The 138,525-nt window shown below is 38.2% G+C and overlaps 17 protein-coding genes and 2 long non-coding RNA genes across 30 annotated transcripts in view; 7 read left to right on the forward strand and 12 right to left on the reverse strand.

Annotated features, from left to right (window-relative positions):
• Positions 1–5,337, reverse strand: part of LOC126602395 (probable anion transporter 6, chloroplastic) — a 5,693-nt gene extending 356 nt beyond the window's left edge. The window contains exons 1-15 of one of the 2 annotated variants that reach the window (XM_050269242.1): positions 4,793–5,337; positions 4,416–4,561; positions 4,125–4,224; positions 3,916–3,968; positions 3,706–3,780; positions 3,430–3,510; positions 3,028–3,086; positions 2,270–2,316; positions 1,905–2,020; positions 1,619–1,655; positions 1,307–1,402; positions 826–967; positions 674–726; positions 163–249; positions 1–61 (exon numbers count right to left, since the gene is read on the reverse strand). The exon at positions 1–61 is cut by the window's left edge and continues 356 nt beyond it. In XM_050269242.1, the coding sequence (XP_050125199.1) occupies positions 1–61; positions 163–249; positions 674–726; positions 826–967; positions 1,307–1,402; positions 1,619–1,655; positions 1,905–2,020; positions 2,270–2,316; positions 3,028–3,086; positions 3,430–3,510; positions 3,706–3,780; positions 3,916–3,968; positions 4,125–4,224; positions 4,416–4,561; positions 4,793–5,179 (1,540 nt within the window). In that variant the 5' untranslated portion in view covers positions 5,180–5,337. Of the gene's footprint in view, positions 62–162; positions 250–673; positions 727–825; positions 968–1,306; positions 1,403–1,618; positions 1,656–1,904; positions 2,021–2,269; positions 2,332–3,027; positions 3,087–3,429; positions 3,511–3,705; positions 3,781–3,915; positions 3,969–4,124; positions 4,225–4,415; positions 4,562–4,792 lie in introns of both variants that reach the window. The other variant, XM_050269241.1, reaches the window with a different exon arrangement.
• Positions 5,338–5,979: 642 nt separating this feature from the next.
• On the reverse strand, positions 5,980–10,118 carry LOC126602388 (ubiquitin C-terminal hydrolase 22-like). Its single transcript, XM_050269232.1, has 3 exons — positions 9,015–10,118; positions 8,769–8,893; positions 5,980–7,229 (listed from the first exon to the last, which is right to left on the reverse strand). Exons 1-3 carry the CDS (start codon positions 9,908–9,910, stop codon positions 6,457–6,459), a joined length of 1,794 nt encoding a protein of 597 aa, XP_050125189.1. The 5' UTR covers positions 9,911–10,118; the 3' UTR covers positions 5,980–6,456.
• A 672-nt stretch (positions 10,119–10,790) lies between these two features.
• On the reverse strand, positions 10,791–13,440 carry LOC126602411 (actin-related protein 2/3 complex subunit 3-like). The gene is made up of 5 exons (XM_050269262.1): positions 13,274–13,440; positions 12,885–12,948; positions 12,589–12,697; positions 12,221–12,490; positions 10,791–11,347 (listed from the first exon to the last, which is right to left on the reverse strand). The coding sequence occupies exons 2-5, from the start codon at positions 12,885–12,887 to the stop codon at positions 11,199–11,201; spliced, it is 531 nt and encodes a 176-aa protein (XP_050125219.1). The 5' UTR covers positions 12,888–12,948; positions 13,274–13,440; the 3' UTR covers positions 10,791–11,198.
• Positions 13,441–16,065: 2,625 nt separating this feature from the next.
• LOC126602396 (monogalactosyldiacylglycerol synthase 2, chloroplastic-like) lies at positions 16,066–18,885 on the reverse strand. Its single transcript, XM_050269243.1, has 6 exons — positions 18,306–18,885; positions 17,873–18,045; positions 17,140–17,443; positions 16,778–17,002; positions 16,528–16,665; positions 16,066–16,439 (listed from the first exon to the last, which is right to left on the reverse strand). Exons 1-6 carry the CDS (start codon positions 18,633–18,635, stop codon positions 16,179–16,181), a joined length of 1,431 nt encoding a protein of 476 aa, XP_050125200.1. The 5' UTR covers positions 18,636–18,885; the 3' UTR covers positions 16,066–16,178.
• A 13,532-nt stretch (positions 18,886–32,417) lies between these two features.
• On the forward strand, positions 32,418–34,312 carry LOC126601982 (uncharacterized). Of its 2 annotated transcripts, none has more exons than XR_007615916.1 (3): positions 32,418–32,737; positions 33,290–33,352; positions 34,057–34,312. It is a non-coding gene; the product is annotated as an uncharacterized LOC126601982 (long non-coding RNA). The 2 variants fall into 2 exon arrangements; XR_007615915.1 differs by having other exon boundaries at positions 32,422–32,737; positions 34,066–34,312.
• Positions 34,313–39,606: 5,294 nt separating this feature from the next.
• Positions 39,607–42,125, forward strand: LOC126604620 (uncharacterized). Of its 2 annotated transcripts, XM_050271911.1 has the most exons (5): positions 39,607–39,972; positions 40,433–40,476; positions 40,690–40,882; positions 41,208–41,296; positions 41,385–41,523. In XM_050271911.1, the coding sequence occupies exons 1-5, from the start codon at positions 39,909–39,911 to the stop codon at positions 41,388–41,390; spliced, it is 396 nt and encodes a 131-aa protein (XP_050127868.1). In that variant the 5' UTR covers positions 39,607–39,908; the 3' UTR covers positions 41,391–41,523. The 2 variants fall into 2 exon arrangements, with proteins under 2 accessions (XP_050127868.1, XP_050127867.1); XM_050271910.1 differs by having other exon boundaries at positions 39,611–39,972; positions 41,208–42,125.
• A 161-nt stretch (positions 42,126–42,286) lies between these two features.
• Positions 42,287–46,462, reverse strand: LOC126604619 (uncharacterized). Of its 2 annotated transcripts, none has more exons than XM_050271908.1 (3): positions 46,342–46,462; positions 45,237–45,589; positions 42,287–45,057 (listed from the first exon to the last, which is right to left on the reverse strand). In XM_050271908.1, the coding sequence occupies exons 2-3, from the start codon at positions 45,578–45,580 to the stop codon at positions 42,516–42,518; spliced, it is 2,886 nt and encodes a 961-aa protein (XP_050127865.1). In that variant the 5' UTR covers positions 45,581–45,589; positions 46,342–46,462; the 3' UTR covers positions 42,287–42,515. The 2 variants fall into 2 exon arrangements, with proteins under 2 accessions (XP_050127865.1, XP_050127866.1); XM_050271909.1 differs by lacking the exon at positions 46,342–46,462 and adding an exon at positions 45,779–46,335.
• Positions 46,463–53,972: 7,510 nt separating this feature from the next.
• LOC126603877 (pyrophosphate-energized vacuolar membrane proton pump) lies at positions 53,973–57,965 on the forward strand. The gene is made up of 8 exons (XM_050270881.1): positions 53,973–54,345; positions 54,941–55,515; positions 55,606–55,985; positions 56,114–56,200; positions 56,287–56,617; positions 56,735–57,145; positions 57,249–57,308; positions 57,412–57,965. The coding sequence occupies exons 1-8, from the start codon at positions 54,090–54,092 to the stop codon at positions 57,613–57,615; spliced, it is 2,304 nt and encodes a 767-aa protein (XP_050126838.1). The 5' UTR covers positions 53,973–54,089; the 3' UTR covers positions 57,616–57,965.
• A 713-nt stretch (positions 57,966–58,678) lies between these two features.
• Positions 58,679–59,296, reverse strand: LOC126602669 (late embryogenesis abundant protein At1g64065-like). The gene has a single exon (XM_050269581.1). The coding sequence runs from the start codon at positions 59,294–59,296 to the stop codon at positions 58,679–58,681; it is 618 nt and encodes a 205-aa protein (XP_050125538.1).
• Positions 59,297–60,503: 1,207 nt separating this feature from the next.
• Positions 60,504–63,983, forward strand: LOC126604209 (translocase of chloroplast 90, chloroplastic-like). Of its 4 annotated transcripts, none has more exons than XR_007616524.1 (4): positions 60,505–60,735; positions 61,009–61,140; positions 61,335–63,644; positions 63,750–63,983. XR_007616524.1 is itself a non-coding variant. In XM_050271365.1 (3 exons), the coding sequence occupies exons 2-3, from the start codon at positions 61,014–61,016 to the stop codon at positions 63,590–63,592; spliced, it is 2,385 nt and encodes a 794-aa protein (XP_050127322.1). In that variant the 5' UTR covers positions 60,504–60,735; positions 60,946–61,013; the 3' UTR covers positions 63,593–63,983. The 4 variants fall into 4 exon arrangements, 2 of the variants coding, with proteins under 2 accessions (XP_050127322.1, XP_050127321.1); XR_007616523.1 differs by having other exon boundaries at positions 63,753–63,983; XM_050271365.1 differs by having other exon boundaries at positions 60,504–60,735; positions 60,946–61,140; positions 61,335–63,983.
• Positions 63,984–64,874: 891 nt separating this feature from the next.
• Positions 64,875–66,620, reverse strand: LOC126604210 (uncharacterized). 4 transcript variants are annotated; one of them, XM_050271366.1, is made up of 2 exons: positions 66,411–66,620; positions 64,875–66,317 (listed from the first exon to the last, which is right to left on the reverse strand). In XM_050271366.1, the coding sequence occupies exons 1-2, from the start codon at positions 66,419–66,421 to the stop codon at positions 65,144–65,146; spliced, it is 1,185 nt and encodes a 394-aa protein (XP_050127323.1). In that variant the 5' UTR covers positions 66,422–66,620; the 3' UTR covers positions 64,875–65,143. The 4 variants fall into 4 exon arrangements, with proteins under 4 accessions (XP_050127323.1, XP_050127324.1, XP_050127326.1 ...); XM_050271367.1 differs by having other exon boundaries at positions 66,488–66,616; XM_050271369.1 differs by having other exon boundaries at positions 66,521–66,610.
• Positions 66,621–71,470: 4,850 nt separating this feature from the next.
• Positions 71,471–72,445, reverse strand: LOC126604692 (uncharacterized). The gene is made up of 2 exons (XR_007616715.1): positions 72,169–72,445; positions 71,471–71,745 (listed from the first exon to the last, which is right to left on the reverse strand). It is a non-coding gene; the product is annotated as an uncharacterized LOC126604692 (long non-coding RNA).
• Positions 72,446–76,004: 3,559 nt separating this feature from the next.
• On the forward strand, positions 76,005–80,145 carry LOC126603362 (bifunctional purple acid phosphatase 26-like). The gene is made up of 10 exons (XM_050270181.1): positions 76,005–76,169; positions 76,710–76,942; positions 77,160–77,360; positions 77,609–77,720; positions 77,880–78,106; positions 78,439–78,577; positions 78,665–78,885; positions 79,177–79,298; positions 79,493–79,654; positions 79,768–80,145. The coding sequence occupies exons 2-10, from the start codon at positions 76,745–76,747 to the stop codon at positions 79,841–79,843; spliced, it is 1,458 nt and encodes a 485-aa protein (XP_050126138.1). The 5' UTR covers positions 76,005–76,169; positions 76,710–76,744; the 3' UTR covers positions 79,844–80,145.
• Positions 80,146–80,662: 517 nt separating this feature from the next.
• On the reverse strand, positions 80,663–85,094 carry LOC126603361 (synaptotagmin-5-like). Its single transcript, XM_050270179.1, has 12 exons — positions 84,689–85,094; positions 84,544–84,591; positions 84,323–84,443; positions 83,783–83,904; positions 83,578–83,679; positions 83,269–83,343; positions 82,657–82,736; positions 82,382–82,532; positions 82,053–82,283; positions 81,521–81,817; positions 81,259–81,372; positions 80,663–81,131 (listed from the first exon to the last, which is right to left on the reverse strand). The coding sequence occupies exons 1-12, from the start codon at positions 84,899–84,901 to the stop codon at positions 80,985–80,987; spliced, it is 1,701 nt and encodes a 566-aa protein (XP_050126136.1). The 5' UTR covers positions 84,902–85,094; the 3' UTR covers positions 80,663–80,984.
• A 3,566-nt stretch (positions 85,095–88,660) lies between these two features.
• LOC126602209 (uncharacterized) lies at positions 88,661–92,859 on the reverse strand. Of its 2 annotated transcripts, none has more exons than XM_050269040.1 (14): positions 92,646–92,859; positions 92,338–92,550; positions 92,150–92,242; positions 91,948–92,064; positions 91,398–91,877; positions 91,170–91,277; positions 90,996–91,094; positions 90,676–90,918; positions 90,363–90,496; positions 90,109–90,267; positions 89,896–90,003; positions 89,742–89,811; positions 89,571–89,666; positions 88,661–88,817 (listed from the first exon to the last, which is right to left on the reverse strand). In XM_050269040.1, exons 1-14 carry the CDS (start codon positions 92,730–92,732, stop codon positions 88,713–88,715), a joined length of 2,112 nt encoding a protein of 703 aa, XP_050124997.1. In that variant the 5' UTR covers positions 92,733–92,859; the 3' UTR covers positions 88,661–88,712. The 2 variants fall into 2 exon arrangements, with proteins under 2 accessions (XP_050124997.1, XP_050124996.1); XM_050269039.1 differs by having other exon boundaries at positions 90,363–90,586.
• An 817-nt stretch (positions 92,860–93,676) lies between these two features.
• Positions 93,677–98,061, reverse strand: LOC126602670 (uncharacterized). Its single transcript, XM_050269582.1, has 4 exons — positions 97,593–98,061; positions 94,354–96,848; positions 94,142–94,247; positions 93,677–94,066 (listed from the first exon to the last, which is right to left on the reverse strand). The coding sequence occupies exons 2-4, from the start codon at positions 96,846–96,848 to the stop codon at positions 93,677–93,679; spliced, it is 2,991 nt and encodes a 996-aa protein (XP_050125539.1). The 5' UTR covers positions 97,593–98,061.
• A 3,108-nt stretch (positions 98,062–101,169) lies between these two features.
• Positions 101,170–104,954, forward strand: LOC126603909 (putative chloride channel-like protein CLC-g). The gene is made up of 6 exons (XM_050270943.1): positions 101,170–101,765; positions 101,858–102,035; positions 102,303–102,565; positions 102,838–103,107; positions 103,213–104,341; positions 104,491–104,954. Exons 1-6 carry the CDS (start codon positions 101,404–101,406, stop codon positions 104,623–104,625), a joined length of 2,337 nt encoding a protein of 778 aa, XP_050126900.1. The 5' UTR covers positions 101,170–101,403; the 3' UTR covers positions 104,626–104,954.
• An 83-nt stretch (positions 104,955–105,037) lies between these two features.
• Positions 105,038–109,055, reverse strand: LOC126603910 (calmodulin-binding receptor-like cytoplasmic kinase 3). Its single transcript, XM_050270944.1, has 7 exons — positions 107,567–109,055; positions 107,238–107,465; positions 106,752–107,095; positions 106,223–106,388; positions 106,044–106,133; positions 105,615–105,913; positions 105,038–105,451 (listed from the first exon to the last, which is right to left on the reverse strand). The coding sequence occupies exons 1-7, from the start codon at positions 107,877–107,879 to the stop codon at positions 105,239–105,241; spliced, it is 1,653 nt and encodes a 550-aa protein (XP_050126901.1). The 5' UTR covers positions 107,880–109,055; the 3' UTR covers positions 105,038–105,238.
• A 14,882-nt stretch (positions 109,056–123,937) lies between these two features.
• On the forward strand, positions 123,938–126,295 carry LOC126605156 (uncharacterized). The gene is made up of 2 exons (XM_050272520.1): positions 123,938–125,963; positions 126,254–126,295. The coding sequence occupies exon 1, from the start codon at positions 124,481–124,483 to the stop codon at positions 125,447–125,449; it is 969 nt and encodes a 322-aa protein (XP_050128477.1). The 5' UTR covers positions 123,938–124,480; the 3' UTR covers positions 125,450–125,963; positions 126,254–126,295.
• The last annotated feature ends 12,230 nt before the right edge of the window (positions 126,296–138,525 follow it).

A 138,525-nucleotide genomic window follows, 5' to 3' on the forward strand; every position in this document is an offset into this window, starting at 1 on the left:
ACGCCAACCAAACGACTGTACCAGTCAGGTAGAAAAATATTGATGGAATGAACAATGATATCTGCATAACACGCAAGTGAATTAGTTACCACGAACTAATTGGGAAGATGTAAGCTATTGAAAGTAGGAAAGGGTTAAGGTTCACTAACAGAGAATACTTACACTCCATGAATGAGTTGAATCAAGAAGAATGCCGGTGAGGGCAACACCTATTATTCCAGGTACCGCCCCAACAGTGTTGGTAATACCCTGAGTGGAAAATTAGAATCCGTCACATCAACCAAATTTATAAGAATCTGGGTATGTTTGATTTTAAGAAAATGCATGGACATGGTTTTTGGTGACATTCATGTATATCAAGTCCAAAAGTAGTTGCACTGTATACAGCTCTTATTATCACGACTCATGAGTAAATTTACGTCAATAATTGGCCAAGAAAAGAACTACCTAGATGAGTCAGACCACTGAATGGAATCATGCATGACCATAGATGAAAAGACACAAACTTCCACCACCCACCCTTCACACCGATGATGTGTACAATGTGGAAATCATATTTAAAGTTGAATTGTAACCAAGTGAATGGAGGAGGTGGATCATAAATAAAAAGAGGATGCTCCATAGCATCTTCCAGAACATAAATACAAATCACGGTTCTTGTAAATTTACATACCAAAAGTATGCTTGCGTATTCGGGTGACATGTCTTGATGGGTACAATACAATCCTGCACGTTTGATTATTACATTAAGAGTACAGCGTAAGACATTAAAACATTGTATTCACCATCCTAAACAATCAAGTCTCAATTTCGATTGCTCTGTACCTGACAACGCAAAGCTTGAGAGGGCTAAACCACCAGTGAGAATTCCAACAACTTCCCAATGGGGCAATCCTAGATCAACAGAGGAAAGAGTCATGCAAGCTGCAGGAGATAAAAAGGCAATTGTTTGGCAAATTTTTCGGACCTACATGTACAAAACAAGGGATTCAGAAACATTAAGAGTGAATCTCAGTGCAAACATTACCCTAATAAAATAGTCAATACTTTCTAGCTAGTTAAGGAATGATAATGGAAGCCATAAACTTATTATTCAAAACTAAATTATGAACGTAACAAGTTTATTATGTATTCAACAGGTAAATAGCAATTAAATGAACAAGCAAAAGGAAGTACATCCATAAACTTGAGAAAACTGTTGAGGGCGTTTTTCATCTTCTGTAGGAAAAACCTAAAAATTTCATCACGATGAAGTTTTTTGACTTGATAAAGTACAACAGAGTAGCTCGATCTAAAATATGCTTACTGTAGTGGTTTGAACTCCACTAGAAATCAAGCTATCAGCAAATTGTGATGCAATGCTAGTCACAAAGATTGAAGCCAATGGAGGAAGGATAGAGACCTGAAACAAACAAAAACCCCGATATCAGACAACTGAATAAACTTTATTATAAATTGGTAATACCTTATGCAGAAATATAATGCTTTGATGGGCAGATTCGTAGAGAATTAATAAGTCTAAGTATATGTATAACGTGGTATAAGATATTGCAGGCTGAAGTTGGTAATTCTATCTTGAACGCTAAGAACCAAAAAGCGGTGGACTTTTTAGACTTACCCATGCAGCTTCTGTCAAATTCAGGTTCAGCTCCTCACTGCATAGAAAATAATTTACTTACCTCAGATACAAAGTCCTTATAAACATACTTTTCAATAAAAGATTAGATAACTTATATATGACCTTAAGTTAATCCAGTACTTTTCGTTTTCCTTCTATTTCCTAGACCAAGTTACGGTCACAATTGTTGGCAAGTGCCGTCACAACTTACATTAGTTAAATAGACGAATAAAGTAAAAATCATACCTCCCTATCATCATACAATGTAAAAGTCTGCATGAATTACCTAAAATAGGTGGGAAGCCATGCTAGGCAAGTATAATGACCCCAGCTTCCACAAAAATGAGCATATATCATTGCCCATACAGCTTGACTTTGAAAAAATGCTTTCCATGGTACACCCTACTAAATAGAAGCAAGTAAGAAACCAAAGTCGTATACAGTAATCGCTACATGTTACGATAAGATGTAAACTATGATTATTAAACTTAAAAGCAATGATGTAAATCAAAAGGTTGCAGTTATCTTCTGGATTAGTCTAAACAACAATAAAGTTTAACATTCGTCACTCAATTGTCATATTCAGAACATTTGCCTGGCTAACACCAGCATTGCCCCAAGTCACACATACAACACAAAAAAGAATCACACCTTCAAAGAGTCACCTAATTCTTCGGTACTCCATGTTTTCTTCACATCTGTTGATTGGGACCCTATCAAGTATTTTTAAATGAATAAAAAGAATCGTCACTATGCAAGAAATGTAGCACGTGAAAATAATGCACAAACATATCCTTGAATTTTGATCTTGCCAACAGCATCTGGTATCGTTACCACACTATCCATGAATTGAAGTATTGACCACTCATCATCAAGATATAGGACAAATTTTCTTGTGAAACATTGTACAAATTAATAGTCTTGGAGGTCAACTTTATGCATTGTGACAAATTTGTAATGAATGAAAGAGGAATATGCAGTGATAGAATTGTGTGTATATCTTTGTAAATGGTAATGATCATTGTAACTGTGGCAACAATTGTGATTGCTGATACATTAGCAAAATGGTGCTCGTTGCATCATAAAGAGAGACATTGTAGTGAAGAAACTACAATGCGAAATGACAGGCAGAAGCAACAGTGGCTGTGGAGCCTTTACCAAGTATTAAATGCTCATTAAGTAGAAAAATAAATGGGGATTATGAAGCTTTCTCATAATTCCCAAACCAAACAGTTTTTCTTTAACAAAAAAAGATGATGACCAGATGGCATTGGTTACTCCAAGAAACAGGTCCTTAATCTAGTCAAATTTACCTTCGGATAAGTAATCAATTGCGCATTTTTACAGGAAAAAAAATATAAGCTTTGCCCAAATAAACAAGGATAATGGAGAAGGGATTAAATGCTCACGTGGAATAGATTCACCAACCCATGAGGCTTGTCCTTCAAGAAACTGAAATCCCAGATACCTTCAAGATAGATATATCAGGGAACAACATGAGCATATAGCCAGACTTCAGTGTTCCACAATAACATTTCTTTTCTTTTTTTTTTCGAAAAGAAAAAGAGAAAAGAAGAGAGCTATTAACAATTAATTGGCCAAGTAAGTTCCTTTATAATAAATTATGATGGAAGGTTAGTACTTGGCAGAAAACGCAAAAAAGGAAAAACAATATTGTTTTTTTCCTGGCATATTGATAACAAATAAATAAGTTTTCACATTGACTGGAACAAGTTAAGTGAATTAATTCTTCATAAAAAATTAAAAAAAAAGGAGACCCCTAATTCTGAGTGTCTGAGACAGCTACTTACCAAGCAATCCCCAAAAAGGAAAATATGTAAAAAACAGATTCCCAGCCAAGATTTTGGATAAGGGGAGGAGCCAGAAGAAACCTGCAAGAAGTCCAATGTTACAAATGGCTATCAATGAAGGCTGAGTACACAACGAATATACAGACATAAGAAAACCAAACTCTTCTTTAGGATGACACCAAAAATTAAAACGTCCTCATATTGTACTCTGATTCAAAATTTCCCTTTTCATTTCTGAAAAAGAAACAAAAATCTTCAAAAACCCATTCAACATACCCTGCAACACTTCCTACACTCAGACCACCGAAGACAAATGCTACAGCCCGTGACCGCTCTTCCAATGGTATTGTCCTGCATTAGGTAAAAGCTTATTAAGGGTCTTAAATATAAAGAAATTGAATCCACTAGACAACCTGAATTTGAACAAAAGTATGTTTCAATGAACAACACCTATGAATCTATGATGCATAAGAATGTCATACATGCCTGGCAATAAGGTCCGTTGCAGCGGATGGGGAAACGCCTTCTCCAATTCCTACCTGTACTTCACAGAAAAGAGCTCTCAGTAAGTAACACATTTTTGACACTCAAGCCAACAATAGGATGGGAATCAAACACGAAAACAAAAGGCCGAACAAAATCGAACTGAATTACAAGAATCTGTAGAAAATAGAATATGTGGTAGATGAGTGTACCAAAATTCTTGACAAAACTAAACCAGGTGTAAATCCAGCAACAAGAGGTACAAGTGCTGTAGCCAAAGACCAAGTTAATACTCCAAACTCAAGAACTTTTCTGCATTAGAAGAAAACGATAGATGAGAATGGCATATAATATCGTGGCATCAGTGAACAAACAATTCTTAAAATGCTTCTAGTCATAGCACACGGAATAATTGTAGCACGATTGAACAATGCCGCATAGTTCTAAGTATAAATAAACAAGTAACAAGCTAAAAACTTGTAATGAGCTTTTAAAAAACAAACCTCCCACCAAATATCTTGGCAAGCCAGCCACCAGGCAACTGACTCAATGCATACCCCCAAAAGAACGAGGATTGAACCAATCCCGCCTCGGATGAACTCCATCCAAACTGGTGGGACATTGGAATTATAGCAATACTCAAGTTCACCTGTCAATCAAACACCCAAAAATCGAACTTAATCAATCCCACATGCAAAAGAAGCAAACTTGATTCGTTTAAAATCCAAAACCACGTCCAATTGCGTTTATGCAGTAAATCTCTTTCCTTTTCAACCCGAAGTGAATCAATGTTCAAGCTAAAAATTTCATGCCTTGAACTTGTTCGATGAAATGCCTAAGTGAGAAATAACAACAGAGCTAGCAGAGCCACAGGACTTACCTTATCCATATTGCAGATAACAAACGCAAGCGAGGTAGTCCCAATGAGCTTGTACCTCTGAGGCACGCTCTTCCACGGAGGCCAATCCCAATCAAAACCCACTTCCCCAGACCCGCTGTTCAGACCCGATTCACCCTCAGAATCCGACCCAGACCCCGAACCCGCCCGTTGGAGCTTATCCACCGGTAACCCATTGACCCTCTTAGTTTCTCTGACGCTTTCCTTCTCCTTAATACTACAAAACACTCTGAACTCCAAATTATGCTTCGGAGGGAACCGAATCAAACTACGCCGTCCGAGCGTGGACACGAACGACGATGGCTGCGATCCCGTGCTGTGTGAAAATAGGCACGAGGAGCTCTCGGCTCTGAGTGTGAGCTTCGCCATTTCAGTGCGTCTCTATCCGTGTCTAGTCCGTGACGACTAAAAGGTGGAAAATTTCAATTTGTTTTGTGTAAATTTTGGAGGAGGAGGAAGCGAGCTACTGGTGCTGCGTCGTAGGGGCATTTTTGCGCCACGGAACGGATTGGGTTTGTGGCTCAGATTTGTTTTGAATTCGGATCCTTTGGATTTATATGGTGGGGCCATGCTGTTGGGTCCCCACGCAACTCCCGCGAATTTGGGAGTCTCAAATTTGTTGGGTCGTATGATGAGTTCGAAGGGTCCAACAATGTTTAATTTTCAAACCCAACCCATCTTCAATTCCCCCGAGCCCAACTCTGGTAGAGGGTTAGGAGGGGAAGAAACTTGGGACTAAAGTTACATGACAAGTGACGCTAGTATAACAGATACTACACACACACATATACATAAGTGGGAGGTTTAAAGTTTGATTCTCGTATCAAATGATTGTCAGCCCGTTGCGAGGAAATTGAGTAGACTCCCGTTACCCACCAAAAGGTAAGTTCAAAAATTCTCTTAATTTTCAAGTGGCGAATTTTGTTCGAAAAAAAAAGTCAAGCGGAGGGATTTTCGCAAACCCGTTTTCTGCCCACGCACCACTCTCAGTCTCATAGACTTTAGATTGAATAAATAAAATGAAAATGCAATGACAGAACTTAAAGAAGTGCATAAGGAGAAAAACGAGAGGGAAAATCACTACCTTTATTCAACCACATTTTGTCGCATTGGACTAGATAAGTTATGGTGCTACCAGAGAATAGGGCACAGAAAAACTCACAGTAAAATTCCATATAAAACTATCAATAAACATATGCAATTAAGATGAGATTTGCTGATTTAGACATTGATATTAGTCAACTGTAGGCAGTAGGTAATCTAAATCTAACTAGACTTGTCCAAGCATTGCAACATCTGTGAATGAAAGAAGATTCATGAGAAAAGAATCAACCATCACCAATACCTGGAAATAGGATTTCATATCAGAAACCAATATCAACCCTTACGAATTAAATACTTTCCCAAATGCAAGACTGCCCCAAAAATTCAGGCTCAAAACGCTCCATCTGAGAGTTCATCCTCATCCTCGGTGAGCTCTGAGCACGTAGAGAGCTGCCTGATTTCTTTAACCAATGACAAAAGCGGCTGGATAACATATTATCCAGCAAACAAAACCGAACCATGAATTTCCATACTTTTTCCCTTTTTTTCCATCTTTCATCTCATGCAACAAAAATTCATCGCTCACTTTTCTGGCCAGAAGATCATGTAGGACTCGGTTTCTCACTTGCCTTGTAAAATAGCATTTTCTGTACATAGAACATCATGTAGCCCTGTGCTGCCCTCACAATGTTCTCATTAACTTGTGTGATCCAAGCATCGTCACACTTGTACCACTGATTACTCAATCGCAAGTAAGTCACATAATGGCCTGCATCTAGCTTGCCTGTGTGAGTGACGACAGCAAACAACTCAAACTCTGAACATAAGTCATTTGATGCATCCGGCTTGTCCCCAGCAAAAGGCAAAATCCTATTTCCAAATCGGCTTCTCAAGATGGAAGAAGAAAGATAAGGAGCCATGTCAAGCGAAAATGGGAACTGCAAATAACGGTCAACCTTCCTTGACATTTTCCTCACCGAAGAATGTTCAAATCGCTTGATGTGGAAGCATGAAACCAAAGGAAGCTTTCTTATGGACATTTGCTTGAGAGACTCCTGCCTCACCTGACACTGCTGGCAAAAAAATTTCTGGTCAGCGCCCAATCTCTCAGGTCTCGTAAAGCTGTCCAAGCATCCCATAAGGGTAGAAACCCCACAGTTTTGGCTGGAATTCATGCAATCTGCCTCGCCATTGCAAGAATGACTTGACTTTGTGGACCCAGTCTTTGCAGAACCTCCTTGGTTAGGTTCCAAATCTAATGAGATGTCCACACATGGGTCATATGTTGTAGATGTAAAACCACAGGCCATACACATGACATCAGATCGCAAGATACCAGAAAAAACTCTGTGAGCAACACAACAGTCTCCATTGCCTGCACTACAAAAGAAATGAAAATTTATCAGCGACTTTTTTTTTCATTAAGTACATGCAAATGCAGGTGAAGATCCACGTCTAGACAAAATACAAACAATTCAATGTCTGGAAACACTAGAAAGAATGCCTTGGAATCCATCTCTAATGGACAAACATTAACATAACAGTTACAACGAAAGCTTTATTGATAATGCGCAGCCTCTATATCCTATATGTCCCAGATTAGTCAGATATCCTATACGTCCCATATATGTCAGCTACTCAATCATCCAGTTATATCATTAACAATAATTTTGGGAAAATGCACCTCCTCACTCCTCAGAACTATAGGGAAGTTGAATGACAAGGGAAAATGCCCAGTTTCCAAGGTGATAAGGAAAGGTAGTTAAAGTCTGATAACAACCTATGCCAAGAAGTAGGTAGAAAGCAACAAGATGGCTGATGATGCAAGAAAAGTTTGAATTGGAGTACCCACAGGACTGATAAGAAAACTTTTGCTGGCTGCGAACCTAAGAGAAGAATCTTATAATTTTCTGGGTTTGGGGTCATTGTTGTAATTAGACCCTAAACATGGCACAAAGGTTGAGTTAATTGAGGACTATAAAATACGAGAACTCCCCAGCTAGATAAACCCAAGACAGCTAAACGAAAGTGGACTTACTGGGTGAAGCTGATAACGCCATCAAGCCAGCAGGTAGAGGTTGAAAATTAGCCCTAAATTGTTCAGCACTTCTCAACTCCTAGGGCAACAAGCAAGATACCTAAACCCACACCCTGCATTTACATGTTAAAGTCACCTTAGTTTAAAGAAAACGAGAAAAATACAGATGTTGGGGAAGTCAACTGCTCATTAGGAACTCTTAAGTTAGTCGTCTTGCAATATTGCCATAGCACCTAATTTTTCACACTCCCATCTTGTAAAGCCCATCAGTTCATTTTCTGATATAAGAGAAAAGTATTACGGGAAGCTCTCTTAACCCATCACAGGGTTCGCAACACTAGTTTACCACTAGGCGGCCACAAATACACTAAAGACACGATATTAAAATAAATTCTAAGCTGGCCAACGAAAAGTGATTACGACTTATGAAATGCACTAAACCAAACCTAACAATTTCCCGAGATAACAATATCTCTGAGGAGCTACAGAGAGTGGTGTCCAAGAGTAAAACTAGATAATTCAATAAAATCTACTTCTTTTTTCCCAGATTAGCAATTTGCCAATTTATATTACTCTATGACAGAGGCAGGATTCTATCTAGAAATTTCAGTATTAGATGAACTTCAAAAGCTCTCAGAAATGATCAACTTCTACAAAATCCAATGCGGTTTCAAGTATAGGAGCTTCCAGAAAGAAATTAAACACAGAGGGCCCTACTGATTCAAATTCCATGTATACATTCAGAAACAATACACAATAAAATTTTGTTCTTTAGCAATTGTATCTTATGATGTCCCCATGAATTTCAAGTAGCATGCACATAAAACACAACATGAAAATTAACAGATACAAGTTTCGGATTGAGAAAGAATTAACCTTGGCTCTCGGGTTTCCGCCGATCCTTATCCACCTTCTCATGAATCCCATCAAGCATAGAAATGAAGAACTCATGCGCGTCCTGCTGCTCATAACTCGCCAAATTCGCGGCGTACTGCCACCAACTACGGCATTACCACAACAACAGATCAGCAAAAACCCGAAAAATCAAACAATATTTTCGCCATCCCTGCACCCCTGACCACCTACATTGTGATTAAAATGCGATTTGTACAGATTACAAACCTGTACAAGAACTTTGCGGGGCTATAAGGCGTCCGCTCCCCCGAAAAAACCGCAGAAAACGTGGCGTCCATGTCGCAGGCCAAGCACACGCGCGCAGCGCTCTTGTTCCCGCCACCATCAATAGTATTGGCAGCAGTTTTCTTGGCGGCGTTATCGGCATTGCTCTTCTTCTGGCAGAAGTAGCGGTTATGCCGATCGCTGAGGAAGTAGTTCCGCAACGGCGGCGTATGGAGCAATGCCTGCAGAACCGAGTTCATAAAGCACGTGTTCCCCAAATTGTTGAGCCCGCGCAATCCCCAAGGCAAATCGGAGACGTCGCCGTTTAGGGGACTGGAATTCTTCCCCACCAAGTATTGCTCTCTCAGATTCGGTATCCACGGCTTGTAGTCGATACGGCGTCGCTTCCGGAGATTCTCCGGCGCGTACTGCTGGACTGCTGACGTGGCTGAGGAGGCCAGAGTCGAAGCGGCGGTCTGAGCAAGGACGACTGCGGCGTCGAAGTCGCGATCGTAGACTTGGTCTCTACACGCGCAGCAGAAGAGCTCCGCTCGGTCAACGTCCACGGCGATCTCGTGACCGGGAGGCATCGAGAAGGCGTGAGCCGCAGCGTGGGATGGTCCGGGTGGCACGTGACAGTGGACGGCAGCGCACGTGATGCACGCATAGAGTCTGGGACGCTCGGACTCCCCGCACGCGCCACATCGCGGGACCTCCTTGGGATCGCGGCGGATAGATGCGCGGCCACCCGGCGGCTTGACCCGTAGACAGTCCTGCAAGGCCCGGAAGGGCTTGGAGCCATTGTTGGAGAGGAACTCGGCAAGGTGAGGACAGGGCTGAGGCAGAATCTGGCCGTTGATCTGTTGGCGGGGGTGAGTGATCTTGGCCATCGACGACATGGACGGCGATGATGGTGGCGGTGGAGGAGATTGGGGTGAAATTGATGGTGGAAACCCTAAGGTTAAAGGACATACGGTTCATGGATGGGGGGAAGAGATCAACGGCTGAGATTGAAGGGAATGGGAGTGAAAGACCTGGGAGTGCGATGAGTACCGCTGGCTGTGTGTGTTGTAAGTGTAGTCTGCTCAGCTTTCTTCGGTCTACAAGTTGACGAAAAAGAAATAAGGTAAACACTTGGTTTCCAAAAAATCAATAATTTTAGCTAAAATATCTCCGTATGGTAACGGGAGTTGTCAAGTTCGAATCATTCCAGTAATTTTTATGTTGTAAATGAATATCATGTTGCTTAGTGCATTTTCTTAACCATCGTAAACTGGTGCTGATGTTCACCATCACAATAAATAATTAGTACGTCGATAAGCATCACTACCACTTAAAACAGAAAATTTTCATTGTGATTGGAACATAAAGGGAACACCATGTGTTTTTTTATGTAAATTGTGAGAAATTTTATTTTTTAAGTTATTAACTTTTTAACACACATATCTCATCATTTGTGCAGCAACACATGATGTATCACTCCGTGTACCGATCACACTGAAAAATTTCTCCACTTAAAGTTTTGGTCGGTTCTGATTCATTTGATCAGTTAGCGTTTGGATAAAGGGTTTATACCTCGATTAAGAGCCCTTTCTCCAAACATCGAGGTGTCCCATTCGATTCTCCCTCTTTCTTAACTATTACAAGCATAACAGCATTCTTTGATTCTCCTGTCTCAAAAAGTTGGCAGAGCTACCAAAAAGACCCAATCATTTTGTTGGCTCACAATCACGGGATTGGACTATAAAACTATGGATTGCTTGGGAGTTGGGACTATGATTTCACCCATTAGCTCATGTTTCTATTTGTCCATACAAATTTAGTCCCAAATCATTACCACAAATCATGTTGTTCTCCTTTTCTGGTAAACAATTGAATCCATCTACCCTTAGTCAGTTTTATAACCCTTGCCTCAATACGGAGCACCACGTCATCACTAGTCCGTGTGTGGAAAGTACGAATGACATGGTCCTCTGCAAGTATATGAGATGAGATGTGTTTACTCTGCGGTACAGGGCTCTGTCGAAAAATCGGTATTTTATTCGTATACAGGGCTCTGTCGAAAGAGGAAGAGAAAGTATACACTGTAGGTTTCGGAAAGAGGTGTCTCCGGTGTGCAAGGTAATCTGGTGGCTCAACATCACTACACTGCTGCCTGTTCAGAATCCACAACAGCAGCTATTCTACTCAGGCTGACGGAACAATGACGTTCATAAATTTCCTTTTAGCAAACGCCAACCACCACTTGTTGGGAGTCCCATTCGGTCTATAAGCAACGCTCAATAATCTCCCGCTTGCTTCCTCCCGTATCTGCTTCAAATAATTCCTCAGCAATTCTGCAACCATTCAATACTTTGAAATATAAGATAACGTATATATGTATGTGTGTGTATGTATTTAGCGTCTGAAGCGGGCAGATGAAAATTACCTTTAAGAAGAATCGATAGTGTAGCATCAAGTTTAAAGGGAGAAAAAGAAAACCGGGATTCATGTATTGAAGATGCAACGAATGTTCTACATGGAACTGACGGTATGTCATGCTGAAGAGTTAAACTGAAGAACTAACAATATGACTGTCTTATCTCAATAATTGGCTCAAAAGAAGAATACATGTGTTTGTTATTAACAATTCAAGTTCAGATATCCTAGTGAAATATGTGAAACTCTAATGAAAGAATTCCCTGTGGAGGGTCTGTTTCTTTATTTATTCGGAATTGATAGTCTAGCAACGAGTCAGCCGATTCAAGACCATCTATGGTTCAATAAATGAAGGCATGTTCCATAACCGGATAAGCATGCTGAGAAATATGAAGGCGTCTCAAGGTCATCTCAGAAGGTCAAAAATCAATCATCTATTGATAACTGAAGTGAAAACAAACAAAGCAAGTCAAGCAGCCAAACAAAGGTAGGGCGCCTTGTATTGTGACAGTCCACGAGGACTAGAGTGATAGCGTTTGTTCAAAACATTAACTGCTAGAACATTCCAAATCAACTCGATTTTTATGTTCATCAATATCCATAAAGCTGGAACTTAAAGAGAAGACATCAAGAATAACTTAATCAAAAACTAAATCGTAGTGCCATATATCCAAGGTTTGCAATTGAGAAACTAGATTAGCTTATCATTTTAATTGGCTTAATCAATTAACATACAAGAGTAAATAATATGAATGATTCTAAATGTAAGCACAGATGAGAAAGAGCTTCACCTGCTTCCCGCTGGGACTGAGGAAGAGGAAAAAGTCCCGGGAAAGGGAAAGTTGGCTCTCCAGGAACAGGAACTTTTTCAAGTCCCAAATTAATAATGGCCTTGGTTCCTTCAGCCAAAGTTCTGCAACCCTCAAGCCGCTTCAAAGCCACATTGATATAAAATGTCAAATAAATGAGGAGCTTATCGGCCGAGCTCTTAATATCAAAGTTCCTAAAGAAAACATTAGCTCGAAAGAATGTAATCGCTTCATCAACAATATCCGTTCTATCTGCGCAGAAGAAGATTCATCGTATCAATAACAAAAAATACGACAAATCAAACAATCTCATCAGCTAATAATATGAATGTGCTTGTAAACATCTAAACCTTGCTCTGAAACCGGGGCAGGTCCCTTTATGTGGGTTTTCAAAGGTAAAAGAGGGCATCCACAAGCTTTAGTAATTTCTTCATCGTCAACGAAACTAGAGTGATAAACCTGTCACCATAGTTGTCAACTGCTGTTTTAACTAAATCTTTCATTGACATTTATCTCTCTCCTCAGTGTATTAAAGAAACATGTGTCGAAACCGAAAAATTGACGATCACCAGCTAATGATCCTCCACAATTTATCAAAATGATGAGCATAAAATTGAAAATTAGGAAAAAAAGATAGAGGCTTTACCATCTTTCTGAGCCGAACGACTACGTATCACCACGACTTAGTTTCCAAACAACCAATTGGGTCCCTGAAAATTCAGCGATGAAGACATTACATGGTAATTTAGGTGAAAACATGATGAAAATTAAAAATTAAAAATTAAAAAACAGAGAAATTTAACCCAAATAAGAAGCTTATGACTGCAATTGAAAGAGAACAGAAAGTGTAATTATTGTTATCCAAACATTGAAAAGAGAATTCAGCTTCGTTAGTTTCTCTCTCTCTCTCTCTCTCTCTCTCTAGATTTTCTCAGCTACCAGACACCATTCTCTCTCTAGATTTGATCAATTGCCAGGAAAACAGAAAGCGAAATTTATAATACAGGAGTAAATATTGGGTAGTAAATTCAGTACCTGGTCGAATAATTTCTTCAATGGGGGTTTGGAATTGTTGGAGCTTTCAGCTTTCACAGAGAATTGGCATTTGGTGGGAGGAAGAAGGAAGGAGGGAGTTGGTTCCTGCGAGGTGATACCTCGCCTTCGAGAGTACGCTACAACTCGCCCTCTCAACCGTCAATCACATGTAGGCGCCACTTGTGATTGACGGTGGTAATTAAACTTTTAAGTCATGCTACAACCGGGTTGAATGACCGGCTTGGAAAATTGACCGTGAAAATGGGGTTTTCACCCGGTTGAATCTTAGGTTAAGAACTTCATCTCGTTCGTCCGTTTTAATCTAATGGTTCCTGTGCACATGTGTAATTAGTGATATGCATTCACTTCCAACATAAATTGGGTTCAACAACTTGTTAAAGCTCAAAACTGAAAGGTTAGTAAAAATCAGTGTGCTCGGGACATAAAGCTAGGTTATGAACAAAGTATAAAATGATTCATCCCTAAATATGGGGCTACGTCCTTGTTGTGATGTGGGTTAGAATAGCACTTTACAATAATGTAGTTGACGTTTGAACAGACTTGTCTTTGGAGCTCTATGTTAGAAAATTGTCAGGTCTACCGACTGCCTCAAGTGGTCATAAAGTATTATTAAGTTATGCTATTGTCTCTTCTTGTCAGTAGACCTTCGTGCTATGAGTGATCAATGGTGGCAGTTGTCCTTCATTCTTGTGTAGGTGTTCTGTCAATTGGATTCCTTAGGCTGCCTTGTAGGTCCAATGACTTATTTTCTCATCCTTTAGTCGGCCTTACTCATGCTCATCTTATTAGGCCCGACAATAATTATATATTATTTTAATAGGTCTATAAGTACCATTCATTGACATGCTAAAGAGGCCCAAATATGTAGATTGTGAAAATATGCTAATATATGTTAGGGTTGTGCTATCCACACACCATTTTTTACTTCTCACATACCCTTGTTGATTTTTGTCATTTGATATTCTTCAATTCATCCGATCCGATGGCTGAAAATTAAAAGGATGTGTAAGAAGTAAAAAGGGGTGTGTGGATATCACACCCCTATATGTTATGTTTTGTTTTTGACGACTTTTGAAATAGCTAAAGACGTTTCTTTATCAACCAAAAGTGTTTTGCTATATTTTGAAATCAAAGTGTTTTTTTGGAAAAGCCATGCTGCCGAGTGCTAGGTTCTTAAAAAAGAATGTAAGTTTTTAGTGAAAATGCTGACGTATTTCTAAGGGAAAGGGATTATCTCCAGGTACCTTCCTCCTAATCCTAAGGATCCACCAATCCGGATCATTGAAATTTGATTCAATAACTAAAATTATTATAACTTTTAAAGTGATTCTATTGTTGTAGCAATTGGATCAAATTTCAAGGGTCTGAATTAGTGGATCCTTAGGATTAGAAGGAAGGGATCTAGAAAGGATCCCTTTTTGTAGCTAAGAACACCTATAAACACAAGTGATTCTTACATAATTAGTCAACAAAAATCTCATTGTGATTATGTATCTATGTTGTCCTTATTTTTTAGTTTTATATACACGAGGAATGCTAAACTCTCTCAAAAGTTGGACTCTTTATGGACTCTCCATCACTTTATCTATTTAGCACAATTCCGCATCAACATTATAAAATATTATACTAAAAAATGAGGTGATGGAGAATCCTAATTTAAAAGAGTTTTGTAGCATTTTTCTATATAGATAATTTGTTTATATGGATTTGTCTTATTTTAAAGTTGTTACGTTCGTTGAAGACTTTTTCTTGTTCAAAATTATGTGAAATAATCAAATTTAAAATGGTGACTTTTTCTCCTCCAATAATATGTAAAGTAATCAAATTTAAAAAGAAAAACTAATGAAAATGACTTGAAAACTTTGAGTTTTAACGATTAGAACAACATAAAAGGTAAAGTAAATAGTATAAGTATTGACTTTTTAATGTAAAAATATGGTTTTTCATTAAAGTGAACAGTACCATGAGCTTTTCATTAAAGTTCCGTGATTATGGTGTCCACTACCGATTTTAGCCAAAACTATACTTGAAAAAAAAAAATTTAATCCAACATTTCTCTCTTTTTTTTTATTTTATTTGGTTGTGTGGTTTTGGTGAACGCCTTTTTCTCCAACCGCTAACTACCAAGCCCGCCAAAAAAAAGACAAGACAGCTGAGATGGATGATCAAGTGTTGGAGGTGGAGGTGGAGGTGGATCAAAGCCACCTTATACTTTTCTGATTGACTATAAAACCCTAACCGATAGATTGCCTGATTTAGGAAGGAGAGATCCACATGGAGCCAAACAACGAAAAAGCAACTTCCAAATTACTACGATTTCGTGTTAGAAAATGATTTTTGCAAGTTGATTTCGCCTTTCGCATCGCATTGCCAAACGACAAATTATATTTACAACGTGAAATGCAATTAAAAGAATAGCTCAATCAAAACTTGCGTATTGGTAAGAGTAATGCGTTTCTTCAACTACATAAAAAATTAAACTATTATCTAGTCGAGATTAAATTTGAAGATCGCGTTAATAAGTTTGATGATTGATAGTTGGAAGCCAAGGGAAGTTACTCGGAATATAGGTTTTCTTAAAAGCTAGACCACTTTTGCATGCTTTGAAGCCTCAAATGAGTTGAGTTTGAAGCAAAAACAAAAACCAAACCAAGGCAAACATATTAACATATACAACATCGTCAACTTCGGCATCATCCTACGTATATCCAACCACTTCCAAATTTCCAATATTCTAAAAAAAAAAGAAAAAAAAAAGGAGAAAAGGAAAATTTATAACCATTGCGGCCAAAGAATGATGGATGATTTAGAAACTATTTGTATCTCTGTACAAGGCATGACATTCTAGTACTGGGAATTATCAAATTAAATCCCCGGTAATTAATCAGATTAAACTCGTAAACGAAGATGTCAGCATGTACGGGATGTTCGCCATGGGACCGCGTTGGAGGGCAAGCTCGTGGATGTCCTTGACAATGTCGAACACAGCCTCAGGTTGCGCTAGTTTTAGTGCATTCTCCGACATCATTTTCAGTTCGTCTGTTTTCGTGCTGAACCATTCTGCGACAATCCTCGCTGTTTCCTTGGGACTTCTGGTGAAGACGCCGGCCCCATTGTCCACCACATAAGGCACATTGCCCTTTTCCTGGGAATCCAAGTGGAAATGTTAGTCGATCAGTTTGAACAAGTTGTATGAAAAAAGAGAAGAAAATGCACGAAAAATGATCACTTACTTGTCCGGGAATGTAGTCGTTGAGGATAATTGGAAGCCCTCTGATCAATGCCTCTGCGATTGTGCCAGGTCCTGCCTTTGTTATGATGCAATCACAAGCTCCCATCCATTTTTCCATTTGTGTCTCAAATCCTCTAACCTGCGCATTCGAAGAATGTAAAAAACTTAAAAATGCCACATCGAAATCTTTACAAAAACTGCATCAAAGTTGTCGAGGCAACATGTTTTAACAAGCAAGGACTAATGTGTACCTTCACTGGAATGTTCCATTCATTGGATTCAAGCGTGGCAGCGAGGGTTTTATTCCGCCCGCATATGATGATCAGCTGACCAATTGGTTTTCCAGCTTCGTTATCAAAGAGTGTCTCTCCAAGAGCCCTTGCAGTTTCCTTTACAGGCCCCATTCCTTCGCCACCTCCCATGAGCAGAACTGCCGGCAAGTCAGGGTCCATTTCGAGTTCTTCTCTGAGTTGATCCTACACAACCGTGAATTAGAGGGTGCGAATAAAGGCACAATGAATAAAATTCAGTAACCAAGCACTCAATATTGAACCTTCATACATACAAACACATTCTCAGATGTGCAAAGTTGCAAACACACAACACTACACACCTTGGAGAAAACCGCCCGAGCAAAAGAGGGCCGGATGGGCAGGCCAAAGACCCGTATCTGAGACTCGTCAAGGCCATCTACTAGCGCCCTTTTCGCTACCTCCTGTGAGGGGCAGTAGCACCTATTGACACCAGGATGAAACCATGTAGGATGGCAGGTGTTGAGGTCTGTGATAACCGTCACGAAAATCACCTTCTTCTGCAGGCCTTGCCATTTGAGCACCCACAGAGGAATATGTTGCATCAAAGGATGCACACTGATTATGATGTCCGGCTTGTACTCCATTAGACCAGCCTCCACCTCCCTTCAGTTAAAATAATTCCCCAATCAATACTTAATTAACAAATCTAGGTAAAAATTAAGACTTTGTAAGTCGATCAGAATCGGATTCTCCACCCAAATCCCATCAATAATTCACAATTAGTTTAGTCTCTAACAATTGATTAGGTGACAAGTAGATGAGAAGAATCATTTCAAAGAAAAGATAGAAAATTAAAAGCCCAGGTAAAAGTTGGAAAGATACGTAAGAGTAATATCATACTCTATTAAAAACTTCAGTAGGAATTATGCGACTAAAACTTTAGCTTCAGTTGCAGGAGAAATACATTGGTAGGAGTGCCCGATCATACCTTCTGCACGGCACAGCTCTACCGAAGTCTCTCTACTTGCAGAGTTATTTATGGGGTTTTCGTTGAATTGAAAGCGAAAAGCAAAAGGAGGTAAGGGAACTTACTTGGCATAGTAGGCTGCAATGGCGGCGAGATAGGCGCTGTGGATCCATCGGGGAGAGGTGCTGTGAAATGCAACCTTCCACAGCTGCACATGCTTCACCATGAATTTGTACGATCTCTCCATATCGTTTAACGGCCAACCTGTGTACTCTTTCCACACATCCTTCACAAATATCTGAAATATCAAATCGAATAAGCATCTCATGAATAATTGTAGAAACAAAGATTATAACATCAATAATTACTAAATCTAAATGTAATTAATTTTGGCAACATAAACTTGATCAAGAAATACAATAAAATATTATTATTATTATTATTACTATTATTTTATATATACAAGAAAACCATTAAATTATGAACAAAGGGAAGGAAAAAGAGAAGAAAACCCAAAAAAATTCTGAAGGGAAATCAAGAACCGAAATCGGCAGTTACCCTGTATTCATCGCCAAACTCCATGCGGAAGGCATCACGAATGGCCTCGGAGGAAGCGCGGTGGCCGCCGCCGGTGTCGCTCATGAGAATCAAGACGTTCTTGGTCCTCTCAGCTCCAATCTGCACGAGCTCCACCGTCCCCTCATCCTCGTAGTAATCGTCATCACTCTCGTCGTTCTCGCACGCCTTGTGGTGGTTGTGGCGGTGGTGTCTCTGGCTGCTGTGGCTGCCGCCGTTGTTCTTGAGGTAGCTGCTCAGGTAAGAATACCCGCCAACCCTCTCAAACACCTTCTCTGTTAATGATTTTCTCGGCGACGCCACCGACATCATAATTAAATTACCAAAAAACCCACAAAGACTCGAACTTCAAGAAAAACCCAGTTGCCACCAACGGTCGGATTGGCTTTCCCGCAACCGGAAATGATGGTTTTCCGGCGGAGGAGAAAGTTTGGTCCAGAGAGAAACAGGGGAGGAAAGGGAGGTTATAAGCTGATGGAATTAGCAACGATTTTTTGAAGATTTGACGTTTTTATTGGGAGTTGTGAGATTTATGACGGCTGAGTTGGCAAATGCGTGGGGAGGTAGCTTTATTGGTATTTGGATGCTAGAATTACGCTTTCGAATTTTTGGGTTGAGGGGAATTTCCTAGTCGTCAGATCCGCAATTCGTTTTGTTTTGGAATGTTCCGATGAAAAGATTCGAATCTTCACAAGGCTGGAACAGTGTTTCTTTTTGTTTAACCAATAATTGCTTAGGTTTCATTTAAGGAGAAATTTTTATGTCCAACCGTCACGAGGAGACATAAAGCAACATTGTCCATGTATTTTCGTTCCAAAAGTGTGTATGCAATGCATCGCTATAACAGTGGTATGTCAAGCATGTGATTGCTCACATAAATTATGTGATGTAATCGTGTAACCAACCTTAACAATATTATACAATTGAATATATGTCCTCATACTACAACTAGCTAAGATCTATGATTTATTGTATGTTATAGATATTGTGCTGATGCACTAAATTTCGGACTAAAACACATCATGTTATGAAAGGAGAAAAAGACCATATTTATAATAAGTTTGACGACGAAAAATCATAGCTTACTTTTATTCGAGCAAAGTAATAATTATGGGATTTTTTATTTCGATAGTGGATAGGAGAATGTTGTTGTGTCAATCTTTGGGTGACTTTAGAAGCAAGGAACACTTCAAATTGAGGTAGATCATCTAAAAAATAGAGATTTTTACTTCTTAAAATAAACAAAAAGGAAGACATGAAGGAAGAGCGTGAATTGAGATATAACTTAATAGTTAAAGGGATGCGTACGTGCATTCATCTGCATGGTGCCAAAAAAAGGGTTGGTAAGATGAGAAGCTTTGGAATTTAACCTAACAGTAAATAAAGCTGTCCAAATCTGGTTGAGTTTATGGGTCAAATCACAAATTTATAGAAATAATAGCAGCTAAGAGCAGCTGGTACCAGCCAGAGTTCTTGCTTTTCTCATCTTTGATAACTCTCTCATGCTTGGAAACAGCAGGTAGCAGCCTAGTAGCACCAGGTGGGAGCCATGAAAATGATGGGAAAATATATAGGATATCTTAAAGATAAGAGAGCAGAAAAGGACTTTACTTGTTGAAGCACTTCACCGAGAAGTACAGTAGTTTGACTGTTTCATTAGGGAGAAGAAATTGCAAGAGGAGTTGGACTTGGCGGAGGACCAAAATAAAACTCCGGTATAAGCTCAGGGACCATGACAGTGAAACCCCTTATTAGAGCATCTTCATGATCATGTTTTAATAATTAAGAGTATAATAATTAAGCGAACAGAAGATGATGAAATACGATCCTTCCTCGTTTCTTCTTTCCAACAGTTAAATGTATATACATCTCTGTATGTGTGTGTGTATCATCTCTTTTGGTTTCTTTAGGGTAAAATGCTATTCACTTTTAAGAAATGCAGTAAAATATAACTGCTGTTTATGTTTGATTATTTATTTTGCAATGGAGCATTTATTTCTCCTTATTTTTGAGATTTTCTATGGTACTCCGGAGTATAAGATACTTTGAGTTTTTAAAGCATTAGATTATAAAGCCCAGAATATAAAATACTCCTTAGCACCATAGACTTTTTTGTATTTCTCACGTGGGGGAGAGTGATGTGCAGAAGTAGAAGCTTCCTTTGATGAGCTCATCTATATATTCAGCCTTTTGTTTTGGCCATTTTCTTCATGTGGAAGAGAGACTTGTAGTACAGTTGGGGATATTTATGGTGGTCCTATGGAGGCGGAGCCATTGGAGAGGGAGGGGAGAATTAAAGTGAGGAGGAAAAGTAAAGGAATGTCCATTTCTCTCTTTAGCTTGTGTCATTTACTTGCTTTTTTAGGACACTCAATCTCGGTTGTGGCCATCAAATCGAGTACTCTTGCGTGGGGCAGTCTTATATGAAAAGAATTTCGTTAGGAGTAATGATATTCATACTATATTTTTATACCATATTTCTATACTACCTTATATGGCATCTCATGTAGACAACCACATCATTTGAAAAATTTGCAAAACCCAAAGAAAGGAAGGAGAAAGACTCTTCGTATACCACAATTATCATTTAATTAACTAGTTTTTCTTAATTATTAGTTTATTAAATAATGAACTAAATTTAAAAATCTGATTAATTCAAATGATGTGGATGTCCATATCAAATGCCTAAGGTGGTATGAAAATATGGTACAAAAACATGGTATGAATAACGTTATTCTTTCGTTAGGGCAACCTGATATAGGCATTTAAAGGGTCAGCTCTCGTAAACTCAAATATACAAAATTAAGAAGTCATGTTTTTTTTCTTTCTAAAAGTTGTTCTACAGCTGACATGATCAAGTTGTCCTAATGAAGCCACTGTAAATGCTTATGCTTATTCTGAAATTGGAAAAGGATTACTGTGTACTCCTCGCACTACCGATGAAAGTTGATGCCACATCAGAAGTCTATGTCGTAGGTTCGACTTTCGTTGGATTAATTAGATTTCTGACAGGTTTTATGTTGGATCAAGAAGTAGGAAAGGGATCTTCTCTGGATCCCTTCCTCCTAATCCACCAAGTCTAAGGATCCGGGCGCATTGAAATTTTATCCAACGGCTACAAATAGAGATCCACTTTAAAAATTACAATAACTTTAGTCGTTTGATTAAATTTTAATAGCCCGAATCCTCGAACTTGGTGGATTAGGAGGAAGGGATCCGGGGATCCCTTTCCCAAGAAGTAGAATACAAGTTAACATTAATTGTTACGGATGTTTTCAATTTAATTTCAAATATTTGTTTTTCTTTTCCCCTTGTCTTTAGTTTCTTTAAGGGACCAACCCTAGCTTAATTGTGATGAGTGTCGTCTGACGTCCTTAATTTTTAGAGAACGTGTTTTATTTGAATGAGATTACAATGATGAATGAATAATGTTAGTAGGAATTTTGGAAGGGTTGAGGATTTTCACATATTTTTAAAACTTGTTACACACTTTTTTTTCTTCTATAAATTCTATCATATCACTAAAAGCGTTTTGACCATGTTTGACATAAAAATTTAAAAGTGGTTCTCGGTTCAAAAATTCATTATATAGAAGAAGAATCTATTGTGTGGTTTTTTTAGGAAGCACTTGCATTTTATTTAAATTTCTAATGTAAAGTTAATAGAAGCGCTTTTGTTAGAAGTCTTTAAGGGAAGGGATCCCCCATTTTTTATTTTAAATAGGAACAATCTCTTGACCGTTAGATTTGGCTTTAATATATGTTCACTTGGTCTATTTTCATTTATCAGGCCTCAAAACCCTCACTAGAACTTTCCTGGGAGAAACACTGCTAGCACTCTTTGTCTTTAGCCTTTAAACTTTCAAACTTCTCATGCTAGAAGCAATTATGTCTAATGTGCCTTCCAATGAGAAAACATCACTTGAGTTGTTATCACTCGCATTGAAATTTCATTGGACTTAGTATATGACTCATAGCGGATCTTCTAAAGCATGCCAAATATATATCACTGCAAAATCTGTATCTATTCCTTTAACTGACACAACTCTTATGATAAAAGAGTCGACCCTTTTCATTTGAAAGTGCATATTAATTGTGGTTTCTCTTATTCGACCGCAATACATCAGTCGCATAGTTGAACAGGTAGCCATTTCCTTAATGGCAACTGACATGCCTTGAGAGAAACTGCCATGATCTGCGTCTCGCCCACCTGGCTTCAAGGTATGGGACATACATGAAGGTAGGAAATTGAACAAAGACATGTCTATTGAAATATCTCTTCACCATATGTTTCTCTATGAATGAGAATATGCTCCATTCATGTTTTTCCAAAAACTTTCCAAGAGACCCATCTTCCCATTTGAAAGATTGTGATCACTCACACATATAGGAACACAAATATGCATGCACAAAAAATGCATCTTTATTTCTGCAGTCCAAGACGCACCACCATTTACATCTTTGCTTTTACGGTAAAGAAAATATCTGCAATTGCCATAATGTGGCTTTTCGCATATACAACAAAGCCAATTGATAGATACCAGTCAAATGGCATCATCGATCTTTTCTGTCTTTCCAGCATTTATGGAAAGAGGGCATCCATTTCCTTCACACATTTGTTAAGATTAAAACAGTTTGGGCTTGACAGAAAGATGCAATTTCCAGCCATGTAGACAGATACATTATGCACATATGCATATATACATCATAAGGGTTCACAGGTCAAAACAGTTCTACAAAGAAATGTGAGTCATATGTTCAAATAAATTATGTGTCAAAACTAACAATGCAAAATGACATTGTAGAGAACAAACATACAGACAATATTCATCACCTTTCATGAGACACAAGCACCGTTCCACTTTTAAAAGTGTACTCACAGAGACTGGAAGCAAATGAAGAAAATATACACAAATATATATATATATATATATATATATATATATATATATATATTCCTATAATCCAATCCAAAGTGAAAATTAAGCAACTATAGAACACTCTAATGACCTATCACGCAGGAATGTATCTAAATCGTGAGGCAGATATTCAATTGATTTTAAGACCAAAAGTATAGCAATCAAACCTAAACTTGTCTTAAGATTGTTGGAAAAATAGGGTCTAATTGCTATAATAAATCACATAGAAAATCAAGAAATAATTCATGAAATTATATATCACAATCATGCATGCACATGAGTAACCAATGTTAAATGAACATGATATAATGGATTAGAAAAACCTAGAAAATACGGTAGAGGCAAGTGTAGGACACTTTGTCCTTAAGACAAGTTTACGCCCCACTACGGTGTTCATGGTTGATCGATGCATGTCTCCCAAGATACAACGACCAGGTCCATATAATAGTAGCACTTCAAATCACAAGGCTCCATGAACCACAATTGTGTTGAAAGCTCTTTCATATGGACTCAATGAGACTCTAATATTTAAAGCACTATATGTATGTATGATGAAAAACTATCTTGTGATTATAGGGGGCTTTCCAATTTATAAAATGTGAGATACCTTTTTGAAAAGTATATGACTATTCATGAAGAGTCAAAAGTTGCAACTCTTCATTTGAATAGACACATCTTTCTACCAAAAGGCTCAACTTCTAATTTCCATTCAATTAATCAATTTAATATAATAATAATATTATTAAATTTTCCAACAAAGAGGTAGGGGTGCAACTCAGGCAGGTTGGGCGGGTTAGAAGGTCAACTCAACCCTAACCCAACTTTTACAATTCGGGTTCGGATTGGGTTTTAATTGGGTTTATTCGGGTTCAGGTTTACTTGGGTTGGTTTCGAGTTGCCCAACCTTTTCAAGTTTTAATTAGGTTCATGCAAAGTTTGAATTAAAATACAAGAAATACCAAAGCTAGTACCAAAAGAACAAAAAAAAAAAAAGGAAGACTTCATTGTCCAAAGCTAGTACCCAACTCAAGTCTTGTCTTTCGAAGCTCCTGCAGAAAAACAAAGCTAGTACCCAACTCAAGTCTTGTCATTCGAAGCTCCGGCAGAAAAATCAAAGTGTGGTTGCCAGAAAAACAATTGCTTTTTGCAACTCCATGCACTTTTCTATCATAATCCATCAAAAGTCATTAGTGAATCCTCCACGAAGGTGCAAAGGTCATTGAGAAGCATGTTACACAGCTCAACCCCATCGGGTTGGGTCAAGTTGGGTTGGGTTGGACAAATGATCAACCCAACCCAACCCAATCAATGAACGAATTGAAATCGGATTGGGTTCGGGCGGGTTATAACTAAAAAAATCCGCTTGTTCAAGTTTAAAGTCGAGTTGAACATGAGCGGGTTCGGGTCAGCCCAACCTAAGTTGCACCCCTATTAAAAAGAGGTAGAGTTCGGCAAAGCTACACAATTGGCAGCCTAATTTGGTATCGAATTCGCCATCCACAAGATTCGAACTTAAGACTTTTCACTTCCAAGTGAAGAGGAATACAACCGGACCGTAGTACTAGTGACATATCACTTTTAGATAGGGAGAACATTCTCTTTCCGCATTTCTTTTCCTAGAAAAAAAAAAAAAACCACATGCATATTTATAAACATAAAAGCTAAATTTGATATTATGTTTGTACATTAAAAAAAGGTAAATTACACTTTACCACTTCAGGTTTGAGGTCTATTACAACTTCATACAATATCTTCAAAACATTTCATTTTCGTACCTCATCTACTATTTTATTTCAATATAGTACCTCTGTTACATTTTCCATCCATTGATCCTTTAAGAGCTGACATCACTGCTACATTTGTGCCACGTGGCTGCCAAATTTGTGCCACGTGGCCAAAAAATAATTTTTTATTCATTTAAAAATAATTAATTAAAGAAAAGTTATATATATATATATATATAATAAAATAAAAACCAACCCATAACCCATCTTCCCCCCCCCCGACCCACCTCCCTCTTCACCTCCCCTGTAACCCCCCACCCCACCTCCACCTCTACCGCAACCCCCACCCTACCTCCACTTCCCATGTAACCCCATCCCCCATATTCTCCCTCTCCTCCCTCTTTACCTCTCATACCTTCGTCCCCTCTCTCCTCAGAACGACGCCATACACCACCCCAAAATCCCAACCTCCACTCTCACAGCTTCACTCTCTACCACAGCTCTCGATGCGACCAGCCAGGCCCCTTCCCAGCCCAACCAGTTCGTGCCCCGGTCCTCTAAGGCCAAACCTAAACCCAAATCTGAACCCGTCGCTAAGCAAGAACTGGTCTCGAAGTCTGAGCCAGACCTCAAACCTTCACGAGAAGATCTGGATGCCCGGATTGTGAAGAAGAATGACGAAGAAGGAAACGCGCCGAAGGCTGAAGGCTCAAATGGCGATTTGAAAATCGAAAATGGCGACGTATCGAAAGAGGATGAACCCAATCACTTCATAAATGGAGATTGATTTTGTTGATGTGGTAAAAACTAACACACAAATGAAACCCTATTAAGATAGTTGTAGTATGCGTAAGTAGAGATCGTTCTAGGCCGGAGATTAGTTAAGGATGCTAATCAACATAAATTAAACTTAAAAACTAAAAACTAGACTCAAACAACTCAAAAGTAGCTAAACTGACTCAAATAACACAAAACTAAGTTAAATTGACTCAAAACAAGAACTAGAAGGTGATTTGGATGAAAATTAAACTAAAAAGACTTAGAATACTGATAAGAACCCAGTTTTGGATAGATTCTAACTAAAAACATGAAATATAAAGGGGGAGTTGGTTTTTGACGAATTTAAGACTAAAACTAAATAGATTTAAGACTCTAAATAACTTTGGACGAAATTGGTGATTTAATGGGTGAAAGGCTAGCTAGAAGGCCATTCTCCACACATGACACATATGCATACATATCGATTTCCAGTTATTCTTCCTATAAACCATGAATGACAATGCCCCAAATTAATCGTGAGAAACACAAATTAACTTTCAGATTTTCCTAAATTCATTGAATTGGACTCAGCGACGCAACCAAACTATTCTTATCTAGTCCCCTACATGAACTGCATAATAGAGATACATATCAAAGATCATTAAGTTCTATGAAAATCATAAGCATTGACAAGGCATTCGTAACTATGAACTGCATGATACTCCTGCCAGGAATTTACTTAACACAATCATGACTAGTGACTTTTACTACTTGTGAATATAAGTTCATAACGATTCAGTGAAATTTCCTTATATTCTAGCATCAAATCCCTGCATGCAAACTAAGTGTGATCAACACACAAGAATAAGTTATCAATCAAACAGATAAGTAAATTGCATTCATGATTTATGAAATCATAACTGGATGTAATCAATTCATATCACATATATGTTCATGGCTTTGAATTCACCTCTAACTAAAACAAATTTAGTTCCACATGGTTGCAATTAAACAAAAACAATCTAATTTACACATTGAACTAAAACTAAGGATAGAATACACCTAGGAATGTTCCAGCAATCCAAAGCCTTGAATGGCAGGCACGGCTCCAAGGGCCTCCTCTATTTCCTTCCTTGCAAAGTTGCGACACAATTGTAATTTTTCTAATGTTTTGGCTCTTGTGTGTGTGGTGCACAAATTTGTGGTGATAAATATGTATTTATAGGCCTAGGGTTTGCACAATTTCTGAAGGAAAAAGGATTGCACAATCCTAGGATGAAAGGGAGTAGGATACATGGCACAAAGCTTCTACAAAGGGATGTTCTGGCAGATTTCTAGAAGAAAAGGAATAAAAGGGTGCATCACCAATTTAGGCAGAGGGTAGGGCTTCTAGAACCAGGTATTTAGGTGATTTAATGTGAAATTGATTCCCCATTGCAGCTGGAATTAAGGTAGGATAAGATTATGATATGATAGGATAAGATAAGGTTAGTTTGGATACGATAAGGTTTTGGATAATGTTCCTTCCTTTTAGCTGATTCCTTATCTTCTTTGTCTTGACTTTATTTTCTTTATCTCTTCAGCATATTCCTAGCCTCTTGAACTTCAAAAACATTCATCCACCATGCTCCATGCATGTGCTATCCATTATTGGCCCAAAACTGCTCTAAAATGCTCCAATTTGCACTTTCTTGCCAACTTTGTCATTTGAACCTGAAAACACATGAAAATAGCTTAAAACACTCTAATAAGCAAAAACTAGCTATATAAATGCAAGAAAACAAACTAACTAAGTCGCATAAATATGCTCCTATCATTTGTCTCTCGATCGGGACCCAAAGAATTTCGATGAAGATTGCGCTAGTAGATTGAAAATGACAAAGCAAGTTAATTTTGTGCATAAACATTGTAGCAATAGCTTGAGTATGTTTTGGATGTTGTGACATTGTTGCCTACACTGTTATATAATGTAAAGTGTGTTGGGGATTTGTTTTTGTGTTTATTTTCAGACTTTGTAGGGAGATGAAGGTTGGGGAGGGAGAAAGGGGGTGGGGTGTTTGGGTTGCAGGGAAGGGGAAGGGCTCGGGGAAGAGATGGGTTTTTTTTATTTTTTATTTATATATATAATAATAAATAGGGTAAATTATTATAATTTTAAATGGATAAAAAATTATTTTTTGCCATGTGGCACAAATTTGGCAGCCACGTTAGCTCTTAACGGACCAATGGATAGAAAATGTAACGAATGTATTATATTGAAATAAAATAGTAGGTGAGGTATGCAAGTGAAATATTTTGAAGATATTGTATAAAGTTGCAATAAACTCCAAACCTGAGATGGTAAAGTGTAATTTACCCATTAAAAAATCACCAATTATAAGGTTAAATGAAAAAAAATCTCTTTCATAAGTGGGGTGCTTATTCGAGTGTTTGAGTTCAAGAGAGAGACTAGTGAAATGGAGATGAGTCTAGAAAGGGTTAACGGTGGAGATCTAATATCAGGTCTCAAAACAAAACGCGCGTTTCATTTATTTCTTTTCCCATCGGTCCAAAACGACTTCGTTTTGGGCTTGGGTGTTAAAAAAAAAAAAAAGGTTAAAAACTTAGCAACTTCATCGCTGCAGCGCAACGCCCAAACCAAACAAACCTAGATTCCGGCATAGCAGAAGGGTGAAATTCTTACTCTTAGTGGTGATTTTTGATGAGCGGAGGGGCGGCCGCCCCTCCTTGCGCCTCTGTGGCTTCGACACTGGGTGTTTGGATAAATAGTTCTAGCATTATAAGGTGGCTCAAGAGTTGGAGCGTTATGGTGAGCTTGGAATGAATCGAGTAGAAAGGGTGAAAAAAATTACTTGTGGCCGATGATCTTGAAATTACAGATGCCTAACAAGCTTACGCATTTTATATGGAGATGCTGTAACAATTTTCTAGCTCTTAAAACTAATCTTCCAAGGAGAGGAGTACGGCTTGCAACTGAATTATGGAGTGCTCTATGCCTTTTGGGTAGTTAATGAGATTTGACCGTTTATGCTTAATCTGTGCACTTAATGAATGATCTTAATTTCACGTTGATGATAATTAAGAACTGAATTTATCTTTATAATACATGTGAATTTTATCATTGGTTAAACTTGGAAGTATGCTTTGATGCAATTTGGATGAGATAAGCGAAATCAAGGGTACGGGTTTGATTGACCGCATAATTTGTAATTAGGGTTAATTTAGAGACTCGTAGAATCGCAATTTCAAAGACTGTCGATTTAGAGTTTTGTGGTTTGAGAAAAAAAAATGATTTTTGGCAAAACTTGTTTGATTTCCTTCTATATGAGATGAACTAACCGCGAGAATGCACCTTTCCTTTCATTTACTACTTTTCATTTGGAATTAATAGGAAATTGAAAGTTTTAACATGCAAAACGGGGTCGTCGAAATCACTCAAAGAATTAAATTTTTTTTTTAATGAAAATGGCTTGAAAAGTTTTAGTTTTAATAAAAAAAACTATGTTATAAGTTTTGTTTAATGATTAGTACAAGACTCATATTAAAGTAGTCCAATTAAAAGTGGCCCAACTATAATAAATTATGCCCTGTCGATTTTACCCCTAACTTTTTTAGGTTGAGTTCCAGATTTTCGTCGTTAATGGAGTTCATCGTTGTTTTGCAGACCTTCTTCTTTTTCTTTGAAACAAAAATATAGATCTTCATGCTATTTAATTTATATTTTGTATTATTTCATTGAAATGTGATCGTCGTTATTATTCATAGTGTATTCGAGTTTTTCAAATTTTCTTTGTCAGTAGAGTTCATCGTTTGTTTCTCCAGAAAATAAATTTGAGATCTGCATGCTATTCAATAATAACGACGGGTCACTGTTTCTTGATTGTAAAAAAATAAACTGTTTCTGGATTTAAGTAACACTGTTTATGGAATCTAAGTCACTATTTTTGGATCCAAATAAAATAGACACACTGTTTCTTAAATGTAAGCTAGAAAAAAAAGGGTAAATTACACAGTAGCCCCTCAGGTTTTGAGGTTTATTACAACCCCATACAACAACTTTAAAACAGTTCACTTTCATACCTCAAGTACTATTTTATTTCAATATAATACATCCGTTAGATTTTCCATCCATTAATCCGTTAAATGCTGACGTGGCTGCCACATTTGTGCCACGTGGCCAAAAAAATAAATTTTTAATTATTTTTTTTAAAACCTGAATTTTCTCAACAAAAAAAAAATAAAAAATTGAAACCCACATCTGCAACCAGCGATCAGAAGGAGGAAAAGAAGGAGAAGAAGAAGGAGGAAAAGAAAAAAAAAATTTGTCCCTCCCCCAACGACCAGAAGAAGAAGAAGAACAACAAGAAAAAGAAGAAAGAAGAAGAAGAAAGAAGAAGAACCCCCCCGGCGACCCTCCTCTCTTCCCCCCCCCCCCACCGCCGCGCCCAGCGACCCTCCCCCCACCCCCCTCCCCGCGCGCGCGCCAAGCGACCCCTCTCCCGGCGCCCAACGTCTTCTTCTTCTTCTTCTTCTTCTTCTTCTTCTTCTTCTTGCAGTGGGTTTCTATTTTTTTTTTCTTTTTCTTTCTTCCTCCCTCCTCTTCTTCTTCTTGCAGATGTCGGTTTCAAATTTTATTTTATTTTTTGAGAAAATTCAGGTTTCTTAAAAAAAATTAAAAATTATTTTATTTGCCACGTGGCAGACATTTGGCAGCCACGTCAGCATTTAACAGATCAATAGATGGAAAATCTAATGGATGTATTATATTGAAATAAAATAGTACTTGAGGTATGAAAGTGAAATGTTTTAAAGTTGTTGTATGGAATTGAAATAGACCCCAAACCTGAGATATGAAAATGTAATTTACCCAAAAAAAAAGTGAAATTTATTGTATTTGGATTCAAAGTAAAATGAGCACCCTATTTCTTAAATGTAATTAACTGATGCATGAAAGATAAGAAACAGTCAAAGGTTAAAATATAAACTGTTTCTGGAATCTAAATCACTATTTCTGGATTTTGATTCTTTTCTTTCCAGATACAGTGTTTGTTTGTGCACAAATAAAACAAACACTTTATCTGATTTTTTTTTTCCAGAAACAGTGTTATGTTTTGGGTTCTCCAGAAACAGTTTTATGTTTTAGTTTTTTTATTTTTTTCCAGACACTTTTTCGCCGATTCCTGCCATTAAACTTCTTTGAACTTGTTTCGATGACTTTGTTCCGATGAATGCTTCCTTTTTCAACTTTGATTTGAACTTTGATTTGGTTGTTTTTGAAATGGGGGAATTCGATTTGATAGGAAGACAGGGAGTTATTATGGCAGTTTCGTGCTGGGTTGAGGTCGGTGAAGAGTCAGAACAATATCGAATCATTTAGGGGTATTTACGAAAATGTAAATTTGTAACAGGTTAGGCTTGTAAGTTTGATCCGTAGACAATAGTTTTAGATGGTTTTTTATTAAACTTTGAGCCTTTTGGTTAAATAACATTTTGGGATGATTTTTGGTTAAATATTTGTTAGCGCAATCCCTTTTCATTAAAGCTCTCTAAAAAAAAAGGCTTAAGTGAATTAATAGTCCGGATAGTTGGAAGATAGCTCATGTGATAGTAAAAAAACTAGGATTTAAGCCCCTGTGATAAAGTTTATTAGAATTTATGCTCAAAATTGAAAATTTCGTCAAATTTCTGTTAATTATTAGCACATGAGCCAGCCCCATATGTTAACAATTAACGAAGAGGTCCATTTTAGTCTAATATGTATATGGAGAGTTCTGTTTTAGCCTAATATGTACGACTCACGTGTTAATAATTAACAAAAAATTGACAAAATTTTCAATTTTTGGCATAAATCCTAACAGACTTTACCATATGGGCTTAAATCCTAATTTTTTCACCACATGAGCTATCTTCCAACTACCTTATCACCACGGGAACCATTAATCCAATTAGGCCTAAAAAAAATATGAAGTCTCGTTTTGAGTAATTATTATCACGATTATACCATAAATGGTTACTATAGATATGTTTGTGTTTTGTGTAAAATAGATTTGGTTATTTAAGAAATAAATAGTAATGGTTAATCGAGTACATAAATGAAAAAAAAAAAGTTACCTGGGCAAAAGTATCACTTTTTTAATATTGTCTTTGAATGTGCATAAGAAAACATGCTTTTACTTTCACGTGCTGAAATTGTTTTCTGTTAACTTACTCTGAAAAAGATTGGATCTTTGATGGTTCTTATACGTTTGAGTTCGTGTAGGCCTATCAAATCACTTGACGTACAAAAATCGGCTGCATGAATATGCCCAAGGAGCAGGCTTCCCGCTTCCCGTTTATCTGACTTTCAATGAAGGAAATCGAAATGCACCATCAATTTTTAGGTCGACCGTGTTGGTGGATGGAGTTTCCTAACACATTTGCTAGGCGAAAAGCAGCCGAGCAAGATGCTGCTAGAGTGGCCATGATCACATTTGCTAGGCGAAAAGCTGTCGAGCAAGATGCTGCTAGAGTGGCCATGATCAATATGACAGAGAATATAAACGATGAAGTTCCTCCTTTTAATGAGGTTTGGGTTTCTATGTTCAAAGTTTCAGTTTGTGTAACACTTAGATATATATATATATATATATATATATATATATATATTTGTATATACATATATTATAGGAGTAGGATTATTTTAGTTAAAAAAATAAAAAAAAAAGAGGCCAAACAATTAGTCAAGGATGAGCTAACGTGTAGCCATCCCAAACGCTTCTTCTTCTTTCCAAGCATCACATGGTGGGGGAGCCAAGGGAATCAGATTCTGTCCATAAATGTTGGGGTGATGTGGGTAGTCTAGGGGGTGTGAGTAAGCATTCTAAATCAGAAGAGGTAATGATGGGCTTAGAGGGAGTATTCCTAACTCTCACTGAAGAATTAGAGGAGAGTGTGAGGTTTTGGAAAGGGAAAAGTAGGAAATCGGAAGAGGGAAGCTGAGAGGGTGTTGGTGTATTCTTCAATTTGTACAAAAGGTTAGTTTGAATTTGTTAATTTTCTATTTTTCTTACCACCGCAACCTTGTTTTCTAGAAACCAGCAGTTTCATGAGCCTCACTTTGGCTCTTATTTTCCTCTCAATCCATTTCGTCTTTTTAAAGAGTCTTCTTATATATTTGAAATTAGACATGACAAGGTTCAAAGCCCAATTTATTTCATCGATTTTGGTTGAGATCTTCTATGGAAAAATATGATTTGACAATGTGAAAAAATCTGGAAATCTGCAGATTTTCTGCAGAAAAACTGGTTGTGAACTCAACTTTGGGGCCTGATTATATCCTTCTCTTAAATCCGTTTTGAGAAACTCATAGTAGATTAGAAACTAGGTTTGTTTAGCTTTAAAATCCAAGTAATTTCATCATTTTCCATGGAGTTTTGAGGGATGAAAATAGGGTCACAATATGGGGACTTAAGCTTGGTTTTCACGGGGTTGTGATGGGTATATTCGGGTAAATCTTTGTTAGGCTGAAATCGAATTTTTCATTTCCAGTTTTATGCTAACTTTTACTTTTATGTATGTGATGTTAGGCCTGGGAGCGACTCCGGACACTTCGGAGGCTTAGAGAGGTATTATAGTTAGCTGGACAAGAGGTAGGGACTCTATTTCCCGATGATAGATCTATATCATGGTTAATCTTTGTGATATTAGTAATTATATCTAATACAGTAGTAATGAAATGCTTGGGTGATTTTGAATCAATTGATTGTCATGGTTGTGTTTAGGGTTAATGGCTTCTTTTTCGATGTACTATATATATTGACTTTGTTAAATGTTGTTATGTTTTGATGAATGGTTGAGTTATGTAAAATTGTGGGACTGACTACGTTGAGAGTTACAATTATGTTTGTTAAATTGAAATGCTTTTGTTGCATTACATGTTACAGAGTTAAGTGTTGGGTTGTGTAAACTTGGTTAAGCAAAGTGTTGAAAACTTATATATGTTCAAGCGTAGGGTGAAGGGCTTGAACGTATAGTTGGGCGTCGGGGGAAGGGCCCATGTTAATGAAACTGAAATTGCTAATAAAATTAGGGGTTAAGGGAGAAATGGGAGTTAATTTATATTTTATGGTATTTGGAACCAAGGGGTATAAGCATAGTATGGGACGTGCAGGTTTGGATGCTATAAATATAAGTTAGCGGGATTAGAAGGGAGTGAGTTCATGTGTTTTTCTTTGTCTTCTTATTTGTATTTTTTTTACCGTATTGTTTGAGCTTGATACTTTGATTAATTGTGGTAAATGAACTTGAAGGACATATAGTTCCTACTGAGCATGAAATGCTCACGCCCTATTAGCTATTGCAGGTACCGGTATGGCAGAACAAGATGATGACCTGTCTTTATATGAATAAACATATCCTATGTGTGCTGGTTTCCTAGTTGTACTTTAAATTAAGTGTTCTAGTATCTCATGAGTGTGTTGTAAGAGTTGAACTCTTTAAACTCATAATGTATTAATTAAACAGGTCTAAGTGAACTTTTAGTTGGCTCTGGTTCCATCATACTCTCGTTGTAATATTTTAATTTATTTTAAATTCTATTCACACCCTAATTCGATTATCATTCTTATTTTCGAATTTGGGGTGTGACAGTTTGGGTACAAATTTTTTGTTTTAACATACTCTATGAATTATTCAAAAACTTGTTTTGTTAAATTAGAGCAAGTCCACCAGAGGGTATAGCCTGATGGACAGGGACCAAAAAAACCCAATAGCCTGCCTTCCTTGCTCCAGCCCATACGGGTAATTGGGCTTGGGGCGGGCCCATGGGAGAGGAGAGGCAGGAATCAACGGCCAAGCGTCTGAGGGCACTGATGCAAGGCTGACGTCAGCTACATTATAAAATTAATAAAAAATGTAAAGAATTAATAAAAATGTAAAAAATTAATAAAAAATCTGAAAAAATTTAAATAAAAATTTGATTTAATTTTTCTATAAATATTTTATCATTATCTTCCACCTTACACCACAATTTTATATTTTCTCAATACTTTGGGTTGTAATTTCTTATTTAATAACACGTGATCCAACGAAATAGATTAAAAATCTTATCTGAAATTACAAATAAAATTATTTTTTATTATTTTATAAAATAAAAAATACTAATATTTTATTGCCTATTGCCATGACTATTCAGTTTAGGGGTGGAGATGCAAAAGACAATTACTATTCATTAAAGGCAATTACTATTTATTGGCAGGGATTTAATAAGCAGTCGCCTTGAGGGCAGTGGCAAAGCCATGTGAGGGCGTGGAGTGGCGGCCGCCACTCTTGTCGCCAGAAAACAAGACTGGAACGGTGGTTCAGCCCCTCCCTTCACCGAAAAACCAATTGATTTTACTGTTGCTGCTTTCCGTCTCCGGTGTTTGTCTTGTTTCTGCTCTGCAACAATAGAGCTGCATTTTTTTTTTTATAACACCTAGGCCAAAACGATGTCATTTTGGTCCTGGTAAAAAAATTTACAAAACATAGAACGAAACGACGTTGCTTCATATAAGTTGGAATAAAAAACTATATGCAAAGGGGGACCACTTGTCCCCCGTTCCCTTCAGTCTATCTCTCTACCTTTTTCATTCTCCAATCACAACAAAAGGTGCAGTAGCGTTGCCCTGCAATTCCCAGCAATCAGCACCCACCGGGCCACCGTTTGGCATTTTGCTGCCGCGCCAGGCGTCACCAGCAGCTACTCTCTAGCCGCCAGCTTCCAGCCTTCAAAGGCACTCTTTAGGTTAATTTTTAATCCCTAAATTTATAATCCCTAACCGTAATTAATTATTTAATATGAATTTTGTTTAATTGGTATAGAATCATATGGTAATGCACTAATATGGTTATTGGTTATTGATTATTGATATGATTCCATGATTCTTGATATAAAATTATGAAATTATTTTTTAGGGTGAAAATTAAAATTTGAATTCTTGATTATTGATTAATTAATTGAATTATTACATAATGCATACAATTATTCCTATGATTAGTTGAATTGAATATTTATTTATTGAATAATTTGTATGCTTATTGGTATTGATTAATTGAATTGTTAGTTGGATTAGTTATTATGCATATTAGTATAGTCTACTCTAGGATTAAGAGTCTAAGAATTTTTTTTCTTTCCATTTTACAGTTACGTAATGGAACGATACTATAAGAAACAATGCTTAAATTCTCCTTCAAACATTTCGGGTAGTCCTTCTCCTTCAAATATTCTGAGTAGTCCTCCTCCTCCTTCAAATATTCTAAGAAGTCCTCATTCGAATATTTCAAGTAGTTCACAACAAAGTGAGGCCACTGAGTTGGATGAAATATTGGCTAACCTTCCTGCAAACCCTAGACATAGACGTTGAATGTTTGATTATCCAACTAACTATCGTGAAGCAATTCATAAACACTGTCTTCAAAATGATCTTTGTCAACCTTGCACCCCGGGGGCCTTCCAACACAAAGTGCTCTTAGCTTGCAACTCTTGGCCATCAATGGTGTGACTTATACTGGGTATGTTGGAAAAAGCAAGAAAGAGGTTGAACAGTTGGCAACTTGTGTTGTTATTCAATCACTTCTAGGTATTGTTTTTACTATTTAATTATACATGTGTTTCTAGAGAAATTAAAAATTACATGTGAGTTAAATATTTTCTTGTGGCTGACTAATTGAATATAAATTTCCAGGAGGATCGTCTTCGGATCCTCTTTATAAGGATTCTAGAAATACTCAAATCTTGTTGGTTCATCGTATATCATGCGACCATTTTTCGTCAGGTACTATTTATATTTAATTTAAAATAAAAGTATTTAAAATGATTTCTTGGCGCATAATGTACGTTAAACGGACATGATTTTGGAATCCCTAAGATCCTCACAAAGAGGATCCTCATTCTATAAATTCAGGTGAATTTGAATTAGCACCCATTACGCTGGAGATTTTATAAGTCTAAGGATACTGTTAGAGAGACTAAATTTGTAGACAAAAATTATTAAACTAAATGATGTGGAAATTAACGATTGGATTATTACTTAAACGTTGATAAACATGCCCATTCCTATTGATGACATATCATTTAGTTTGTAAATTTTATCTACAAATTGTACCTCTCTAACATTACCCATAAGTCAAAATACAAACTTGCACATAAGAGCAAGGAGCAAGGTTCTTCCCATTCCGGTCTTGCAACTTCAGACAAGGTTATGTGGTCTCAAATAACACTTCAATAGCTATTGCACCTAAGGCATCATTGGAGACTTGTTTACTTAGAAATCGTTGGAGACTTTTCGTTGCAGTTAGGGATGGGCAAAATACCCATGGGTTTGGGTAACCATGATTACCCGTCCATTTCAAATTCACGGTTACAGTTATGAGTAACCGTTTAGACGAACAAATAGTTATGGGTATAACCGTTTATCCGTGAAATTTAAATGGGCGGTTATGGGTATTATCCGTTGTTATAACGGGTATCCATTTATCTATTAAATTTAATATATGTAAAATTAAAAAAAAAATTAAAAACTCTAAATTTTCAATCTTTCCGCCAGACTCAGAGTCTCAAACATCCTGTCTCCCGCTCATCTCTCCCTCCTCACTGCCCTCTCTCTCATTTCCACCGCTCATTTATCTCTCCTCGCCACCCTCTCTCTCATCTCCGCCACCTTCTCTTTCATCTACGTTGCTCATCTCTCTCTCATCTCCGCCGCTCATCTCTCTCTCCTCGCCCATCAATGTGTGTTTTACCCTTCCGATTTCATACTAAGCATTAGTGTTTGAAAGTGTTTAGTTTCGAAATATTTTGGAGCTTTGAATCATCTAGTATTCAAGATAATGACTACTTTTTGTTTTTAGAAGCTTTACTTTGTAATCATATGAATTATAATTAAAGACTTGCTTGAGTGTAGCAGAAAAATATCGTTTGTAAACTATTATTTCAATTATTGGAATTGTATGAGGATTTAAATGATTAAAATAGGGAATTCATGCTAAAATGTACCTATAACGGTGTTTAATTGTCAGAAAAAGAAAATTATGACAAATTTTTCTTTGTAATTTTCAATTTGTTAAAAAAACATGTAGACGGGTGAAAAAGGGGTAAATGGGTAAAAAAATGATAAACGGGTAAATGGTTATGGTTAAATGGGTAAACGGTTATGGTTAAATTGGTACACGGTTATGGGTATGGTTAACCGTTTATAAACGGTTATGGGTATGGTATAACCGTTTATGCAATTATCCAATGGGTAAACGGTTATGCGGGTATGAACATAAACGGTTATGGGTAAATAACCGCAGTTACCCAACCGTTGCCCATCCCTAGTTGCAATTGAGCATTTTCAAGTCTTGTAGTAGTTATGTGTTTTCGAGACTTGTCTACTTAGAGATATGCTATAATGACATATGTGTGAGGTTTGGAAAAAATCGTTAAGACCATCTCCAAATGAGATGTCAAATTTTGAACATAAAATTTAAATTTTGATAGCTTATGTGGCACATTGACATCTTTTAAAATTTTGTTTTCCAACCGACATGTCAAATTAAATTATTATTTTATAAAATAAATTATTAAACTAATTAAAATTTAATAAATGACATTTAAAGTTTAATCAGTAATATGTTCACTTTCTTTGATTGAAAAGAAGAAAAAAGTAGGATAATTGCATCGGTCAACTCAACATTAATTATAATAAATGATTAAACTAATTAAAAATTAATAAAATACATTCAATAATTAATAAAAAAAACATTTGAAACTGCTGTCAAATTTGACAGCAACCTCTTTTGCTGCCAATCCATGTCATCACCACATAGGATTTGACACTTTGGTTAAAGAATATTAGTGTGATATTTTTTTACTATTATAGCTGATGTGTACATTTTGGCATCTCCTTTAGAGATGCTCTAAAGAGTTGTTTAGATTACTACTTATGATGTGGTAATGTTAGAGAGACTAGATTTTGTAATCTAAATGACATAGAAGCTGATGATTAGATTATTACTTAAACATTGATTAGCGTGCTTATTTATTATTGATGACATATTATTTAATTTACAAATTTAATCTGTAAATTTAATTTTCTTAGCACTATCCTTTGATAAGTGAGGTAGTCGAGTCAAAGGGAATTTTTAAAAGTGCTTATGTGGAAAGTCCTAGAAGTTTTTCTTTCATCTTCTATCATATGCCACTCGGAGCCCAAACAAGTGTTGCTTGTAAAATCCATCCATAAACAAGGCTTTTATTATATTTGAGTAATTAGAAACTTATGAAAACACAACATAATTTTTAGTGTTTCAAATATCACCACACGAAAGAAACGCAAGGTACATCGGTGCATGTATTACGTCGGATACCACATTTGTGTTGGTCTTCATTCAACCTATGAAGTCCACTTAGGCCGATGATGGAGGCTTCAGTTTCGAGGATTAGATCTCCCCTTGGGCCTTCAACCATCATTGCAATTTAGATATCGAGTTTGAACCTATAATTTTCCCTTGACCTCTTTTTACACCCAAAAAAATAATAATCTAAATATTATTGTGAATTGGCATTTCATTTTCTTAAAAAAAAAAAAGCAACCAAGAATTGTTTTTGTCAAGTTCTATTAAACGCTACAAAGTGAGATTTATAGTTTTATGGTTATATCACCCAACAATGTGGATAGTAATCTAAAAAACACGAGACTATATGGTGGGGTTGCAAATCTTACTTTAATGTCTAAATATAAAGAATATTTACAAAAATAACATAAAGTAATGTATAAATTTCAATACCTAATTATGAATATCCGTATTATTGTGATAACGTAGTTTTGTTGTGACACTGTGCATTATAAAATTTTCGTAAATTTCTTATCCCCTGTTCCTTTGAGAAATGGCAAATGATTGGAAGGATTAAAGTGGTCATTAATGAAGAAATGTGGGTTGGGTTCTGCAGTGCATGTGTTCCCTTCCCTTCATCACTTAACCTCTCACCACACCAGAAGCTGCCGAAACACACAAACTCTCTCTCTCACCGGTTGGTTCGATTGCATTTGCTTTTCATTTGGTGACCGTACGTTTGAGTTGGGGAAGAAAAGCAAGAGTGCTTGTCCGCTGAGACCGCAAAGCCACAGATCGAACTAAAACCCCAACACAGAATCTTTTCCTTCATCTGATCATTCAATTGCTATGAGCAAGAGGAAGCTTCCCTCTGATGATCTCAGCCCTCCGTCTTTCTCTCCTTGTTCTTCGGGTAATTAATCTTTTTTTTTCTTCCCAATTTCTCATAAAAATGCGATGAAACAAAGAAATTTAATCAAAAGAAATCAACTTTTTTGACGGGCATTCACTGAATTATGAAAAGACGCCACCTCTGTTATTTGTTTATAAAACCCAAAATTTGGTGTGGTTATGATAATCCTTTAATCCAAATGTTACAAAATTATTGGGTTTCTTTGTTATTTTACTTTCCCATTTCGTATGATTATTTGTTTGTTAGTTGATCAATTACTTGTTTTTGCTTTCTTAATTAGATATTTTAGAAGAAGAAAAAGCCGGAATTGGAATTTAAGTTCAAATTTTTGCCAATTTTGTGGGTGTTTTGTTGGCATTTACAGCGTCAGAACAAAAATTTGATTGTGTTGGAAAACTATTTAAGTGAATTTTTAATGACATGTACTTGTTTGTTGGTTTTGTCTTTTGGGATATTGCAGGTACCATGCCATGTTCTTCTGGAATGGATTTATTAACACAAGAGGTTAGCTGTTCTTTCCTTTCTTATTCGTGTTTCGTGTTTCATCGACGTTGTATACCGAGTTTTTGATGAATTTGTAGCTTTAATGAACCCCTTTTGATCGACATTTTGTAACTGTGTTTACATTTCTTCCTATTTCATGTATTGGGAGAAATATTTATTTCTATTTTTGGTCTTTGTTTGAAGCTACTAAATCCCTAGCCTTCTGTTACACAGCATCATCCAAGCCTTGGGCGATCAATGTTCCTTAAACGCTCACATCATCACTATGCGCATCAATACTCTCGACGTAACTCAGGCAGTCTTGCTAACAAATCAACTTCTCGTGGAAAAGGAGTGCCTTTGCGTGACGATACACTCTCCTATAAGTTGGCTACTCAATCCAGCTTCGCGTCCAGACGTCATTCAGGTTTTATTTTGTATTGCCCCCTTTTTCTTCTCCTTATTTTGTTCAACTTCAAAATACCTTCATGAGGTTCTTTAGTTTTTATGGAAGATGAAGACAACGAGAACTCTTGTATGCTACATGGATGAATGGGGCATATGTAGCCAGCGTATGTTTTTAAGTATTATTTCCTATGTCGTCGGATAGGAGTATAGGAATTTACTTCTTTTGTAGTTGGATGACTATATATTCAACTCTCTGATTATTTCCTTGAGCATGACTTTTCTCAAAGAATGCTGTCGGATCTTTTTTCGCAGAATTGACTTTACTTTTTTCAATTTCTCCCCAGAAACCAAGGAAAAGCCTTTTATTCGGCCAGCCAGAATTAGATCTGGTTTCTTGGCAACGGATGCTGTATCATCGGATCCAGGGAAGATGGTATGTGGGATTTGTGACAAGCTGTTGAGGCGTAAACCTTTCTTTCTCGGTAGCACGCTGTCTTCGACTGAAGTCTCTGTTGTTGCAGTTTTAGTTTGCGGCCATCTTTACCATGCAGATTGTTTGGAGCAGAAAACAAGTTTTGAAGATAGACGCGACCCCCACTGCCCATTGTGTGCAGGATTATTGCCCAAGGTTGAAGATTCAAGAGAGTAGAGTTAGTGAGAACGGTCTTTGGGTTTTTATATCGGAAACCTATGAGGCAGAAACTGTACTTTCTTGCGAACACCTGTCTTCAACAACAACGCTCATAAGGAGTCCTATTGAAACCAAGAAATATAGGCCTGCCTGCCATCCACCCCAGAATAAATGAAGTTTGAACTCCGTGGCAACGTATGTTTGCAGCCATGATTTCATGAAGACTCTGCTTCGAGCACAAAACAAGTTAGAAGACAGATGCTGCCACCTAATTTTGTCCATTGTGTGCGCCCAAGGTTCAAACGTTCAAGGTTCGAGTGGGCATAAGTTGGTTGTAAAGTTGTTAACTTGACTCCATTGATAGCCTAGTACTGAGTACTTGATAAAAGAATCACCAAGGGTTCGTCGGAAGCTTTCTTAAGCAGATTAACTCCTAGACAGGCGAAAACTTTCGGTTTGGACTTCGATGTTAAACTGTAGTTTGTATTCAGTAGCTAATGACTGTTTTTAATGCCCTAGAAGTTAGAGGAAGCAAGCTTTGTGAGTAATGTACGAATTCTAGTTGATGTCATTTTTTGGATGTTATTTGCATATTCATAGTGTATGGATTTGTTTTCCGCTTTTCTGCAAATTTCATTTCTCTTAGTAAAAATGGATTGGAAAGCCGATGACGTGCTCACATGTAACGGGTGATCGATTATATTTTACACAAAGTCATGTGATGAGACAAAGATATGACGGTATTTCACCCGGTTATCCTCCGGAGCAGAAAAAGAAATAACAGAGCACATATGGTTTTGCTGGAACAGCAAGATTCCTAAGACTTTCGTTGTAGCAAATTGCCAGTACACATTTCAGGAACAGGACAATTCAAACGCGAAAAGTACAAATTTAAAACTCTACACTAACTCAATCTCATCACAAACCTAGGTCAAATAGACCGTTTCAGAAAATGTCGATTACCACTGTACATGAATTCGGTACAGACAGGCATCTAAGATAATATGATTCAAGGATTACATCAAGAGATACTTGATGGAGGATCTACGGGAACTATACTTGATGAAGGAGCATCTACATGGTCGATGATTGACGGAGCAGAATCTACAGGGATGATACTTGATGAAGGAGCATCTACATGGTCAACACTTGACGGAGCAGAATCTACAGGGACGATACTTGATAAAGGAGCAGCTGTGCGGACGATACTTGATGGGGGGTCATCTACGGGGTCAATACTTGATGGAGGGGCATCTACAGGGACGATGCTTGATGAAAGGGCATCTACGGGGACAATACTAGATGAAGGAGCATCTACGGTGTCCATGCTTGATATAGGAGCATCTATGAGGTCCATACTTGAAAAAGGATCGTCTATGGGTTCCTTGCAGGTTTTTTTATTATGCCCTGAATCCTTGCACCTAGAGCAAAAAACTGTCCTTGCCGACACACTCTTTCTCTTGGCCTGGCTTTTCTTTTCTTGTTGCTTGGAGATTAATGGAGGAAGCACATGCGCTGCCTCTACGTCAGTTTTCTCACCATCTAAAGCCTCGAAAGGGGCCAATGCAGGGTTTATGGACTCAGAATACATCAAACGATACTTGTCAGCTCTATAGTATCTCGAACAATAATCATACACATCCCTTCCAGTGCAGTTGAAGACAGCAATAGCATGGCAGCACGGTAGACCAGTTGATTTCCAATCCAGACAACTACAGTCCCATTTACTAATATCCACAACGTTGATCAAATCCTTGTGAACCTCAAAGAGTGTATCGGATGAAAACAAGACTTTAAGACCATATGCGCAACGAGCTTCTCGTTGCAGGTTTTCCTCCTTGGATGGAGTAAGTTTTGTGGGCCACTTACTTGAATCTGTTCGGCGAGTATTTATCAGCCCCATCAACTTAGAACATAGCGCTTCAATCTTTGACACAATGGGTAACTCCTGCACTTCCTCTATCCACTTGATGTATGTCTCTGCAACATCGGATGTAAAATGGTTATAATGCTCACCTTTAAATAATGCATTTGTCCAACTTTCTGGTTCAATTTGCTGGACCCAGGCATAAGCTCGGGCAGAAACTCGTCTAATTTGATCAATGCTTGTTTTAAACCCATCAAGTCGGATTGCATGGGCAGCAGCCATAAAATTGATTGGCAATGAACCCTTCCCGTCTCCATGGTATGGACCATTCAAGTTTCTCTTGAAGCTTTGCAGAAGGTGGTGCATAGAATATCCATGGTGGGCATTCTCAAATACTTCAAGCACTGATTTCTTTAGTCCCTTCTCTCTATCCGAGACAAAAGTTAAGGATTGAGAGGTTGCGAGTACAGATCTTAACTGCTCCAAAAACCACCGCCACTTATCATCATTCTCGGTGTCTACTATAGCAAATGCAACAGGGAAAAGACCATCATCTCCATCCAAAGCAGTAGCTGCCAAAAAAGTCTCATGGTATCTTGATTTTAGAGATGCAGCATCAAGAAAAAGAATAGGGCGACAACCATTCTGAAAACCATGTATTGAAGCATGAAAGCACACAAATAGGTGCTGAAATCTCCTCTCATCACCAGCGAAAAGCTTAATACTACTGCCAAGATTTGCCTCTGTCATCTTCTCACAAAATCTCGGTAAATTGTCATATGCCTCTTTATACGAACCTAGAAGTCTCTCCTTGGCATCCTCAACTGCACGCCAAACATGAGTATAGTTCACAGCAATCCCAAAATCTTGACGAATGATTTTGGCAAGTTCTTTAGGCTTGAGATGTGGGCGCTCAAGTAATCTATCTTTTACAATGCTAACCAACCAACTTCTTTTCGGATGATAATATGTTGAGAGCTCTGATTCACATGTATGTGTTTCAGTCATACTCTTTATCCTAAACTTTTTCACAGATGTGTCCCAAGCTGCAAAAATTTTCCAAGAACAGTCTTCGGCTATACATCTGCCACTTGCACGGTTAGTATCGTTCTTTTTTAACTTATACATGAAACGATGGGCAATGGCATATTTTTGCAGCGCATCACGAAATTCTTTAGCATTGTTGAATTCCTGCCCAATCCCAGTGATAGCATCTTTCCATAATTTGAGTAAAAGTTCAGGTGGAGCATCATTTGATTCGACTAGAGTAGCCTGGATAGGGTCATTGCTAGTACTACTATCTTTACCATGAAGGATATCTTGCCTTTGATCCACGTCATCAATTTCTGTAGCAATGTTGCAGCTAGGAATATTCTTCTTCCTGGACATACGTTTTCTTTTCTCCCAAATATGGTCAGTGACAGAACCAATGGTAGGACCTTTGGCACCAATTTTCCAGGCAGCAGTGCGCCTTCGCTTCTTAACAGTATCAGCAGGGGTACAGTTCATATCAAAAACGTCCAAGCTGTGCAGATTTGCATCAGCAGTAGCAGACATGCTACTGGTTGGAATGGAATCTTCGACAGACATGTTAGAGGCAGGTTGTTTTGATAGAGGACTAGCGTGTAAAGTGGCAGCTGAAGTAGTGAAGGTTGCAACAGGGGTCACAGATTCAGCCACTTTTATCCCACATGCCCTGCAAGTGAGAATTTAAACTATCAACGCAATAAAAACTTAGAAACTTACAAAATTGCTGTAATTACTAGCCAATATGCTTCAAATACAGTAAAGAGGCCAAATTGGCAATATAACAATGTCATCATTTCTTTAAAGCAAGGAAATCGCGATACAGTCAAACAAAACAAAAGAAAGTACCTTTTTGGTGTGTTTAAGGCTTCAGCCTTAAAACCTTCTTTTCCCTGGACAAAAACATCAGCAGTTATTAAATTCCCATGGAATTCATACATCCTTTTCAGGGACTTGTCATTGGATAAAGTGATGAGAGTTCGTGTATTTCCAGGGAGAAAATACTTCATGATCACTGATTTATATTCCAAATTCAACATCTCAGCCAATTTTAACTTGAGATCATCAAATTGGGTTTCATGATTGATATCTACTGCCTGAGCATCTCCTCCCGTATATGACATGGATCCATCATCCTTTACAACAAATTCCCCACCAGACTGGCAGATTAGGATAAGCTTTGTCCTCGCCATCACAAGGACCTTCAAGCATTCAAATAAAAGAATTAAAACTAGTTTACAAATATGCCACATAATTCAGTTCCCAAAACTATCTACTACTTTCAAAGTTACCACGATCAAAATAATACATATGTCTGTAAACTATCAGTTACTATTGTCGATTCAAAATGTATTCACGAGCACAGTGTGCGTATACTATTAGCTACTTACTAGAGCTTGTGTGCATACAATATCAAAAAACCATCGTCCCAACGGGCCTGCTTTGCTAACATATATAGGCAAGCAACCAATACATCAATGGAAGTACACCAGAGAACTGTAAATATTACATAAAATTACTGAAAAAAAAGTCACTTAAATTTAACAGCATAGCATCCAAATTATTAGAAAATAGCATATTGGCTATCGTCTGATCCCACCATCACCAAAAACCCAATTCCTAAATCAGTAAATTTTCCGGTTGGTCAACGGAAAACAGGTTTAAAAAGTCAACCAATCCAACTAAGATGATCATCCAATGAAAAATCTAGCAAATTAATCCCCTTTTTCTGAAAACCCATGAATTCTAAGTCCAAGATCATGACTTTAGCCCCCCAGAAAAACCGAAACATTCAACTTACTTTCCAGAATTCTAAGAACGCTAACATTTGTCGAATTGGGTTACTAATTTACTACTCCATGAATTTATTTTGTTACCAATTCACCAGGAAGACAGTATTGGGATAAAGAATTGAACTTTTAGTTGTGAGGCGAGAGGAGAAGAAAGGGCTTACCAGTTACCAGAGGAGGAGGTGCAGGGTGTGATGAAAACCCTGGATTTTGGGGCCTTCTGGAAATAACGATAAAAGAGGTGAATGATGCAAAAGACTTGAAAGCATAGAAGGGTGTGATAGAAATTTAAGCATAGATATTGGGCCTCGGCTTGTATTTTGGGAATTGGGATTTTCAAATTCCAAAATTAGCCCGGCGCACTTCTAAAACGGAAATGGCTTTGTTTGGAATTGTTTCTTTAAAAAGCACATTTGCTTAGAAACACCCACATCGTTTAAGGGAAGGGATTCTTATTTTTCAAAATAAATAGGGACACCCTCTTAATAATTAGATTTGATTTTAATAAAATTATGTGGTTAAGATTAAATCATAGGTCACAGAATCTCAACCACAAAATTTCATTAAAATCAAATCTAACAATCAAAAGGTTGTTCCCATTTAAAAAAAAAAATAGGAATCTCTTCCCTTAAAGGCTTCCTATATATATATATATATATATATATATATATATATATCTTCATAGGTTCCTATTTCATGAAAAATGAGAAATTGATAGCGTTAAATAGCCATCACAATGTGAGGGAATTGTGGGGGTGGCTTGGCTATTTTTGGGAAATAGGATATACATAAAAAGAATGTAAAAGTTATTTGCTTCTAGAAAGAGGTAACGATTATCTCTTATAATTGAAGTTTTAAGGTATTGAAAGGTTGGATCTTCTAGCAAATACCTTAAATGTGGGGGAGTAGCATAGTTATCTTTGGATTATATGTCAACTTAAGTAGAATGAAAAAGTAATTTGCTTCTAGAAAGTGATAAAGATTATTTCTTGCAATGGTATTTTAAGGTATTGAAAGGTTTTAGACTTTTCAATAAATACCTTAAATGTGGGGGGAGTTTACCCAAGTGTTAGCAAATTACTTATCAAATCCAAAACACATGTTTGGAGAAATTACGTTGGAAAACAACTACTCTAAAAGGAAATAATTTCCATGCATGGATATAAAATTTGTGATGGTCATATAATGAGTAGTCAACCTAGTGGTACCAATTTTTAAAGGTTTGACTAGAGTGTAAGTTGTATCATCGAGGGGAATTGGTTAATAGTCTACGTCTTAAGAATCGCCATAATGGTAACCCAACCTAGCTGACTGGAGATCCTAAGATCTAGATTCAAAGGGACAACCGAATTGTGGATGATGCAATGGGAGCACTACGGAGATAATCTCTTACCCATGTCCTATGATGAAATAGTGTTATCTGCAACGTATTTAGGATAAGCTTTGCTTTTAATGATTCCTATACTTGGAAATAAAAAGTGGGGTACTGCAGGATACTCTTAATGGGAAGTCACCTATCATGAGTAAGGAATGGGGCCGTTCCTGTGAGAATTTTTTTAAGGGCTTAATTCTCTAAAAGCACTCATGAGAAACCAAGAATTGTTCAAGGCCAAAATGAACACAACCAAGCAACCACGAGGTGTCTGGAAGGGTATTATGTGATTACTATTGTCATATCCCAACTCGGGCCCCCACCACATCCCAGGTTTGACTCCGTCGTAGCATGATATTGTCTGCTTTGGGCCTCAACCACACCCTCACGGTTTTGTTTCTGGGAACTCACATGATAACTTCCCAGTGGGTCACCCATCATAGGATTGCTCTCGCATGAACTCGCTTAACTTCGGAGTTCCGATAGAACCCGAAGCCAATGAGTTCCCAAAAGGTCTTGTGCTAGGTAAATATGAGAATATACATATAAGGCTTACATGACCCACACCACTGGGTGATGTGGGATGTTACAATCCACCCCCGTTAGGGGCCCGACTTCTTCATCAGCACACTTCCGGCCAAGGATTAGCTCTGATACCAAATTGTCGCATCCCGACCCGGGCTCCCACCACATCCCGGGCTCGACTCCACCGTAGCACGATATTGTTCATTTTGGGCATCGACCACACCTTCACGGTTTTATTTCTAGGAACTCACACGAGAACTTCCCAGTGGGTCACTCATCATAGGATTGCTCTCGCGCGAACTCGCTTAACTTCGGATTTCCGATGGAACCCGAAGCCAGTGAGCTCCCAAAAGGTTACATGCTAGGTAGAGATGGGAATATACATATAAGGCTTACATGACCCACACCACTGGGTGATGTGGGATGTTACAATTCACCCCCTTTAGGGGCCCGACCTCCTCGTCAGCACACTTCCGGCCATGGATTGGCTCTGATACCAAATTGTTGCATCCTGACCCGGGCCCCCACCACATCCGGGGCTCGACTCCACCGTAGCACGATATTGTCCACTTTGGGCCTTAACCACGCATTCACAGTTTTGTTTCTGGGAACTCACATAAAAACTTCCCAGTGGATCACCCATCATAGGATTGCTCTCGCGCGAACTCACTTAACTTTGGAGTTCAGATGGAACCCGAAGCCATTGAACTCCCAAAATGCCTCATGCTAGGTAGAGATGAGAATATACATATAAAGCTTACAGGACCCACACCCCTGGGCGATGTGGGATTTTACAACTATTGTCTTGGTTTACATAAACGGTTGAGTAGTTCAAAACATCCCGTTCACTGATTAGCCAAGTAAATCCGATAGTAATTCACTACGGAAGGTTCAAAGCCAAAAGCCACCTATCCCGATGCGGTACTTTTCCTACTGAATTTTCTCTCTAATGTCTGCATTGTCATTTGCATGGTATTAAGTCAATTTCCATTCATGTGGAGGATTGTTGGAAAATTTAATAATAATATTATTAAATTTATTAATTGAATGGAAATTAGAAGTTGAGCCTTTTGGTAGAAAGATGTGTCTACTCAAATGAAGAGTTGCAACTTTTAACTCTTCATGAATAGTCACATACTTTCCAAAAATGTATCTCACATTCTATAAATAGGGAAGCCCCCTATAATCACAAGATAACTTTTCATCATACATACATATAGTGCATTAAATATTATAGAGTCTCATTGAGTTTATATGAGAGAGCTTTCAACACAATTGTGGTTCATAAAGCCTTATGATTTGGAGTGCTACTATTACAAGGACGTGGTCATTGTATCTTGAGAGACATGCACCGATCAACCATGAGCACCGTATTGGGGCGTAAACTTGTCTTAAGAACAAAGTGTCCAACACTTGCCTTGACTGTATTTTCTAGGTTTTTCTAATCCATTATATCATGTTCATTTAACATTGGTTACTCATGTGCATGCATGATTGTGATATATAATTTCATGAATTATTTCTTGATTTTCTTTGTGATTTATTATAGCAATTATACCCTATTTTTCCAACACTTTTAGTGTAAAAAATATCGATGTACTAAAAAAAAAGAAAAAAAAAGTGAAATGAAAACCTGTGATTGAACTTGGAACAGGGTGTGGAGTAGTTGGGTTAGGTGAGTTTCTTTTGTTTCTCTCAAATTATACCACTTTTAATCTACATGGCTTTTTATGCTATTCGTTCTCGATTTTTCTCTCAGGCATGGCATTATTGGATGTGTGATGTCGTTACGACAGATCGAGTAGAGGTTTTGCCTTTGAGATGAGAAAACATGGAATATGCAATCTCATGATTAATATAAATAATATTTATATTTCATATATCTTTGCAAGGAACAACAGTACACGTGAAGGTAATATATGTATATAAACTCTACTCCTTAACACATATTTTCTATACTGTCAATAATTTTTCAAACCTCACAGCAACGCATGGTATACCTGCTTGTGATGGCTAAAAGTCATTAAGTAGGTTAAAATTGTTGATTTTCCAAATTCCCCTATAGAGGAATTAAAATTTCATGCTTTGGCAATTCCCTTCGAATCTCAGCCCATCCTACTTTTAAATCCTAAATCCGTGCTTGAAGGCATGGTTGCTACAATACGAGATGATCTTACCATGTTACAACGTGATCATGTACGTGATAGGAGATAGTAACGCACGATTGTATTTTGTCGTTGACACCTTACTTCTTTACCATGCCCGTTTCAACATGCATAACAAGGCAGTAGGGGGCTAGAAGCCAGTAGGTAAAGTGCAATGGCTTGCAAACACAAGACCTTTATGCTTGAGCTGGGGTTTGGGCTTGAAGTTACTATCCACATTGTTAGGCGAGATAAGAATATAACCATAAATCTCACTTTGTAGCGTTTAACAGAACTTGACAAAAATAATTCTTGATTGCTTTTTTCTAGAAATTGATATGCTAATTCACAATAATATTTAGATTATTTTTTTGGTGTAAAAAGAGGTCAATAGAAAATTATAGGTTCAAAACTCTATATCTAAAGATTAATGCTAAGGAGACTAAATTTATAAACAAAATTTGGAAACCAAATAATGTGTAACCAATAAAAAATTTATACGTTTATTAACGCTTAAGTAGTAATCCAATGATCAACTTTTCTGTCATTTAATTTCTAAATTTTGTCTATAAATTTAATCTCTTTGACGTTATCCATATCTAAATTGTGATGGTGGTTGAGATCTAAGCGTCAAAACTGAAGCCCCAATCATCGGCCCAAGCGGACTACGTTGTTTGAATGAAGATCAAAGGAGGAACTTCCACGACTTTCCACATAAGCACTTTTAAAAATTCCCTTGACACGACTACCTCACATAACCGCCACGTGTCCGGAAAACTCTTGGCACTAGCATATATAGTGCTTTCCTGGCTTTATATTATTCTCCTTTCGAATTCCCCTTTTTAGTTATTGGAACTCAAAATGTTTGTTGTGTACGAAAAAGTTGATGCCGCTTTTGTCAAAGCTTCTTCCATAATCATGTTCATCTTCTTATCGGAATCCAATCTTCATTTCCATATTCATATTTAATTGTCATAGAGCTTATTACAAACAATAATTTATGTCTCAAATAATTATATTAAAACGACATAACTTATACAGTGCTGACATAAGAGAGAGATACGTTGTTATTGTATAAAACTCATTTACAATACATATATGAGTGCATCAATTTTGTATATATAGAGTAATATTACTTTTATTGGTGCTGCAACAATCAACAAGAAGATTTAAGTGGGGTTTTGGTCTCTATTTTTTTCTTCTCTAAGAATCAACTCAAGTAGTTTACAGTATAATATTGTGACTTTGAATTATTTTACTGTCATTGCTAATTTCTTGACTTACAATCCAAATCATTAACTATTGAAAATCTAACTTTCATCAATTTTGTTTAGGATTTTTGTAGCAGAACTCCAAAAGGTTAGCAACGAGAGCCTTTCAGATGGATGTAAATTATGATGAATTATGGTGAGCCAAATCTATCGGAAATGGTGCAACTGCAAGGTGGTCCTTGAGAAGAAAGCAGGCTGGCATGGACGACCACTGGCCGGACACGATAACACAGTCCCACCTTCACTGATCACCCAACCAAGAACCAACCAGCCAACCATGCATGGCTTCCCGTCTTATTTATAAATTATAATATTTAAAAAATTATTTTATTCGACGATCGATCTCTATGTGCATGCAGATCAAATATATTATCTATTAAAATATAGGTGGTAGGATAATGTCGCACGTCCCAAACCAATCACATGCATGGTTGTTCCCGCCATATCTATTCAAGACTACGAGGACAAAACCACAATTACCTAAAGGGAAATTTTATTTGGACCCAATAAACCTATTTCTACACCCATTAAATTTTTGTTAAAATTTATATTCCAATTATGCCCTAAAGAAAAGTTGGGTGTAGAAAGAAAGTATCAACTGGGGATATATGGGTGGGTCGAAATGGCCCTGAAAGCCACAATTGGTGGCTGGGTGGGTTGCCGGAATTCAGAAAAGGGATTGCCGGAGGATGGAGAAGAACAACAAAAAGGGATTGCCGGAGGTCTGCATATATAAGTCATAACCAAATCGAACTTGTATTATTGCAGACTTGCAGTAGTGCAACTGTATTATTGCAGTAATCAAGACATCCATGAAATTGTATTCTTGCAGTACTGTAATGCGGTGCTCATTGACAGAGAGGGGGAAAGACTTACATATATAGTTAGAGACTCAAAGAACATGAAATTGGTGATGACTGAACAAATTGCAGTACGTAGAGCCTCATATCAGATGCGAGGTGATGATGAATCGGTGCTGCATATGCTAAGATCAGCAATTGGGTTAACTTTTGTTCTGCAATTGTTGATGCAGATGCTAAGAAGGGTTTGGAGGACAAAGTAATTGGAGTCATACCTTTACAAATCAACAGAATGCAATAACAAATAACCTTGAATTGATGATGGTGAATTGTATTATTTGCTGGGTTTTTATAATTAGTTCATTAAGGTTTAAGGAGATAACAGTCAGACCAAAATCCAGTCCCATGGAATTGGGCATGAAGAATTGAAAAACGACGAGATAAAGAGTAGATCGTTGGTGACAGTTTATGGAATGATGACTAGAATCAAGTCTGGTTGTTGCCAGGGTAGGTGGTTGGGTGGGTTTACGTGTTTGTGTAATTTTTTTCATGTAAATTTTGTATTTGAGGATAAAATGGTAAGTTTGTGGGACAAAATTTATAAGTTGGGTGTGGAAAGAGGATTAATGGGTTTAAATAAAATTTCCCTTACCTAAATTACAATTTCAATTTTCAACAAAATTAATTAATACCAGACGACCACAAATATTAACTAATTCTGGCCCACATACGTTTTTTATTTTTAATATTTTTTAATTAACAAACGTTATTATTTGGAAATGAAATATTTTTGTTTTTTAGGCTCTATTTTTCGTTCACTAATTACGCAACAAAGAAATTTAAGAAGATGTGAGTAACATGGAGCAGTAATCACACGTGTCAGCCGATACAAAATAGAATACAAATCCACAACAAAAAACATAAAAAGTGCAAAGAGGATAAAACCCTAGTAAAGAAGGAAAATATCGTCGGGGAACGGAATAAACTTTCGTTCAATAGTGTGGCTATTCAATAGTTAATTTAGCCGAATTTACTGGCTTATAAATTTTAACCACTTTAAGATGGTTTAAGTCCATTGCAGTATAATAGCAAATACGTGTTAAAAGTCATCGATAAACATTATACACGTAGTTTGAATGCTTGTATTGACGACGATTAGTTATATAATACAAGACAACGAATAGTTACAAAAGTTTAAACTTAGTGGCTACACTAATAATGTTTATGGAAATTGCGTAACTGCTTTGTGCAGTTAGCCATTAAAATAATAAAATTTTAACTCAAAACATATTCGAGATTTAATTTATTACTAACGAAATATTACCCTGTTGATTGTTTTTGCTCACCAAAAAATAAATATTTTAAATATTTTTTAATTATAAAAGCTGTTACTCAACCAAATATAAATTTTAAATTAAAGAGATTAATTGCGCAAATTTAGGATCCAATAGGGAAGGATCATCTAAAAAAAGGAAGAAAGAGAGCATAGATTTTGACCGTGTGAAAAAGATTAGGGTTTTTACCTCAGACTCGGACATTTTCCATGGATGGAACTAAACATCTGCTAATTTTCTTAATTTTATCCTTAATTATTTTTCTAAAATTTGTTTCAACATTTTAAATAAATATAATTAAACAGCCACACTCATGATGCTAATCTCCATCTCTCTCTCACTTATATAACCCCACTCTAACCATCCACAGACACACTCTCGTTCACACTCTCTCTTCTCTCTTTCTCTCTCTTGAACTCCAAGCCTCCTCTGTTTCTCTGTGTTTCCTCTGTTGGGCAAAGGAGCTATGGGGGCGACGATACTCCCAGATCTCGGGGCGGAGATTTTGATTCCGCTGTGCGCGGTGATCGGCATCGCCTTCTCCTTGGTCCAGTGGATGTACGTTTCGCAGGTTAAGCTCTCCCCAGGCGGCGGCCGGGACTCCAATTCCGGCGGCGCTGACAAAAATGGGTACAACGATTACCTCATCGAGGAGGAAGAAGGCGGTAATGATCACAACGTCGTCCTCAGATGCGCCGAAATCCAAACCGCCATTTCCGAAGGTCCATTTCCACATCTGTCTCTCTCTCTGTCTCTCTCTAAATTTCACGTCTTTTGAAATTCTGATTGATAAAACGACGTCGGATTTGTTCATTTGGTTTTCTGGGTTCGGTTTGTATGCTTAATTGTTGTGTTTATGTCCGTTCTGTTTGAGCTTTGAGTTGTCCAGTATGCAGGCCAAACAGAGAAAAAAATAAAGTTGTCTTCTTTTTGTGGATCCGACGTCGTTTTATCCGCTGTGTTTACTGGTTCTAATTATGTTTTCAACAGATTAACGACTTGTGTGATTCCATTATTAATATGTTTAGTAGGATTATGGTCGATTGTTCTTGAATTTTGGTGCACCAATTATTTAGTCCTTATTATTTTATATTATTTGGTAGGAATGGGAAGGACCCACCTATTATTTTTTTAACTGATAAAATCTTCTATTTTTTTCGTAATGTGTCCTCCTGAGGTCTAATTCTTGTTAACTCGTATGTTCATGTCCAAATGATAGTTTTCGGACTTGTTCGGCTGAACGCCAGTTATGGTGGAATTGGTAAATTGTTGGTCAAGTTTATGTTTCACTAACTTGTTGATGCTTGTGTGATACAGGAGCAACCTCGTTCCTTTTCACGGAGTACAAGTATGTGGGTGCTTTCATGGTCGCTTTTGCAATCTTGATCTTCCTTTTCCTTGGGTCCGTGGAGGGATTTAGCACAAGTGTCCGAGCATGTACATATGACCAAACCAAGATATGCAAACCAGCTCTCGCCACTGCCATCTTCAGCACCGTTTCCTTCTTGCTTGGTGCCATAACTTCAGTGGTTTCTGGATTCCTCGGGATGAAGATTGCTACTTACGCAAATGCCAGAACAACATTGGAGGCAAGAAAAGGTGTTGGGAAGGCTTTTATTACTGCATTTAGATCAGGAGCTGTGATGGGATTTCTCCTCGCTTCAAGTGGTCTGTTGGTTCTTTACATTGCTATCAATCTCTTCAAGTTGTACTACGGTGATGATTGGGGTGGTCTTTTCGAGGCTATAACTGGCTATGGTCTTGGCGGATCTTCCATGGCTCTATTTGGCAGAGTTGGTGGAGGCATCTATACCAAAGCTGCTGATGTCGGTGCAGATCTTGTCGGCAAGGTTGAAAGAAATATTCCCGAGGACGACCCAAGGAACCCAGCTGTAAGAGATACACCACCATTTGGAAATTTGTTTGAAGCTATTAATTTAATTTCTCCGTGTCTCCAAAACTGATGTTTTCCATTTGTACAGGTGATAGCTGATAATGTCGGAGACAATGTTGGAGATATAGCTGGCATGGGATCTGATCTTTTTGGATCCTATGCTGAGTCATCGTGTGCTGCCCTTGTGGTTGCTTCCATTTCCTCATTTGGGATCAATCACGAGTTAACTGCAATGCTATATCCTCTCATTGTCAGTTCCATCGGCATCCTTGTTTGTCTGCTCACCACCCTATTTGCAACCGATTTCTTTGAGATCAAGGCTGTAAAGGAAATTGAGCCAGCATTGAAGAAGCAGCTCATCATCTCTACTGTACTCATGACTGTTGGAGTTGCGATTGCTACGTGGATTTCTGTTCCATCTTCCTTCACAATCTTCAATTTCGGAACACAGAAAGTTGTGAAGAGCTGGTAAGCTTTGCTTCTTTCGAAAATTTATTGTCATCAGTGCTGTGATTAAGGAGATTTCTGCGGTTATATTTCTACTTGTATGTTTCTCTATCTGTTTATTGTATCTGAACGCTGAATTGAATTTGCAGGCAGCTATTCTTATGTGTCGGAGTTGGTTTGTGGGCTGGGCTTATCATTGGGTTCGTAACAGAGTACTATACAAGCAATGCGTACAGGTAACTAGTTTTCTTGGGGTTTACCGCTCTACCGTATCTAGTTTAATTGTCTTTGAATCTAATGGTTGCTCTCTATTATGCTGTAGCCCTGTGCAAGATGTTGCTGATTCTTGCCGGACTGGAGCTGCGACCAATGTCATTTTTGGCCTTGCATTGGGATACAAATCCGTCATTATTCCTATATTTGCCATTGCAGTCTGCATTTTTGTTAGTTTTAGCTTTGCAGCTATGTACGGGATTGCCGTAGCTGCCCTTGGAATGCTGAGCACCATTGCAACTGGATTAGCCATTGATGCATATGGTCCCATCAGCGACAATGCTGGAGGCATTGCTGAGATGGCAGGCATGAGCCACAGAATCAGAGAGAGAACTGATGCTCTTGATGCTGCAGGAAACACCACTGCCGCTATTGGAAAGGTTTGGAATTTCCTCTTAAGTATTCATTGATGGTCCGAGGAATTGACCTCTAGTTATCAATCCTAGTTATTACTAAAATTTTAAACGTCACTGAGTCACGTGTGCTTCTGTTTGTAGGGATTTGCAATTGGCTCTGCTGCTCTTGTGTCCCTTGCTCTATTTGGTGCCTTTGTCAGCCGTGCTGGTATCGAAACAGTTGATGTGTTGACCCCGAAAGTGATTATTGGTTTGTTGGTGGGCGCAATGCTTCCGTATTGGTTCTCTGCCATGACAATGAAGAGTGTGGGAAGTGCAGCTTTAAAGATGGTTGAGGAAGTGCGCAGGCAATTCAATACCATTCCAGGTCTCATGGAGGGCACTGCCAAGCCGGACTACGCTACATGTGTTAAGATTTCGACTGATGCTTCCATCAAAGAAATGATCCCACCTGGTGCCCTTGTCATGCTTACGCCCCTCATTGTTGGGATCTTTTTTGGTGTGGAAACTCTCGCTGGCGTGCTTGCTGGATCCCTTGTCTCCGGTGTACAGGTAATGCTGATACAGTTGATGGATTGATCTTTCTTTCTGTTGACTCGTCTATCTGTTTGGGTCAATTATGCTAAATCTGAATAAAACCTGTTTGCATTTGCAGATTGCCATATCTGCATCCAACACGGGCGGTGCCTGGGATAATGCCAAGAAATACATTGAGGTAAGCATTTGATGGGTTTTACAAATGCTTTTTTGTGGCTATGATTAAGCTGTATCAGCCTTTTAGCTTTGTCTTATCGTCTGGATTTTGGCTGGTGTAATAGGCTGGTGCTTCGGAGCATGCAAGGACCCTTGGTCCAAAAGGATCAGAATGCCACAAAGCTGCAGTCATCGGTGACACCATTGGAGACCCTCTCAAGGATACGTCTGGACCATCGCTCAATATTCTTATCAAGCTTATGGCCGTTGAGTCTCTTGTGTTTGCTCCGTTCTTTGCCACACACGGTGGGCTGCTATTCAAGATTTAAGTTAAAAACGGTGCAACAGAAAGCCGGAAGTTGTTCCTCTCTGTTGTTCGATACTTCGTTTTCATCTGTTGATCCTTCCTGCCAATCTCCTCAGCGTAATGTTAGCCTTTCATTAGAGCATGCTTTTAGCTTTCGAATTAGTAACCAGAGGTAGAATTGAACGAATTTTTCCCTTTCTAGAGGACTGTTTATGATGATGATAACGACGACGACACGATGATGATGATGATCATGGTCGAACTTAGTAAAAGAGAGTTTGGATTTCTTCTGTAACTTTCATTCATCAGAACCGGTCATTGTCCATTTTTCTTACATTGTAAGAGATTAATGCACATCGCCCTTCGGTCTTCTGCGGTTTTGTGTTGTTTTCTCTTTCCAGCCAGTAGAGTTTTAGCGTCAGGTTTTGCTTTGGCAAATGGCAAATGCCAAGCCTAAAGTAACTTAAAACTTTTGGAGAAAAAGAACTTTCATGCAACAGGATGCAAATGTGGTGGTTTTTGAAGTCATTGTGCAATTTTTTTCATTTTTTCATTCAACAGTAATGTTTTAGCGTCTGGTTTTGAATTAGATAAACGCTGTAAATAAGAGTTAAAGTTAGTAAGGACAATCCGTCACTGTATCTTGAGTTTGAATCAAATTAAAATGTGAAAAGAGTTTATCATATAAAGTTAAATATAAGTAACAACAATGGTCAATTTGTGTTCTTACCCTGAATTCGAATCGTCCACATATCAAGTTGTGTTGTTACCATACCCTAATCTTTGGTAGCAACATAACTTGTGTAATCCAAGATCCGAAAAAATGTGGCTGAATAAAGGTGGTGATTTTCTCTCTCGTTTTTTCTTATGCACTTCTTTTTGTTATGTCATTGGATTCTTATTTAATTTATTCAATCTAAAGAATACGAGAGGAGTGCATAAGTAGAAAATGAGACTGTGAAATTCACTTCGCTCGAATAAATGAATTTTAGCCTTCTTCGAAAATAAAAATGGTAATATTATAGAAACGTTAACTAAATCTTAATAAAGGAGCCATACATATCACCAGAAGTTATCCCTTTTGTTCACTTGCATTTCAAATATTGAATTTTCTTGGTTGACAAGTTAATTTCCAAAGTGCAGTCCATTTTCGCAGACTTGTTCTTCTTCATCACCATCATCAACTCCACCTTTCCTTTCACCCTCGCTTCGCTCGTCAGCCGCAAAACCCCGGTGCTCAGTTCCGTTCGAAGACTGGAGTTTTTGGAGCTCGGCAGCCCCTTGGTACTCAAATTCACCGTGACATCAATCTTCTTGGTCGACCACATTCCGGCCTTGCCCTTGGGAATGCTAACTTGCCCGACGGTCGCGCCATCGTAGTAAAACTTAATAGTGCTTGCGTCAAACTTGTACCGGCCGAAATTTGTGTTCTTGATCCTGATTTGGGTTGCGAATGTCACGTCGAACGAGGGCGTTGCAGGGGCGGCCGTGAGATTTTGCACGTTGAGGGCACCAAGTCGCACCTTCGGCGACTTCACTTTCAGCACGGTGAGGCTTAGTACGGTAATCACTATGATCTGAAACACAAGAAACACAGCAATGTAGATTGCCAATCTGATTCTCTTCTTCCGTTTGAGCTCCTGCTGCTCCGGTTGCGAATTCGCCATCTCTTGGTCACTTGTCTGATTGCTTTCCACCGCCATTTTCTTTTCTTTTCCCGGAAAATGCCTCGGAGTTTTTTATGAGTCGGGAGATGAATTGGGAGATGGAGAGAGTATGTTGTGTATTTATAGGGAAGTTGTGACTGAGGAATTAGGGAGGAGGAAGAAGAGGTGGCTTGTTCATGCAAGAAAAGCCAGAAGTGGATTCGTACGTATTTCTGTTCTTTGTTGAATTGAATTTGGAACGCGTTTCATCTGTTGACTTTCTCGACTCTAGTTAGGATGGTCGCATGGACCTCGCTTTGGTACAATGTGGGACAACTTTCTTAAGTTCTAAGTCTTATCCATGGAAGCTTCCATGGCATCCAACTTGGACCTTGAGATTTTTCTTTTTACAAGTTGCCTCGTATCTCATATGGATGCCTTTGATATGGGTTGCTCAAGATTGGGCACCTTGTTTTATGTTTGGGCCGTGCGCCCCTAATGGTATTGTGAATTTGTGAACATGTGCCAAGGTGCAGACCTGGATGTAATGACATTGGTTGGAGTGAATGCGCTTCTTCTCTCGTTATGTGCTCAAATTTGAAATGCTACTCTTGGTAGTTTATGATGTTTTTATTTATGCTTTTCTCACCTCATTTTTCTCGATCCACTGTCCATCCATTCAATCTAAGAACCAATGCAAGAGGAAAAAAAAAAGGAAATGTAGAAATCACTTTCCAGACAAAAAAAAAAAAACTTACCCACAAATTAAAATAAAGTAAGATAATTTATTTTTATGATTTTCTCAAAAAAAAAATAAAAATAAAAGGCACAAATCTCATTTTTCTTGTGAAAATTGAAATTGTGAATCGCCTCTCTCTAGGGCGCAAAAAGTATCCCAAATATTTTAGAGTAAATTGTATCAATAGTCTTTTAATTTTAATTAAATTTGGTCTCTCAACTAAAAATTTATTACCATTGGTCCCTCAACTCATAAAAACGTGTAGCTATAATTAAAGTTGAGGAACCATTTCTTCAATTGGGTTAAAATTAAGGCACCATTTCTCTAATTGGATTAAAGTTGAGGGACTATTGGTAATGAATTTTTAGTTGAGAGATTATTGGTAATGAATTTTTAGTTGAGAGACTATAGCTGCACTTTTTGATAAGTTGACCGACCGTATTTTTAGTTCAATAATCATTGTTCCAATTGAGTTAAAAATCATTGTTACAATTTATTCAATATTTTAATATTTTGGTTTTGGAAGTGTTTGGTTCCGGTCTCTGTCTTATCTGGCTAAGCTCCTAGTCATCGTCATCATCTTGTTCCTCCTCAGCCTCTCACACCCTTTCTTTCGTCGCCCCTTACGATTCCTCGGCTCTCTGAATTAGGGTTTCTGAGCTGCCCCAATTCTCGATTCGTTTCCCATGGCTTCGATACTCATCTTCTCCTAATCGTAGAGTAAAAGCATATTCATCGCAAAATTCGTATTTTCCAGGTAAAGTTCTACTTCCCTTTCTTTCAAATTAGCCAGGAAATTCATGAATTTCAATTGAATTCTCATTTCTAGCTGTAAAATTTTCATTTTTGTATTATAATTACTTAAGTAAAGAAGCAAACTTGTTGCAATTATTAGAAGCTTAAACTAAAATATGAAAAGGGATTTTTTAATTTTCTCTGTATTTTCTTGTATTATGATTTGAATTAGATTTACAGAAAGATGGAATATTGTTAGGCACATATGTGATTTTCAGCTGGGAATGTTTTGCAGGAAGGATGAAGAGTCTTAAGGATTGGATTTCTTCTCAGTTAGTTTCCATGCCTTTGGTTTTGCCTCGGCCATTGTCGGGCAGTGACAATTTCTTTAGAGAGGAATCCTCCAATGAAGAGTTTGATGACCAAGGTAATACCGCCCTTCCGATACTTCATCCATTGTGCTTAATGAGTGATTCCTAAGATTGACTGTAAGATGTGCACTTCTTTAGTTTAAGAATTTTGTTTAGTGTAAAAGATGCTAAAAAGTGGAAACCAATATCAATGTACGGGTTGTACATTGTTTGACTATGTGAAGAGAGATCAATGTTTTCTAATTTTCAGGTGCTGCTCACTCGAACACTTTGGTAACACCACGCATCCATCCTGCCGCATCAACCTCATTTAATAGTGATCAGGAAAATCAGTCTGGTCCTTCCCTGCAGCATGCTGTAGTTGAAAATTTGGATCACTCTCATAATCGCTCTGGTAAGAAAAAGATGGATCCTTTGGTAAGAATTGACGATCTTCAAGTTAAGTTTTTGCGCCTCCTCTTACGGCTTGGTCTGTCGCAGAACAATGTTCTGGTGGCTAAGGTTCTTTATCGTATTCACCTGGCTACTTTGATACGAGCAGAAGAATCAGATTTGAAAAGAGTTAATCTCAGGAGTGATAGAGCTAGAACAGTGGCAGCAGAACAAGAGGCATCTGGCCTGCCTGAAATGGATTTCTCTCTCAGAATCCTTGTCCTAGGGAAAACAGGAGTTGGCAAGAGTGCTACAATAAACTCTATATTTGACCAAACGATGACTGAAACCAATGCATTTCGACCTGGCACAAATCGTATTCGAGAGGTTGTGGGAACTGTGAATGGGATTCGAGTAACTATCATCGATACCCCTGGTTTTTTGCCATCATGTACTGGTAATTTCCGCAGAAATAAGAAGATTATGCTCTCTGTGAAGAAATTTATTAGAAAAAGTCCACCTGACATCGTTTTGTTCTTCGAACGCCTCGACCTCATGAGTACTAGCTACAATGACTTCTCCCTCTTGAAGCAAATAACCGAAGTATTCGGTCCTGCAGTTTGGTTTAACACCATTCTTGTCATGACACATTCTTCCCTAGCACTTCCAGAAGGACTTGATGGGAATCCCGTCAATTATGAATCATATGTGAGGCAAAGCACAGATATGGTGCAGCACTATATACACCAGGCAGTGTTTGACTCCAGAATTGAAAACCCTGTGTTGTTAGTTGAGAATCATCTTCAGTGTAGGAAAAATATCGCCGGTGAAAAGATACTTCCAAACGGACAGGTTTGGAAATCCCAGTTTTTGTTATTATGCATTTGTACTAAAGTTCTGAGTGATGTCAATATCCTCATGAAATTTCAAGACAGCATTCATCTGGGGCCCTCAAATGCCACTCACGTGCCTTCTCTGCCGCATCTCCTCTCGTCTCTTCTACGTCATCGCTCTACCATTAGTCCAAGTGGAGGGGATGTTGAAGTTGATGAGAGCTTGGTTTCATATACGCAGGAGGAAGATGAGTATGATCAATTACCTCCAATCCGAATTCTAACAAAATCTCAGTTTGAGAGATTAACAAAATCACAGAAAAAAGACTATCTTGATGAATTGGATTATCGAGAGACCCTTTATCTAAAGAAACAGTTGAAAGAAGAGTATCGTAGGCAGATGGAGGTTAAGCTTTCCAAAGAGAAAAATATGGCAAGTGGTGATAATTCTGACAGTCAGCAGGCTTCCCAAGAAGAGGCTGTTTTATTACCAGAGATGGAGGTCCCTCCAAGTTTTGGCTCTAATTGCCCTGCACACAGGTATCGTTGCCTTGTTACAAGTGATCAGTGGATTATGAGACCTGTTCTTGATTCCCATGGATGGGATAATGATGTGGGCTTGGATGGGGTTAGCTTGGAAGCTGCTATGCAGGTGAACAGGAATGTGTTTACCTCTGTCGCAGGGCAGATGAGCAAGGACAAGCAGGATTTTAGCATTCAATCTGAGTGTGCTGCAGCTTACTTAGACCACAGTGGGACCACATATTCTGTAGGTCTTGATGTTCAGTCTGCTGGTAAAGATACCATCTATACGCTTCACAGCAACACGAAGCTGAGGAAGTTGTGGCACAATGTTGCTGAAAGTGGATTCTCATTGACGTCCTTTGGGAACAAGTATTACATTGGCGGAAAGCTTGAAGACACCATATCAGTTGGGAAGAGATTGAAACTTGTGATGAATGTTGGCCAAATGATGGGTCCTGAGCAAGTGGCGTATGGTGGCAGTGTTGAAGCTACGTTGAGGGGTAGAGACTACCCTGTGAGAAATGACAATGTGAGCCTGATGATGACTATCCTGTCTTTCAATAAAGAGATGGTGTTGGGTGGAAATTTACAGTCCGAGTCCCGGCTGGGGCGAGATATGAGAGTGTCGGTTAATGCTAATATGAATAACCGTAGGATGGGTAAGATAAGCATCAAAACAAGTAGCACTGATCATTTGCAGTTCAGTATGGTTGCGGCTTTCACAATTTTCTGGGCACTTTTACGGAAGAAGGATGTTAAAAGTACAGTTCATGAATAAAGGGAGATTGGATGAGTTTTGGTTGCTGTTTTTTGTATGAAGAGGACAGAAGGTAATTTCAGAAGCTTTGTTCCAAACTTCTAAATGTTCGCTCTCGCTTAAGATGGCAACACGGGAGAATCCTAACGAGCTGCATCTGTTTTTGGCCATTGTTTAGCAGCATTCTTTTGCGTTTAACCGACGTGTTATTGAGTGAAGCGGCCAGCCTCCGAGCAGCGGTGAAGCAGTAAGCTCACTGAAGAGGTTTTTGTAGTGAAGTAAATTGAGGCAATAAGTGTACAGTTAAATCGTAGAGATGGTCTGTCTTATGTCTATGATATTCACAAAATAATTTGAAATAGGATTAGCAATAGGTGGAAATCAATATGATGTTTATGGTCCATGTTATTTATATTGTTATTGTTTACTTTCTTGGGTCTATTTTTTATGTTTTACTTCAAAAATCATGTTTACCAAAAATTATCCAAATCCGAAATCTTATGATTGTTGGATGAAATTTGTATTTCTTGGTAGAACTGTATTCGATCATTTTTTTAACTACAAATTAATGATTTTGAATTTGTCTAATGGACTTCCAGATAACTTGTCTAATGACTTTTCGGCAAACTTCGTAAAAGATTTCAGAGATTTGTCATCAATCATTCGTATTCTGAATCTGTGGTAGCCCAGAAACATGCCTAAGCTAAGAATATCCCCTCGTACATATATATTCTGATTCCTAAAACCTTACAAAGGGCTCTCTTCTGCTAGTCGGAAACAAGTAGGAAGAGGCCAAAGTAGCGGTGTCTTAAAACCTCATGTTTGTGTGAAATTTAAATCGTGCAACATTGTATTATTAGTCTATCATGTGACGGTGGTGTCTTCAGAGGATGTAGGCAAGTTTTTTATGCAAACAGGTGACACACTTACACCTGTGTCCGAACAAAATATTCATCAGGAATCAGGATGGGGTGAGGTTGTGAACTGTTGGGAGTATAGGTGAGTAATATCATGAAACCAATCGAATTAGGGATGTGATATCCACACACCTCATTTTACTTCTCACACACCCTTCTAATTTTCGGCCGTTGGATCGGAAGAATTGAAGAAGATCAAATGATAGAAATTAACAAGGGTGTGTGAGAAGTAATTTGAAGTGTGTGAATAGCACATCCCATCGAATTATCAATATCAATACGTGATTAACTTGAAATAATATCGATTGCATTTGAACCAATTTAGGGCACGATATGTATTTGAACCAATTTTTCATAGGTCAATGTTTTGAACCACTAAATACTAATTAGTCACATAAAACAAATAAATTGAATTTTTGTGTACCCTCTTGAATTACACCAAAGCCAATCATATCACCTTCTCCCTTTCGAGAGATTTTTCACTATCACTATCATCCAAGGTGTTACAAATTATGTCATTATACAAATAATAGGATATATATGTTAAAACGTTAATAAATAAAAAAATAAAATTTCTCACCACTTGTATAAAAACACGTGGTGTAACACCCGTCCCGTCAGAATAAAAAATTTATCCTCTCTTTCACCCCCTTAATTAAGGCGAAGCTCCCCACAAAACCTCCGCAAAAATGGTGGCAGCCTCCGCGTCGGAAATAGACGCCTCCCTTACTCTCACCAATATCTGCTGCTTAAACGCCCTCCTCTCCCGCTGCCTCAGCCCCTCCCCCACCTCTAACTGCACTGTGAACCTCGCCACGCAGCTCGAAAACGGGTGGCTCTCCAAGAACCCCTTCTCCCTGCTCTCCCTCATCAAATCACCGCCGTGCTCCGACCTCTGCAACTCCACAAGCTTCTCAATCAACCCCTCCTGTAGCATCGCGTCAATAGCCTCCTTCCGCCCGAAATACCCGATTTCGAACACGCAGACCATCGCCATCACTCGCATTTCCAAATCTTCGGAATTCAGGAAGCTTATGATATTGGGTATTTCTCCGTTGAACTCGATCTCGTCGACGAGCGGCGATTTGATCAGCCTGACGAGCGCGCAGAGTACTCTGATCGCGTTCGGAGACGCGATTTTTATCAGAGAGCTGATCGTCGGCCGACCAATCAAAACTTGACCCACGAAAACATCTTTATTGAACTTGATCAGAGCTGCAATGGCGAAAGCAATGTGTTCTTTGACTCGCTTCGATGACCAAGTCGACTCGCACAGAACAGACTCGAGCGAGGTGACAATTTTGGACTTCAAGATCAAATCTTGCAACTCATGGTTGAACCCCTGCGCAACTCGGTCCTCGAACCGAGTCAGTAGTTTGATCAACTTGTCCTCGTCGCGAATTGGATCTTCTTCCAGAGCTCGCGTCAAGCTATGTAAGCACTCGCGGTCGATCCAAGCTTGAATTTCGGACTCGATAGACCGGGCGAGTTTGGAGAGGCAGTGAGTCGAGCAGCACCGAGTAAGGAAGGAGCGGATGCTGAGGTGGCCGCTGGACTGGCGGAGGGACTCGACGAGGGTTTTGAGGGTGGCGAGGTGCTGGGAGAGGGCGGATAGTTGTGGGTCCCGGGAGAGGATGTTGTCGGACTCGGTCTCGAGCTCGAGGAGGGCGTTAATGGCGGAGGATGAGTTTGAGTGGGGAATCGGGTGGGTCTGTAGCTCGTGGGAGGCTTGTTTTAGAGCTTCTAGGACCTTGAGAACTCGCGGGCCGTCTTCCTTCTGATGGAGCTTGACCTCCATGGATATGGCCATCAGAAGCTGTAGTGATTTTCTGAAGAAAAAGATACGGAGATTAAATTATTGAAATGAAATAAATAAAAATAAACAAATAAGATGGGATTTTCTTGTTTCAATTCAACTCAACTCAACGACCATTCTTGGGTTTGGAAATACATTAATTTATTGATACAAAAGTGGTTGGAAATGGAGTTAGGGTTTTACTTCTGAAAGAGAGTTTTGCAAGAAAGAACTAACTCAAGAAATGCAATGGTATCATTGTGTTTGGGCCACGCATGGGCATGAGGTTCTGATGTTTTGGGGATTTAAGAATGAGATGTGAGCCATGACTTTATCATGTTTTTGCCATTCTTGGGATCGTCGTCTATGATGAGTCTATGCCCCCCAACTACATCACCTATTTGAAAAAGGTCCAAATTATAGGCTTATCAAGCAATTCCAATCATGATCCAAAATACTACAAAGCCCAAATTAAGATGGTGTTATTCACAAGCCATTTTTACTTTCTCCACTCATTTCTTAATTTTCGATGATTGAATTGGAATGATGAAGATTAAAAAGGTATGTGTAGAAGGTAAAAAGCTATGTTTTTGGATAACACCACCCAAATAATATCATCAAATTTGAGAATGGACTAAGTTGAGATGAAGTTTAGGCCATCTCTACTGGATAGGGTTAAAGGTCCAAAAGTCAAAAAATGGCATTATTTGCCCAAATATCCATCTCCAACCGATGACGGGCTATAATTCTACAGAGCTCATTTGGCCATTATTTGGCCAAATGTAACCCTCCCCCTCTTAGCCTAGCTTGCAATAATTAATTCAAATTCAACAATTAGATTTAAAAACATCTAACAATAATTTAATTTAATTAATCAATAAATTTAAAGTATAAACTTAAAACTAATAAGTTATTGAGGGGCTATGTTTACCTATTCGATTGGAGATGATATATGAGCATGGTGTGATACTATTAATTTAAAAATAATTTTTTGCAAGGCTATAATTTTAGACGAAGCTAGTTTAGCCATTTCAATTGGAGATGTCCTTTTCAAAGCCAAAAAACAATCCAATGTTTTTTTTTTTTTTTATTCATAACAAGGGATGTTCCATATTAATTTACACTAATAAAAAAGTGAAGATTTGAACCTCAAATACAGTGGCTTTAAGATAATCCAATGCTTTTGTTAAATCACGGAACTTATATGCCTTGTCATTCCTCAAGTTGGGGATATGTTACTGACCCTCTTAGTCGTACTTTCATTTTTCTTTTTCAACTCTTCTAATCATCTTGCAATATTTTAGGAGAATTGTTATTGGCACTTCAAAAATCTCATTCTACACTCCAAACTTTCTATATTTGGAAAGAAAAATACACTTGTGAAGAGTGTAAAATGAGATTTTTGGAGTGCCAATACCACTTCTCTATTTTATAATGTCATAGTTCACAAAGATCACTTCCAGGGCCGGCCCTGAGAATTTGGGCGCCCTAGGCAAGCTTTCGAAGTGGGGTCCTAAAATTCTCTGATCTCCGGTTCTTTGTACATTGATTTATATAAAAAAAATTCGCTAAATACATAAAAAGTTATATTTTCACATCAAATATCATTACAAATTAATATCAAAAGAAGATATATATACAAACATTATTTAAACATTACATGATTCATGTTTTTAGACACAAATATACTAAATGTTTGCAGTCAATTGTTTAAGATTGAGAGTGAAGAACAATAAAACTTGATGATCAAGAGAGTTTTAACAATAAAACTTGATTGACGAGTATAATAAATTCAACGCCAATTGTTTCTCTTGTGTTTTTTGTTCTTCTAAAATCAACATCAGACTAACGAATAGAATATTAAAATAATCCATTGAATAAAAAGTTATTGAAAAGAAAAATATAAAATTCAAAGTTTTGATTACCTTAAAATACAATCTTTAAGACCATATGATAGTTAGTTTAAACATTCAATAGAAATGAAGAGAATGGGAAGTTAATTTAAACATTCGATAGAAATGGAGAAAATGAGAAGTTGAAAGAAAAAAGATTGCAAAGAGACTTGAGTTTTATAACTTTATATGCATTTGGACAAATGGATTGGGAGTTGGACAGACAGATTGGCAGTAAATTTGAAAAACAAGAAAACTTAAGAAAAATCTAGTGACTGAAAGGCAGCTTCGTGTTTCAAACTCAACACCCCAAAGAAAAATGAAGCCAACATTTCCACTACACTAACAAATGAATTATGATATTTCTTACCTTTTTTTATATTTATATGTTAATTACAGGATATAAATTTTTTTTTGGGCCTTTCGAAGTGGGGGCCCTAGGCAGGCACCTACTTAGGCTACCCTCAGGGCTGGCCCTGATCACTTCACAAAGTTTTACTGTTTAATTGAACAACATAGTTAGTATATTTATTAGATAATTATTAGACGACTAAATAACATCATTTTTTAACAAATCTGATCGGTCAAGAGTAACATATAAAATGAACGCTTTGAATCACCATCAACACTACAAAATAAAAAAGTATGTTGATGCACAAAACCGGAGGTCTTGGAACAACTTAAATCCGACTGTGAATCTGCAAGTAATGTAAATAACACAAGATGTATTGTGGTTCACCCCAAGGTTTGGGCTACGTCCACACTGATTATGTATTTATCTGAGAAGTGAGGGAGAGAGATTCAAAGCCTCCGAGGGTGAGAGTGAGGTCTCTGATGGCCTAGGAGATGGCCTCATCTAATTGTGAAGGTGAAGGGTCCTTTTATAGAATAAGGACTCCTCACTTATTACATATTTGCCCATTCCTTTATCACATAATTACATTTAAGTCCCTTGAGTATTTGTACGATATCTAAATACGAGGCCCTGAATATGGTTTAAACAGTAGTCCCCCAAGTCTTCAGTCAAGAAAGTCTTTTGGCTAGAGACTTGAAATTCAGTCCATGTGTGGGCCGAAGTAACAAGATGTTGTCTTGAACTGATGTTCGATATGAGGCGGTGCTTAATCTGAAATGATGCTCAACTAGAAGTAGCACACGCTGCGAGACTGCTCGACTCATGGCTTATGTTGCCTTGGTTGGCTCGGCTTGTGGCGTTTGAAGGTGAGGGGGTCCCTTTTATAGAATAAGGGCTCGCTCCTCAATACATAAATGATGAGTTAGAGTTGATGCTCGCGGCGAGGCGGTTGCTCAGTAGGCGGTAATGCTCTCTAATGGTTGTGAGGGAGTCCCTTTTATAGAATAAGGACTCGCTCCTCAATACATAAGTGATGGGTTAGGAGTGATGCTCGCGGCGAGGTGGTTGCTTAGCTGGTGGCGTTGCTCTCTAATGAAGGTGAGGGAGTCCCTTTTATAGAATAAAGGCTCGCTCCTCAATACATAAGTGATGGGTTAGGAGTGATGCTCGCGGCGAGGCGGTTGCTCAGTTGGCGGCGTTGCTTTCTAATGAAGGTGAGGGAGTCCATTTTATAAAATAAGGGTTCATTCCTCAGTCCATGAATAATGGGTGCTCTCTAATGAAAATGAGGGAGTCCATTTTATAGAATAAGGGCTCGCTCCTTAATACATAAATAATGGGCTAAGTCCCCCAAGTATTTTTCATGAGGCCCAGTTGAGGCCCAATATATGATACATAATGTAGTCCCCCAAGTCTTTGGTCAATAGTGTCTGTTGGCTGGAGACTTCAAATTGAATCCATGTATGGGCCGAAGTGGCGGTTGTTCGGAGGCGGTATTTGTATACCCTGCATTGAAGCTTTGTAGGTGAAGCTTTGCAAGTGAAGCTTTGAAGCTAGAGTTCTGTAAATGAAGCTTTCGAAGTTGGAGCTTTTATAAATGAAGATTTTGAAGCTAGAGCTCTGTAAATGAAGCTTTTGAAGCTGATTGACATGAGTGATGCTCATGAATGTTTATGTTGATTGACATGAGTGATGCTCATGGATGTTGTCATAAGTGATGCTCATGAATGTTAACATGAATGATGGTCATGAATGTTTATGTATGATTGTCATGAGTGATGCTCATGAATATTTATGTATGAATGACATGAGTAATGCTCATGTATAATTTGGAGTACTGGGCGTACTTTTGATCACCTGGTTGGTGGCATGAAGGAAAGTACGAATTGTACATTTCATCACCTAGTTGGTGGTATGAATGGCTAGTTGCCAAATGATATTAGAGTATGGGTTGTACATTTCATCACCTGGTTGGTGGTAATAGCGGCGGGTTGCCGAATAATTTTGGAGTATTGGGCGTACTTTTGATCACCTGGTTGGTGGTAATAGCGGCAGGTTGCCGAATAATTTTGGTAGTACTGGGCGTACTTTTGGTCGCCTGGTTGGTGCTATTTTGGGCTTTGCCATTTTTATTTTATTTTTTATGATTACCCTCTGATGGGGTTTATACAGATGTTTCCAAAAGATAAGGAAAATAAATTACATAATTCTGGTGGGGTGTTTATTCCTCACTTTTGCTTTCTCCTTTTGCTTTTCTTAATCTCCTCGCTCATTCTCTATCCATTTCTTCCCTTTTTCTTTTTCTGAAATATTCTCTCAACAACATCATGATCTTTTCTTTTTCTATTCTGTTCATTTTTCCAGCAAGCCCACTTGACAGCGGATTGCACGTTACTCTCCAGCTCTTTCCATCATGACCTACAATAGGCTGTATAATTCCCTCTATTGCAGTAGGATTTACAGGAAGCGGTCGGCGATGAAGACAACGGGTCCAGAGCCGTTGTGGAGGGAGATGATAGGCTCGTACTGGACTTGGAGGTTGCGGATGAGCTGCTTGAGCTCCGAGATGGGTTTGGCATGACCTACCTTTTTCTTCAATCCCTACCACGAGTGATGGTGAAAATCTCATTCCAATCAAGTCTGATCTCAAATTGCTACCCGATGAACTTGCGACATTGTTCCCGAAATGGCCTGAAAATGTAGGATTTGAATGTAACTCATAATCCAAGATCTCTTCTTTAGTAACAATTGCCTTCTCATATTCCTGTTTATGACAATAAACTGCATAAGCCAGGCCGCCGGTCACACTTTGATCGAAAATTTCAACGATCGGAGTGGAGCAGAGCCTATGCGGTTGGTGCAACTAGGGCTGGGTTCGGTTTGAAACGGTTCGGTTTTTTGCTAAAACCGAAACCGAACCGAAATTTCGGTTCGGTTCGGTTCGGTCCGATTTTTTTTCGGTTTTTTTCGGTTCGGTTTTTTTCGGTTTTGATTTTTTTCGGTTCGGTTTCGGTTTTTTTTCGGTTTTTTCATGATTTTTTTTTTTTAATATATGGAGCTTGAAGCACATTTTTTTTCTGCATTCGGCTGCAAATTTACCCTTTCTCTCCATTAACCCTCGTCGAAACAGTAACGATTTGAGGCATGCAACAACTGTTTCTTGTTCCTGTGATCTGAGGAGGAAAAGGATTTCATCCACCCAACTTCAGTGCCCACTGCAAAACGAAAAGATTAAAACTTTAGTCACAAAAAATCCACCGAAAAATATAAAGATTACAAAAATAATTGGAAACATTACCCAGAAAAAAAATTGAACTTCAAACGGAATTTAAAAATCAACATTGACATAAAAAAAATTATCAAAAACAAACAAAAAAGGTCAATTGAGAAAGGAGTATGCAAAAATGAAGAAAAGAATTGCGAAAAAAGGGGATAATCAAATATAGATATCAAGGTAGAAAAAAAGAAAGGGAAAGAAATGGGTGAGACTCTCACAACACAAAAATCAAACAAATCTACAATACAAAACAAAACAACAACCCATAAATTTACACCAAAATTTCAGATTCCCTCCATGGAATTTACTCTAAAAAAACCCATAAATCGACAAAATAAATAAGAGAGATTGGAGATCTTACCCTGGAGTGAGAAGATCGAGAAACGGAGAGAGAAGAATGGAGAAGAATGGAGAAATTTGGACAAGAAGGGAGTCTGGAGGCGCAGGGCAGAGAGAGAGAGAAGAGGGGAATGAAAAAAGAAAAGGTTGGCTGCTACTACTAGTGGCTAGGGTTTTGTTGATTTCTAATTGCACAAAAGGCTATAGATTTATATCTTTATAAATAGTTTAGTTATACAACTATAACAAAACAATACCAATTGCCATGTTGGTTTCGTTGAAACCTCTCAACAGGAGTGCACGGGTTCAAACCCACATGCCTCCAGAACTTTAGAGATTTTTTTATTTTTTATAATTAAAATATTATAAAAAAATAATTAAATATATATTCGGTTCGGTTCGGTTCGGTTCGGTTTTCGAACCTCAAAAACCGAAACCGAACCAGCCATATTCGGTTCGGTTCGGTTTGACAGTTTTCGGTTCGGTTTTTTTTCGGTTCGGTTTTTTTCGGTCTCGGTTCGGTTTGGTTCTCGGTTTTTTTCGGTTTTCGGTTTTTTGAACCCACCCCTAGGTGCAACGGCGTGTAAACTGTACTCACTCCCGTGGAAGAAAGGTTCGTTGGGAAACGAGCTGAGAGATGCGAGAATCACATAGAGCTGAGAGCTGAGAGCTGCAGAAGCCCAATAAGAAGGCTTAAGATTTTCGCCACAATCGCCAAACTACTGCTCGAAAATTCAGTTGTATTCTGCATCGCTGCCTTGAATTCTTGAACGAAGGTCAAGTTGAGATCTGCCAGAGAGTCCAAACAAGTCTCATGATCTGTCAATTTGGTGCTCAGCCACGTCTTTGATGTCGTTGATTTTGGCGGTGAGGGAAAACTTGTTGCCCTGATTCACATCCATGGAGGTCAGTGAGTCGTCGAGTCTATCAACCACGCCTTCAAACAGGCCCTCGCAGACGTCTAGAACTTTCTTGAGGTGGGTGTTATTGGTGATGTTCAGGCCGATTTTTGCCCCGTGATTACACCCAGTAGGGAGTCAAGGAAAAAAAAAACAAGAATGGACACCATGGATGGGATGCCATAGTGAACTGCAACTCGGATATGTGTATGAAATGTGAACTGTAACTCGAATTAATGGCATAACTTCCCACGAAGCAGTGCTCCAACATAGTCATGGAGTCTCCGTCAACAGCATCGGAAGTAGACGGAGGTGGGCATATCGGTGGTCGGTGGGCTGCGGAAGAAGGGGCTTGGCGTGAGGCCATGGCTACTTCTGGACTCCAACGGGCAAACCCAAGTTGTAGAAGCCGGGCATTATGGGTCGGGTCGGGTCAGAGTCGTCCTCCGCTGAGGCTGTGGCCGACTTGGATGGGTGGTGATTGGGATGAGGGATTCTCATCACTGCGGTTGGGAATTGGGACTTGCAGGTCAACCTCTCCTGAATCCCTCTCTGCTTTGTTAGAGCTGGGATGAGTTGCTGTGTTCCAAGTTTTGCTACAAAGAATTAAATATGAGATCAGAGATGGTAGACAAGATTAATACCCCAGACTCAACTGGGGGAGACATTTTGCAGTAAGCCCAAAATACGGGGAGGTCGTCGGGGAGGTTGTTGTTATAAAGGTCGAGGACGGTGAGGTCGAGAGAGAGAATGTTTGGTTTTTTGTGACTTGTCTGTAAGAAGATAATAGAGTGAGAGAGAGAGAGAGGTTACTGGGTTTCTGAGTTTTTGTGATTTTGCAGATTCATGGTGGAGGTGAAAAAATGAAAGAGAACCGACACAACTTTTCGAATCGATTCTCACAGATGGCGCCAAATGTTGATGCACAAAACCGGAGGTCTTGGAACAACGTAAATCCGATCGTGAATCTGCAAGTAATGTAAATAACACAAGATGTATCGTGGTTCACCCCAAGGTTTGAACTACATCCACACTGATTATGTATTTATCTGAGAAGTGTGGGAGATAGATTCAGAGCCTCTGAGTGAGAGAGTGAGGTCTCTGATGGCCTAGGAGATGGCCTCTGCTAATTGTGAGGGTGAGGTATCCTTTTATAGAATAAGGACTCCTCACTTATTACATATTTGCCCCTTCCTTTATCACATAATTATATTTAAGTCCCCCGAGTATTTGTATGAGATCTAAATACGAGGCCCTAAATATGGTATAAACAAAGTAGAACATAAATATTCAATAACAACACAACATGAGGCCCAATTACAGAACAAAAATGGACCCCAAAAGCAAACGGCAAAAAAGCCCAAAACAAAGTTTTGAGCGCAACCCAAAACAAACCGTAACTGTCTGCATCCACCACCGTCGCCAGAGCGCTGCATACTGAGCCTCCAACAACCACCATAATTCAAGTTGATCACAGCGCCATAAGTGGATGAAAAGAAGACTGGATCATCCTCCAAAGAGCACCGACGAAATTGCAGCCACAGTGGATCATCCTCATGGTGGAATGTTTCCATCAAATCGAAAAATATGTCAGTGAATTATTCAAAACAGCCAACAGTGGAATGAAAACGATACGAAAAACAAATTAAAGGGATATTCAATTTCAATTTCGATCCTATTGCACCAAACAGTGAAACCAAAATTAAAGAACAGACACACATATATCAAATGAATGTAATTCCATCCCCACAACCTTCATTGTGACAGCTACAAATCTTGTACTCCCCACCTAGAAATTTAGAACCCAAAACATAATCTATACCATTCCTAATTCAAAAACCCTAAATCCCTAAACCAAAAATTCATATAAATAACAAACGCCTAATTCAAAATTACCAAAATTATAGCAGGCGACGACGGTGATGGGGTGATGATGATCGCGAAGACGGTGCTGTCGTCTAAGAATCGAGATGGGTGGTGCCGACGAAGAGGAGAGAATCGAGATGGTTTGTGCCATCGTGGTTCTAGGACCTGGGTGCTTTGGAATATCATCAAGGAGGAGAGAAAGATGGGTGATGTCGTTGAGGAGGAGAAGACAGAAGATGAGAAGGATGGGTGGTGCCGACGAGGATGAGAGAATCGAGATGGGTGATGTTGTTGAGGAGGAGAAGACAAAATAGTGGGTGGTATGGACTTTGGAGAGAAGATTGGACCGGGAAACTGAGTGGGCTTGGGAGAAACAGGTCCGGCCAGGGCCCTGTTTCTATGATCTTTTGGACCCACCCCGCCTTGTTAATTTCTTGAACTCGCCCAGCCCCGTTTGTGTTTTACAATTTTAAAACCCGCCCCGCCCTGCGGGTTTAGTATCCGTTTGCCCACCCCTACTATTCATTGATTCTCTTGATCTTGCGATTATCGACATCGTCGTCTTCTGGAAAGTCTCAACTGGGGCCTCGATGATCAAGGTGTGTCGGGGGTTAAGAGGAAAGAGTGGGTTTGAGGAGAGAGAAAGGATGAGAGGTGAAGAGGGAGGGGATGGAGAAGTGGGTCGTCAGAGGGGGGTTCTGGGTTTGTTTTGTTTGGTTGTTTTTTTTTTTAAATTTTTTTTAAAAATAGGGTAAATAAATATTATTATATTTTAAATGCATAAAAAATTATTTTTTTGCCACATGGCACAAATGTGGCAGACAGCACAACTATGGATCTTATATTTGCCATATCATCACTTAACGGTTTACTTAATAAATTTTCTAACGGATGTATAAAATTGAAATAAAATGATAAGTAAATATATGAAATTAAAATGTTTTAAGATATTGTAAGAAATTGAAATTGACCCCAAACCTGAAGGGTAAAATGTAATTTTCCCAAAATCTCACGTCCTTTGGATATAGTTTCCTCTAACCTCGTCGCCTGTACAGTGTGTGGGTCCCTTTCATAAAGACTTGAACAGACCAATCCAATCTCGTCGCCTGTACCCGAACGGTCCGAGGTTATAGTTTCCTCTTAACCTATGCCACACCACGTCAACTCATCGGATGCCCCTAATACACGCCTTCCCCCTCCAACTAATAATTAGTTCACACTCTCTCTCTCCTCAACCACTCCAAGCTATGAATTTCTGGTACTCTCTCTCTCTCTCTAACTTTGAATTTTTTCTTTTTCTTTTTCTGTTTGATCTATTTAATTTGGCAGAATATTAGTGCTAATTATTCAATTATAATGAGTTTTTAGTTGTTTAGTTGTGTTCCTGTGTGTTAATGTGGATTGGAAATGTTTGTATTCAGCAGAAATTCAATTGGAATTTTAATGGGTTTGGTTATATTTGATTTACCCAAATCATCTGTTTATATCCATATCTAACTCTAACAAGTGATTTTTTTGAATAAATTTTGGTGCTTTAATGTTGTTGGATTGTTGGAATTTGCAACTGCAAATTTTTTCAAGTAAAAGTTGAAGGGTTTGTGAAAATTTGAAAATTTGATGTGGCCTCGATTGAGAGGAGGATCATTTTCCGGGGCAGGAGCAGAAATTGTCCCTTTTCCCTTTTCGTCGAATGTTTCTTCTTTAGTTGGTTTTTCTGGTTGAGCGAATTGTCTGGCATTCGACACTCGGTCGCTGATATGGCTGACTGCTTATTTCTTGTTTCTTATTCTTCTTGTAGTGGAGTTAGTTTTACTGTAATTTGCTGAATGAACAATGACGGCAGTGGTTACTAGGACGGAGTCCACGCTGCTTCGAATTATCCTTACCTCCTTCGTCTTGTTGAGCTTTTTGAGGAGTGGGAATGCTGCAGGAATCACGAGTACTTTCATTCGATCTGAGCATCCATCGGTTGACATCCCTCTGAACAATAAAGTATTTGCGGTGCCGAAGCGTTACAATGCTCCACAACAAGTGAGAATTCATAGCCTGTTTGACATTGCTGTAGAAAAATAGGCACATTTTACAGGTTTTCAGAATTCGGGATGTGGAAAGTTACGGTTCCTGATTTTTTCCAACAATTTTGATTAAATCAAAAGTGCTATATTTAATACGAATAGAATGAAAATCCTTTACCAATGTTGATGTTTTGAGCTGTAATGTTCTTACACACTTTAAACATTCGTTGCAGGTGCATATCACCCAAGGTGACTATGATGGAAAGGCTGTAATCATCTCATGGGTTACGGCCAACGAACCAGGGGATAGTAAAGTGCAGTATGGTACATCAGAGAAAAAATACGAGTTTTCTGCTAAGGGTGTCGTGACAAACTACACCTTCTACCAGTATAAGTCTGGCTACATCCATCACTGTCTTGTCGAAGGCCTAGAGGTAACGATGATTAATACTTTGTGAAGTATACTAGTATAAGCATATGTGGTGAAATGTTCACTCGTGTGACAACGATTTTGTCTCAGTTAACAACGTAAACTTAAAGTTTTAATCGACTCTGTGAATTGGTGTCTCCAAGTTTCCCAACTTATGTTCCCACCTTGTTCAATGTTTTAGACGCAATATACAAACTTGTTCATTCTCTTGCTTATAGTTTCACTAAACCTTCAATTATGTCTTGTTTTCAGTATGACACAAAGTACTATTACAAAATTGGAAATGGCGATTCATCTCGAGAATTTTGGTTTACAACACCTCCAAAGATCGATCCAAATTCTCATTACACATTTGGGATCATAGGTGAGTTGTTTTCTCTCTGGAAAGTGTCCGATAACAGTTAGTTTCTCTATGCTGTGACCACAGCCTGATATATTTGTATCCTAAGATTCTTATCATTGTGTGTAAAATAATGTTGAATATTGTAGTTTCTCCTGATAAATCATTATCTGTATGTTGCAGGTGATTTGGGTCAGACATTTAACTCTCTGTCAACTCTTGAGCACTACATGAAGAGTTCAGGACAGGCTGTTTTATTCGTTGGAGATCTTTCCTATGCTGATAGATATCAGTATAATGAAGTGGGTTTACGGTGGGACACATGGGCTCGATTCATCGAGCAAAGTACTGCGTATCAGCCATGGATGTGGTCTGCTGGCAATCATGAAATTGATTACATGCCTTATATGGTAAAGTATCAAGCATAGCTTACAGAACTGTCTGAGTTACTTTTGTAGCTATAAGTCTCTTTTTATTATTTTGTGACCCTAGAACCGTACAAACAACAACAACAACAACAAAGCCTTATCCCACTAAGTTGGGTCAGTTGTATGAATCCTAGAATGCCTAGAACCATATTGGATGAAAATATAGATCCATGACATAAAAAAGTTGTAAAATTCTACTGATATCCAAATCAGTTTATGTACATGATTTGTTGTTTTCCGAAACTCCAATCATGTTAACAGGGCAACCTAAAAATTGTTGCTTTATCTAACCAATACTTCTGTACATATTCTAGGGAGAAGTTACTCCGTTCAAGAACTATCTTCATCGGTATGCTACTCCTCATTTGGCCTCTAATAGTAGCAATCCTCTTTGGTATGCCATCAGACGTGCATCAGCTCATATAATTGTGTTGTCCAGTTACTCTCCATTTGGTAATTGTACATTCCTACACTTGCAAATATGTGAACAGACTATTTTGTGCCGGTATACCTTACGTCAATTATTAACTTTGTCACCAGTGAAGTACACGCCTCAATGGAGGTGGCTAGCAGAAGAATTGAAAAGGGTTGACAGGGAAAAGACACCTTGGCTCATAGTCCTTATGCATGTTCCATTATACAATAGTAACGACGTTCATTACATGGAAGGTGAAAGCATGCGAGCAGTGTTTGAGAGATGGTTCGTTCAATACAAAGTTGATGTGGTGTTTGCTGGCCATGTCCATGCTTATGAGAGATCGGTATGATTCTTTACCTTCTATTTTTTTCTATCGCATCCTATTATATGATATGGTGTAGTTGATACTATAGTCATGACTACGGCATTCAACATTGGAGTACAGTCTTACAATTCCATTCATCTTCGTGTGTACACAAACAGTCTGTTATTCTGGTATGGAGGTCCATTGAAGTTTGTAATACTTAACGGGATTTTCGTTTCGTTCATACATACTGTGCCAGTTCATCTTATATCAATTACACATTTCATCGCTAGATTGAGATTTATGTTTTCCTTTCGCCTTTATTTTCAGTATCGAATCTCCAATATACGATACAACGTAACAAGCGGTTACCAGTACCCGATACCAGACAAATCGGCTCCTGTATACATAACTGTTGGAGATGGAGGGAACCAAGAAGGCCTTGCTGGAAGGTAAGAACTTTATTCTAGTTTTTTCTTTTACGTTTTTGTTCCGTTAATAGGTTAAAGATCAGTCGAAATACATGATAGCATAATTAAGAAACATAATTTCATTACGCAGATTTGACGACTAACAATCTGTAGGGAAATCAAGTTCTTTTTGTGCAGACAGTCATGACTAACAATTTCTCCAATGGTTTCTGTAGGTTTAGGAATCCACAACCAGATTATTCTGCATTCCGAGAAGCCAGCTACGGGCATTCCACGCTTGAGCTTATAAACAGGACACACGCACTCTATCATTGGAACCGCAATGATGATGGGAAGAAAACCGCAATGGACGCATTTATATTAGACAACCAGTACTGGTGAGTATAGCCATACGGTATTCATGTTTTAGGTGCCAAAACAGCGAGCAATTCACTTTTCGATAACGCAAATTAGTAAATGTGTTTGATATGATTGAGTTTTGGTAATGCAGGAGTGCGAATCACAGGAGGCGAAAACTGAAGAAGCATAATGTTAGGAAGACAATGGACGAAATTGCTATGTATTGAAAAAAAGATCGATCGCGTCTAAGGGGTCTTTTGCTTGATGAATATCTGATTGAAGAATGCAGAGATGCGTGAAAGTTGAAACATCGGATTAGCTTGTATAGAGACGTGCGTCAATAAGCAATACGATCCCTTGTTGCTTGGCTACTTGTTCATGGTGTTGGAGCTGCCACTAAGTGTGGCAACATAGTTTTGAAATGAAAAATATGTTATAGCATTGGATTTTTATTTTGTTTTGCGACTGTTTCGACTATTTTAAGGAGTTAAATTTAAATACAAAAAAGTGATGTTCGCTCGGAGTACCATTTCTGCTTTTCGTTTTACATGACAAATGTTGTTTGATGATTACAACCTCCAAAATTTAATTGTTTTAGGTAGAAACATGTTTTGTCAATACGATGAATAGCCGTTGGATGCCTACACGATTTTAATTTAGTTAATTTTTACAAAGATAATCTTTGAAAGGCGATTTGAAAAATATTGTTCAAATTATCGTGCAACATTGCTGTATAAGAGCTAAGAAGGTTGTCGGCATTTTCCGTACATAAAAAAGATGTGATCTTATGAACTCAAACATGCATTAACATTTCAAATTACTAGAACTAAGTCCCACATAACTGTAATTGGAGAAAAAAAATGCAAGCAAATAAGGGAACCAAGTCGTTGGAGACCACTCAATCAAGTGAGAAAATCCAGCCTAAAAGTAACTTGGTCAAGATGTTTAAGTGTCGCCAAAGCTCACGATGTGGCATCCGATCCTATTAACTTGCATTTTCCGCGGCAGTCAGGCGGGCAGTTCCGTCGTATCGAGGCATAAAAACATGGAATAATACGGGGTAACCAAAGGTGAAGAAGTAGAATCCCGCCTCAAACACACAGGTCGATAATCCGACAATCCAAGCAAACAGTAACCGAGTAATTCCCGGCCGAGGCCGTGAATTTGATTGGTATACATGCTACAACTTCACTACATTTATGACAGGTACTATGAAACAACTATGTACACCATCTGAGTGCTTTCCGTGTTTGTGAATCAACAAGCATGTGTGAAGTGAAGGTGTCTTTGGTGCTTTTTGTATACATCTCCGGGCGGGTAGTACATCGTCCATCTACTGTCATCCATACAACAGTTGTTAGAGATCAATCAAGACTCGCGGTAAATTGGTTGGGCATTCCACTTAAGATGCACGTTCAATTTCCCAGATTTGGCTCCATCTAGCGGTATCGAGTCTTGGTATTCCCCTTCTAAGATGACCCTAGTGAGGGTCAAGATGCATCTGCCCATATAGTCCTGCACAATATGGAAAGGACCTAGGTTAGCACAAGTTCAAAAGTAAAGGTCCAAGCTACCATGAGACACTTTAGAAACGTTGCCACTACGCTCGAAAAACCAAATGGAGAACTGAAAACAATGTTACCTTGCCAAAAGTGTCGTGGTCCCAGACTTCAAGTATGAGCATGTCATGCAATCCATCCTCGACAACAAAGTCGAAAGTTTGATTCCAAACAGGATTCAAGTTATCATTAACAACCTGAGAACAGAAAAAAAAAATTTAAGGATCAACAAAACCTACAGATGAAACAAGGCAGCAATCTCTATGAGGAATCAAAACTACAGGAATAATTTTGTCAAAAGAAGAAAAATAGGTATCCACAGTCTTCTGGCATTCAGAATCTTACCCTAGTTTTGTTTTTCGCTCCTGATTTCTTCAAGGTGAGCACCACATAAGGATCAGCCTTCCCCATCAGATCAACAGGTGGCAAGTCTTCAGCAGATATTATAGTAATAGTTAGTACACCTCTAATTATGACCTCCCTTCTCTTCTGTGCGGCTTCCTTTTCACTTTCAGTAGCATTTGCTCCGTTCATTTCACTTTTAAGTGCCTTTTCCAAAGAGGTCATTGCGGAGTTGGAAGTAAAAGGATTAGCAAAGCCATTCTCCATGCCAAATGGACAATATAACAGCTCCAAATGCACCTAAAACAGAAAGAAAAACATTTAAAAAAAGTGAAATTTTCTTTCAGGATACATCAGAAAGAAAAAACAGCTATAGCGGGTGGGAGCATATAAAATGGTCTTCTAATTTGAAAACCCAATAGCCATCCACAGAAAAGTATAAATTCCAATAGCCAACCATAGTAGGATCCAGAATGCATTTCAAAATTAGTTGCTATTTATTATTGACCCAAGGGATGAATATTAGTCTTCTAACCTGTCCGCGGTTTTTATTATCTCTTTGGAGATCCAAGCTTTTAACCAGCTTCAACCATACATCCTTCACTTTACCAGGCTGAAGTTCACTCAGTTGTACTTGAGCACATCCAATGAGCTCAGACGCCTGAAGTCCCTCATCATCATAAACTTTAACCACCAAATGTTGAGTCGTTTCATCTTCAACTATAAATTCAAAGTGCTCATTCCAGATGGGATTCAAATCGTTGTTCTGTAGAGGAAGACAAAAACATAGAATTTCTTCAAAACCAATTAAAAGAAAAACAAATAAGTAAAATGAATGGATATATAAGAGGATCCGAAATTTACAATTGTTTTGCTTCTTTTCATTCTGTCTGGTAAAGGTCGTATGTACAGTCTTGCAAAGGGATCTGATTTTCCCACCATGTCTTTATTTGTTAACTCCTTTGCCTGCACAAGTTTCACCTCTAGCACTCCGACTGGCTTTAACTCCAGATCACTAACCAAATGAAGTTAATCAAAATATGAAGAAAATAACCATAAACTAAAAACATAAACCATAGAATAAACGATTAACAATATTGATAGGTGAAAGAGGGACAATCCTGTGCGTTCTGCTTTACCTGTAATCCCCGGGCAAAATGGGAAAAATCTTCCGAACAGGCCATGTAATTGAATCCTCAACAGCATCCCGTATGGTCCCCTGTATAAAAAATTTGCATCTCAATTAAACCAAGTATGTATGATAAAACAAATCCTGCATATTATGCGAAACATGCATGATAATCATGCATGAAATAAGACCTATTAAGTCTTTTATTGCTGAAAGACTAGTGGACTACTATACATTTCTCGCAAACTCATCCAGTGCAGCCCTTTCACAATTGGTATTGGTTTAATGTAATTCACAAGCAAGGATCTATGGAACCCCATGTCTGCATATTCCAGACAATAATGGAAACACTACAACCTCATCTTGAACTGAAGGCACACTTTTACGGGAGTATCTGCACTCTGTAATTCTAAATCCTAGCTCTATTGACCAGGTCAATCCTAAATACTGTTTTCCCAACTGATACTTGAAATTTTCACTACAAGCCAGAACATTAAGTATGACATTTACATTTCCAACTCATGCAAGTACTCAAATAAAGATCATGCCACAAGACATTATAAAATCATACATGAGTGCAAGAATCAATTAATGAAAGAAAAATTAATGGAATAGTTCAAACCTCAATTGCATCGGATATCCCAGGTAATGTAGATATGTCGCCACCCACAACCTTAAGCTTAAAATCTAACTTTTTCTGCAAATAAAACAACACAGTTGCTACATTAGTGTTGTTGAGTGTCTCTGGTAATCTAATTGCATAGCTAGCTATTCACTGACAGAATATTTAAATAATCCTACAAATATGCTGTGTTAGTGCAAACCTTCGTCTCTTGGAACTCCCCTTTCATGTGTAAAATAAATTATATTATCTGTACAAAACTTCTCCCTTTAAAATTCTTTTAAACTTGGAACTTGAAATGGATGCTACCTTATTTCTCAATGAATAGCAAACAGCTCCAAAACACGGAAACTCGTCAACCAGAGGCTTAAAAATCAGCCTGAATACCCCCGTGAATCCAATATCTTTCACCTGAAATCGACATATGCAGACACAAAATTGTATATATTATCATCATGAGCTTTGGAAAAAACCTACACTGACTGAAGCAAGTAGGCATTAAGTTGCAGATTACCTGCACCGGTAGTGCTACACCAACTAAAGTCTTGATAGCAAGTATTATACTTGGATTTCCATCCCACTGCATTTCCAACTCCATAGTGATACCGTCACCTCCATCTTCAATTATAGAAACCCCTAATGAAAGAAACAATCTCATTAAAACCCCAACATTAATGAATGCTTATTGCTTTGCAAAACCTTCATTTAAAGCTCCCGTTTTTAATGACACTAAAACCATAACAAAATGGAAGATTTTAATCCGCTATCATCTATAGAATACATACAACAACAACAACAACAACAACAAAGCCTTATCCCAAGCTGTATGAATCTTAGAACCCCATTGCGCTTGGTTTTGTGCCAGTATGTCTATATTAATGAATTATAGATATATTTAGGGATTACCTACACAATCAATGAAGTTGTGGTAAAAAAATAAGGAAATGTGACATCTTTGTGAAAAATAAGGAAAACCCACTTTCCAAACAAGCACAATGAATTGAAAGGAGATAACTTTTTTTTTTTTTTCAATCATTAAATGAATTGAACTCACCTGTAAACTGAGGTGCCACCGTACCAAGAGTAAACTTGGAAAATTTGAGCGAGGACAATATGACTGGTCTATACTGCTCCAGCATTGGCTCCACTGAAGTCTTTATCAGCTCAGACGCTGCCTACACCACCAATTTTAGAAACCCACCTCAAAAGATCATCAAAATTTAACAAACTCATAAAATTTTGAAAAAATTGCAGAAAACCCAGATGGATTTTTACCTCATTGATATAAGGCCACATCTTTTCGAGGTGAGAATTGAGCCATCCCAACTGAAAATTTCAAAGAAAACACATTAGTCCCGGGAGATTCTAGCGAGAGAGAGAGAGAGAGAGAGAGAGAGAGAGAGAAAGAGAGTTGGGAGCTCAACTTCTGGTGGTGAGAGAAGACGACCCAGGAAGGGTAATACTGAGGAGGCAAGAGCTTTCTGGAATCCTCGACGGTCATTCGAGCAAAAGCAGCCACAGTGGTGGCGAGCTCGGACCGGAGCTTGGATCGGTGGTTCTCGAACCGAACAAATATGACGATGATTGCGAGCCCGACAAGTATTCCGAGCACTAATCCGAAAACGAAGGCCATTGGTTTGGTCGAGATTTGGGGATGCTTAGTCGGTTGGTAAGATAAACACAAAGAGAGAGAGAGAGAGAGAGAGAGAGTGGGGGCTGGGGACGGGGGATATGGAGTCGTAAATGCTAATATATATAATTAAGATTATGGAGTGTTAATTAAGGTAATTAATCTCGATTTTCTTAATTTTCTTTGGAGTGATGAGGACTTGGGCGGAGGAATCGGTTGGTGGAGGGCGGGGCAGCTGGCTGTCTCCGGCTGCGAAAGTGAAAGCGAAATTCTTTGCTTTGCCGACAAGACCACAAGTCAATTAAAAAGCAAAGTAAATAATTTAAAATTTCGGATCTCTCTTTTTTTTATTATATATATTTATTTTTCATGCATGAGATGGGAGAAAAAAAAGTTGACGTCGGGCAAGCGACCGTTGGCCATGTGGCAGCTATGCGCCACCTATTTGTTCATGACATCGATCCTTTTGTTTGTATTTCACTCAATCTTATCTTCAAATGAAAAGTAAAACAAAGTCTTGCAATGATGCTTGTTTGAAAATGTTTTTAAAGTGACTGAATGATATTTTTGTGAAATTAATTTATGAAGAAACGCTATATATATGCTTATTGTAGGAAGTATTTAAAGTGTTTTTTCATAATCGATTTGGATTTTTATTAAGAATTGGTTTTAAAATCATTTTCATCAAAATACTTTCAGTCATTTTAAAATCATCTTTAAACGAGTAAACTGAAATTTGATGCTTTAATTGAACGTTTGGAACTTTTTATCTGTATTTTTGTTATTTTTTAGATTGTTTTGAACTTTTGGTTGAGTAATCCATCTTATATCATTTTATTTTGAAAAAGCTCTTATGTATACTTGTTTGAGGTTAAGCCTTCATGAAGCCTATTTTGGGGGAAGGAATACTAAATGTAAAGAAGAAAAAAAGAAGAAATTGGGAAAAGACATGACATTATTGAGTGGAATTTAAAAGAAGAGAAATGCTAAGGAGATTTTTTTCAAAAATGGAACACTACGTGGACTTTTTGTCACCACTTGCACTAATATTGACAGGAAAATTAATGTTAAAGTGTGAGGTGACAGAACCATAAAAATTCTCACTTTAAGAGAATTTCCTCTCAACATTTCTCTTAAAAGAAACGTTGAAAAAAGACCCTAGTCTTTTGGAATTGATTAAGTTAAAAGCCAAAACATCTTTTCCTTTTTAGCCCAATTTGAATGAGAAGCCCATTTTTGTGGGCTCTAAGATGTTTTGGGCCACTTAAGAAATCAATTTGATAAAAACCAAAAACAAAAAAAAAAAAACCCCACCAAGTTTTCCCAAATCATACCACACAAGAGATTGCTCTCAATAACTTCAACAAAACACGATCCCATGTATATTGGGCCATTTCTGGACACACTGCAGATTGGAGTGGAAACTTTATGTGGATATCAACTCTTCCAATTCGTGTTAAATAGACGGCCCAAAACTAAGCAAATTGCTTTTCAGTTAATGGAGAGCTATATTGTCATCATTAGGCTTCTTAGTTCTTGTGGTCGAGTTTTAAACCCTATATACATGTCGTAGTTTATGAACAATTAATACATCGCATAACGCATCCTAACGATTGAAAAGGAAATACGGTAAATGAAATTTGTGGTTTTTTTTATTCGATGTTTTTCTTGCTGCAAATTCTTAACACGCTGGAATTTGAAGATGTGACTCTGGAGTGCTTTCTTCATGATATCAGGTTGTTAGTTGCTCAAATTGGTGTCTGTCGTGAACTTTCTTTTTGTCAAACGTTCTGGGAACATGGCAGCTCATAAGGTTGCTGCATTTACTGCTTTGCATGGAATTTTTCTATTTGGAACGTTCTTGCCTAGATTTCTTGTTTAATACCCCTGCGGAAGATGTAAACATTTATATTCGTCTTTATTAAATTCTATCTTTCGACAAAAATAAAAAAATAAAAAACTAAAAACTAAGGGCTTGTTTGCTATCCTATTTGAATTTTTTTTATCATTTCTCAAAACATTTTTTAAGAACATTTCTTGAAAACAATTTTCTTTAAGATTAAAAAACTTGATTGGTTTGCGATTTAAAATTTTTAAATCTTACGACTTAAACTAGACAAAAAAATCTAAAGAGAGCGGGTCGCATGAGAGGGAGAAAGATGAGAGATGAGGAAATAAAGTAAGAGATGATTGAAGGAAAAAGAAAGAAGGGAGAGTATCAGACGAGATGGAGAGGAAGATGAGTGAGAGAATGAAGATAGCGGATTAATGTAGAGACAAAAGAGGTAAAAAAAAAAATTAAAAAAAAAAGGAAAGAGAAATAAGAAACTATATTTTTGAGTTAATCTTGAGTTTAGTTTTTGAAAATAATCTTACCAAACAAGTTTTTAAGGCCTAAAACTTGAAATTTATTTTTGAGTTTAAAAATTTGGATTCAGGTAGAGTACCAAACAGACCCTACAAGATTGTAAATTCCTCAAATTCAGCAGGTGTCAAGGTTTAAGGTTTAGCCTAATAATTTAGAAAGTACTAGGTAATGACAACCACTTATATTTTGCCTTGGGCACGCGATCCTAGATGGGCCCTACATGTTCCATTTTGTTCGTTAAGTTGGGATTTTTACAAAAATGGACGAGAATATTTGATGCGATATGGCACGTGCTGAAGAACGAATGAAGAGACGACGCCGTACGGGGGTCGCGTCGAGACATGTGTTAGCCGCGCAAAAGAACCAACACCTCAGCGCTCCGCCACACGTACCACCACGGGGCCCACACGTGCGAAGTTTCCACGTCCTGCGCTCGCGCCTACGTTTTCTGCATGAGGACAACCGCATGCGGCCTCGCATCAACACTTCGCGCACTCAACCACACCACGTGTTGTGCACGTGACTTTTTTTTGTCTTTTTCTTTTCAGGGGTCATATGTTTTTTGTTTTGTTTATTATCATTTTTTATCTATTTTAGTTCGAAATTACTAATTTTCTAATATTTGATTTCTACTTTTAGTTATAAATTATGAATTTGACTGTAATAATTACATATATTTAATACAATTATCATGCAACTGCTGAGATGATGATTGTATATAATACATTTATGTGATATGCAGAGAAATGTTAATGGGGCTTCACTACTACAAATTTTTACATACATGACGCATTTTATGGGTCATGTTAAAAGTTTAATGACACAAGGGTTTAGCGTCATCTTTGTGGGTGTCATTAAAGATATTTTTAATGACGTTGAAAGAATGTCATGTATTACTTTTAAGGACGCCTAACAAGCGTCATTGAATTAAGAACTTGTGTCATCTATTACCATTTAAGACATGAAATAAGTGTCATAAACATAGGAATAAGCGTCATGATATACTAATCATGACATACACACAGTGTCATGTATAGCTTTTAGAGACACCTAACAAGCGTCATTGAATTAAAAACGCGTGTCATCTATTTCAATTTGAGATGCAGAATATGTGTCATAAACAGAGGAATGAGCGTCATGGTATAGTAAACATGACATCTGTATAGCGTCATTTACCATAGCACTGCAGTGTCATTGAATATTACCAACGACACACAAAGCGTGTCATAAACGATTCAATACATGTCCTAAAATATGTATGATGACATATAAGAAGACTTACATAATTCATCCAAGAAGCAAGATATTTACCTCAAATTAAACAGTATTGCTTCATAAATTTGTAATTCATCCACTACCAAAGTATTACAAAAAACAATATAATGTGTAGAGTTTCCTACTAAAATAAAACTATAAGTTCACTTAATTTAAAATTTCACAAACCAGCTAATCTAGTGTTTCATCTATTGGGATGAAGTCATCAACATACTCAGCCCACTCTATTCTTAACGCATCAATTTCATGTTGAGTGTATGTAGCTTTTTCTTTGAACTGCAACAAATCACAACCAAAGAGAACATGTCAGGACAAAAACTAATTTCAATCATTTAACTAATAAGGAGGTGGTCAATTAGCATCAACTAGCCCAGAAAGAACAAGGGTTCTCTAGTCGTATTTTTCGCTAATGTGTTTTTTTTTTTCCACTTGGTATAGAGCTAATAAAACGTCAAGCGGTCTAGCAAAAGATTTAAACTTTAAAGGCCTCATCTTGATGGTAAATAACACCAAGCTCAAACACAACATGGCTTAACAAAATCAGCTCTGAACCTATTTATTTATCACATTCAAACGTAAACAAAAGATAGACTAGCATTACAATTTTATTGAAGACAAAAAAAAAAAAATCAAGAATTAGAATCTGAATCCAGACAAGAAAAAAAAAACAAACTCATTGATGACTTGAATCAACTCAATACACGAATACCTAGGATGGTTTTGAAGAGCTAAAATCCAATTGGGCATCTTTTGGAAGATTCAAAAGTTCCAATTTCTATTGTAATTAACTTTAATTAAACACTACAAATCACGCTAACAACAATCCATCTCATCATCAATAGTGTGAACATTCAAGTAATTTAGTTCAGTTATGCCGATTTCCTTCATGGGTTGCCAATGATTTGAGTAAAACCCATGGTTAGCTGTAAATTAATTTGCCTGAACTATAAATTACCTACAAAGAACTAATACTAATAAGATAGTAGCGAATACACCCGCTTAAGTGCTCTTTGTAATAGTAGTACTAACCTTGGTAATAATTGAGCAGTTTGGATCATTAATGATTTCCTTCATGTATTTCATCACATAATATCCACATTCTACAGTTCCTTCTTGCAAAGGGCACTGCATATACAAATAAAAAAGAATAAAATGTAAGTTAGTCAGATTAATTTAAAGTCAAAACACAATGTTCCTTACCTTTACTACTTTCCAATTGATGTTTTTTCGACCCTTTATTCCCTTTTGAGCTTTAAACATCTTCAGTGCTCTGCACATAGAGGATAAGAACACATGAATATATACAAATCTTGAAATGCATGAAATAAAGACAAACATATATCCAAATACTTACAGTTCAACAATGTCCTTCATTCCAGGATCTATCTGTATCCAATTAAGCGAGTCCATATAATACACTAATTCCTCATAGGGGTCAATAATAGCCAACAACCAATGAAACCTACAAAACATAGATAATTGCATTCTTTATTACACAATGGTCAACTACTGATCTGTTAGGAACAAAAAATTCAAAACACATAGTACTAATAACCCTTTGTTATACGGAGCAAAAATTAATTGTCCTTTTTTGCAGTTCTGTAATCTAAGAGCCAGTGCATTTGATCTTTGTTCCTTTCTGCCAGCCTTTTGAGAGATTCTGCCAGGATCTACAAATCCAAACAATCCATCAAGATTGTTCTTCTTCAACGTTGACCAAAGTTGCCTACAAAAAAATGAGGCAATTAGTATCTTATCATTACCCAATGTGGATTGCATGCAATAGATTGTATTGTATATAAATTTAAGATTATGTCAAACCTGATGTAAATTGAAATGCAAACAGTCGATATTTCAGCCATAGAACAAAATTGAATGATGTCATCTCCACCAATAAATGTTGTGTGCTCATTTCCAAATAGATCAGATTCCATGATGATAGGCACTGTAACATCCTTATGCATGTTTTGAGCTATGAGCATAAGTGAACGTAAAGCCAAAGGTTGTTTTTGGGATCTTTGTCTGAGGGGAGGATTCGTTCTCGACTTTGCATAGATAGATTAATATAGTGAAATGAGACATATTAGTACTATAATTTTTTCCACATATTCATAAGAAAATGACGTAGGAGTACCTCATCATTTGTCACAACAAGATGCCGTGGCCAAGCTACGTGACTCCCAATTGCTTGTTTGATATTCACAGCTTCACAACTAGGTATTGGAAGAAGAGCATCTTCTTTAATTGCTACATCAATAGAAACACGTAGATTCATAGGCCCAAGTGGAACTCCATGTATTGGCCCGTCTAATGGAATGACTGATCCATATGCAACAATGTTACTAGCAGTGTCTATAGCGAGCTTGCACTGTTGTACCTTAAAAAAATATTTCATTAATAATCAACTACTGTTGGGATTATAGCATAAATAGGGAAGACATAAAAGGCATGTACCTTCTTGATATCAGATATTTTTTCCATGGAATTTGCAATTTTGTTTGTCTCATTATTGATGTTCACATCATATATGTTCTGTTGGTCACTTTGCTTTACCTTGAAAAATTAAATTAAATTAATAATCGCTACTTAAAATAGCCAAGAAGAACAAATACTGCAATGACTATGTACCTTGAAATACTTCTTGATATCACTTTCTTTTTCGTTTGAATTTGCAATTTTGTTCGTCTTTTCCATGATGTTCAAATCAGATATTTCCTGCATATCCTTTTGCTTGACCTAAGAAAAGTAAACTTAGATTAACATGCTACTATTATAGTTAAGAAGAACGAAACTTGCATGACTAGTACATACCTTCATAGCTTCAATCTTATCCATGGTTTTAGTATTCTTGCTAACCTTTTGTTTCACTCTCTTCTTAGACATGATTTCCGGCACATCGTCATGTTTCGCTCTCTTCTTAGACATGATTTCCACCAGATCACCCTGTTTCACTTTCTCAGTAGATGTTTCATTTTTTTCTTTCTTTGCTGTGCAACTAGCTTTCTCAGAAATATGATTGGACTGTACCACATTAGATTGGACTAACTCTTGCATCTTGCTCAACTGATCTGGAGTTAACAAAGAAGCAATCAAATTGAACTTCTTATTTAACTCCTCAATGTGTAAACTTTGCTGCTCCAAATGTGTTTGCATCATTTGTTGTTGACTCGATTGAGTTTTGCATCTTGGAGTCTTGAAGTACAATTTATGACTGATGCCAGTTCCAACACCTCTTACACGACCCGAATATTCAGGTGTTTCCAAAGCAATTGTCAATATGTCATTACTACCAGACGTTCGCAAAGTCCCATCTTCAACGGCCTTAGTTACTTCATCCTATAACAATTGGCATTAGTATGAAATACATCAATTAAGTATCTTTCCCAACCTTACACATAAAACTTACTATTTTATCAGCGCGTACTTTCACCATCTCATTCGTATAGTTTCCCTTTTTATCAACACGCCCAAGCTTCCAAAGCACTGATCGGTCAATGTCAGCAGTGATTCCATAAGCTGATTTCTATTTGGATGAACATATCAAAATTAGATCAGATAGTTTTTATTTGTATGATAATTAAATGAATACAAAAGAAACAGGACATTACTATTTGTTCTTCCAATCTTGCATAGCCTTTTCTAGAAAGTCGATGAGGGTACTTATGCTTAGCTCGCCTCCTCGATTGTTCTTCATGGATTTTCTATCAAATGCAATTCAATAATTAGTCTTTAATAATAGCAAAACACAATATTTACCAAATGCTTCTTACTTAATTTTGAAATCATATATACGTACCATATGCTTCTCTGTCAATCTCGACCTCACAAATTCATCCCATACCGGCTGACGAATGAAATCATAGATTTCTGGTGGTTTCTTTAAGACTTCAGGTTGATCTTTGAACTTTAATATGTACTCACATGTTAGACTACTCTTGAACGTTCGCCATGTCTTTGCAGCACTCTTCAAAACATCCGCTCTGCTGTTTGAATGTACTATAAAGGCTTTCTACAAATGCATAATAGAAATTAATCATTACTTTCACAAAGTCGTACAGATGTAAAAGCTTTTTTTTTTTTTTGTTTAATTTTTTGGAGACATACCTGGACCATGTCCCAAATCTTTTTTTTATAAGATGACTCTACTTCTTTCCAAGTTGGAATTGTAATTGGAACTGTGGTACGCGCCATAACACCAATAAAACTAGCTAGTTTTGCTCCTGCAAGTCCACACGGTTGTCCTTTACTGTTATATCCAACCTCCAACCGATCCCCATCACTTCTACCTTGCACCAACTCTTGCAATTGAGTTGCACCTCTTGGTTTCCTTGTTACAAAATCTTGTTCATCTTCGTCTGAATCTGTCATTTCATCAAGATATTCTGCAAGATTCATTTAAAATCAAGACAATGATCAAATTAGTAAGATGAGGAAGAAAGAAATATAAAGAACCTTAAAGGTAATGTTTGGTTCCTTCAATGAACCTTAAACGGATAGGCTCATGCCAATATTTGGTTGAGGAAGAAAGAAAAATAAAGAAATAGGGCAATTGACCATTCTCCAAAATCATAAAACCAACCTTCATTCAATTCAATTCCAATGTTCATTTCAATAAACAAATACTCCCTAAGTGACAATTGTCAATACTCGAAAAAACATAACAACATGAATTCAACTCCCATTTCCACAAACATTTTCATCATACTTCATCTCAGCCTAATAATCTCTAAAAAATTAAGCCTTACCAATAAGTAACAACTAAACAAGATAAATCCAAAAGTATGGAGAAAATATAAAGTCCTAATGTAATTTTAAAATATGCATTCAACATAGCATTCAATAACATATGAAATAGAGTAGATATTCCTCTGAGTGATATACTATGTATTTTCAACCCAAATGCCTTCGCAGTCATCCCGCATGTAGATATCATCAGACTCCTCAGTTAGTACATCAAATGACTCAACGGGTGGCAATTTAGTAGTAAGACATTCACATTCAATTATAGTATCTCCTAGCTCATCATCATGTAGCCAATCATACTGAGGCCCTGGCAGTACAACCGACCACCTTGAATCCTCTGGATCTGCAATGTAAAATATCTGCTTCACTTGAGTAGCTAAAACAAAACTATCTTACTTATGTCCAATTTTGTTGAGGTCAATTAATTTGATCCCAAACTCTTCTAATCTGATGCCACTTTTATTTTCAACCCAATCACACTTAAATACTACACGCGTGAATGCGTTATAATTAAGTTCCCATATCTCTTGAATCACCCCATAAAAAGTCATATCTGCGATAATAGGATTCTTATCCTTAGCGCTTGAAATTTGCATCGTATTGGCCACTAAGCTTACTCCACTATTTTGAGTAACTTGTGAATCATCACGAGACTTAGTGTGAAAATTACAACCATTAACGGAATATCCAGAATATTTTGTTACTTCATCTCGAGGGCCATGTGCTATCCATCTCAAGGTTTCGGATATGTGATTATTAGGGACATTAAGCTCATCCTCAACCTGCATATGTTTGCATAATTAGTTTGAGTTCATAAACAAAACTGTTAGTACATAAGTACAATGCGAGTTTAATACCTTTTTTTGCAGCCAATAAATGAAAGTTCGATTATGTTCATCCTGAAGCCACTTCAAATTTTTTGATTTTTTGGGGTGCTCCTTAATCAAGGATTTCTTATGCTCCCTGATAATTAACATTGAGTTGGTCAAAAGGATAGGAAATGTTGTAAGTAAATGAAAAAATAATGCTAAGTTAAACTATATAAATGAGTATGAGTGGTTGAACTTACTTGATATAAGGTTCCACTTCAAGTGTGTTATCCAAAACATAGTGATGTGCTTGCTGCCAATACTTTTTATCCGCCTTCAAAAATTTTCCAGCCGATAATGGATGGCCAACATCTTTATGATGTGAACGAATCTTCAACGGAATTCCAATTGGGTCTACCCCTGATAAATACTCGCTACAAACCTCTATAGCTTCTTCTGCAATATAACATTCAACCATACAACCCTCTGGACGATATTTATTTCTCACATAACCCTTTAATATTTTCATGTACCTTTCAAAAGGGTACATCCAACGAAAATAAACCGGGCCACATAAGCGAACTTCCCTAACCAAGTGCACTGTGAGATGGACCATTATATCAAAAAACGAAGGTGGAAAAATCTTTTCAAGCAAGCACAAAGTAATCACCAACTCACTTTGTATTTCATCTAACCTTAAAACATCAACTGTTTTGCTGCATAAGTGACTAAAGAATAGACAAAATCTGGTGATAGCATATCTTACATGCTTTGGCAGTACTGCACGAAGTGCCACAGGAAGTAGTTGCTGCATAAGTATATGACAATCATGAGATTTAAGATTAAACAGTTTCAGCTCCTCCATTGACACAAGGTTTCTGAAATTTGAAGAATATCCTGATGGGACCTTGAGTTCGGACAATGCTTTGCAAACTGAAATCTTCTCAGCCTTAGATAATGTATAAGGTGCTGGGGGAAGAAATGTTTTGTTATTTCCATGTTTTGGTGCCAAATTCGTACGTAGACCCAAAGCAATTAGATCATTCCGGGCTGCGACGCCATCCTTTGTTTTTCCAGGAATGTTAAGTAATGTACCATAGATACTCTCACAAACATTTTTCTCAATGTGCATAACATCTAAACAATGTCGAACATGGAGTGACTTCCAATATGGTAAATCAAAGAAGATTGACTTCTTTTTCCAACGAGTTTGAGCATCAGCCTTTTTATCAATTACTTTTGCCTTTGTTCCACTCCTCACCTTCCTTTTTCCAAGGAGATTTACATTCTTCTTACCCCATGATATTTTGATTCCTTCAACTTCATGCAATATTTCTTCCCCGCTCAACGGAGATGGAGCTAACCCAAACTCTTGAGTACCATCAAATGGTTTTTTTTGTTGTCGGTAATGATGATTTTGTGGTAGGAATCTTCTATGACCAGTAAAGATTACCTTTCTCCCTAACTTTAGCCATTTAGAAGATGTTCTATCACCACATATAGGGCATCCAGAGTATCCTTTCACACTACACCCACATAAGTTTCCATAAGCAGGAAAGTCATTGATGGTCCATAATAACACAGCCCTTAACATAAAGTTCTCCTTATTGTATGCATCATAAGTTTCAACACCAATCTCCCATAGAGTTTTTAAGTCATCAATAAGTGGTGCCATATAAACGTCAATATCATTACCTGGTTGCTTAGGGCCGGATATTAACAGTGTTAACATCATAAATTTTCGCTTCATGCATAACCATGGTGGAAGGTTGTAAGTGACCATAATCACTGGCCAACAACTATATCTACTGCTTAAAGCACTATGGGGATTAATCCCATCTGTTGAAATTGCTAGTCGGAGATTTCTTGGGTCATCACCAAATTCTGGCCACATGTGGTCAACAAGCTTCCATGAGGGAGAGTCAGCCGGATGACGCAACTTACCATCAACTTCTCTATCTTGGGCATGCCATATCAAATTCTTTGCTGTCTTGCTATTATAAAACATTCTTTGAAATCTTGGAATAGGGGGAAAATACCATAGTACCTTTGCAGGTACCCCCTTACTAGGCTCCCTAGAACTTTTGTTAACCTTCCATCTAGAAAAACCACATGTAGGACATGCAATTGCATCTAAATGCTCTTTCCTGTATAGGATGCAATCATTGGGGCATGCATGTATTTTTTCGTACTCAATTCCGAGAGAAAACAATGTTTTTTTTGCTTCATACACAGAGGGGGGTATTTCATTCTTCTGTGGGAGCAAAACTCCTAAAAATTCTAGTAAATCTGCAAATAGTTTATCACTACACCCATTCTTTGCTTTTATATTGTACAATCTGACCAAGGTTGATAACTTTGTGAAGTTTGAACCAGGGTATACAGGCTTCTCTGCATCCTCTAACAACTTCTCAAATTGTTTAGGATTTGACGCAAAATGATCATAAGCTGCTTCCACCATCCCGATAATGTTATCTTCAACTATTTCTTCCCGATTACTCATTTTCTCATTCTTACTATCTGGAACAGCTTCTCCATGCCAATACCATGTACAATAACTTTGATCTATACCATTGAAAAAGAGATCCTCTCTTATCTCTTTAACCGTCCTTGATTTAATGTTACCACATTTTAGGCACGGACAACGTATGTAGTTAATATCAGTAGCGTGAAGCATCGCATAATTCAAAAAGTTTTCAACCCCTTCAGAATACATTTGTGATCTTCTATCCATAGACATCCAAGATTTATCCATCTAAAACAGATTGTAAATGCAAGCCAAAGGTCAAGTACGTATGTGTGTGTAAATGCAGGCTAAAGATAAAAAAGAATTTATTACTTCTTGAATTATTTACAGCTATAGTAAATGCAAGCCAAAGGTCACGTATTGTGTGTGTGCACATAGATTTGCATGTACATATGTGTGTGTGTATAGCAGCGTATAAATAGACGAGAGTGAATTCAAGACAAACTGAACATAAAGCTCATTTATCCAATGTGCACTTGTGGGTTAGATATGTGTGTCTGTCTACCTACAAACAATTGAATGCATTGATAGACACCATACTGCTATTAGCCAACACGAGTTATTATGTCCAGTTCATATGTCACATAAGACCATAAACAGAGCTTATGAGGAGTTTTATCAAACATGTGGTGTGCTATAAGCACCAACTCCCACAAGAACACACAATCTAAAGATTAAAAAAAAAACAAGAAGATAAAAGTAATAGTTAATCTAATTCAGAATTGGTATTAAGGGGATGACAAAGTTATTAAAAAAAAAAAAAAAAAAAACAACGATCATGGCAATGACTAACCAAATCAAATCAAATAATCAATCTCAACTACAATTTGTACAACAACTACTTTAGCAAATGACAAGGCTAAACTAAAATCTGTCCAGCCACATAGCTCCAAATAATCCATACAACTTCACAAAAGAGATTAATATATAAATTATTTTCTAGAAAACCCATAACCATTCCAACAAACTTACCTTACACAATTAGGTTTTGAGTGAAATTTGGGGAAGACAATCAATCTGGTTGATGAAGGCTGGGCGTCCCAGAGAGAGAGAGAAAGAGAGGGAGAGATAGAAAGACAGTGAGTGTTCGTGATGAAGACTCTGTGATGAAGACTCTGGGCGTCCCAGAGAGAGAAAGACAGGGAGAGATAGAAAGACAGGGAGTCTTCCGCCATGAGTCGTGAGGGTTGATATTTCATTCTCTATCTGGGAGTTGGCCTGGGACTGGGAGACTGGGAGTGGGTTGGGTAGTGGAGCAAATGAGTCGTGAGGGTTGGGAAGTTTTGATGAATTCGCATACCAGTCTTTTATTTTAGTTGCGTTTATAAATCTTTCCCGTTGGTTTTTTTAGTTGCGTCATCGATTTATTTTAATAACGTTTTTAATAAAAAAATGTCATTAAAAATTTTAATAAGTGTCATAAAAGCTCTATTTTGTAGTAGTGCTTTTTCAAAAGTGGAACTCTCCATTGACTCTATGTCAACTCATGTTTTTGGCAAAATGTTTATAATGTTGGCATGTGAATTTATGTTAAACTGCGAGATAACAAATAGTACATGAATAGTCCCACTTTTGAAAAAGTCTCCTTAACATTCCTAAAGTAGCAAAATAACAATTTAGTTATAAAATAGTATTTTTTTTAAATTCTCGAACGATTATAATTTATATTAGGTGCTCAATAAAAACAAGGAACTAGTTGTGTTACAAAGTGATTTTTTTTGAAAGACAATTGATATTTAATTAAAAAGGTAAAATGTCGTACCCAGTGCACAAGGCTCCCGCTTTACGCAGGGTCTGGGAGAGGTGAATGTCGGCTAGCCTTACCCCCATTTATGGAGAGGTTGCTCCCAAGGCTCGAACCCGAGACCTACCGCTCATGGGCGAAGGCACTTGCCATCGCACCAAGTGCGACCTCTTACAATTGATATTTAATTAACGAGGAAAAAAGGAAAATTCATTTAGTACTACTGTTCGAAAATAGTTTTATTTTTTTGTAAGCGAGAAATTTTAGTTTTGATTCTTGTATATGACAAATTTGATATCAAATTATTATAACTTGTGTGCTTTAGTCGATCTATACTCTTAATATAAATATAACATTGTATTGCCGGAGCCGGGGGTGTTGATGCGGGAGTGGCTATTATCGGTTGTTGAGACTCAAAAGACTAAGTTTGAACTGGTTTGTATTGTTCTCTGGGGCATGTGGCAGGCTAGGAATTCCCTGGTATGGGAGGGGCAGCGTGGGAAGCCAATGGAAGTGGTTCAGAATGTGGTGAGTTGGTATCAAGTGTTTCTGGCAGCCCAGGTGGTGCCGAGGGTCTCTAGACCGGTTTCTCAACTTAAATGGATGGCTCCCACTGGTTGGAGTGGAGTTCTGGGGGTGTGGAAGTGGTGTTACAGGATGGGATATGGGGCAGTTTATAGCACCGGGGGCATAATTCGAGGCTATCTTGGAGGGACTTCGGTTGGTGGGGAGGTTGCAGATTAGACGGGTTATTGTGGAGAGTGACTATGCGCTTGCTATTGCTGCTATTAATAACTATTCCCCGGATTTGTCCAAGTTTGGTTTGCTAGTGGAGGATGTCAAGTTTATGGCAGAGTTGGTTTTCCCGGTCCAGTTTGTGCATGTGCCAAGATCTTGTAATGGGGTTGCCCATGGATTAGCCAAGTTTGCCATCTCCATTGGTAATGAATTGTATGGTTAGGGGATCCTCTTGATTTTATTTAAGAACAATGCGATGAACGATGCGATGTCACTAACTTAGTAATGAATTGTATTGCCATAAATGATGTGATGTCACTAACTTAGTAATATTCCTTATTCACGGACAGCCTGGGTTTGTGACAAATAGGAAAGACATTTTTCAGTTTTAGTTTTTTACATTATATTTAAACTTTAGCTATTGTTCATTTTTGGGTATGTCCTTTTCCTTGAGCAATTACTTTTTTCAAAAAATTCCACTTGGACTTCGACTCATACTTAAAAAAAAAAAAGTTGGAAAGTGGTCGGAGCATCCAATCTTTACTAAGACTCAATGTGATCTTGTTGACCTCTGACAATACTCATTATTAATTGTTGACAATGAAATGCATTTTGATCGTGTCACGAAAATAATCAGTTATGAAATAAAGTAATTTAATATTTAATTTTTTTATTTTTTAAAGTGTTTATGTCGTGTCAGTCTTTGTTTTTTATTCTTGATGCTTCTGTAATGGTTTACATCATTGATCTGTATGATTTGAAAATTTAACTTTGTTATCATCGTTTGCTTGCATGTTATTTTTTAGCTCATGTTTATTCATGATAGTCTTCCTTATGCGTATGGATTGATACTCCTATGTTTTTATGAATTATAATGTTACTCCCTTTGGGTTTTTCCTTTGCTTCGTGCTTATTGAACCGATTTTCAGACAAAAATAGGAAGTGTTGTTATTGTAAAAAACGGTTAAGACTTTCAAAACAATAAACGTATATCATATCACACTTTCAAAACGAAAAAATAAGTGACACATCCCGACCCAAATCGTGGCGTGACGGCCAGCACGCCTCGGATGAGCCTTATATGTATATTCTCATCTTTACCTAGCATGAGGCCTTTTAGAAGCTCACTGGCTTCAGGTTCCATAGGAACTCCGAAGTTAAGTGAGTTCGCGCGAGAGCAATCCCAGGATGGGTGATCCACTGAGAAGTTCTCGTGTGAGTTCCCAGAAACAAAACCGTGACGGCGTGGTCAGGGCCTAAAGCGGACAATATCGTGCTACGGTGGAGTCAAGCCTGGGATGTGGTAGGGGCCCAGGCCGGATGTGTGCCGACGAGGACGTTGGGCCCCTAAGGAGGGTGATGAGCCTTATATGTATATTCTCATCTCTACCTAGCACGAGGCTTTTTGGGAGCTCACTGACTTTGGGTTCTGTAGGAACTCCGAAGTTAAGCGAGTTTGGACGAGAGCAATCCCAGGATGGGTGGCCCAATGAGAAGTTCTCGTGTGAGTTCCCAGAAACAAATCCGTGAAGGCATGGTCGGAGCCCAAAGCGGACAATATCGTGCTATAGTAGCCTTGAGCACGAGGCTTATATGTATATTCTCATCTCTACCTAGCACGAGGCTTTTTGGGAGCTCACTGACTTTGGGTTCTGTAGGAACTCCGAAGTTAAGCGAGTTTGGACGAGAGCAATCCCAGGATGGGTGGCCCAATGAGAAGTTCTCGTGTGAGTTCCCAGAAACAAATCCGTGAAGGCATGGTCGGAGCCCAAAGCGGACAATATCGTGCTATAGTAGCCTTGAGCAAGGCATGGTTGGAGCCCAAAACGGACAATATCGTGCTATAGTGGAGTTGAGCCTGAGATGTGGTAAGGACCCGGACCGGGATGTGACAACAAATGCACCACAACCCATAAACTAATTCGAATTAGGATGCGAGAACTTGAATAATTAAAGAAATAATTGTAATTAAATAATTATTTCACTTTTAGACACGAATTTGACTAAAATGCTTACATGTATTTAACACGATAAAAGTCGGAAAAAAATAAACTATTTAATAGAACCAAAATTGGAAGGAGGAGAAGCGTAGCGTTGCCCAAAAGCGGAAGAGTCCCGATTCCAGCAAACTCTGCAAATAAGAATCGACAGAGACAGAGGGAGCGCCCACCAACACAAAAACATATACAAACACAAACAGCCACTTTACTCTCAACACTCCAACCGAGTTCGAGTTCTGACTCATGACTCCGAGTTAAACGCTCCGCCCGTCCGCCGCCGCGACCCCAAAAACACAGAACCATGTTCATCAACGGCAACACCAACGCCAGCCTCAATGCGGCGGAGGACCCGGAATCCATCACCGCCCCGTTAATCTCGCGCCAGCGGTACGCCCCGAACTCCACGTCACAGGTGGCGCTGGTCGGCGCCAATGTCCGCCCAATCGAGAGCCTCGATTACGAGATTCTCGAGAACGAGTTCTTCAAGCAGGACTGGCGGAGTTGCGGGAAGGCCCACGTGTTACAGTACATATTCATGAAGTGGGTCTCGTGTTTCCTTGTTGGCATCGTCGTCGGACTCATTGCATTCTGCAACAACCTCGCCGTCGAAAACATCGCCGGCATTAAGTTTGTTGTCACGTCCAACATGATGTTGCAGCGCAGGTTGCTCCACTTTTACTTCAGGGTTGAATTTTGGTTGTTTTTTTTGGATTTGTTGTCTTCAATTTTGCTTTTTGTTGATGGGGATTTTACAGGTTTTGGCTGGCTTTTGCCGTCTTCTTCTTCTCAAATTTGGGTTTGACTTTCTTCGCGGTTGTGGTCACCGCTTTCGTGGCGCCCGCCGCCGCAGGGTCCGGTATACCGGAGGTGAAGGCGTACCTGAACGGCGTCGATGCGCCCGGAATATATTCAATAAAGACTTTGCTTGTTAAGGTGACCAACTGACTCTGCTTTTGCTTTTACAAGTGTTGTTGCATTGTGTAAATTGCTTTTCAGCAAAGCAGCTTTTGCCAATTTCCGTTGTGAACTGAGTTTTGCTTAATGTGTACGAAAGTCAGCAACTTGATAGTAGGTATTGCAATTTCACACTCATGTAATCCGAACTTGCACATCGAAATATTATGTGAATTCTGCATATGATAATTTATGATCTCAACTGAAATTCGGATTGCAAAATTTCATATTTTTCTTTTGTTTCAGATTGTTGGCAGTGTTACTGCAGTGTCGTCCTCTCTTCTTATTGGAAAGGCAGGGCCCATGGTACATACCGGTGCGTGTGTTGCATCATTGTTGGGTCAGGGAGGATCGAAGAAGCATGGCTTGACATGGAAATGGCTACGATATTTCAAGAATGATCGCGATCGTAGGGATCTCGTAACGTGTGGAGCAGCTGCTGGAATTGGTGCATCCTTTCGTTCCCCTGTCGGTGGGGTACTCTTTGCTTTTGAAGAAATGGCATCTTGGTACATCAAGCTCTCTATCTGAACTCGTTTGTTTGGTCATTGCTTTTCATTCATAGTACTAACAAGTTGAATTCTCTTATACTAAACATCCTATACATTTGCATGTCATCACTTTGCATTCGTGACATACGGGTGTAAAATGGATTTCCAATTATATATATATTGCATATAACCCTAAGTGTTTCCGTTTGTATCAATATTCAATACTTAACCATACATATTGGGATCCAGCGGATTGGCACATTTTATTCAACCAAGCTTTTGTTTTGTAGGTGGAGAAGTGCCCTTCTGTGGAGAGCTTTCTTTACAACAGCTGTAATCGCAATTGTGCTTCGAGCTCTGATTGATGTTTGCTACAGCGGAAAATGTGGGCTTTTTGGTACTGGGGGACTGATAATGTTTGATGTCTATTCAGAAAATATATCATATCACATTACCGATGTGCCTCCCGTGCTTCTCCTTGGGTTTTTAGGCGGCATATTGGGCAGCCTATACAATTCTCTATTAACAAAAGTTATCCGAATATACAATATCATCCATGAGTAAGCACTTCAGCTTAGTCACGCATGCACAGATTAGTATTTTCAAAATGTTCTAAAACGCTATATTTGCTGACTGAGATCCCCTTGATGTTTTCCTTTGGCCAGGAGAGGTGTCGTTTATAAAATCCTTATAGCTTGTACAGTCTCCATTTTCACATCTTGTCTTCTTTTTGGATTACCGTGGCTTGCAACTTGCCGACCTTGCCCACGTGATGCAGTAGAAGCCTGCCCTACCATTGGACGGTCTGGTAACTACAAGAAGTTTCAATGTCCTGCTGGTCACTATAATGACCTTGCCAGCCTCATATTTAACACGAATGATGATGCTATTAGAAACCTCTTCAGCAAGAATACTGATTCTGAGTTTCAATATTCCTCGATGATCATATTTTTCGTCACCTGTTTTTTCTTGAGTATCTTTAGCTACGGGGTGGTTGTGCCAGCTGGTCTTTTCGTACCTGTTATTGTGACTGGTGCATCTTATGGGCGTTTTTTCGGAATGCTGGTTGGTAAACACTCGAATCTCAATCACGGTCTATATGCTGTGCTGGGTGCTGCTGCTCTTCTTGGTGGAACCATGAGGATGACGGTCTCTCTATGTGTGATTATTCTGGAATTGACCAATAATCTGTTATTGCTGCCATTAATAATGGTGGTTCTTCTTGTTTCAAAGACAACGGCGGATGCTTTCAATAGCAATATATATGATCTTATTATGAAAGCAAAGGGTCTTCCCTATCTGGAAAGTCATGTTGAACCATATATGCGGCAGCTGACAGTAGCGGATGTAGTAACAGGGCCACTTCAACTATTTCAAGGCATTGAGAAGGTTGGTAACATAGTACACATCCTCCGTACTACAGGGCATAATGGGTTCCCTGTGATTGATGAGCCTCCGCTTTCTGAAACGCCCGTTTTGTTTGGTATAGTCCTCCGTGCCCATCTTATTGAATTGCTGAAGAAGAAAGCATTCGTGTCCAACCCAGTTCTGGCGAGCACCGATTCGTTTAAACTCTTCTCATCAGTGGATTTTGCCAAGAGGGGTTCAGGCAAAGGGGACAAGATAGAAGATATAGAACTGACCGAGGAAGAGATGGAAATGTTCATCGACTTGCATCCCTTTACTAATACTTCACCTTACACTGTTGTGGAAACGATGTCACTGGCAAAGGCTCTTATACTTTTCCGAGAAGTTGGCTTAAGGCACCTTCTAGTGATACCCAAGCTGTCCAATGTAAGTGCAAATTCCTTGGAAGTTTTTGTAGCTAACATCACGATCTTATGCTAAATTGCTAATTATTTATCAATCCATCGAAGCTCGAATGATTCCTTATAGCAGTTTTCTTACTGATTGCTTGTCATATCTACGCTGCTCGATTGCAGAGAACACCCGTGGTGGGTATATTGACGAGGCACGACTTCATGCCAGAACATATATTGAGCTTGCACCCTATGCTGGTGAGTAGCAGGTGGAAAAGACTAAGATTCCAGCTGCCACCTCCGCCAAAACTCATTTAGGGGCATTTTCAGCCTAGCATTGTAGTTCCCCCCCCGAAGAAGGTCTCGTAAATAATCTTCATTCGACGGTATGAAATCATGACACGTCCGGTATCTCGTTATTTTTCGAGTTTGTCATGGCCTCGAGAGCTCAAGACCGGAAGGGCAGTAGTTTATATCGTTAGACAGCATGACAAACCAGGAATTTGTACCCAGCCAAATAGAAGGAAAATAAGACAAGGTGCAACTGTAAAAAGCTATAATTTAGTTACTTTTTTCTTGTAATATTTACGACGGTCCCAATGTCTCGTAGATTTTTACAGTTTAACTTGTTCATTTTCCCAACTAAATGGTTGATCCCACACAGGATAGTGAAGAAATTACAGCTAAACAACCGCTGCCGGAAGTTAAACATGCGAAATCACGGCGAAAATAAAAAAATTGGAACCCTGTCGGAACTTGCTTCGATTTGGTAATCAAAGAATTACACATCCAAAGTATGTTCAAGGCGAAAACGACGTCGAGAAAATGGCCAAAACGAAAAGCAAACTTGTGTCTGTGAGTCTGACCAAATTAAATTTTACATGGTAAGTTGAAAACAACAGTGAGGGAATAAGAATGGAGAAAGATTTCTCTACTGCCCTCTCTTGACACTTTTGAGGTAGTCTGCCCTTATTGTCCACAACTGCTCTCCCACCGATTTCATCTCCGGCCGATCAACTCGGATGGGGGCTGCACATTGGATTGCCAATTCGAAGATTTTCATCAGAACCTCTGCATCTATATTTTCCTCCATCAAAGGATCAACCATTTCCGCCACGCGCCCTTCATTCAACTTCTTGAAGGCCTGCAAAATGTTGAAACCAGATATAATCGTTACAATAACATGACATTATAATACCACGTAACCATATCACATTTTAATAGCACGCTATATAATTAGTGATTTTTATCTTGTTGAATGTTGACTATACTATTTCTCGTCAATATTTCTTAGCGGCGCAACTTACCCATCTGAGGGTCACCCGCTCTTCAACAGGTCTCTTCAACTCCACTGGACGACGGCCAGTCAAAATTTCTATTAGTAAGATCCCAAACGAGTAAACATCACTTTTTGGGGTGAGTTGATAGGTTTTCATGTACTCAGGGTCAAGATAACCGACAGTTCCCTTCACTTTGGTTGAAATGTGTGTTCGATCTGAGTCCATCGGGCCAAGCTTTGCAAATCCAAAATCTGCCACTTTGGCTCTCATGCTTTCTGTCAGAAGAATGTTGGAGGACTTCACGTCTCGATGGATGATTTGCTTTTCTGTTGCGAGATGGATAACAGATTAGGCATCAATCAGGTTGACAAATCAAAACCAATTCTTCATTCGTATCCCGAAAAATAAAACGTAAGCAAAAACTGTGATGCATGCATTAAATGAAGAGTTTGTTACCAGCATATAAATGAAGATAGGTAAGGGCGTGAGCAACATCGATGGCAATTTCAAGTCGCTGGTTGAACTCTAGGATTTTCCCATGCTGACCTGCCAGTGTAGCAGCATAATTATTTACGATCTCATCACTTTATAAATCAGAACTAGCTAATGTTATGAAAGGATTTGAGTAAGCTTACAATCCAGATGTTCTCTAAGAGTACCGTTTGCCACATACTCCGTAATGATAAGGCGCTCATTTCCTTCTTCAACATAACCTAGTAGCTTTACGAGATTTCGATGATCAATTTTGGCAAGCAGTTCAACTTCACTGCTGAATTCAGTTTGTAAATTCTCAAAGTATTCCTGTTACAAAGTTTCCATGTTAACAAAATAGCAATCATTTGATTGAATCACTGACATGAGAATAAAAACTTCCTTAAAAATCCACTTGAGTGTTCGATAGAAATATTGCCACCACGAACACTAGTAATTCCACAACAAATAATGCTATGCAGAAATCCGACCATGTAAGCCTACTTCAATGTTGAAATATTGAACCACGTCACAAGCATACAACTTCAGCATGTTAGTTTTCTAACTGAACCCAGTACACACAACTAGTCAATTCACTGTTAGGGCCCAAAGGATCCATTCATAAACAAACTGGCAATTACCAATATTTCATTGAAAACCCACAACAAAGTTTTAACATAGAACTGTCCATACCTTCTTTGCTCGTTTAATGGAAACCACTTGGCCATCATCTAGCCGGGCTTTGTATACAGTTCCAAAACCTCCTTCACCAACTTGTTGTGATTGAGAGAAGTTGCGAGTTGCTTTTGCAATCTGATTCAAACTGAGATGCACTGATCCAAGTCTACTGAGTTTTGGAGACATTGAAAATCGCGGACTAGGTGGCACACGATGTGGACTTGGTGGCACACGATGCGGACTTGGTGGCGCACGATGTGGATTTGGTGGCACACGATGCGGACTTGGTGGCGCACGATGTGGACTGGCCGGGATCTTTTCAGGACCAGAATTCACTTCAAAAGAAGAAACTGAATCCACTGCAAAAGGATAATCAATTTAGCATCAATAACAAAATAAAGAAGTCAGTGAGGAAACTAATAGAAGGTAAACTAATAAGAGGCAACAAAAATGCAATTGTTCTCCGAATTGTAGATAGATGGGCTAATGCAAGAGACTCACTTGAATTTGGCTCCTTTGCAAGAACTTTGTGAGCACTTTCTCTCCTTTTTTTGAAAAAGCAAGGACAAAGAAAAACACAACACGCGAGAAACATTCCACTTGCTGCTATTCCGACTTTTGTCGTCGCAGACAGAGATGCAAAATCTTTCTTTTCTTTGTTGTCGAAAGTAGATTTATCCCTTGACTCCTTCTGCAAAAGTTTCCTCACCGTCCTCAAGGGAAAATCAACTGCAAGAGAAGCAATACTTAATGAAGGTCCTAAAAGCTTTACATAAGTAATAAATCAACTTAAAACAAGCAACCGAAGTAATATATCATATCAATCATACCACGTGAAAGGTCCAAAGCACAATGGTAAATGCCAAGGTCGCCTTCCAAAATGCAACCATTTGCATAGTATGTCTGAAAAGCCGTGCAGAATAAAGCTTTTTCCACTGAATTCCCATTTATGTAAAACAATTTGTGACCATGAGAACTTGAATAGGCAATGTGATCGCTACATCCCCTTGACTGTATAACAAACTCAGAGGCAAAGATTGCTGGCAACTGCACAAACAGCAATAGACTTACCACTGTGATGGCCATTCTTAAGGGGATAATCTGTTCAACTCCCGTTTTGGGACGGACAGAATGATGGAACATCTAACTTTGTTCTATTCTTCGTCAAGTTGTTGCGAAGAAAAGCCCAAAGATCAGAGCATGCGAAAAAACAAAGACCTTATGTAGTTCAACCTATATAGAAATTCCAAAGCCCACTAATTTAGTGTTTGGCCATCACTTTCGAATTCAACCAAAGTCTATACAAAACTCAGGTCACCAGATTGACAGATGAGAGAATCCCAAAAACAAGAAAGGAGCTGATCAAAGTTACTGACAGTTTTCGTTTCTGCCAGTACTGTTACCGATAATTAGGACCTCAAATTGCTCCAAACCAGCAAGATTCTTATGTAACAGCCACTGAAATGAGCAATTCGAACCTCGATTCGTTACACAGTGGTTGAAATCCTCATCAAACGAAACGGATGAAAATTGAGTTACATATCTTCACATAGTTCCCCACTAGAGAATTCGATTTCTTGACGTGCCCACGAATTCAACCAAAGTCTTCAATAGCCAATTCACAACTGGAAATAGGAAAACTATCTAAAACCCAGCTGGTAAAAGTATCCCAAAAATCAATCCCAACACCTGGAAGCACCAAAATTCCAATCTTTTACTAAATTACTTGAAACCCAATTCACAAAACCACAAACTCATATGAAAATCCAGTCAACTCAAAACCCCAACATTCAGAAGCTCCACAGAAAACCCAGCTGAAAAAGTACCTCAAAAACCAATCCGAACACCTAAAACCACCAAAAGTTCCAAACTTTCACGAATTGCTTGAAACCCAATTCACAAAAACCAGAAACTTGTACAAAAGTCCAGTCAAACTCCAAAACCCAACATCTAAAATTCTCTACACAAACCAGTACTATGAATCTATAAGCAGCTCAGCTGAACAGAAAGAAAAAAAAAGCACCTGAATTTACAGTGAGAGGCGGCTGAGGAGGCTGGTATTGTCAAAAACCGAAACTGCTGCCTTGTTATTGATTGAATTTGCAGAGGGGAAAAGAAGAGAAAAGGACCGGCCTTTGACGTTGGTATTGGTGTTAGGAAGGAAGGAGGGGGAGGAGAAGATGGTGGATTCTGGCTGTAACGTAATCCGCGACGGCCGTCTGATGATGCTTGTACAAATTGTACTTTGTACGCACTCGATGCATTAATACAAACTAGCCTAATAAAATATAACCTCAAAATGGGAACAATGTGGATTGTTGACCGCTCGGAAACTGCATTGCATTGTACGCATCTGTCATCCTGCGGGGATAAGGGCTTTTTGGTCATTTTATATGTATACTATAATCTCTACCCCGCTGTATAAATTAGAACAGAGTCCATCCCTTCTCATTCTCATCTTGTCAACTTTATGATTTTTCTATTTCATGCGCATTCAAATAAAATTCTAAATTATTCATGTTTTAAAGGTCATATTTTGATTTAAAAGGCTTATATCTCAATTGGTTACATGTATCTTATGCAGTTGGAGTTTTAAATTCTAATCCCGCTCCACCAATATCACTAGTATCGAAAAACAGTCATTTTTTCATTTCTAATTTTTTTTTAAAAATTTATCATGTATAAAATAATTGACGTCTAAACAATTCACAATACTAATTTAACATCTGACCTCCTCCCATTGCGCGTGTAGAAATGTAAAACGCTCTGGAGTGTCAAAAACTATGGGTCAATTGTTACTCTTTCATCAGAGTCAACAATTTAAAATTGAATTAATCATGTCATGAGCATTTTCGATATTTTTTTTTATATTTGTAATGGAGGGGCTGGGGTTGGATTCGTATAAATAGTGAGTTCAGTATCTGATTATAATTGACTCGTAAAAAAAAATGTGGGTTGGGAATTGTGAACCTGTTTCTAGTTTGTTGAAATATAGAGAAGAAATCCTTCCCATTCGATGGATATAGACAAAAATTCCTTCCCTCCTTTTCAACAGTCTTTGGTAATGTCGGGTTGATTTACACTAAAGAGGAAAAAAACAGACTTTAATCAGCTTCTTGTTTAAGTAATCAAATGCAAATCTAGTTTCACGTGGTGTTGAATTTTCTCTAATACAACAACCTAACTAGCTATATTATTATTATTATGTAATGATTGATTTAATTTAAAAATAATCTTTTTCTTGTTTTATATTAATAGTTATTCCATGATTAAGATGTTGAGTGATGCTATTCACACATCCGTTTTTATTACACACATATGATTTCAATTTTTGGCCGTTAAATTAAACCAATTGAAGAAAATCAACATGGAAACACAATCTCTGCAAGTGTTTCATATATTTGGTTTTATATGCAACGATATCCTACTAAGTAGTAAGGGATGTGGACGAAGCCGCATATCAATCACCATATCAAACTCGCTATCGAGACGAGTTGAACTTAAAACCCAATCAATTACAAGTTATAACTAAAAATAAACTACTAAAACTTATTGCTAGTGGCCCTACATTTTATAATCTAATAATTACAAGATAAAATTTTGGATAGATAGTTAATACTTTCACAAAGGAACGAATTCCACAGTATTTTAATCCATTTTATTGAACATACATTCGACTTTTAATGCATACGACTTCCCCTTTGTGAGAGTTCCGTAGTGAATTTTTTTCTCAAGCTTTATATATAAATATAAATATATATATATATATATATATATTTTTTTTTTAAGTTATAATGATAGTGAGAGCTTTCTAACATCGGTAGGCTAAACCTCAATATCTAGGGTTCCGCATGTAATTGTCTCCTAATGGAAATTGACAACAGCCAAGAAAGAAACACGAGGCGTCGGATCCGAAAGTTAAATGTGGGCTGACAATGGTTGGGTTCATTAGGACTTGACCCGGCCGGACAGCTTCGTGTTTCGTTAAGGTCGTGCTTCTCTGTTTCCAGAACAGAAAAGGCGTACTAGGGCCTAAACCCTAAAACTGCATAACTGAACTCTAACCCTAAACCTCAAGTGTCAGACTTACCACCGGAGTTACTTGTTGAAGTCCTTGTACGGCTCCCTTCTGAGGAGTTCTACGTGTGTTTGCAAAGTTTGAAATGCTACCGTTCATGAACAAAAGTTCATCAAGACCCATCTCCAACGCTCCTTCCAAACAACTCGATCTTTTCGCAGTATTTTAGTCAAGAACATTGATCGTTGTTGAATATACCCGATGAGTTCTTGGTATTGCCTTTTCACGACGACGATACCATTGGCAGCAGCGGAGAGGAGCCTTTGAAAAAGCATGCATGGGCTTCTACTTTCATACGGGGCCACTCCAAAACGGTTTGAGATTCATTCGAACATTTTGTTCGTGGCAGGAATTTCCGCTGGGGATGTTTCCTGGCCGACGAGCACACAGCTCCCCTGGAGGTTGGCGCCGGTTGAGGGCTGCTGTCGGACTTCTGCTTCGTTTCTGGGCGTTGTCGGGCAAGGCTCGTCGGGCAAGTCTCGTCGGGCAAGACTCTTCGGGCAAGGCTGAAAGAGAAGGACAGAGTTAACTTTGAGAGGTGCCTTTGTGGGGCCTTAGGTATAGGCCTTGAGGCTCACAATCAAGGTTAACATTTAGGTGCTCAGGCGTGCCACTGCCATCTTTAGCATGGCAGATGTAAAATGGTTGTCGTTCTTTCATTGTATATATATATATATATATATGTATCCAAGAAACCGTGTTTAGTTATAACAGGTGCCTTTGTGGGGCCTTAAATGTAGGCCTTGAGGCTTCCCATACATAACTAAACCAGTACTCGAACGCATCATATGTATTCTTGTGATTGTCGGAGTCTTCTAACTATTATATTTCTGATTACCCGAATCCAAGGAATAGAACGAACCCAAATGGGTGCCTTTGTGGGGCCTTAGGTGTAGGCCTTGAGGCTTCCCATCAGAGTTCATTCTTATGCTTAGACTCCTAAGATCGCTGAACAGGATGAATCCAAATGGATGCCTTTGTGGGGCCTTAGGTGTAGGCCTTGAGGCTTTCCATTAGAGTCCATCCCATGCTTAAGCGTTCTATGATAATCATGATATAATAGAAAGAAAACTAGAAGGTAGGTCGATTACTTGCTCCCCAAGTAACTTCGGACTTCTCGTTTATCAAGGATTGTCGTGGATGGGTTAAGTCCACATAAAGTTCTTTTTTATGCCTTGAGGCCAAGGACTTTTAAACTAATCAGATTTACATGCCTGCGGGCTTAGGACTTGGATCTAATTTAAGCATTGAAGATATATTTAAATCAGATCCAAGTGTTGAGAAAGCTTTGTCATCGTGATTTTGCTAGGAACAACTTGCATATAACTAAAAACATACAACATATCGCTAGACTTTAAAGAAAGAAAAGACAAAGACAGAACAAAGCAGGTCGGGCAAGATTAAACCTTATTAATTAAGGTTGATCGTCTTGCAGGTCCCTATCTTTGTGGTTCTGTCAAAGGTTTGAAAGCTTAGGTGGCGAGGGGAAAAGAGAATACAAAAGGGTGAATCGATACTACAACAAGTTTGAACAAGGTAGCATAGCTATTACAAAGTTTAGGAGAAAAGATTATCCCTAGGGGGATGAAAGCTTGGGCTGACTACAGCTTCGTTTGAAGGCAAATCTAGCTTTTTGAGCAGAGTTTGTGCTTTTGTTTGTTTGATTGAGTGTCCTTATTCCTGTCTTCTCTTCCTCCTTTTATAGACTACTCAGTTCGGCTCCTGTAGCAACAGCTTTGCCCGAATGCGGTCTGAGGGTGATGACTCATCAGTTTTATTACATGTAATGCCACCATAAAGTACTTTATGGGCTGTGCAGTCTGATCAGTCTACACCACTTGATCATTGGGTAGGTAGGCAAGTGGCCTTTGTGAATTGTATCAAGTCAGAAAAAGGCCCTTTCCTGCCTTCCCAAGCCTCGGCTGGGCTTTGATCTTCTCTTCCTCCAGGCCTCCTTTTGGGCCGACTCCAACCTTGGGCCAAAAATCAAGTTTTAATCCAAACAGTGCCCCATTCAATTAATGTGAAGGTTGGAATCTCAAGCGTCGACATTGATTGAATATCCGTATGCATGCATATCCGTCCTTGGAAATTGGTGCTTCCAGTGCCCCTTGCTCTTTTCATGACCCTTGAACTGTCATTTGAGCTCTATAAAATCTAGCTCGGGACTTCTCTTACAAAACCACCAACTTTCCTCTGGCTCTGGCCTTCAACTTCCATCTATCTTGAGCGTTCTTGTTTTCTCTTAGCAACTGAGAAATGGGTTCCTTAGGTTTTGAGTGGAGCTTCCTAAAACTCCCTTTTCGCGAGAAAATGAGGTTTTAACTGATGACTGCTATCTCTAACACCCTTGGTCGACCGCCCCTCTATCTCCAACACCCCTGGTCAGGCGGCTTCCTCCTGATGGTTTGTCCCCCCGCAAGTTGCGGTGATAAATCGGACTTCACCATCACATATGGTGACAGCTCCGCTGGAGGATCCTCTACCAGGCCCATGTTGGCCGCACAACCCGATCACCCGATTGGGTTCCATCCAAGAAGACGTCGGGAAACCAGTTGAAGACACCACCATACTCAGAGAGAATTAAATGTAATACAGAGGATTGGAACTCTGTAAATTTCATCAATTTGTCGACATGAAATAAATACTATTTTAGCAATTTCTGTCTCTCTGCCTTCTTTGAATGTTTGATGAATAAAAACACTGCATATGGGATTCCCGAAGCTTGCTTCACTCTGCCCCCTCTTCAATGTAACAATCCCTAACATCCCATAATGTAGGACAATATTTCTTTAAGAATCTAACATTAATGGGATGTTTCTGCCTAATTCCTTCGAGGTCCGCTAGGTAGTATCCTCCTTTATTCAAGACTTGACTGATAATGAAAGGACCTTCCCATGTCGGGCTCCACTTTCCAAAACCCCGAAGCTGAGCTCCCAGCGGGAGGACTGTTTTCCATACTAAATCTCCCTCTTTGAAAGACTTTACCTTTACCTTCTTGTTATAAGCTCGGGCAACAGCTATCTTTCCTTCCTGAATCTGGTTCAAGGCTTCAATTCGGGCTGCATCCAGATCTTCAATACCTTGACACATAGCTTCGATATATTCTGTACTATGTAACCCAAATTGGTTTTGAATTCTTACGGAACTAACGTTGATCTCCATGGGGAGCACTGCATCTTGCCCGAACGTCAAAGCATAAGGAGTTGTGCCGGTCCCCGCTCTTTTGGAAGTCCTGTATGCCCACAACGTGTTCCCCAACATCTCATGCCACTTTTCTGGACTATCTGTCACCATTCTTTTAATAATGTTGACCAGGATCTTATTGCTAGCTTCAGCCTGCCCATTTGACTGAGGGTAGTACGGACTGGATTGGATCATCTTTATCTTATACTTGCTTGCAAACTCCTCGACTTCTTTTGAAATGAAAGATGGCCCACAGTCCGTCACTATAGTCTCGAGCACCCCATATCTGTGCAGGATTTTGGTATCGATAAAATTCTTGACTACGGTGGAAGTTACGGATTTTACTGCTGATGCTTCCACCCACTTGGTGAAGTAATCCATCGCCACAATTATAAAAGTATGCCCTTTACTGGAAGCTGGATAAATTTACCCGATGAAGTCCATCGCCCATCCTCGGAACGGCCAAGGCTTGACCACTGGATTCAAAGGTACTGAAGGCACGTGTTGGAGAGGTCCATGCCTCTGGCATTCTTCACAACCGCGGGCATAAGACTTGCAGTCTTTTTCCATGTCGGGCCAGAAATAACCGTACCTTCTGAGTAGCCATCTCATCTTTGTCCCCGCTTGATGTGCTCCACATATTCCCTCACGTACTTCGGCCATCACTCTCATGGATTCTTCCTGGCCTAAGCATTTTAACAGTAATCCATCCGGGGTTTTTCTCAGAAGGTTCTTCGCCCATAAGACATATTTGGTTGCTTGCTGTCTATTCTTCTTACTTGTAGGTGAAGAAGGATCCTTCAGGTGATAAATGATGGGTGCCCTCCAATCTTCCATCTTGGCTTCTAGAACCATTACATCCAAACTAAACCCCCGATCCAAGATGGAAGGAAGGTTTCTTATTTGAATCTCGACATTTACTCCATACTTTCTTTCCTGTATTGGCACTCCTGAGGCGAGTTGCGCCATTTCATTGGCTGCTAAGTTAGATCCCCTAGGAATATGATTGACCGATATCTCGGATTCCCAGAAACTCAACAATTGTGTTGCTGCCATATAGTACCCCGCCATAGTGATATGTCTGCACTTGAACTCGCCATTTAGCTGGTTTACTACCAACTCTGAATCACCAAAGACTTCTACCTCTGCTGCCCCCAAATCCAACAAGATTTCCAGACCAATAATCAATGCTTCATACTCTGCCCGATTATTAGTATTTTCCTGGTAATCGAGCAGGAATGAGTAATAATGATAAACCCCCTAAGGATTTATAATCACAATCCCAGCTCCTGCAGCCTTCTGAGTGTGGGATCCATCGAAATATAGCTTCCAAGGAGTAATCCATAGGCCCGTTACTCTTCTTATCTCTTGCTGGATCCAATCTTCGTTGCCCGAAACATCACTTCTTGGTGGGATCCAAACGCTAGTCACCTCCAAACTCCCTGGGATATTGATTACCTCACTTTGAGGTTCCTGATGCTCGGTCAAGAAATCAGCTATTGCCTGACCTTTGACTGCCCTTTGAGGTACATACTGAAAGCTGAATTCTGACAGTGCTAGAATCCACTTCCCAATCCTTCCTGCTAGCATAGGCTTTGACAACATGTACTTTATCACATCTGTTTTGGCAATGATGTGTACGTGACAAGGTAACATATAATGTCTTAGCTTGCTGGCCGTAAAATATAGAGCCAAACACAATTTCTCCAACGGAGAATATCTTGTTTCTACTTCGGTCAAAATTCTGCTGAGGTAGTATACGGCCTGCTCTTTTCCACCTTCATTATTTTGAGCTAGCAAACTCCCAATTGACTTTTCCGAAGCAGAAATATATAGCTTCAAGGGCTTTCCCCTTTGAGGTGGTACCAGCACTGGTGGAGAAGTTAGGTAGGCCTTAATGCTGTCAAATGCCTGTTGGTGGGTCGGCCCCCACTCGAAATGTTCTTTATCTTTCAACCTTAGTAAATGAGTCAGCGGTTGGATTTTGCCTGCTAAATTGGCAATGAATCTCCTCAAGAAGTTGATCTTGCCTAGTAGTCTCTGAAGCTGCACTTTGTTGGTGGGTGGATGTGACTCCAATATTGCCCGAGACTTGTTTTTGTCCATTTCCACACCTCTCTGATGCACCAAGAATCCCAAGAAGTTGCCCGCTCTTACTCCAAATGCACACTTCTTTGGATTCATCTTCAATTTGTGGATCCGCATCCTTATCAATGCTTGACTGAGATCTACTAGATGCTGTTCTTCTGTTTTAGATTTCACCACGATGTCGTCGATATAGACCTCCATGCTCTGGCCGATTAGATCATGAAAAATGGCATTCATTGCTCTTTGATATGTTGCGCCAGCATTCTTGAGCCCGAATGGCATGACCAGATACTCATATGCCCCCACATGACCAAGACACCTAAAAGCTGTTTTATGAATATCATCTGGAGCCATCTTTATCTGGTTATATCCGGCATTTCCATCCATAAAAGATAAAACTTGATGCTTTGCTACTGCATCTATGGACAAATCAGCCATAGGCATGGGGTACTCATCTTTTGGTGTAGCGCCATTAATATTTCTGTAATCAACACAACATCGTACTGCTTTTGTTACAGCTTTTAAAACGGGCACGATGTTGGCTAACCACTCCACATATTTGGCTGGTCTGATAAAGCCAGCTTTCACTAGCCTCTCAATCTCTTCTTTGACCTTTTCTTCTATCTCCTTTGACATCCTTCGTGGTGCTTGCTTGACCGGTTTATATCCTTCATTGATGGGCATTCTATGTTCCACCAAGGTTGGATCTAACCCTGGCATCTCGGTGTAATGCCAAGCAAAACAGTCTTTGAATTCTTGCAGGAGACAAATAATCCTGGCCCGATCCTTGGCCCCTAATAAACCACTGATCTGTATTGGTCTTGGATCCTTCTCTGTGCCTAGATCAATAACTTCCAAAGGATCCTGAACTTCGGGTGATGGTTTATCAGGTTCTGCACATAAAAATTTGACCAATTCTGGGCTCTCGGGCAAGTCGTCTGGCCCATCTAGATCATATATACACTCGGCCATCTGAATAGCCCTATCCAGTTCTTCACTGCAAGATTCCTCTTCATTTTCATGCTGGCTGGTCGAAGCTTCTTCCTGCTCATTCTCTTGTCTTCTTCCTTTCCCATATACCAACAGCCTTTTAATTAGGGATCTAACTGCCATGACCTGATTTTTCTTCTTTTGTTCAGTCATTGATGGTGTAGGGAAATTGGTACGAGACAGGGTCTATCCCACTCCTCCTTAGTAAGGAGCATTCCTTGTTCCAAAAGCTTTTGGGCCGTCACCTTGGTAGGGCGGCCGTTCTTATCAGCTCTTGAACATTTCAAGATTCCTACGTTGGGATTGTAGAAACCTGCTTCTGCAACATTGGCCGAGGGGAGGAACGGCCGTGTTTCGGCCTCTACTATCTCCCAAAAGCCTGGTCCTTCAACCCCCGCCTCATGATATACCGCCACTTGTTGATGAAGAGTGGAAGGTATGGCTAAACTTTGATGGATCCAATCTCTTCCGAGTAAGGCTCCGTAAGTGGAGGTGCAGTCCACCACAAAGAATGCTAACATTATCTTTTTGGATCCCAAGTCCACATCCAAAGGTAATATGCCATAAGTCTTAGTGATGGCACCTGAGAAGCTAGAGACCGTAAGGTCCGTGGGAATAAGATCTTCCGTACCTCTCCCCATCTTCCTCATCTGCTTGGCCGGTAACACGTTAACCGCTGCTCCTCCATCAACCAAAATTCTTTTGAAGGGCACACCTTCTAAGTGAGCTGAAACATATATAGGCTTCAGATGGTTGGCCAACGAAATACTCAGACGGCTAAACACCATCTCATTTGTGTAAATCCTTAGAGGACCACCTTTGGATGTTTCTGAGGGCTCAGCTCTGCCCAAGTCTTCTTCTTCTGCTATATCCACATTGACTTGTGCCATCATTGGCTCTGTTGTTAAGTAATCACCCTCCATAGTAGTAGGTTGATCAGGTCTGGCACCAAAAGTGGCGAATAATATATACGCCATGTTGATGTGGAAATTACTGGGCTCGAGTACATCCTCCTTCTTGCTCCCAATATGGTCCATGAATTCATCTAACCAGGCCATCGCATCGGCTGGGAGCAGAGGTTCTGGTATCCTCTCCTGTTGTAGTTGACCCATGCCCTCGTACAACGTTTGTTTTGGAACTTCACCAAATGGATCCACCAATGGCAGAGAAAGTGGTCCCGCAACGGTTCCCATGTGAATAGGCTCCGGCTTCCATCCAGGAGTTGGTACCATGATTGGATCTTCTTGAGCTCTTCTCAAGATCCTATACTTCCCAGGATGTTGGCTCTGCGGCACATGATCCCCCACCCCTTCAGCTTTGCTGTTGGCTTTCTCTACCTCCTTCTTATGTCGCCAATGGAGCTGGCTACTACCTTCAGATGTTGCTCTTTCCAACTTTTGAGTTTTTGAGGTTTCAGAGGTAGTGGGGGTTTTTAAGGAATTCATGTAGGCCTTGTGCTGCCTTTGAACCCTCCTGATCATAGAGGCTCCCATTGGTTTGGTAGGCTGTCCGTTCTTTCCGACTACATACCATTTCCGCCCGAGGTGGGCAGAATTCCCTTTTCTGTCGGGATTAGCTATCCCATCAGTTCTCTTGACTTCCCTCCTCATCTGGCCATTCTGAGGATGATCTGCACCTCTTTGGATTGTGGCCTCCATTTTTTCTGCCTCGTCAGAAGCTTCATGGTTTCGAAACACTTCTGACAAAGCCTTGGGCTGGGAATCACCTCCTAAGCGTTGAAAAACACTTCGGGAGGTGTCCTTCCTTGTTGCCTGCTTATTTCTTTCGCGGGCCTCTCTTCTTGCATCTTCTTCCTTCCTCCTGATTAACTCGTGATCAATGAGGACTTCAGCCGAAGGAATCTCGAGCTCACACTCACACTGGCATTTACTGCACATAAACATCCCCTTGATTATGGCAGCCTTTGGATACACGGGTAGTTTGTTTATCTTCTCCGTAGGTTTCTTGGCCAGTCTTTCTTCTTCTTCCCTTGTAATCTTCCCTTTTCCATTCTCTGCCCATGTTATATTCAGCATATTTATAGGGGCCTCTGGAAAGGGACATGCAGGGTTGATTATCACGTCCATCCCGTCTGGCTGGTTGTCTTTACGTCTTTTTCCTCTGGGAGGAACTACATCAATATCACTTCTAGAGCTCGTGGAGGCTTTCTCCAAGCGTTGCAACATTTGAAATAACGTGTTCTGCAAGTCTTCTGGCATCTCCGTTTCTCTATCTTCTGATTGGTAAATCCCACCGGGCGTGCCAAAACTATGTTCGTGGCAGGAATTTCCGCTGGGGATGTTTCCTGGCCGACGAGCACACAGCTCCCCTGGAGGTTGGCGCCGGTTGAGGGCTGCTGTCGGACTTCTGCTTCGTTTCTGGGCGTTGTCGGGCAAGGCTCGTCGGGCAAGTCTCGTCGGGCAAGACTCTTCGGGCAAGGCTGAAAGAGAAGGACAGAGTTAACTTTGAGAGGTGCCTTTGTGGGGCCTTAGGTATAGGCCTTGAGGCTCACAATCAAGGTTAACATTTAGGTGCTCAGGCGTGCCACTGCCATCTTTAGCATGGCAGATGTAAAATGGTTGTCGTTCTTTCATTGTATATATATATATATGTATCCAAGAAACCGTGTTTAGTTATAACAGGTGCCTTTGTGGGGCCTTAAATGTAGGCCTTGAGGCTTCCCATACATAACTAAACCAGTACTCGAACGCATCATATGTATTCTTGTGATTGTCGGAGTCTTCTAACTATTATATTTCTGATTACCCGAATCCAAGGAATAGAACGAACCCAAATGGGTGCCTTTGTGGGGCCTTAGGTGTAGGCCTTGAGGCTTCTCATCAGAGTTCATTCTTATGCTTAGACTCCTAAGATCGCTGAACAGGATGAATCCAAATGGATGCCTTTGTGGGGCCTTAGGTGTAGGCCTTGAGGCTTTCCATTAGAGTCCATCCCATGCTTAAGCGTTCTATGATAATCATGATATAATAGAAAGAAAACTAGAAGGTAGGTCGATTACTTGCGCCCCAAGTAACTTTGGACTTCTCGTTTATCAAGGATTGTCGTGGATGGGTTAAGTCCACATAAAGTTCTTTTTTATGCCTTGAGGCCAAGGACTTTTAAACTAATCAGATTTACATGCCTGCGGGCTTAGGACTTGGATCTAATTTAAGCATTGAAGATATATTTAAATCAGATCCAAGTGTTGAGAAAGCTTTGTCATCGTGATTTTGCTAGGAACAACTTGCATATAACTAAAAACATACAACATATCGCTAGACTTTAAAGAAAGAAAAGACAAAGACAGAACAAAGCAGGTCAGGCAAGATTAAACCTTATTAATTAAGGTTGATCGTCTTGCAGGTCCCTATCTTTGTGGTTCTGTCAAAGGTCTGAAAGCTTAGGTGGCGAGGGGAAAGGAGAATACAAAAGGGTGAATCGATACTACAACAAGTTTGAACAAGGTAGCAGAGCTATTACAAAGTTTAGGAGAAAAGATTATCCCGAGGGGGATGAAAGCTTGGGCTGACTACAGCTTCGTTTGAAGGCAAATCTGGCTTTTTGAGCAGAGTTTGTGCTTTTGTTTGTTTGATTGAGTGTCCTTATTCCTGTCTTCTCTTCCTCCTTTTATAGACTACTCGGTTCGGCTCCTGTAGCAACAGCTTTGCCCGAATGCGGTCTGAGGGTGATGACTCATCAGTTTTATTACATGTAATGCCACCATAAAGTACTTTATGGGCTGTGCAGTCTGATCAGTCTACACCACTTGATCATTGGGTAGGTAGGCAAGTGGCCTTTGTGAATTGTATCAAGTCAGAAAAAGGCCCTTTCCTGCCTTCCCAAGCCTCGGCTGGGCTTTGATCTTCTCTTCCTCCAGGCCTCCTTTTGGGCCGACTCCAACCTTGGGCCAAAAATCAAGTTTTAATCCAAACACATTTGTTTTGTGGAATCCGGCAATTCAAAACTTCAAGAAGAATCCATTCCCACCCATTGAGATTGAGTCCAAGCCACCACTAAGTTTGGAGACTAATTATTACTACGGATTCGGGTATGATCATTCAACTAATGATGACTATAAACTTGTTGTGATTGATGACAAAGATGATGTTCTTTCAGTTTTCAAGCCAGAGTTTATAGCCTAAAACCCAATTCATGGAAAACTATTCAAAACTTGCCTTGCAATAGTTTTGGATTTCATTCAATTTATCTCGTGTTTTCGAACGGTCCTCTAAGTGGGTTGATGAATAACAATTAGACGAACACGGGTTAATTAATAATTTTAAGCCATGATATTCCCAGTGAAAAGTACCACAAGTTTCCCACAACAGAAGGTGATCAAAATCAGGTAACAAAGTTAGTGTACAACGATTTGCTTCATCCCTGACTTCTATTGCTTACAATGCATGTACAACTCACCTGTTTTTAGTTTCTTTTTCTTTTTTTTTAATTACTTCATTGAACATGTAATGAATAATTAGGTATTAAACTCGTTATCTAAATGAGTCGAATTTAATATTTTTCACTTATAAATCTAGATGAATATTACTACCACGTCTTGTTAGTAGAATAGATAATCATGCGTTATTGTAAAGAAACAAGTTTCACCATATTTAAGTCTCATCCAATTCCACGAATATATAATTTTCTTAAAGTTGGAGATGGGAACAACGTTCGAACATCACTAGGCTAAACCTGAATTGCTAGGATTACGTTTCACATATAATTGTCTCCTAAGGGCTCAAACCTAATATATGACAATGGAATATGGCCAAGAAACATGAGTTTGTCGGATTTGAGAGTTGAATGTGGGCTGAAATTGGTTTAGGGTTTGACTTTTCGATTTGCCCTGCTCCATTACAATTTCTCCATTGCATAATAAAATGTATATTTAAGTTCAGAATAAATTAAAGTCGTTAATTTCGTCAAATTAAATGATGAAACGTCTCTTTGTTCTATTGTGCAATTTAAATGTGCACTTTTGTTGTGCATTGGGGAAAGTCTCCATGCTCTATTGCCATTTTGGAGCAAGTACAAAACATTTGTCCCAATAGAAGGAAAGGATATGAAGATCTTAGCTTGCTTTAGATAAATTTAGTGTACATTATTCTATTGTTTTGTCATTAAAAAAAATGAACAAAAGGAATTAAGGTGATTCATAGTGATTTTGGAGAGGTCAATATCAGTTAAGTGGTTTCATAGAAAAACTGATTTAATGTATTTCTCCATAGAACTATAAGTGATTTTAGCCCGCTCGAAATAAGGGGTTTTGATTTTAGACGAAATTCTTGGAGCAAGTCAGTATCAAAATCCTATGAACTTTTCTTTCATTGGCTTTTCTTATCAAATTGCAGAAAACCCTTTGATGTATGGCTAATTTTTTGTAACCTAGCAGTCTAGCACAAAGATACAATTTAGAAGACAGAAGCCTTTAAACTTATTTGGATTCGTGTGACCCTCCATCAATTTCAAGAGTTGAAAGGCACATGATGTGAGGTGAGAAGATATGTGGATATCATGTTTTTTGTCTTTACAAAAATTTCACCATCATATACACCAACATTGTTGAATTCTTGAATGGCATACATGACGATTGATCATTGCATTGTCGAGCCCTTCTAATTAATTCAAGTGGCGAAGAAATGTCAAATGATGTTTTTAAACGCAAACTAGGTCAGTGATTCGATTCCGTCGGGCGATAAAGGTGAAAAAAATTCATAAACAAATAAAAGTACCAAAATAAGCATGTTATTGGGCAAGGCCTACTTGTTGGCCCTTTTGATTAGATGTGTGCCAAATTTGCAAAAGCAACAATGTTCTATCTGAAGTCGTGTATTGTCGATTGGACGTGAAGGAACATATTCACTAATATTTTTTACTATACCTTCAAGTATTTAGCCCTATATCTATATGGCTATATGATAGTGCATTAGGTACCAAATATATGATAAGATTATGTGTTCCAATTGGCAATTAACGTGTTTTAATTGATGCCAATGTTAAATAACAACAATATCATAGAAGATATAAGGATATAGTATCTTAAGAATTTAGTATCCATGAGCACTAAGCATTGCTTACTTTACTACTGATTAGTCGCCTTTGCATATATTTTTGTGACGTTGATCTACTTGTCGACTTTACAAAGTTTTGTATGATTCATTGTCAATGATTTTATTCATTGACAACCAACCATAAAGGGCATAAAGCGTATAATGTATTATTGTTTTTCAGGTTACAATTGTTTCCATTACCATTAACGCATCCAACACAAAACTAACATTGCTGCTTAAAAACGGAACTAATTGCATAACATTTATGTGATCTATTTTTGTAAAGTCAAGTATTGTTCGTAAAGTAAACCAGTCGGGTTTTTTTTTTAGTAAACTATCATTTAACCCCTTGAATTATTGTGTAAGTGTCAATTTTCCCTTTTAACTATTTTTTCAGACAATTTGCCCCCTACCATTACGTTTTGAGGTATTCATCAATTTACCCCCTAAACTTGTGACCATTGACCAATTTCCCCCATCAACTCTCATAATTAGTCAATTTGCACCCTACTATCATTCTCCTTTAAGTAGGTTTCCCTACACCTTACCAGAGGTAGACGAGGCTAAGGGAAGAGGCGACGGGGTGTGGGCAGCTGCAAACTGCAAAAGCACCATATCAAATGGACTGAGCTGCAAACATCGGAGGAGGGATGCGTTGGTGGCTGTCACTATTGAGTATATGTGACATGTCAGCAATTGCCACATCAGCATGATTTTCTATGTTAGCTTATTTGATACGCCTAGTAGTTTTAAAGCAGATATATAAGACTCTTTTTCCCTCTTGTAATTCTGATGAATCCAATATTAATAAAAATAGATATAAAGTTTCCAAATCTTCTTCTTCTACAAGCTTCTTCTTATCCTCATTTCTTCTTCAATTCTCAAAGTCGGTGATTGATGTTCATCTATTAATATGGTATCTCAGAGCCTTTCTTGCTTACGCAATTGATCATGGACGGATTTCCGCTGCTCCGTTTCTCGAGGTTTTTCTTTGTTCTTCGCTACTTCAAGATTTTGGTGAAGTTGATTTTCTGGTTTTTTTTTTTTTGGACATTAGTATAATAGTTCTGTATATTACAATCTTGATTTTTGTAATGATGAAGGCCGATGCCAAACCTGCTTCGTTTGATGATGATGGTGATTTTGATTGATTGATGATAATCTGTTCTGAAGGCCGATGCCATTTTGTCTCTATTTCTTGATGAATTAATGTCGATAACCATGTGTTCTTCATGATCTAACAGTTTTGATTGAGGAATTTTACGATTTCAAGATTTTTGTGAAGTTTTTCATTTGGGTTAATTTTGTTTCCATCTGGGTCTTCTCTGTAATTTTCTGTTTCCTGCCAAATCATGTCTGAATCGGTGAAGTTGGAGAGTCTTTTAGGGATGTTGACTATCAAACTGAATGATGATAATTTCATCAAATGGAACTTTCAGTTTTGTTCTGTACTTCGTGGGTATGATTTGTTTGATCACTTCACTGGTGATTCTGTTTGCCCTCCTAAATATGTTTTGACTCCTGAGTTAGGTGTTACCAAAGAAATTAATACTACCTATAAAGATTGGATTAAGACAGATATGGCTTTGTTAAGTCTTCTCATTGCTACACTTAGTGATGATGCTATGGAGCATGTAGTTGGTTGTAAAACTTCTCATGAGGCTTGGATTGCATTACAAGATAGATATATGGCTGTGTCTAGTGCTAGTATTAATCATTTGAAGGCTGAGCTGCACACTATTCAGAAAGGTGATGATAGTGTAGATAAGTATTTGTTGCGGTTAAAGGTCATTAAAGATAAACTTGTTGCTGCTGGTGAGAAAGTCTCCGATAATGATATTGTTATAGCAACTTTGACTGGTCTTCCAACTGATTTTGACATGATCCGAACAGTGTTTCTAGTAAGAGAAACACCAATCACATTGAAGGAATTTCGGGCACAATTATTAGGGGCTGAAAAGAATCTTGAAACTCGGATGCAGTCTCTTGTTCATACTATGGCTGCAATGTATGGTAATGCCGGTTTGCCTACATTTAATCCTATGACTAGTTCGTCTAGTTCTTCTAGTGCTTCAGGGTCTACAGTCCAGTTTCCTCAAACTTATGGATATGGTTTTGTAGCTCCTGGTTCTTCCACTGGTGGGTTTTCTCAGTCTCCTAGTTTCTCACAACCTACTGGTCTTTCTCCGCAATCTGTTTTTTCTCAGACTTCTAATGGGCCTAATTTTCAACCTCATGGAAATCATTTTCAACCTAATGAGGACAATTTTGGTGGTCAAGGCAATCGGTCATATGGAAATACTACAGGTTATAAAGGCTGAGGTTCAGGTGGTTTTAAACCCAAGTTTAATGGTTTTAAAAGTGGTAATGTTTGGTCTGGCAATACATCAAATAGGCAAGAGGTTATTCCTGAGTGTCAGATTTGCTTAAGGAAAAGACATACTGCAGTCACTTGTTTGTATCGAAATGACAATACTCAACCACCTAAGGAGTTTCAAATTTGTGGTAAACGCGGTCATATTGCAGTTGACTGTAGACATAGGGGAAACTTTGCCTATCAAAGGGCTCCTCCACCTCATTCTCTCAGTGCCAATTATGCTTATCAAGATTTAAGTCTTGTGTTTCAGTATCTTACCTCTGTGCATCCTACTACATATCCTGTTACTTATGGGCTTCAAGGCAACACTTATACACAGTCTTATCCTTAAGGTTTTTCACCAACTCATGCCCTTATGACTTAGGCTTCACAGTCTCATATGTTCTCTAAAATTCCAGGAGTTCCTATGCCACCAAATATGCCTGATTTACCTACACAATCTGTTTCTGAGGGTGAGTGTTGGATGGTGGACACTGGGGCTTCACATCATATGAGTCCTGATATTAATCTATTAGAATTTGTCGTTCCTTATAATGGAGATAAGAAGATTATTGTTGGGAATGGTACAGCTTTGGATGTTCAAAATATTGGCACTGTGACTATTCAAAGTCCACCTAATACTCTTTATCTTCGTAATGTTTTACATGTTCCCATGTTGACCGTTAATCTTCTTTCTGTAAAACAGTTGTGCAAAGATAACCACAGTTGGTTTATCTGTGATGATTTAAACTTCTTTGTGCAAGACAAGGCCACAGGGGTGATACTTTACAAAGGAAAGAGTAGCAGTAATTGTTGGAAATGTGCCCTAAAGCCAATCATGTGATGATACTTTACGGACATTTCACATGTTAAACTAATCTAGTTTTACATATAAAGGGCATACATTATTGTTTGAGCCGTCTCATATAAATGTTATATGCTTAAACGATAAAGTCCAAGGAATATGTGATTGGGAGAATGTAATCTAATGAAGTTAGATTCTTGAGACCATTCTTTCGTAGACACATCCTAAATGTTCCTGATCATAGGATTGCCAATTGGGCGTTGACAGTCCGTTAAGATCAGTACGTACTATGTCTTCTCTCAGGGAGAGTGATTAGTCTCGAATCATTGGTGTGTGTGACATCAAGACAAGTGCGGTAGGTGCTCAATAGAGAATGAGTTCACTGAACGCGATCAACGAAGAGTTCTCATATTCCATGTCACATGAGAACTCATGGTTGGGATAATGCAAAGTAGTCCTTAGACCTGAGGCATCATAGTTGTCTTGTGGTTAAGACCTTGATCTTTGATTATGTCAAAGTCATCCCATCAGGAGGGTGTCCACGGCATCGTTGGGGTCAAGCCGCTTAGCTATGGAGACAAGTGAATGCGCAACAAGGGATCTCTAACCTTCAAACCGTTTGAGGGAGAATACTCTCTGATATGATTTGAATCTCTGGCCAGAGTATGAATGAGATTTGGGAATGCGTTCCTAATCACATTCAAGGTAATCATATAAGCACAAGACACACATTGGATAGTAGACATGAGAAATAAACTATCAAACCAAACAATGTGGTCAAGAGTATTAGATTAGAGAAAGACCGTATTGCATTTGTAATCCCGAACTGAATAGGTTCTCTAAACCTCTTCTGATTAGCTTGGGTAGCCATGATATGCTGCTAGGTGTCACTCATGGTTTGTGGAAGCCCTAAACGTGTATAATCACTAAAGGGAGAATTGAAAATAGTTTCAATTCACAATCGATGTAAAATGGTTTTAATCGCCCACTACCTCGCTAAGAGGAACCTAATGGATCGCACACCGTGAAAGGTGGAGATTGGAGATTAAACGGAAATGAGTAAGAATGATTAAATGGTTTAATCATTTATTTATGGCAAGGATTAATTAATATGTTAATTAATCAAACGAATAAGTTCGTTAAAGACTTCGGGATAGTTTTGGACCTTAAGGCCCAATGGGTTTCGAACGTCAAGCCCATTAACTTAAGTTGTATGACAATTTAATGAATGAAGATTCATTAAAGCCCAAAAGCCCAAAATCCCCTAAATGGCCAGCCATGATGAAATGAATTAGGGTTTTGGTTGTTTAGGTCACTTAAAGAAGTGACTATATAAATGATTTTATAGCCAAATATTCATTAAGTGAAAAAGGGTTTATTTTGGGGGAAAATGGGTGAGAATTGTCTCTCCATTTCTCTCTAAAGAGGCCAACACCTTGGAGGGTACATCTAGCAATCCTACTACTCCAAGGTCACTCATTTCTTCTACAATCGAACCTTGGTGTCGAGAATTAGAGGTTCTCAATTTTGGGAACTTGGAGAACCTATTCTTCCATCCAAATCCATGGATCTAAGAAGCAAGGAATGAAGGCCCTTATCTCTTTGGGTGATTAGCCTTTGCTTATGCAAAGAGGAATCTACAAAGGTATTAATTTCAACTCACTTATGTTTTGAGTTGATTATTGGTTCACCAATCTACTAGGCTTTGAATTTCATGGGTAAATGTTTTGTTTTTGAGTGCATGTAAGCATGATTCCGCCTTTAATTGTTAATTGCATGCTATATGATGTTGCTCAAATGAACATGTTTTACAAAATAATTCCTTCAAGTGGTATCAGAGCCTAGGTCTAGTAGTTGGTGAATCCTTTTGTGTTTTGTAGTTCATAGTATGTGATCTAAAAGTTGTAATTGTTACAAGCTTTATTCTTGCTTCTTTGAAAGTAAATTTTGTTGGAAAATTTGCTATCTCAAATGTTGTAGATGTTGTTCATATGAGCATGAATATTGGAGCTAAAATTTGGTGCCATGCTTTTGGGAAAATTCGGCCAAAATCAAAGGGTGAATTTTTGGGTTCTTGTTTGACTTGTTAAAAGTGTTTTAATGTGTTCTTTGGAACCCCTAAGTACCCTAGTTTGGTTAGATGTTATTTCCCTTAAGTAAGAATGGTTTTGGAATGTTTTTGGGTGGAAAAAGTTCATGGAAAAATTTGGGTTTTTCATGGATGTTCTTCATTGTTCTTGATGTTCTTGCCAAGAACAAAAAGGTTTGGTGTATTGATTCAAAGTTTTGATTTATTTCGTAAAGTATATGTGATATGTTTTTAAATGATTTATCATGTATTTAAAGTGTTAATTATTTGTATAAATGATGATTGAAATAATAATGATTGAATTATTTCATAAACATATCCTTTTACATACACTTGCATGTTTTTTGACAAAACTTACAAATCAACACACACACCACTCTTATCCTCTCCCTAAAACAGGCCACTCCCTCAAAGGGAGTACTTTTGGGGCTTTTATGCAATTACATAAAGTTTTGATACTTTTGTGTATTTGCACTTTGGCCCAAAAGTTTACGTTTTTACGTTTAGGTCCAAAAACGCTAAAGGACAAATTGTTTTGATCCTTTAATGATGTTTTTGCATTATTAAAAGTTTGGGTTCTAGTTGTATTTACATGAAGTTGTGACTTTTGTGTATTATACAAAGTGACCCCAAAAGTTTTTGTTATTGCAATATGGCCCAAAAGTTGAGGTTAATTGCATGATGGCCCAAATAGGATGAGAACAAAATTGTTTTGTCTCTTTAAATGAGAATTGGATTTTCATTTTGTTTAGCTCCATTTAAATCAATCTTATGGATACAAAAACCAAATGAAAATGTTGCATTCAATTAATTAGTTAAAGTGTTAATTAATTAAAGGGTGATTATGAACCTAAGCCTAATATAATTGAGCTATGTGAAAGGCGTTTCAAATTTGTTTGAACCATGGGAATGTGTAGATTAGATTTTGGTTGTAATTTGATTTGATCAAATGTTGTAAAAGGGCTTAAGCTCTTCTTTACTTTAAAGTAATTTGTTATATGCAAATGTTGTAATGAGCATAAGCTCACCTTTACTTTGAAGTACTTCTTTCTTGCTTTATACGATATGCATGAAAATGAAGTAGTTGGGTCCAACGCCCATAAGACAACACGCCTTAATGTGATTAAACGCGTAACTAAAATCAATCACCATTCCTAGACCGAGGTTCAACACAAGGCTCGTGTTGAATCTAAACAAAGGTTCATAATCATCCTTAGGCCCTAAGGCAACTATGTAGTCCATCAAATGAATGCAAAGTTTATGTTAGTAGTATCATATACTCTTGCTTTAAAAATCGTTTTAAAAGCATAGTGGGAGTATTATGTACAACTAAAACAAAGGGATGGACCAATAGTTGTAATATGACCAAAATAGTTTTAATAGAGATTAAAATGTATGTTTATATGTGATGAGACCTAAAACCCTCAATCAAACCAATATTAAGTTGATAAGCGAGAGATGTTTAGAATATCTCTTCGTGGCCTTCCACCGTGGTGGGATCCAATCGTTTATGACTTGTACACCGGCTTCACCCTATCATGGGGGAGTACAAAGTGCATGCTTATACTCAGGAGGAATCCATATACATATGATGAGGTGAGTGTAGGCAACGAGGATAGCTATATATCGTATCATCGTGAGGCTATTCTTGAACCCCTTCACACACTAAGCATGGTGGGAAGAACTTAACTAAGTGCAATGGAACCAATATCATATCATTGTGAGGTTACATTCTCTAGAGGCCAAATAAGATGGGTACTTGCATGAGTTGCAAATGAGTAAGCGTACTCTCTCATTATTATTGTTGCTAGCCATATATCGTATCATCGTGAGGTGGGCTTGGTAATAGTGAGCCTCCCATAACCTACTAGGAGTTTCATCCAAAACTCTCGAATTCCTATGAGGGATATGGAATTTGCCAAAAATAATGGGTGGTGCTATTTTGATTTAAAGACCCGAATCAAATGGCTTAAAATCAATCAATTTATATTCGTTATGTATTTGTTTACCAATATATTTGCAAACGCTATCCAACACTTGACAAAACCGAACGTTTAGTTTACGGACTTGGTACTACAATCCCAAAGAATGTCTTAAATGGATTGTATATGTATCTAAGTAGTCTCTTCCTCACAATCTTCCTATTGATAATGTATCATTAGAAGAATATGTTAGAAAAGGTCTATCATAAAGAGGACAACACTTTTAATGTCATAATTCTTCAATTACAAATTGTTGTATGAAGAAATAGGAGTTGCTTTGAACAACTCTTAGTCAATGCAAACACTTAGTGCTTGTTTCTTTGTTAAATGAACAAAGAACTTGAGAAGAAAGCACAAAGGCATGAACACTTTATGTGCCATGTTTCTTCACTTACAAATTGTTGTATGAAGAAATGAGAGTTGCCTTGTACAACTCTTGAAGGTTTGTAATTATGTTTAGAACATAATGGTTGGTTGACAAAAATAGTCCATTAACATGGACTTGTGATGATTTTGAATCATTAAGTGTTGAAGTGATAAACCACTTAACGAGACGGAAACTAGGCAAGGACTTCACCTTTGTTTCCCTATCCTAATCGTTCACTAAGTTTATTGTAAACTATATAGTGAACAATAAACCACATGCTCTCCAAAATTGTTTGATGTGTATAACACAATTGAAAAAGGTTTCAAGAGAGATAGTGAGAGTTTAGGGACCATGACTAATGTAGTCAAAGGTGAAAGTCAAATAAAGAAGATAAATAACTCCAAGGGAACAAACTTTCTTTATGAAAGGATGGACATTGGAAGGGGTATTTGCAAGAAATGTCTTGCAAGTGTCAAGAACACACTTTTCGAAGGTGTTGTAAATTGTTCTTGAAAAGTTCAAAACAGTTGGTTCTTCTACTTGAATGCTTGATTCCGTATTAGTGACTATGTTTTACAATCGTTGTAAAAGTGTGGCTAATAAGAAGTAGAAGATTAATGAGAGAAGAGAAAGTACTTCACATTCGAAGCGTGAATCAAATGTAGATCTCTGCGAAAGCAGATGGTACTTACTTCCTCATATGAACTACCAAAGAAATTGGAAAAACATAGATTGTCTTTATATTCCAATTTTAAGGAACTAAATTCCGTCACTATGTGAAATGGATAAATGTTTTGTTTGACAAAACAATGTTCTTTATTAATCAATGATTAGATTATGGTAATCTAATTAATTATCTCAGGTTCTATTAGCTAGTGATGTAACTACTCATGTTTGTACTGATTGTCTTAGTGGCAAGATGAGTAAATTGTCCTTTTTCAGATAAGATAGATAGAGTTGATATTCCATTTCATAAAGTTCATTGTGATATCTGGGGTCCTTCACCTGTTGCTTCTCCTGAGGGTTTCCGATATAATGTATCATTTGTAGATGAGGCTACTTGATTTGTATGGGTTTTCCCTTTAATGAATAAATTAGAAACTTTTGGTATTTTTGTTCGCTTTTGTGCTTATGTTGAGAATCAATTTAATATCAAGATAAAAGTTTTTTCAAACTGATGGTGGTGGTGAGTTCTTGAGTAATGTTTTTAAGGACTATCTTCATACTCATGGTATCCTACACTTTATTTCTTGTCCTTACACCCCATAACAAAATGGTTTAGTCGAAATGAAGCATAGGCATATTGTAGAGACTGCCATTACTATGATGAATGCTGCAAAATTGCCTCTCAAGTTCTGGTATCATGCTGTTGCGCATGCTGTGTTTCTGATTAATCGAATGCCAGCTAAAAATCTTGGAATGCAGTCTCCTTGTAGCATTTTGTTTCACAAAAAACCTGACATATCTTCTATCAAGATTTTTGGTTCAGCTATCTATCCTTATCTTAGGCCTTACAATGCTCATAAGCTTCAGCCTAGATCTTCTTAATGTGTCTTTTTGGGCTATTGTTTTGGATACAAAGGTGCTATATGTTACAATCGTGTTACAGGCAAGATTTTAATATCTAGGCAAGTTATTCATGATGAGGAGTGTTTTCCTTTTGCTTGTACTTCAGTTTCTTCGCAGTATTATAATTCTGGGCTTGTCAATACTACTAATGTGTCTACAAGGCCTATTATTGTGAATTTAGTATCTTCTTCTCTGAGACAAAGACATGCTTCTTCTAGTACTAATATTCCACATGTCTCTGCATAGTCTCATACATCAGTTGGTACTGCAAATTCAAGTCAATCTATTTATGAACACAATGTTCAGGATTTCATTCCTTCACCAAACAGTTCAGTTCAGTTTAATTCTAGTTTAGATGCTACTCTTTCCCATTCCCTTGTGTTGCATGTCCATTCTTCTAGACAGTTGGAAGTGTTGTTACCAGATATTGTTCCTCTGGGGTCTGCAACATTATCAAATGACTCCATTCCTCAAGGTATTCAAACAAGGTTGAAGACTGGTACTATAACCCGAAAAGATTATAGTGCTCTTGCTACAATGTTTCCTCAAATTGAATCCTTGGAATTACATGACAGTAATCATTTTTCTGGAGGGTTTACATTTCTTGCAGATATTATAGATGCCTTTGAGCCTTCAAATTTCAGAATTGCATCTCAAATTCCTCAATGGCAACAAGCAATGCAAGAGGAGTTTGATGCTTTACAAGCTCAAGGTATATGGACTCTTGTTCCTTCTCCTTTAAATAAGAACATTATTGGCTGCAAGTGGGTATATAAAATCAAAAGAAATCCTGATGGGACTATTTCTAGATACAAAGCTAGATTAGTAGCCCAAGGTTTTAGTCAAGAAAAAGGTTTAGATTACACAGAAACCTTTAGTCCTGTGGTTCGGCATACCACAGTGTGGATTATTCTTGCTTTAGTAGCTACACATCATTGGTCAATTAGGCAACTTGATGTTAAGAATGCTTTCTTACATGGTGAATTACATGAGGATGTATATATGAAACAACCTCAAGGTTTCTTAGACTCTAAGCATCATTCATATGTCTGTAAACTTGTCAAGTCTTTTTATGGATTGAAGCAAGCTCCAAGGGCATGGAATGCCAAATTTACAAGCTACTTGACTGTTCTTGGTTTTCAAGTGTCACTCTCAGATTCCAGCATGTTTGTTAAAGAAGTGAATACATATGTGGTCATTCTTTTACTCTATGTTGATGATATTCTCATCACATGTTCGAATTCAGTTTTAATTCAATCTGTGATAGATGATTTGGCTGGGGTGTTTGATCTTAAGGAATTGGGTCAGCTTACATACTTTTTAGGTTTACAAATACACTATAAATCTAATGGTGATATCTTTGTGAACCAAGAAAATTATATCAAAGATCTGATACATAAGGCTGGTATGGACAATTGTAGGCCATGTTCTACACCATGTCAGCCACATCACTTTGTTCTTGTTGATGAATGGGACATATTGTCCGAACCTACACTTTATCGCAGTCTTATGGGAGCTTTACAGTACTTGACATTTACCAGACCGAATATAGCCTTTGCTGTCAACAATGTATGTCAATTTATGAGTGCTCCAACAGATGTACATTTTGGTTTGGTTAAGCGAATATTGAGGTTTCTTCAGGGTACTATGAACTGTGGCTTGACTTTTACTGCTGGAACTGATATGCAAATCAAGGGTTATAGCGATTCTGATTGGGCATCTAATGTTAATACAAGGAGGTCCATTACTGGTTATGTAATTTTCTTGGGTGCTAATCCTGTGTCCTGGCAGTCTAAGAAACAAAATTCAGTTTCTCGTAGTTCCACAGAAGCTGAATGCAAAGCCTTAGCTCATGCAGCCGCTGATATTGCTTGGCTCAGATTGATTTTAAAGGATTTGTGTGTTGTTTTGCCTAATCCTCCTTTGTTATATTGTGACAATCAGTCAGCAATTGCCCTTAGTTTAAACCCAGTGCAGCATTCCAGAATTAAACATTTAGAAACATACTTTCATTTCATTCGTGAACGTGTCCAAAAGGGTGATTTGATAGTTCACTATGTTTCTACCAAAGACTAGGTTGCAGATGTTCTCACTAAAGGATTACATGGTCCTGATTTTCTTCGACATACTGGCAATCTAAAACTGGGACTTCCCAGTTACGATTGAGGGGGGTATTGAGTATATGTGACATGTCAGCAATTGCCACATCAACATGGTTTTCTATGTTAGCTTATTTGATACGCCTAGTAGTTTTAAAGTAGATATATAAGACTCTTTTTCCCTCTTGTAATTCTGATGAATCCAATATTAATAAAAATAGATATAAAGTTTCCAAATCTTCTTCTCCTACAAGCTTCTTCTTATCCTCATTTCTTCTTAAATTCTCAAAGTCGGTGATTGATGTTCATCTATTAATAGTCACAAGCTCAGCATGGACACAAGGAAGAAGAAGAGAAAGTTCGAAGAAAAGGAAGAAGATTGAAGGTGTAGGGAAAATGACCTTTTTGCCCTTTAAAAGCAGTCATGTGGATACTTACTTTACGGAAGAATAGATGAAAAATTCAAAAAATTAACAGTCGGGTGCAAATTGACTAATTATGAGAGTTGGGGGGGGGGAGAAATTGGCCAAAATTAAAGTTGAGAGGTAAAATTGACCAATCCTTACAAGTTCAGGGGGTAAGTTGATGAATATCTCTTAAGTTTTTCAAATTCCATCCTAATTGCCTTCAAAATTAAAGGCAAATGTGTCATTTAACAGGGTAAGATAAAATAAAATAAAAAACAAGAAATTAGTAAAGCCAAGATCTAGTCCACCACCTAGGCTTCCATCGCCCTCCGGCCACCGTCCACCTCGTGCCGCATCACACACACGTAATTTCTTACCAAACTTTACGCTTTTTTCCTTGAGGTCTTTTGATATGGGTCAAAATAACTAAAAATTAGACATATTTCAAAAGTTAGCCTATAAAATTAGACCTATTTAAAATTTCCCTTTTTACATTGCACTCACCAAACTTGTCTCCAAGTCCTTGGGAATATACAAGTAGATTCTCCTAGCTCCATTATTCTAATAATTAAAAGTATTTTCTCTTTTTCACTCAAGAGAGAGGATTTTTGTCGGATTTTCTTTGTGAAGATCTTGAAATCTTCCAATCACATATTTTCATCGTGTATTGTGCGGTTAATTTTTATTAAAGTATTGTTTATATTCAATTTTAAATAAAATAATTTATAATAATTTATGATCGCATGATGTACGATGAACATATGTAATTTGAGAATCTGGCGATGATGATCACTCACTCAATCATTAAGTTGAAGTGAATTTCAAACACACACACTTTACGTGTAAAGGCCTCCTACTCTTCACATCTCTCCGACACCTGTCCAAACTAATCAACACTGTGAGTTTGGACATTAATTAACTATTTAAAATAATTACTTTATATGTTAGTCTTTATTTATTATTTATTTATTTAATATTATGAACTTACTTATTCCGACAAATAAAATACTGTCTTTTGTTGTTTTCAGATAATTTTTGTGATCTCCACCTAACGCGTATTTGTAATTTGCCAACAAACAAAAAAGCTTATTAGTTTCCAAAAAAAAAAAAAGCTTAATATTTGAATTGATTAGTTGGCTAAATAGCCTACCTTGTAAAGGTTCTCCTGTTCCAAACTTATAAATTATTCATATATACAATACAATATTATGTTTTTTTTTCTTACCAATCAACAATATTTATTAAAACAAATTCGACAATATAATGAAAGTGTACATATATAGATACGAAAAAAATCGTTAAAGAGAGAAAACTAAAGTGAACACAAATTACACAAACAAATTCTTGTGGTTAAATTTTCATAGCCCGTCCTGAATTAAAGTTATTGATAACGTGAATTGTCGAAATTGCCTTTGAACGGTTGGTGGTGGTGTGTGTAAATGAGCTAAGGCTTAGACTCAATCAAATTTTAAAGTTTTAGATGTTTGGTTGGTGACCCAATTTGGACCACACACACACAAAAGTACATTTCTCTCTCTTCTCTCCTGTGCTCTCTACCTCGGACTCACTATCTCTCATTTTCTCCCGTACGGATTAACGACAAACTATTCGAAAGTTTGCAGATCGAGGGTTTAAAGGACACCATTTCGTTCCTAAGGTTCATATGAGTTGAAGGGTACCATTTTTAGGTAAGAACTTCTTCGAAAACTCGTGAAACCCCTAACTCGATTTATGTCACTATTCATGCAATCGTAAAATCGTGCGTTTTTTGGGATTTCAAGCTTACAGGTGGCTTAAGGAGGTCATCACAAGGCTCGGAGTGGTTCGTTGGAAGAATTTGGACGTCGAATTATCGAGAATGACGAGTTTAAGATTTGCCGGAATATCGAGGCTTTTTCCGGCGGGTTTCAGGGCTCGACTCATGTATGGTTTTGTTCGTCTTGGTGAGATCTTCAAATTGGTTCAAATTTCATGGAATTTGGTTAAGAAATGAAGAAGATATAAGGTTTTGAAATAAATTCCAGAAACAGGCGAAGTCACCAGCGTCCGGCGACATTCGGAGAAGACAAGGGCATATTCCCCCAGTTTTGACGGAATATGCTAACGGCATTAGATGACGCCATTAATAATTGACGGTATATGCTTGCTTTTGGACAGAATATTCCTGACGGCGTTAACTGCCGCCGTCAATGTGCCTGGCACGTGCCCGCGCGTGGGCGGTGCGTCTGGCCGTGCCTTGGCCGATGCGTGGCGGCGCGTGGGTGGTCGGAAATTTTTTCTAAAAATATAGGGATGTTTGTGAGGTTGTGTAGATCACGTTAGTATATTCAAACATCCCATTTGAGCAATGTATGAGAAGTTATTAGCTAGTATTGGTTATGTGCTTTAAATTAACGTTTTTATAGTTGTTTCGCATATAGGGGAGGCTTATCCCGAGGACGAGTGCAGTCAAGGGCGACTCGGGGGCTACGATCCTTCGACATACCAGTGAGTGGGTTTTTTATTTTAAGTATATATGTATATGCTTGATATTTTCCCAGAAAATGAATTTAAATGAGTTATGATTTGAGTTGCCATGCCAAACGTTTTATATTTAGAATATGCATATGATGTTTGCATATATATATATATATATATATATAATTGTGGTGTTGTGGACGCTCAGGTAAGTCCAGGTGAGTTATGAATTGTGAATGTGATTAACGGTTGTGATTAATTGAGAAACATAGAGCTCATAAACCTGCACCCCAATGTTAGTGATTAGGCAGAGATATGACACATGCTTGTATATAATGTCACCTCCCGCACCATATGCTCACATTAGATCCAATTTAGGTGCACAGTCTTGTCGTACAGACCATCGTAGGTGGTTCCGACTCGTAGGTGACTAACGATTTATCGTCCAGCTATCATGAGAGCGTAATATTGAGTATAATTATATTACACCCAGTCTTGTCGTACAGACCCTTGTAGTGGTTCCGACTTGTGTGCAGTGTAGTGCCGTATAGGTCATTGTAGTGACTCCGGCTAGATTGACTAATGAGTTATGAATTCAGCCGTACAGACTTTTGCAGGGGTTCCGGTTCATGTATTATTTTCCATGAATTTATTTTCACCTGAGTTACTTATCCTGTTTATATCTTGTCATGGCATACTTATGATTATGAATATGTGTAGCATGATTTGAATTGATATATATATATATATATATATATATATATATATATATGTATGTATATATGCATATGTTTATATTCTATTTCTGGGAAAAAGTATACATGTTTTACGACGAGGGGTTAGAGCATTTTGAAAGTTAAATGTGTTCTTAAAAGCTTTGTTTTTGCCCACTCACGTTTTCTGTTTTGCACCCCTCCAGGTATTAGGTAGACTTGCTGTTGGTGGCATTGAGGATCTCAGCGGTTCTGACAGAATAAAATATTAGTAGGATATCTTCTGATACTGTTTAACTAGTACTTGTCTTACTGGACTACACCTAGACTTTCTATGCTCTGATTAGGTGTATTTATACTTGTATTTCACTCCTAGCACTTCCTGTTTATAAGTGCACATTAGTAGCTTCCGGTTTTTATTTCTTCGTATATTTTTTCTCCTTATTGCTTCCGCACTGTGTACATGGCTATGTCACTCTCACGTGACGGTCAGCATGCCTCGATCTCGATCAGGGTATGTCATAAATTATAAAGATTCAAAATTGTTTCAATA

This window comes from Malus sylvestris, chromosome 15 (assembly GCF_916048215.2).
Source record: "Malus sylvestris chromosome 15, drMalSylv7.2, whole genome shotgun sequence".
Taxonomy (NCBI): Eukaryota; Viridiplantae; Streptophyta; class Magnoliopsida; order Rosales; family Rosaceae; genus Malus; species Malus sylvestris.

Coding starts and splice junctions, on each gene's coding strand:
- LOC126602388 (XM_050269232.1), bottom strand. CDS start 9,910: ATGTCGTCGATGGCCAAGATCACTCACCCCCGCCAACAGATCAACGGC. Junction 8,894..9,014: donor CCCGCAAAGTTCTTGTACAG/GTTTGTAATCTG, acceptor GTAATGCCGTAG/TTGGTGGCAGTACGCCGCGA. Junction 7,230..8,768: donor GCGGAAACCCGAGAGCCAAG/GTTAATTCTTTC, acceptor TTTGTAGTGCAG/GCAATGGAGACTGTTGTGTT.
- LOC126602411 (XM_050269262.1), bottom strand. Junction 12,491..12,588: donor TGCCCCGGTTTCAGAGCAAG/GTTTAGATGTTT, acceptor TCTTCTGCGCAG/ATAGAACGGATATTGTTGAT. Junction 11,348..12,220: donor TCAGTCCCAGCGGGAAGCAG/GTGAAGCTCTTT, acceptor GAATGGTTGCAG/AATTGCTGAGGAATTATTTG.
- LOC126602396 (XM_050269243.1), bottom strand. CDS start 18,635: ATGATGTCGGTGGCGTCGCCGAGAAAATCATTAACAGAGAAGGTGTTT. Junction 18,046..18,305: donor AGTTTGGCGATGAATACAGG/GTAACTGCCGAT, acceptor TTGATATTTCAG/ATATTTGTGAAGGATGTGTG. Junction 16,440..16,527: donor ACGACTACATTCCCGGACAA/GTAAGTGATCAT, acceptor TTGGATTCCCAG/GAAAAGGGCAATGTGCCTTA.
- LOC126604620 (XM_050271910.1), top strand. CDS start 39,909: ATGAGCAAGAGGAAGCTTCCCTCTGATGATCTCAGCCCTCCGTCTTTC. Junction 40,477..40,689: donor TGGATTTATTAACACAAGAG/GTTAGCTGTTCT, acceptor TCTGTTACACAG/CATCATCCAAGCCTTGGGCG. Junction 40,883..41,207: donor CGCGTCCAGACGTCATTCAG/GTTTTATTTTGT, acceptor ATTTCTCCCCAG/AAACCAAGGAAAAGCCTTTT.
- LOC126604619 (XM_050271908.1), bottom strand. CDS start 45,580: ATGGCGAGGACAAAGCTTATCCTAATCTGCCAGTCTGGTGGGGAATTT. Junction 45,058..45,236: donor GCCTTAAACACACCAAAAAG/GTACTTTCTTTT, acceptor TCTCACTTGCAG/GGCATGTGGGATAAAAGTGG.
- LOC126603877 (XM_050270881.1), top strand. CDS start 54,090: ATGGGGGCGACGATACTCCCAGATCTCGGGGCGGAGATTTTGATTCCG. Junction 57,146..57,248: donor CCCTTGTCTCCGGTGTACAG/GTAATGCTGATA, acceptor TTGCATTTGCAG/ATTGCCATATCTGCATCCAA. Junction 57,309..57,411: donor ATGCCAAGAAATACATTGAG/GTAAGCATTTGA, acceptor CTGGTGTAATAG/GCTGGTGCTTCGGAGCATGC.
- LOC126602669 (XM_050269581.1), bottom strand. CDS start 59,296: ATGGCGGTGGAAAGCAATCAGACAAGTGACCAAGAGATGGCGAATTCG.
- LOC126604209 (XM_050271365.1), top strand. CDS start 61,014: ATGAAGAGTCTTAAGGATTGGATTTCTTCTCAGTTAGTTTCCATGCCT. Junction 61,141..61,334: donor TGAAGAGTTTGATGACCAAG/GTAATACCGCCC, acceptor TCTAATTTTCAG/GTGCTGCTCACTCGAACACT.
- LOC126603362 (XM_050270181.1), top strand. CDS start 76,745: ATGACGGCAGTGGTTACTAGGACGGAGTCCACGCTGCTTCGAATTATC. Junction 78,578..78,664: donor GTCCAGTTACTCTCCATTTG/GTAATTGTACAT, acceptor CTTTGTCACCAG/TGAAGTACACGCCTCAATGG. Junction 78,886..79,176: donor TCCATGCTTATGAGAGATCG/GTATGATTCTTT, acceptor CTTTATTTTCAG/TATCGAATCTCCAATATACG.
- LOC126603361 (XM_050270179.1), bottom strand. CDS start 84,901: ATGGCCTTCGTTTTCGGATTAGTGCTCGGAATACTTGTCGGGCTCGCA. Junction 84,444..84,543: donor TGTGGCCTTATATCAATGAG/GTAAAAATCCAT, acceptor TTGGTGGTGTAG/GCAGCGTCTGAGCTGATAAA. Junction 81,818..82,052: donor ATAATAAAAACCGCGGACAG/GTTAGAAGACTA, acceptor TTTCTGTTTTAG/GTGCATTTGGAGCTGTTATA.
- LOC126602209 (XM_050269039.1), bottom strand. CDS start 92,732: ATGGCGCGTACCACAGTTCCAATTACAATTCCAACTTGGAAAGAAGTA. Junction 90,919..90,995: donor AAATATCTGATATCAAGAAG/GTACATGCCTTT, acceptor TATTTTTTTAAG/GTACAACAGTGCAAGCTCGC. Junction 90,004..90,108: donor GGACAATTAATTTTTGCTCC/GTATAACAAAGG, acceptor TATGTTTTGTAG/GTTTCATTGGTTGTTGGCTA.
- LOC126602670 (XM_050269582.1), bottom strand. CDS start 96,848: ATGGATAAATCTTGGATGTCTATGGATAGAAGATCACAAATGTATTCT. Junction 94,248..94,353: donor GAAGTGGAACCTTATATCAA/GTAAGTTCAACC, acceptor GTTAATTATCAG/GGAGCATAAGAAATCCTTGA. Junction 94,067..94,141: donor TTTATTGGCTGCAAAAAAAG/GTATTAAACTCG, acceptor AAACATATGCAG/GTTGAGGATGAGCTTAATGT.
- LOC126603909 (XM_050270943.1), top strand. CDS start 101,404: ATGTTCATCAACGGCAACACCAACGCCAGCCTCAATGCGGCGGAGGAC. Junction 102,566..102,837: donor TTTGAAGAAATGGCATCTTG/GTACATCAAGCT, acceptor TTTGTTTTGTAG/GTGGAGAAGTGCCCTTCTGT. Junction 103,108..103,212: donor ATATACAATATCATCCATGA/GTAAGCACTTCA, acceptor TCCTTTGGCCAG/GAGAGGTGTCGTTTATAAAA.
- LOC126603910 (XM_050270944.1), bottom strand. CDS start 107,879: ATGTTCCATCATTCTGTCCGTCCCAAAACGGGAGTTGAACAGATTATC. Junction 107,096..107,237: donor TGCAAAGGAGCCAAATTCAA/GTGAGTCTCTTG, acceptor ATCCTTTTGCAG/TGGATTCAGTTTCTTCTTTT. Junction 106,389..106,751: donor CCATTAAACGAGCAAAGAAG/GTATGGACAGTT, acceptor ACTTTGTAACAG/GAATACTTTGAGAATTTACA.
- LOC126605156 (XM_050272520.1), top strand. CDS start 124,481: ATGTCTGAATCGGTGAAGTTGGAGAGTCTTTTAGGGATGTTGACTATC.